The 123,125-nt window shown below is 36.1% G+C and overlaps 1 protein-coding gene across 1 annotated transcript; it reads left to right on the forward strand.

Annotated features, from left to right (window-relative positions):
- Positions 1-66,571: 66,571 nt before the first annotated feature.
- IGF1 (insulin like growth factor 1) lies at positions 66,572-113,578 on the forward strand. The gene is made up of 4 exons (XM_051784742.1): positions 66,572-66,880; positions 71,097-71,253; positions 106,147-106,328; positions 113,160-113,578. Exons 1-4 carry the CDS (start codon positions 66,818-66,820, stop codon positions 113,217-113,219), a joined length of 462 nt encoding a protein of 153 aa, XP_051640702.1. The 5' UTR covers positions 66,572-66,817; the 3' UTR covers positions 113,220-113,578.
- The last annotated feature ends 9,547 nt before the right edge of the window (positions 113,579-123,125 follow it).

Raw genomic sequence — 123,125 nt, forward strand, 5'->3', positions numbered from 1 at the left:
CTGGGAAGTTAGGAAGAGGAGCTGAGCATGCCAGAAAGGAAGGCGCAGCTTCCCTCCATACTACAGACCAATAAAAAACTTAGTAGGCGAAGTGTGAGAAATCAGGAAACACCAAGGATCAAGACTTTCTTCCGTTTCATTCACAAGGAATCAATCTTCTTATCATGCCCACTGTTATGTTACTGGTGCAGGTCTTTCTCATTTCTAGCAGTGCTTTTGAGAGCTTTGTTTCACTGGGAAGACAAGATATTTCTTTTTTCTTTTTAAATCTCAATAGTGTAAAATGGTAGAAAATTATTTTCTTCTCAGCAGTCATATTCATTCTCAAAATGTTTTTATCAGTTTAGCTTTCACATGCCAGTGCAAGCTAATGTAGGTATCATAGTGTTGAACAATAATAATAGAGATACTCCAAAAGAAAACTACCCTGGTTTTATTATATTAACTTAAAATTATGTTAGGTCAATATAATTCTATTAGGCAAGTATGACTTGCTACGGAAACCAGGGCTTTGATTAAAAATAGTTTCAATTCTGTCTTTTCTTTTGTGGACCACAAATCCTGTGAACTGTGGTCATTTCCAGATAAAAGATGTAGGAGGGGGAGTCAGAGGAAATGAAACAATGTATAGGCAGGGGTACACAATAAGGGCGTTGTAGGTAAAGATGAGCAGCTTGAATTTGACATGGCAAGTGACAGGAAATCAATGGAGTGTTAATGTGTGGGAGGAAACGAATATGACTTTAGCAGAAACATTTAGGACAGATGTGAGGGGAAGAACAGAGGAACCATGGGGTCAGACAGGAGAAGCTTACAGTAACCAAAGCAAAAAACATCTGAGACACTGACAGCAACCTATTTTGGGAGTTTCCTCTTTTCTCTCTCAGAGACAACTCAAAAGTTAGGTGAACTGCTAGGTGTTATGTGAGCTCTAAATCTCTAACAGCTCCGGGACTAAATTTTTGTTACAGTGTATTGTAATTGTGCCATGGGTTTTCAAAGAGAACATTTTGCAAGGCTGTATCTCCTCTATTCTGTAATCTCATTCATCTGCAGGGTTATCAACTGGAATATCATCCAAGAGATCAATATTCAGAATACCTTACCTCTCATTTAATTTTAGAAGTATCAGAAATCTCATTCATTAATCCCTTGGCTGGGAAGCCTTTGCTCAGGGCAAGTCACATTATGTATTTCACCATTAGTGTTATGTGTGTTTTTCTCTCACCCTGAAAAAGTTTTCCATTAACCTAGACCAATGACCAACATTCCATGGAATCTACATTTGGCAACCTTCCTGCACAATACCTCTAATTCAGGCTGGGCTGTGGCATGCTAGGCATGATTACCTACAGGAGGAAACAAATATTTCTCCACCTCCTTTGCATGTTAGAGGAACACCTAGAAAAATGTGGATCCAGAACAGGATACTTCAGACCTAGATAGAGATGTCTTACATTCAGAGTAGTCATGAGCAAGATTCCTCATTCACTGAAAATCTACAGAATGTTCTTCAAATTAGCATATCTCATGTTGAAGATGAAGGTGCTTCCCTTCTGAGGTGGTATCTGTTTCCATAGCTCCCTTAAGCTGATGTGCCACAATACCAAGTTGTAGGGGTGTTACCAGTTACTTGTGTAACACATCTACTGCAAAACAGAACAGAAAAACATGGAAAGGTGGAGCTACCAGTAGCACACAACCTTGTTGCACAGGCAGCAGCATGTCTCCCTGATAGCATGGCCAATTTTGCTTGTTCAGGGCTGCCTTCCTTTAAATTCATCAATACTTTGTCCCCACAAGCAAGGAAAGTGATTTGCCTGTTGGCACACAGAATTGTCTCACCTAAAAATGAAAAACATCCTAATGTTCAACAACCAACATCTTCTTTTCATAAGTTAAGAACTCCTTTTACTTCTTTTTTTCCCAACCAAGCAAAATTCAGGCAAAGATACAGGGAATATAAACTAATGTATTACTGGGGATTCTGTAGGTTCCCCTTCTTGTCTCTTGAAATTGAGTTAGAGGACAGAAGTTGAGCAGAATGTTTTTACCATTAGCTTCCTGTAACATAAATAAATTGCTACTGAAAAACAAAATGTTGTTGATGAACAAAAAAGAAAAAATATGCTTTAACTCCAGCAAATCTATCATACTTTCATTCCATACATGTGTTTTAGTTTTTGAAATGTTAAGGCAGAGGGTACTGAAAAAGTATGCAGTTCTGAAGTATGCAGTGACATACTGAAGAAAATTTTGAATTGATTCACTCAGACATTCACTGATGCATTTTTCAAACCTTCTCAGCCTGTTCAGGTTTTACTCATGGATTAAAACAGCTGTAAATTTTCATAGACATACTACATTTGACCTTAAAAAACAGATTGAACGAGTATAAAAGAAAATACAACCTGTTCTTCCTCTATTTTGATCACAAAAGCCTGGATAACATTATGAGTTTCTGGAGCCACTTTTAATAATCTCTTAAGTATCAGGAGAGACTACAGGCTCAGCTAGAGGAGATGAAGATAGTAGATTTGGGGCACTGTAGTTCATTAGGTGGCACTTATCTTTATATAAACTTAAATAAACAGCTTCATTTGAGTTGAAGAAGATAAGTAACAGGTTGCAAGGCTGACATCTGACATGTACCACTGAGTTTGCTTGCTTATGGAAATGATTAGGCTAATTAGATCTGTAAGCACATGTAAGTATGGACCCTGATTTCAGGGGAGTGAGTATGAGTGCCTTTCTTCTGAGAATCTCAGGTGCAAAAAGCACCTTTTATCAATTCTGAGGAGCTGAGGAAGAGTCAGATTTAATTATGTGGTTATAAATATCATAAAACTTACTTCTCACTTAAGAAGTCTGTTCAAGAAGTCATAAAACAGGAAGCTAAATAGTAGTGATGGAAGACCCATCAATGTTAATGAAGACATGTGGTGTGTAGGGACAATAACCTAAGAATCTCTTTGGTTACGGTAAGAAGAGTGAAGAGAGGAATAAAATCAGGTTCTATTAAAAGAAAGAGTTTTTCTGATCCTGTAAAATGAATATGTGTTACTAGAAGAATAATTTCCAGTGGGCAAAACAATATGGAGAACTTTCTCTAAAAGACAATAGTCCTGTGCTGTCATGGAGTGGCAAAAAATTTTAATCCAGCAGGTCAATACCAAGGCTTCCTGCCATTCCTGATGCTTTTGTGCCATCACAGGAGCTCACTGCCATATATCTGCATTGAGTTATTCATACAAACATACATCTGAACCTCTTCAGGACCAACATATCTACAGCTGCACAGGCAAACAAAACATCCCATGGTCCACTTTCTATTCTTTGGAAGAAATGGCATGTTCTTGAGAGCAAACTTGTGCCCTCATAGCCACGCACTTACCTACCCAAAACCAGGTGGTTTTATCCATATAGTTATTTACTAACAATCCCTGGCCCTTACTATAACCTCAAGCATAACTGAGTACTGCTTTGGAGAATACTGGTTGTCATGCATCAAAACTGTGCAAAGGTGTGTGCTATCAGCTAAACACTGTGGATTGTAAGAGAATGGTAGCCAAATTCTAAATCATGGTACTTTACAGCATACCTCTATAGACGTAGCCTGTGGGACCACTAAGTCATGGAAGTTAAAAAGCAAGGACGAAACAAGAGACATTTATTTGAAGACTTTGGATTAAATTATCTTCCTTGAACTCCCCATGCACTCTATTGCACTAAAGGAAAACTACTCAGGCATTAATGAGAAAAAAAGGTCTTCCAAACATGGAGTCCTTGCTCTCTGAATTGTCCCACTGTGTCTGAAGAAATCCCCACAGATTTCCAAAGAAGATCAAGAGATTGTACTGAAGATCTTTCTTTACTGGAGCAAGTGAAGGACCTGGGGTTAGCAGAATCTCCAGAGTAAGGGATTCTTTAAGTCAATAAGCAATTATCTTCCTGACAATAAGGATTCTTCCTGACACATGTCCTCAACACATGTGATGGGAAGTGCAAGAAGAAGACCTTGTCACAAAAAAAGCCATGTGGGATAGGGGATTAAATTGATCTGAGGCGGAGAACTAAAAGGCTATTGGAAGCCACATGGCTTAACTCAAACTCGAAATCTCCTCTTTTCCCTGTTTGCCAAGAGGAAAGTTCTTGGCAACAAAAAAAGTCTAGGAAAACAAAGAAAATTGCTAAGTAACCAATGAACAAACTAACAAGCCAAATGACAGAAAAATGATCATAAGGCCAAAAACATTGCAGGCTGTGATGAGAGCAGAGCTATATCTGAGGCCAAAGGCAGTTGAAGCAAACCAAGAAAGAAGAAGCTCTTCTCAATCTCAGTGCAGAGCACAAATAGGCATAGGACATGTGTATGCTGTTTAAGCACTCCAAAAGCAAATAGTACCTTGGTTTGAGAGCAGAAGGCACTTCATCATCTCCCAGTAGATACACACATGGACCAACACTTGAAGGTGCAAGATGGAGTTTTAATATAATAAAAAAAGACTGAGTTCTCACTGCAAGTGTAAAACAGAATGCAACCTTAAATATGGCCTCACAGTGGCTCCACCATAATTACTAGTTCCCTGCTGTGTTCCCCATACAGCAGACCTAGTACTGACATCTGGTTCTAATTTAGGGTTCATCTGCTCTACAAAAACAAACATATTGTGGGGCCTCCTTACAGCATGCTTGCCCCTCAACTTGGTTAAACCACGTTCCATCTTGTAAAGTAGATGTGACATAACTGTTTGCATTTTGGCCCTGAACCATGCTACAGATGTTGCAATGTTGAAGAGCCTGAAGTGGCTTAAACTGCAATGCTTCAGATCTTCTAGGAAGCAGCAGCAATTCCAGCTCCTTAAAGAGAGTGGCATTAACCCTTTCCCTCCTCTCTATGAGACTACTTTCATCTTGTTAAACATACTGATCTGCAAGAATCTGACATGATGCAGTATAATTTTGTTTTAAGCTGTGGTTACTTGATATCAGGTCAGAAAATTCTGTGGGAAGTTATTTTGACCCTGCACACAAACACATTTGCCATTTATGTGTGAAAGGCTGTACACAGAATTCTCAGGCAGACAGACACATTCATTTGGATTTAAACACGAAAGAAATGAGATGTGAGGCCAAATGAGGGGCTGTGTGAAATGCACAAAATTTCATGAAAGTACCTGAGGTGCGCCCACCTGCCTTAGCAAAGGATTTAACCCAAATGCCTTTCCAAGTACCAGAAAATTAATTAAGATTTCATTCTTGGATATTCCAGTGTGTACATCCCCACTTACTGCTCCAGGGACTTCATGCTGACAAAGCTGCTCCAGTTCCAGTTATTGCAGAAACTTCTCACGCTTTGCATGCTGTTCATTCTCATGTGGCATTCTCTTTCACTTTTTTTTTGCTCCAGCTACTGTTTCGCTTGCCAATAAAGATTAGCATAACCTTCAAGAAAATCTGGCAGAAGGTCACGGTCATTTCAGGTAGAAGTAAACAGAGTGAGAAAAGCAGAGAATGGGATTACTAGAAGAGTGCAAGAACTCTTTGCCCATTATGTATAGGCCACGCTGTCAAGCAAAAGTATATTGGTCCTTAACTCAGTTAAAACTTACATAAACTCTGCTAGATATCTGAGAAGTTGCATGGGTCTGGAATTCAGGACTGCATTAGACCTTAAAAATATTCACAATCTACAGTCGCTTACTCAACTGGATTGTTTTTCCATTACTTGGGGGTAAGCAGCAGAAGAAACAATTTGCAAATATTTGGAATGTTTCTATTTGTCATTTTTAAATCAATACATATATCTTTCTATTCTCCATGGGGTTTTCCCTCTGCCTCTTATGTAACTGATAAAGCAGATTTTTATTTTTCCTTTACGAAAAAGAGAAGCTGATCATATCAGTCCAGGACTTTTTCCAAAAAACATGGAGGAAGTGAGGTTTCTGTATACCAGGGCCAAAATACAGATGTTTGGCCTAAAATTGGTTTTATTATTTTTATTTTGGATTTTGGAAAAACAAGCACACAAGCCTCTGCAAAAGAACACAAATCTCCACAAAATAACACAAGTACATGTGTTCTCTCTATTACCCTGGAAGAAAATGTAGAAACTAAAAAGAACAAAATGAACAGGCCTGCTTTCTCTAAAAAGTGCTCTCAGAAATGGAAAAACCAAGCAGGGAGAAAACAAGTGTAATGAAGGGACTCTGACCCCAGAAGAATGCCCATTTTTTTCCAAATGAACCAAATGGTCTAATAAAGGATATTACCTTCCCTATAAATCTTGCATCTCAGAAAACAAAGGCATAATGATTTTAAAATGCTTCCACAACAAGGAGTAGAATCGGGCTATAGAGCAGCCAGGGAAACAAACAGGGAGAGACCAAAGGCAGAGTTCAAGCAGTATATCATCATGAGAGGAAAGAGCTGAATATACGGCCCAGTAAAATCCTCCTGTTTGGATGTTCTCTGAACAATTACAGGAATGTATCGTTGGTTTTCAGGCATACCACCTGAGGTGTGTGCTCTTCATCTGGTGTTTGAACTTTGCTGACAATTCTTGACACAGGATGGGACTGACTCGAACAATGAATAAAAGCAAACTAATAGAGACACTGTGAAATATAAATAGAGGAATTAGCAGCAGAGTTTCCATCAGAATTTTCAGAGCAGTGTTTATAAGCTTTGCTGTATACATGTGGTTTTGCTATAGCAACAAAGATGAATAGTCATCATTTTCTATGAACAACACCAAATCTAGTATTATCTGTATTCTTCCTTGTGAATAGAAATGATTACTCCTCTTCATGAGATTCAGTCTGGTAGTCAAAATGGGGAAGGAATCCATGATACCAAAGTCATATACTCTGCATCTGTGGGATTCCCCAGCAGATCAGCTCAGTCAGTGTGACAGCAGATCTTCCAATCTCCCAAGACAAGTAACTAAGTCAAACTGAGAAAATACAAAGATTAGTCTGTTTTCACTGCACATTTTGAGAGCCTCTAGAGTCTATTGTTCCTAGCTGGAAGTATCCACTAACTACTTGATAGTGGGTGAGACATCAGAAAAGAACAGCCTGTAAGAACTAACCTGTTAGTTTAGCAGAGAAATATTCAGAGAGTTGATGTTCAGCTCAAACCAGAATACACAGAAGTGCACCAAAAGTATCTTGGACATGAGCCTCAGATGTATTCCACACTACACCACAGATAGAAGGATGATTTCTCCCATCCAGCAAAAAACACTAAGGGCAATTAAAAAGCTTGCAAGCTAGGATTGTTTATTTATTTATGTCTTTATTTGTTTATTTATTAATTTGTTTAAGGTGAATTTTCAGCCACTAAAAATGTTCATCAACCATGCAGCTAAGAAAAGGTGAAAAAAGCTGACATAGCTATACTTTAGAATTCTAAACTTATTTTCAAGTTAAAGTAAAAATCAGGCAGAAAAGAACATAGTTCAACAGTAGGGGTGGTAGGCGAAGTAAGGGAAGATTTTGGTTCAATAAAACAGCATGGTAACCTCTATAGAAATAGAAGATCACATGGTATTGTGGATTTCATTTCAGCAAAATATGTACCATTCTTCTGGTTGACAGATGAAGTAGTTAGGAAGACTTAATATACTCAAACTACATGAAAGGAGAGAATCATGATGACAGACTGAGACATACATATCCAAGCACATAAGCCAACTAAAAGCATAATTTTTAATGACAAAACGAAAAGCAAATAAGTATGCTGAGAGCTATTATGAATACTACTTGTGGAGCCTGGAGAGGCAATAAGGGTAGTTGGAAATGGCCATATAGGAGAAAAGAAATTATGTGATTAATAATAGAGAAACTTGATGGGTAAGTCCAGCGGGTTTTAGAGGATTGCATTTCATGTCTAATGTTTTCCATAAAAGCTACAGTGGAAAATCAGATCAGATAGTGGTGATATTTTGCATCCAATATCCTGTTACATGACTAGAAAGTCATAAATGACTGAGTGGACTCCCCAGTGTTTGTGGTTAAGGTATTAATTAAACAAACAAAATGAAACTAGAACGCATCTTTAACAGACCATAACATTTCATAAAATATAGGAGCTTCTCCTTAAAAAATCTAGTTGTTAAGAGCAGTAAGGAAAATTCTGTTACCTAAAGTGACTTTCGTCCTGCAGATCATTTTCTCAGTATACACAGACAGTAATATAACTTCAGAAATTTCTAAAAGTAATGGATTTTTTTCTTAACACAGAAATCCTGCATGGGATATCAAGTAACTCAGTAATGTCCATTATAAATTACTCACCATAATGGACCTCATTATGATAAATAAGGAACAGTTAATGGCTTTTACAAAAATTGAGAAATTGAAAAATTGCGCAATGAAATGAGGTTTGATTTATTTAATGCAAACAGGATGTCACCAACCTGAAATATCACTTGTTGCATGTTTTAAAACCTGCAGTTTTTCAAACTTAGAGAAACAGCTAAGATTAGAGTTGGGAAAATCCATTTAACTGAAGAAGTGCTAAAACAACTGGGAATTTTTCAGGAACATCTTGTTGGATGCCCAAGAAGCCAGGATTCCTCAGATTCAAAAAGAAGATTCTTGAACCAAGAAGATTTCTTTCTTGGTGAAAGCAATCACAAAAAATTTGTGTGTACACCTATATATATATATACACAAGGATATAGTACATGAATGTGTATGTATCCATTGAGAGGGAGCTAAAGAATCAACGAAGTCATTATAAAATGAAAATAGAAGGAACTGGGTAGTGAAGTCAGTTATCATAAATCAACAAATTTTAAATAATAAGGCATTTAAAAAGTATTCTAGAAACAAAAACCTCAGAAGTCAATAGCTAGATTCAGACAGTGGGATAGTGAAGTGTGATCAAGGAAAAGCAGAAACATTCACTAGGTACTCCGTTTTGGCATTTGGAATGAAACAAGTTGTGTATCTACTTCTTCATATGTTACTGATAGATCAAAACATTAACCCTGCATAACAAAGGAGGATGTGAGGTTGTCTCTGTGGCAATTAAACATTTACAAAACCACAGACTCAGGTATCTTAGGTTCAGGAATCTTACATAAATTAACTAAGGAAACCTCTAATAATTAATATAATTTTCTGGAAAACATTAAAGAGCACTAGAAAAATTGCAGAAGATTGGAAATTCAACAACATAGTCATAGAGAGAATCTTGTAGTTTATCTTCTTTATCCTGAACAAAAAAGTGACATTTACTGAGGCAAAATACCAACTACTTTAAAGGTTATCTGTGATGCAAAATGCAAACAGCAGACACCTGAATAGTGACACTAAAGGAATTAATAACTTGGCCCTAGAAGATAAAATCAATTGAAAAATAAAATGACCAGAAAGAATCTCATTGATAAGTCTTACAAAGATAAGCAAAATAGTCGTATAACCTTTACAAAGAGACTGATGAAAATAGTTTAATTAAAATGAATATCTGAAATTCACATCTTAGTATTATATAGTAGTCAAAGACAATTAGCTTGAATCTGAATTAATAAAATGAGACTCCTTCAGAAAAAAGTGGCAACTCCAATAATTACATAACATAAGCACAGATATTTTTCATTAATTTATCCAATAAGATGTCCTGTTTCTGTCCACAATTGCCTCTTAGAAAATTTAATGGTAAGTTTCAATAATCTAAGTAACATCCACCTGAAACAGAAGATAAAAACTTACAGTAAATTAGATCAACCAGGCCTTGTGGACAGACAGAAAAGTAATATGCATGCATCTAAATTAGAGTTCTGTTGGAGCACTTGAAGCACATATCCCACTTATCCCTGCTCACCAAGTATCAATTCAGATTGTGAAGCCAAGTCAGAAACCTTGGTCCAGGTGACTACTTACTGATGCAGAACAACTGCTGAGGAGGAGATTCCTTTATTGGGAAGTCTTCCAGTTTACATTAACCACACATCCACCAACACAATGCTTTTCTACTGTTGAGATCTAACACTCTGAATCATTTTTTATGCCATATAAAGTGACAAAGTTGGTCCATGCCTTTATGTAGCTATTGTACGCTAGCTCTCAAGACTGTGTAACTGCCCTTCTTTGTCTATCCAAAATTTCTCCTGCCTCAATATCCCTTCTTTTTTATCTGACCTTGATATTTTTGTTCCTGTATTTAAATTCTTTTTTTACCATCTCTTTTCTCCCACCACATTTTCAAATGCTGTTTTCCCTAGTGACAAGGGGAAGCTTCTGAAACAACCCTTCAAACTATCACCTAAGCCTCCAAGGACATGACACCTGTCATCCTGCACTGGAAGAGGTCCAAACATTCCTCCAACTGCAGGATTCCCCAGCAGATGCGTCACGACTGACTGTACAACTGCTACTGGCTCTGAGAGATTTGGTGATTCCTTGAGAGCAGGAAGGACTGGAGAAATTGTATAAACAGTAGTCTCTGTGACACCTTTGGTCTCCCTCCAAAACCCTATTCCCTGGCTACAGTTGATCAGATGCAGGAGACAGCAGAGGAGAAAGGTCAGCTGAACCCTGACATGGGATCTCCATCCCCCCAAATTAATGTTATCATAAAATCAGAGAATCGTAGAACGTTAAGGGGTTGGAATGGACCTTAAAGATCATCTAGTCCCAAACCCCACTGCCATGTGCAGGGATATGTCCAACTAGATCAAGTTGCTCAAGGCCTTGTCCAACCTGGCTTTGAACACTTACAGGGTTGGGGCATCCACAGCCTCCCTGGGCAACCTATTCCAGTGTCTCACCATGCTCACAGTGAAGAATTTCTTCCTAATATCTAACCTAAATTTCCTCTCTTTCAATTTGCACCCGTTACTTCTTGTTCTGTCACTACAGTTTCTGATGAAGAGTCCCTCTCCGGCTTCCCTGTAGGCCCTCTTCAGATACTGGAAGCTTGCTATGAGGTCTCCATGCAACCTTCTCTTCTCCATGATGAACAATCCCAACTTTCTCAGCCTCTCTTCTTAGGGGAGGTGATCCAGTCCTTCCTTCAACTTTATGGCCCTCCTGTGGCCTTGCACTAACAGTTCTATGTCCTTCTTTTGTTGGGGATACCAGAACTGTATGCAGTACTCAGATGGGGTGTCACTCATCCTCAGTACTCAGAAACACCCCTTAGGCTTCCAAACTGGCCCAGGGGAGCAAGGCATGTCATCAGGATTTACACAGCAGGGCACCTGCTGGGACCTTTCTAGTCCTCTCAATAATCATGGTGTGTAGGAACAGCTACACTGGCATTTTGAGGGTATTTTTAATCCTTAGTTGGCCAAGCTACCTACTAAGGAATTTTTGAGTGGAGGGCATATTGGCTACCCTAATTCCTTTTCTATTTCCTATTCACTCATATTCCCCCAGACCTCCTTTCCTCTTCATCTTCTGACAAGTTACAGGTCACGTTGGCCCTCTCAGGGAATAAAAATTTGTTGTTTGAACACTTTTGCTGACACATTTCTGTTCAGCTGCAGGTGTTCCTCCCACTCAGATTTTTGGCTGTTGCTTAAAGCTACATGCCTGGTCCATGGGTTGTTGAATAGTGGTCCCTTTCTGACTTTGCAGGGGAATAGGCATGCAGGGAGCTTGGCTCCTGAATGCATCGTGAGTGGGAGGATGGAGGTAGTTGCTGGGACTGAGGAGGTCCAGCTGTGAGGACCTTTAAAGGCAGGGTATGCAAGCCATGGGGTGTTAATGGCCCATCATTAGACTGGAAGGGTGTAGCTGCTCTAGGAATAGGTGCTTCAGCCAAAACCATAAACACAGGATGGATTAATCATTTCACTGAAGTACCAAAAAAAAGGGAACAGAAGAAGAGAAGTTCTTGTTTCAGTAGGGGTAAAAGGCTTCCTTTTCGAGGGTACTTTTCCACCCCACACAGAATAATCAGATAGGTCTGTGCAGCTGTCTTAAAGTCTTACACAAAGTCATGCAAAACCAATACTAGCTCTATCCTACTTCCCTGCCCTCATAACCTCTTCTTACTTACCATCTGCCAGTGAAATGAAGAGCAAACAATGCCCATCATCTCCTCTCTTACTTTCTTGGTTGGTGGTTTCTGACATTTTTAATCCATCCTTTTCAGCAGCTAAAATATCCAGAATTTGTCCTACCATTCATTAGCAACTTTGCTTCATCAGTGGAGCAAAGATAAGGGTTAGGCATTCAAAAGCACAGTCAAAACTATCATTGTAATATATACACACAGGTCTACTGAAAAAATGTCAAAAGAGCTTCAAATGTCTGTACCAATTTCTGCAGCACATGACTAAGTGACAATAATTTCTTTCATGCTGTAAAAAACACAAATAATTTTCCTTCCACATCTCGAATCACAGTGCAGAATTTAATATTATATTATTTGATAATTATTGCATCTCATTGTTTGTAGTAGCTTGGGTATAAATTTGGGTCAAAGAGAATCAGTGAATCCAAAAGAATAGATAGTGTTTGCATATCTTGTGACAGAAAAGAATTCTCAAGGTGAAAGGTAGGGTGAAATCAGAATGAAAAAGAAATTAATTTGAATTAGAATGAATTTGTATACCCAAGAGATATCACAGCAGATGAAAATATGATACATAACAAGAGAAGATAACTTAGTCTGGAGTATTTCAAAATTCTTTTGCACATATCTAATGATTATATATATATATATAAAGGTGGATTAGTTTATATTACCACTTTTACATCCAGGATTATTTTCTTCAATTTGAATCTGTTCAGAGACGTTTAAAATAGCAAAGGATCTCATCATACATTCCTAAGCCCTTTATGTAATTGCACTCTCCTACTTCCAACCTGTGTATTTGAGTTAAAGGTGTCCTCCAGCATATAATTGATTATGTTATAAAGATTCTCTTTTTAAAAAGGAAGTAAACCAACAAAACAAAACAAAACAAATTGCACGTAATTATAAGTAAGTCACTTAAATCAAATAAGCTTCTAAAGTATTTTCAGGAAATGGAGCCATGTCACACTCATAAATACCAACACGAGAAGCTTCACAGACAAAATACACCATAGCAAAAATATCTGAGCAGAGAAGCCTTAAATCATGGATTCAGATTCTAGATGGTGGATGACAATTAATTTGTAACCTGAAATAATACAATAATAGATTGCTGGCCTGAAGTCAGATTTCATACTTTTCCTTTAGTGTCTTATAGACAGGTGTTACCTTGAATAAGGTGAAGTTCAATTGATCTACATCATATAAATAAGTGTTTAGAGCTTAAGAAATTAGCAATCATCACCAAAAATGACCAAAAGTATGAATAACAGATATACATTACAAGGGAAAAACCCTTAAAATCTATGTCAAAGATTAAGTAGGATTTTTTTTAATTTTTATTTCCAAAATCAGTCACTAAATAATCAATTTGAAGATGAGAATCAACATATTAATTATAGATCATATCTAAACTAGAAATATTCTCTTTGAAGTGCAAAACTGGCTATAATTCATACGCATAAAACATTTACACGTAAAAAGTAGTCAACACTGGCTTGAACCTCATGTGGTAATAGTATTGTCAAGTAACCAGTATTTCAGTTGAGTATTTTCAGTTAATATTCTAGTATGTATTTGAAGGTTTTCAGTTCAGAAAACTTGATAATATCCATTCTTGGCTATGTATCAAGATACAGATAGAAATGGGCATTTTAAAAATAAGTTTGTGCAAAACTAGGTCTTAGCAACATAGTATGCATAATTTAATATTAGCTGCTAGGAAATGAGAAACAGAGGCATACACCTGTTTCTTAAGCAGCACTTTTCAAGCTATATAATGGTTTTACAGGGACAGAAAATACTGTCAGAAATATTTTTTAAGAGTATATGACAATCTCTCCAGTTCCAAGTGAAATGTATAGATAAGACTACTAACAGGGAAACTAACCTTACAAACTTTTTCTTGTATCAGTGCTATGACTAGAACTAATACCATAGCCAAACTAAAACATATTCTCAAGGACTTTAGGAGGTAAAAGGCAGCTTGATGCCTGTAGCTTGAAAAAGGAAGTGAAGCCCTTTCATTTAGCTGTCTCTAAACTCTGTAAGTAATTTTGCAAAAGATGCCATGGAGATAATATTGAAAAATCAGTGTAATGCATTGGTGTGCTGGTTTGAGCTGAGATAAAGTTAATTTTCTTCACAATAGCTGGTATGGGGCTGTGTTTTGGATTTGTGCTGAAAGAAGGGTTGATGATATAGAGATGTTCTGGTTACTGCTGAGCAGTGCTTAAGCAGAGCCAAGGCCTTTTCTGCTTCTTGTAGTGCCACACAGGCGAGGAAGCTGGGAGTACTTGGAAGGCTGGGAGCAGACACAGATAGGACAGGTGACCCAAACTGACCAAAGGGATATTCCAGACCATATGTCATCATGCTCAGTATATAAAGTGGGGGTAGAAGGAAGAAGGGGGGGGCATCTGGAGTGATGTCTTTTGTCTTCCCACATAACTGTTACACGTGATGGGGCCCTGCTCTCCTGTGGATGGCTGAACACCTGCCTGCCCATGGGAAGCAGTGAATCCATTTCGTGTTTCACTTTGCTTGCGTGTGCGGCTTTTGCTTTCTCTATTGAACTGTCTTTATCTCAAACCATGAGTCTTGTAGGTCTTGTAGCTTTTACCCTTCTCATTCTCTCCCAGTCCCTCTGGTGGGAGAGCAAGTGAGCAGCTGCATGGTGCTTGGTTGCTGGCTGGGGTTAAACCACACCGATGGGGAATGATTCCAGGTTTATTTTCATGTAACCTAAGGGCAAAATGCTAGTACTTCTGATACCAGGAGCAAAATGTCTATTTAATTCCAGAGAACCTTCACCTTCACCTGGAAACTTCTTCCTCCACAGCATGACTACAATAATGAGCAGTAAAAACGTACATCTCACTCCCGTCTATATCAAACATGAGACACCAAAACAGTGCAGATATAACTATATTTCAGATGAAAAGATAATTTTCTCCTTGATTTCTAGTGAACTCGTCCATTAAGGTTGAGTCTAATGGCTTTTTGTGCTGCACTAAAGTTCTGGGCAAAGTTCTGACACAGTAAATGAAACTTCTGATTTCTTTCAGTTGCTCTCCAGATAATAAAGCATTTTTGTTGCTACAGAAAATTCAGCCAGAAGCTCAAAACTGAAAGACTCATTATATAGTAATGAAACCCATGAGATGATTATTTAAAAAGTTCTAATAGACAGACTCTTAGATATCTAGGAAACAGCAAACCAGCTGCAGGTTTGACACTTGCTCGTGTATGGCTTCTAAGTCAGAGATTAGATCCAGGAGCTCTAAAAAGCACTATAAAATTTCAAATCTAAAAAGTATAAAATTTACCTTAAAGTGTCATTTGAAATATTCTGCTAAAATGTTTTGCTATAACTACAGTACTATGGCTCTTTAATGAATTATGGGACTAATGTATTCCACATGTTTATGGTATTCTCTTTTTCAAAAAATAAAAATAATAAAAAAAAAAAATCATACTTTCAGGTTTTTGAGGTAGAGTTAATTTGTGAAGAATTTGCCAAGATGTTCTGCAGGTTTTTTTTGCTGGTGCTGCACTTTACCAGTAGAAGCAAAAAAGGGTTCTTCAACAGTTTAGTGGAAAATCAATTATAAATTATGTGAGGTACCTCCAAAATTTTCCACAGGAATGGGAACATATCCATTCATTTTCTGTAAAACAAAATGGCAAAGTTCCCTACAAATTTCTTCCAATTTTTCACCTCGATTTTTAACTAGACTCAATGATATTTTTGTTTCATTTGGGTTTAAGACATCTTTTTACAAGACAGTTTTGTTTGCTTTTCATGTGATGTTTTCCCATTTCACTTAGGTGGTAATTCTACTTAAGTAATGCCCATGAAATCTATTAACTTCGGTCATCCTAAAACTGAGTTATCTTTTGCAGTGAATACCACACGGAGATTTTGAATATCTGGACAACACAGTTTGCTTGAATAGTCATTTGAAAATTAAAAAAAAAGACTTCATATAGTTGTTATTGGGCTTTTTATCCAAGTGTGATAAAGGCCAGTAAGCTTGAATGAGGCAGATGAGAATTTTGTATTTCAAATTGCCAGAGAAGTAGAAACAATCTGGAAACATGGAATAAATTTATGTGCCTTGTCTGCCTGAAGAAACAATACTCCTTCGGGTAGTCTAAATACCTACCCTATTAACATTTGTAGCCCTGTTTAAAGAAATGAAATTCCATTTCAATTGTAATTGGAGTCCATGTAACCGAAGCAAAAAATAATATGCAACTGCTAATCAATACCTCATATGTATAGCTCTGGTGTTCAAGACATGGAAGCCTCTGGCTCTGCCAGACTAGAACCACCTCTGTTTGTATGGATGGGGTAATTTTAGAGCAGAAAAAGTTGCCTTTGAGAAGCAATCACAACACCCAGTCACAAGATAGATGGATGTACACTATATTTGTAGTAAGAATGCAAACTAGATATATTCCTTGTATGGAGGCATTCCAGAAATGCCTCCAAAAGGAGTACAGTAACTATATTTTCAGTCTAGTAAGTTCACCACTAGTATGCTTACTAAAGTTTGGGGGTTTTTTAATTTATTTAATAATTTTTTTAATGAGAAGATAAAAATCAAATAAACAGAAAAGAAGGAAGCTACCTGAAGATCTTCAGAAAACAATAGCCAATCTTGGATTCGAGTTTCAAAGAAATGACAGAATAATTAAATTGATTACTTCCTGCTTAAAATTAATCTCCTATTTTTATCATTTACAAAAACACCAAAACAAAACCACAACAAAACCAACCAACTAACCAAACAACAAACAAACAAACAAGTACATAAACAAACAAAAAACAAACACGCCCTCTCAAAAAAAAAAGAAACCCAAAAATTACTACTAAAAGCCCTGCTCTTTTCACATGGAAATGTAAGTGAACATATAAAATACAAAACAAGAACAAATTAGAGGCCTTTCTCCCCCTCTTGCTATCAAACACAGTTTCAAGCTTTGTATGTCATAGACATGAAACAGCCAAAATCCACGCAGTTTATATGCCAAATGACTTCACATTTAGAAAATTAAACATTTGCATTGACAGATTATTCACTTCAGGTGTCTCCAAAAGGAAGAAATTGCCCTGGTACTTTACGGAATTGATTGACTTAAAAGCAATTCTCCAAGCCATAGGGAAATAAGCCTGCATATTAGGCCATGAAGACAGCATAATCCTCACAGGTGATAGCCTACTCTTAAAGCTTCAAGCCTTCAGGGACTGAAGAGAATGTATACTGTCATAATTAGCCCATTACCTCTACCAGAAAAAGTTAACAGAATTCATTGTCTGAGGTTTCAATTCCTGCAACCATTAGGTAGCAGGAACCATTGTAGTGTAAAAACCGTGGTTTTCAATGCCGTCTTCAAAGCTCATTGCTGTCTGAATACTCACACTTTGGGCGACTTCAGTAATATTCCTCCAACACTTGTATCTCAATTCTGTTTTGAAGAGAACAGAAGTCATGGATCTGTCTTTCTTCAAGGGAAAAAAAAAAAAAAGGAAAGAAGTAGCTCTTATTAACTCCAGAAAGAATAAACCCAAGCTTTTTCCCTAGATGTCTAAAACTGATGTATGCCTAAAAGTACCCTCTCCAGATCATCTCTTCCTCCTTTTCTCTTCTTCCATGTTGCTAAATCATTGATCCAGGCCCTCATCATCTCATCTAGGGATTCACTTTATCCAACCATGGCCTGATAAAAATTTATTTAATCGAAACTATTTGTTTTTGTTGTCTATATATAGCTAGAGTATAGAAACAGACAGTTCAGAGACAGATTCATCCCAGCCCAGAACAGAGGTCTCAGATGGCAAAGACACATGCAGAGCCTGGATGTGAAGATCTGGAATAAAGCCCAACCCAAAGGTTATGCCTGGGTTCTGGGACTGAGTAAACAGATTAGCATTATTCATACTGATTAGAAAGAAGGCAAAAGGGATTAACAGGGAAAAGATTAAATCTTCATTTATCCATATCAGATTTGAAGTAACATCTGGAAATAGGTAGAGAGAGAAAATAATGAAAGTCAGTAAAGTGAAGCACATTTTAAAATATCTAGTTGGAGCATGACTTTAATGCTCTGGCACTATTTTTAAAATTCAATGTTTATTTTCATATAGAAAGCATTTGGAGATATTATAATAATTATCATCACCATCCAAAGCACAGCTACTACAAATCAGTTCTCTCTTTCAATTCCTTTCTATTGATGTCCAATGCAATTTTTAAGACCTGGAAAATAAGTTCATGTGGCTTTCAGGAAAAAAATGTTTTGGTTCTCTGCTAGGCAACAATATATATGGTTTCTCTTAATGTTTTTTTTATTTAATCACTGTAACTGGCATGTCTGCTGTGTCCTACCACTGAAACTGTGTCATTAATCTGGAAAAGGTCAACCACGAAGCAAAATTTTAAATTGAGCTAAGCACAGTTTGGTTATATTATTCTATAAAAAATGTGAAGCACATTCAGCACACTGAAGATCCATCTAACCGTTCCTTTATCTTTCCTCTTCACAAAATCCTCATGGATTGGTGTGCCCCAGAGGATCTCTGTTACAGTTTCTGTGTTTAATGCACCTCTAATCCACCGTTTCTTTCAGTGGTCCTATTTAAGTCTTGAAACCTTGAAATGACACATTATTCTGATAGCAAGACCTTTACTTTCCCTCCATCCAGGAGGAAATTGAGCCTGTGGGTCTTTGAGATGGTCTCTGCAAGGCTGACTTCGTGGTGGAACTTCTATCCATGTTCTCACTGGGACAACATCAGGACTAATAAGTGCAGAGTCATCTGGAATCCTGTTAGCCATCACCTATACAGAACAATAAGAGCTTCAAAGAAAACAATTCCTAAAGCAATGAAGAACTTCTATGCAGATTCAGTTTATCAGGAAGGTAATTGTATTCTACATGAGGAACCCATATAGAATTCAGGTCTTTTCACCTGTCTCTTTGTCTAATACAGAGCCGTGTTCCATGCTGGAATATACAACATCAGCATTTCATCCATAAGTGTTGCTACAGACAGCTTTAAGAACATGATCTGCTGGACCTCTTTAATCTAATCAGATCTGTATGCCTTATTTCTCAGAGAAAACATACTATGGATCAGCTTTGGCAACTGAGGTTAATCACCCTGAAAACCTCCCTGAGTCCATGAACTTTCCCCAGTAACCTTAGTACCAGCAGAAAATGTTCCTTTACCACCTTTCCTGGAAATCTCTTAGAAATATTTGCTGTTTTACAGCATTAGTATGATGCTCCTCACAGGTCCTGCTTTCAAATTACTCCAAAGCATTTTTTTTTTGCTTTCTCCTTCAATATTTCTCCATGAAGTACAAGACAATGTCTAATTCTAGAATAGCTTCATTACTAAAAGAATTTTTGTAAAATTACTTTATCAATATACTGAATTACAGTTGTATAGATAATTTATTACACTTACCTGTTTTTCCTAGAAAAATATGAATTTAGAATGATGTATAAGGTATTAATTCATGATTGTTCATAGACTCTGTATCAGATATACTTACCCCTGTCTAAATTTATCCCTAGAAAGGCAGATGGGAAGGCTGAAGGCTTATGATTTATCCACTCTTATGCAGAGCATTTCCACTGAAACCAAGAGAGTTTTGTGTAAGTTCTAAGGTACTTATTTGTATCTTAAAAATACATTTCTTCTGCTTTCAAGTAGGATGCATAGTACAGATGACTTTTGCCCACTCTCCATAAGTCTAACACTGTTTCAGCTTCTCAGCTTCTTGAAGTGGGACAAAATCCAGACTTTCATTTATACGACAGTGATGATTATTGGTTAATTGTGCAATTTATAAAACAATAATTGCAGAGAGCCTTAGAAGAGACAGATCTAGCACATCCACAAATGGTATACACAGCACAATGCCCATCATTGCAAATTATATCCAATCAATGTTTGCATGAAATGGAAACCAAATCTAACGATATTCTCCTTGCAAAATTAGTAGGCAGAGATGCTTCCAAGTTTTTTTTTCTGCTACTTACATTTCCTTTCAATTCTTCCATCAATTCTACCAGGTTCGATCTGAAAACAGTTTTGTTCTCAATTAGGTATCAAAATCAGACGTGGTTCCCAGATCTACCTCCTGTTCCTACTGCCTCTTCTCCCATGTACTATACTATTGCACTTGTTTCACTAAGCAGCTTCCCTCTCTCACTCTGTTCCTGTCAGCTCAGACTTCTTAGCTGAACACCACTATTTCCTCCATGTAAGGAAAGGCCAAATCTTCACCCTCATGTCCCCATCTTTTCTGTAAGCACTCAATATTTTTTTGTCAGCATCTTTGCTAAAAATTGGTTCATAAATTTCATCTAGTGAATCATTCAACTCTTTATATCTGGCATAGCCAAAAAAAAAAAAAAAGAATGGTTGGGAGAGGAAGGATGCTAGGTGAATCCCTTAATAGCGCTTAAAATCATCACGGTTCCGAAGCAAACACTAATTGTCTTTAATGAGTTTCCAAGAAGCATTATAGAACACTTCTAGCCATTAAGCATACTTCTATTCCTAGATACAAGAACCACTCCTGACAGAGTCTGACGCCATGTGAAATAAGCCTTCTTCATAAAATATTTAATAAACCTTCAGAAACAGAATAGCTGATAATGGACCACCTCTGAAAATCCATGAAAAGGAGAATTTAGTCATTACATTTCATTCCTTCTTGACTTCCAAAACTGATTATGCAAACAACCTAGCCTACCGCACATCAGAAAAAATAACCACATACTAAAATTGAAATGAAAAAATCTGGGGTGATATTATTCCAATAAGAATTTTAGTAGACTTTTTTTATTCATTTGCAAAAATAATTAGTTTCATCGCCATTGAGATGAATAGGTTTCAGTTATCATTGAAGCTTTCTGAAAGGTCTTTGTGGATAAAGAATTACTGTAGTTTTAAGTACCTGTATAATATTTAAATATTGCCTATGTTACTTAATTTATGAAGGATAAATGTACATTATATGTAAAAATCTCTCCCATATAAGCTAGATATTGAAAAAATTCTTGCTCTGGATAGACACAGTCTCTAAGGCAACTTCTGCTTACTTTATTCATCCCAAAACAAGAAATGTAATAAAAATACAAACATTCTACATAATGACACTTGTATAAATTAGGCTGGATTTTCCCTGATGTTAAAATGAAATAAGTTCCAGAAGGACAAAGAAAAATAATTTAATATAGAACATATGCATCAATCAACAGCGAAAAATCTCCTCGGTTTTCAAAGTCTACCTTAGAAGCTACAGATATTAATTGGTTTCTCCTCATAAAGCTAGGTGTTTCTTTTAAATTCAGTAAGAACTGCGAATTTCCTAAAAATACTTATATAACATACAAGAAAAGGTTGAGGAAAAAGTAAAATCCCTATGAGCTGAAATTTAATAGATTGCAGTTGGTTGCTCCAAACTGTTTGTGGTCAAAAGCATTTTAAAAGCACAGAGTTATTGCATGATGAGTAAGTCAGGTTTTCTTTCCTTTTTTTTTTTTTTTTTTGGTTTTTCCTCTCCAGTGTAATTTCTTACCAGGAATTGTCACCTTGAGCAAGTCTTACATTAACCCAAAATGCCAAATGTTAATTTCCCTAAACTGTTTTTGTGTTACAGCCTTTCCAAAAGTACCATGGAAACCATAAGTCCAGTTTCAGGGCTACTGAGCACCCAAAGCTCCAGTTAAACCAGTGGTGGCTGTGGACACTGGGTGGCCTTTAAAAATAAGTTATAAGGCAATGATGCTGACATACAGAAAGTAGTCCTGGAAGCTCCAAGTGCAGAGAACACCCATTGACTCATCTGGTATTTCCATACATGAAAAACTGGAAAACTGTTTTCTGTTCTGAGATCTTAAGAGGTGCCTGGACTTCATTCAGTCTTATTATGGATTTTCTTAACTCCCATCTCCCAAATACACTTATGCATCTTACGGTAAATTAAAATTAACCTCTGTTTTTGTGCTTTTATGTGTGTCCATACATACACATATTCCTCCACACTGTATTTTGAGGTAGCAAATGTAAACTCCTTTTGTTACTTAGAGACCAGCCTAGAAGAATGGATACAAGATGAAAAGTTGATCTGCCACCTGCAGAAGCAGCAAAACAATGACCTTGCTACTATTCACCTGCCACAATATTACCACTGTCATTTTGGTGAGGTCTTTCAACTTTGATAATCTGGGCAGATTTCCCTTTACTGGAACACTATCATATTTTTGACAAATTCACAGTCTCATAAACTTCTGCAAAACCATACAGATGAAAAACTCAAGTTTAATGGAGCTTGCACCAGTATTACTAGAAAAACATTTTTTTCAGTCTGGGATTCCCGGAGCCCTGTGCACACTTCTGCTAGCCACCAGAAAGGTGGAAGAAGTAGGTCTGGTAGCGTGGTTCATAGTGACAATCTCCAAATGTATGGAATGCCCCCATATAAAAGAAAACATCTTGACTTCTTTGCATTGTCAGAAAAGTAGAAGTGATAGAAGAGGTAAGTGTGTGGATGTAAAAATAGGTGAGAAAAATGAGTCCAATAAAATGAAAAAAAAATTAACACTTAATATGCCAAATGTCAAAATTTCACAACTGACTTTCAAGAGTAAACAGGTATTTCTTCTCCCCATTATTACAGATGTCTTGCAAAGGCAAAGCTACATCAAACAACAAAAGAAGAGGGATTTTATAGTGGTTTACTTTAATGGAGAAAAAAAAAAAGCTTAAGATAGCTGCAAAAAAATGAAGTTTTCTTAAGTGCTCCTTAATGAAATAGGACAGTATTGAGCTGAGACCCAAACCTGTGTAAAAGGGGTTTCTCCTGTGTGTATAAATCTGACACAGTATTCTGAATAATCCCTTTTAGCGAATGGCTGGCACAGGGATAAGATCTTCCAGAACTTAACTTTGACCATTCTCCATAAGGCTAACACTGTCTCAACTTCTCAGCTTCTTGATGTGGGAGAAAATATAGACTTTCATTTATGTGACACTAACAATTATCGCTTAATTATCCAATTTATGAAACAATAATTGCAGAGAACCTTAAAGGAGACAGATTCTAGCACATCCCCAGATTACATACTCAGCACAATGCCCATCATCAGAAATTATATCCTATCAATATTTGCGTGAAACAAAAACCAGATTAATGGTATTCTCCTGGCAAAACAAATAGGCAGAGATGTAAAGCCTGAAAGTGACAGGTTCTAAAATTTCTTCTCTCAAACTGCCTTGAAATGCTGACTTACACCTCTATGAAAAGATAAGGAATCAAGTAAATTGCCAACAACAGTTGCCTGTCCAAAAATAAGTCAATGTTTACTGAATTTCCGGATATGCAACGAAAGCTTCTGAATTACAAAAGTCACATCAGCAAAGTTTTTTGGTCAGACAGAGATCAGATTAGCTGTTGAAGATCTTTTCCGATCTCTCCGTCTCGGGAATACTTTCTTTTATCCAGCTTCTCCCTGTGGCTGTATGCATGCTTTATGAATGAATGGTGTATGAATGAGAACATTACAATCAATTCAGTGGTAAAGTAAAATTAAAATTTTTCTCTCCACTCCCCCTCTCATTTTTATCTCAACTGTTTATAGTGCTGCACTGTAAACAGATCATTGGAACAAACAAAAATAAGGCCACCCATGTAGCTATATCAGCACAACTGAGGGTGAAGGTCCATACCTTTTTAGGACAACTCATGTTCCAGCTGGCATGGTAAAACATGGTAAAAAGGTAGCAAGAAAGGGTCCATCTGCAGCCAGATCAGTTCCCTAAGCTGACTTGCTGAACAAATAAGAGTTGGACTTGGTGATCCTTGTGGGTCCTTTCCAACTCAAGCATGTTCTGTGATCCTGTGAAATGGTCTGTTCCTAATGCCTGTAAAAGGGAGATTGCAGGACAGAGACACACCAAGAGAAGGTGGGGCAGGGTGAGATTGCTGTTGCAGTGACAGCCCTCACTCATGCTGCATTCAAGTGACCATAAAATCACTCCCTGAGAAGAAAGCAGTGTATGGAATAGTGGTCAGGTGACACTTGAGTTTGGAAATTCCTTTTATCTGCTTGTATAGGGACACAAACAGTACTCATGGACTCTTCAAGATCTTATCTTCCCCAATTGTCCTTCAACTGTTCCCCTTCATTTGCTACCACAGATGGCTCAATTCCTCTGTTTCCCTGAAACTGGGTTCTATCTATGCAGGAGAAGATCCATTATTCCTCAAGGAAGAAGCATACGGGTTTGTACATATTTTATTCTGCAGGCAATCCTACACAGTCCAACACAGGATTGGTGTGACAAGGATTTTTTTTTTTTTAGTTAAAGGTAATGAACATATGTTAAGAGAATTCTGCTGAAAGTGGTTTGACTTCCAGCAATATACTTCAAGTCTCTGAAGTATCTGTGTCTTATGAATCTATAGTCATTCAGAGGCAGGACTTCACATCAACATTCACATGTAAACAAGAACTTCTTTTGCTATGTGATGTAATGTTACACAGACAACTAAGACCTATGGCTTTAATATGAGGACATTAGTGCTTACAAGAGAGATAGGCAGATTTTGTCAATCTGATTGCAGCCTATAGCATTAAAATATTAGACCATAGAACAGAGTAACTATGGGATCAACCAAGAAAACTCAAATTGAAAGGCAAGAAAAGAATTTCTATTGAAAAAAAAATAATTCTTTTTTTTCCCATTAAACACACATTTTTTATATGAATAAAATGGAAAGGAGAAAAGTACAAAGGGATTTTGTACGTTTGGTCACCTTTAACATTCAGGAGGACAAATAGTCTACAAGTTGGATGTGGTATTGACATAAGAAGTATCATTCTAATTAAAATGGAACATTGAACTTTTATTGGAGAACAAGAGCGATGAGTGCCGAATGGTGACTTTCTGTTTAAAATATTTGGAAGACAGGCTCACACTATGACCTGCTTCCAGTTTCCAGTGGTATTAGGGATGAAGCCAGTATAAATCCAGTTGTCACAAAAGAAAAAGTTATAGTATATATTAAACCACAAAAAAATACTTTCAAATAACATTAAGAGTATGACTTTAGCCCACAAAAGCCAGGAAATTCAGAGTTAGGGCTCCAAGTCTGTCCTCAAATCACCCCATTTTGTTTAGGTATATAGCAGATATGAAGAGAGCTACCTGAAACATGATGGTTTTGGTTTACAACGGATGGCCCAAAATTTGATATTCATCTGTGCTTGGTAGGATTTGCCTGTTAAAAGCTGACAAAGCCTTCTCATGGAGTGGAAGATTATATGACAAATAAACTACCTCTGTGCATTAAATGTTAATAATAGAATGCACGCATCCCTTTACTTGATTAACTTCGTGATCCATATTCCTGCACTTCAGAGAGTTGATTCCTTTTGGAGTTGTTTGCTGGGAATCATATGATTAGTGGACTAGCCTGTGTCACATATTTAGCTCTGGAATGAGTGAGCAGGTGATTGCAGTGACTGATATTTGAATATGCTGAAGAAAGCAGTCAAAACACCAATGAAGTAAAGCAGATTGAAAACTAGTAATGAACCTCTAGTGGAAAATATGTGATCATTTGATAAAAGTGATTAAATTCAACAGAAAGGACACTTAAAAAGTAGTAACAGGTTAAGAGATGAGCTTAAGAAGCAACTTGAAGTAGATAATAAGCTACAAAATTGAGTTGAAGGAGATTTTTGTCTGAATACCCAAGAAAAATATGACTTGTATCAATTTGATTTGAAGGTGTAAGGAAAGAGAAACAGAGAAATATGTAAGTTTTATTTAGCTATAGCTATGTCTTACACTTGCTAAAGTGAAGAGTGACTACTTTCTGGAACACTCTAAGCTTTTGTACCTTTGCTATCATGAGTTTAAAAATATTCAGGATTTTCACTAATGTTTGTCCAGCCTTTGAATCTTTCTAGCAAATATTATGAGTAATTCCTTCATCCCTGCAGATACACCATACTTCATCATTTTGTCTTTGAGAGGTGAAGTTACACGAAAAAATGTATCTTTTTGCTGACATAAGTGCATCTACTCAAGTCTTTTTGCACTCTTAATAATGTAACACACATAGACACACACAAATTACACAAGACTTTGGCTTCATGTTCTATATAATTTTTAAGGAAGTCAACAGATAATACCCTGTCACTGTCAGTCCCTCCATTACATTTCACAGGAGCACATCAGTGACTTCATCATAGCAGAATCACGTGCTGAATGATCTCCAAGCTTCACTCAGGTATTGATTCATGCTTTCCAAAAATTCAGACCATGAGTTATTTTAAGGTTTTCCAAGCATTTCAGAGAGCTGAAATATGTCTAGAATTTGCCATGAATTTCAAAACTTACTGAATTTTAAGTATTTCCATCCTTCTTCACATGAGACATACAGTAACCTGTGATTCTATGCTTTTTTTGCAGTAGTTATGCACAAAAGTTCCATACTTCTTGGGTTGAAATCTGTATTTTAATTTCAAGATATTGCATAAAGATTTAATAAAATGAACTGATATACATGAGATACACTTTTTAAAATCTTTCAGTGCTAATTTGAAATTGAGGTGATTACTATCCGCTCAAAGTATATGTCTAAGGTTTGACTTCCTTACTCCTTGAATAAACTGAATTCTTGTAAACATACTGCCATCTGTTTATAGAAATAGCATAAATGAACTGACAACTTTACTTTAGCTGGTGTTACGTCATCCATGCTCAAAGTGAAGATGATGGAAGAATAAAGTTGTCATCAATCTCCCAATTCACATATAAAGTGTAGAACCTACTCTTCCCATGAAGTCCAGTCTCATTCAGTCCAGTCCAGTAACTGTGGGACTGAACAGTTACCAAAGAAAAGGTTTTTCTCTTTTAAGTCTATAGGTTTGCATCAGATTAAAAGCAAAAATAGATGAAACAGGCAGGCTATACATAGTTCCCCTTCAAAGAATAAATTGCTCCATATTTGCTGGAAATCCAGCCTATTTTGCCAAAACATTTGCAGTCTTTGTTAAATTGCATGACTTGGGGTTCATTTACCAAAAGTTTCATAATGCTAAATACACACCACGAGAGAGAAACTTTTTAACGGCAGTCTATGTTACCAGCATGCAATCAAGTTACCATGCACCAGTTGAAATTCTATTACATTTTCTGTTTGTTTTCTCCTTCATATGCAAGGCAATATAACCTTTTCCCTCTTTTTTCCTTGAGACTTAAGCTGGGTTTTATTAATTTATGACTGACTGGCTCAGAAGACACAGAAATTCAGCTACCAAGACCTAAAAAAAACTTCTGTAATTCAACCATGTGCCTGAACATTCATTTTGGATGACCTTATATTTGCTTTGAGTTGAGAACATCCTCCATGCTGTAACTGTTGTCCTGCTGATGCATGATGTATTGTTAAACTATGGTGACTTTGTTGTGAGTCTGGCCATGCTGAAGCCTGTTTGTACAAGGCAGTGTTTTCAGGAAATCACAAGCACAGATATTATTGGAAAATTGACCTGAGTTTAATTCGCTATGGAGACATTTTCATATTCAGTAAACTTAATTTAAATTCAATGTGCCACTTACCTTATTTCAACCTTTAGTTTCAATCACTAACTCACCAGAAGAAAATTAACAGGAATTAACTTACAGTAGCATATTCTGAAACATTAAAAAGCACAGTTGTTTAACTCAGGACACTATTCTCACCTGTCACCTAAAACTCTGTTAAATTCAGAGTTCATTATAAGCCCTAAGTACAACCGATGTTCCTTGAAAGGGCTGCAAATATTTTGAACAAGCCATGACCCAGTTTTCAGCACAGTTGAGCCAAACTATTTTTGCTGTTTAAATAAAAATAACAAAAATGCACATTTTTGCACAGTTTCAGCACAAAATTCAGGGGGCAGAAAGGGGAAGAACTGTGGGCTGAGATGAGTTTCACTTTACAGTTTTGGAACAACCAAAACTCCAAGTTAAATGAGCATGGTGAGTGCATAGAACCACAGGAACCAAAACCAAAGAAAAGGTTGGGATGGAATGTTATTACAGCTTTTATATCTATCAGGGTAGCTGGGTACTATCTGGCCCATATGGCAATAGTATTTGAATAATGCATTTTGTAGTGATTTTTACATGTGATTCTCACCAATCAAGCCACTACTAGAATGCTGTATGTAATTCTCGGTGCCCACACTTTAAAAAAAGATGCTAAAAAATTGTGCAGGTCTTAGGAAAGCAAAATAAGAATGAATCATAGTGTGGAAAATTAGTCATAGAATGACTGAACAGAAAAGCTCAGTCTAGTCAATTTGCCCAATAGAAGATAACTAGATGACCTGATAATGGCTTATTAATTAAATGAGAACACTTTTGATAGTAGTTTTGTTGATTTTTTTAATTAAAAAAAGATAAATATCAAGAACTAATATCTGGAAACTGAAGCCTGTCAAATTGAGAACAAACATAAGGTGCATGTTTCAGATTATCAAGATAATAACAAATAACTTACAAGTGTTATAGTGAAATCATTCACCACTTTAAGTCATTGAATGAAAAACAAAAGTCTTAAACTGTTTTTCCTAAATCCATCAAAAGGGGCTTAACACTAAGGTTATTAGGACAAGATTTAGAATAAGATTGTGATAACCTCAGTCACAAGACATGAGCAAAACAGAATGGAAAAATTCCCACAAATGTCAGTATATGAGAGAAACAAATGACTAACCAGTTGAAATTTTCAATTTCTCTGAAATTTCTAATGACTTTTTTTCATTCTGACCTAAATTCCATCAAAGTTAATACTGTTTTTCCTGCTGATTTGAAAATGCATAGTGTAAAGTAAATTTGAAGACTTCTGAAAATCTTACCCTTATGTCACAAAAGCTGACATTTGACAAGGAGTTGGCTGGTTTTCTCCTTTACATTCATTTAATAATAAATTCCTTAAGCAATAAAAGTGTTAATAATAGTTCTCACATAAGGTGCTTTTGCTTTGAGAGCAAAGCAACAATGTAGGCAGTCAGATTAGAAGCCTTAGAAAATAGTCTTTTAAGCCATATTTCTTGCAGTACTATTTCTTTCTTCCAGAAGTATTACAGAACATATTGCTAACTGACTGTCATAAACAGAAGTGAGAGGAGAAACCTCTGTTTTATCTATCTGTGAAATCCAGCCACCCTTGAGTGCAGCACAACAAAATTTCCCAGGGACTGGTTCACCTGAAATTATGGTGAATTTGAGATAGTCAGCTGGATTAGCAAAAGCAATCATCTTGCAAGAATATGCAAGTAATTTCCAAATAGATTTTGTTTTAATTGAAAAACAGTCAAGAATTTTACTCTTGCCCTCCTAGAATGCAGCAGTAGTAACTCAAAACCAAACCCTTGGCTACTATAAAAGAGGTACTCAGCATCATCAGCAGTTGAGAATATTAAATCAAGCTGAAGCTAGGGCATAAAAGCCCTTTTAGAAGAGGGCTGTTAGTGGCACATTTTTAGACTCAACTCCTCAGGATTAAGATGTTTTCCCTGTGTATCTGCAATGAGACTAAGCCACCAGAAGTTAACATGGGACAATGATTCAAGTTATGCAGTCAACTGAACAAAAGTTCCTCTCAAATTAGTGGGAGTTCTGAAGGACTCAGAATTTGGCCCAGTAATAGAAGGCCTTACTCTAATTAAATTATTCATTTTTATCCCTAAGCATTTCTCTTCCTCAGTGGAGTGTGCCAAGGAAACTAAAAAATTGAGCAGCACAGTAGTATTAAACTTTAACAATGCTTTGCACTGACACGGGGGGGAATATCAGAACTATTTAGAACAATGACATGATCTCCAACTGGAGCCAGGGAATTCACAGTATATGAAACTTACAGATGTGCTTTTCATTGAGACCATCCCCTGTTCTCATATGCTGAAGTTGTTCTCATGCCTCATGCTCCTATGCATAGTGCTTGACTCAACCACTTAAATCTCACTGAAGTTACTCTTAGTTACATGCCAAAGGTTAAAAATGCCCAGCTGGAAAGTGAGTTGTTTATTTCTTACATATTACTCAATTGCAGTTAATGTATTTCTAATTTTTATATCTAAAACATAATTTATTGAACTGTATGTTAACATTACATTACTTGCTTCAGCCTCAGTTCAATGAATGCTTAAAAATTTCTCTAATTTTCATTAGGTAGATAGATCACTGATTCAGTTGGTCCATAGTACATAACACCAAACAAAGTATGACAATATTACTGTACACAGTGTCACGTCAGATGTAGTTTAAAAACAAAGAAAAAAATTTATAAAACTTTTAGAAAATTATTTACATTTTGCAAGGATAATTTTTTCCTAAAGTTTTGGGGTTTTTTTTTAAATATTTTCTATTTCTTTAAATACTTTCAAGATATTTGCATGCAGCAGTACAACAGCATACTTGAGCGACTTACATGTTTGTTTTTTCCTTCTCTTGAAATGTGGGGAGAGGCTACTAATGTCATTCTTCCAGGCATATCTGGTTTTTGGTTTTTTTACATAGGCATGTATAACCTTTTAATTCAAGGGAATATGCTGATCTTGAACAGGAACAGTGTGAATTCCCACCTGAGATCTCCCTTTCATAGAAAGTGTAGCATCCTCTAGGGATGAACTTAATGGTAATTCTCACTTTTGAGTTCTTGACTTTGAATAAATGCCTATATATTTGAAACAGCCAAGTAGGAAAATCACAATATCTGTCACATTTCACTGTTTTGATACCCACGAGTCATGAGTGAGGCTGATATATCTTGCTGCATGACACAGACCACTATTGTTTAGAAGAGGAAGTGAGTTGGGAGTTGATTGCTCTTACTGGTCATCCTTGCCTTCAGCCCAATTTATTGCCAGCTGTATTATGGTTTTTTCAACCAATTCCAGTCTCTCTGACTGAATCTCACACAATCACAGAATCATTTGGGTGGGAAGGGACCTTAAAGATGATCTAGTTCCAAACCCCCTTGCTATAAGCAGGGACACCTTCCACTAGATCAGGTTGCTCCAAGCCCCAACCAACCTGGCCTTGAACACTTCCAGGGAAGGGGCTTCCACAGGTCCTCTGGGGAATCTGTTCCAGAGTCCCACTACACTCATAGTGAAGAATTGATTCCTTATATCTAATTACTTTCAACCTGGACACTGCTCCTCCAAGTAAAACAGAAAATCTGATCTGGTGGTACAGCAGTGTTACACTGGTAAGACTCAAGTGTTACACTGGTAATGACAGGCACAAAAGTTAGCATGGATATGCCCATATGGATATGCCTTATGTTTTTGTTCTCCTTTTTTAACCAGTCTTTGAGTTTACCGGGTTAGATGGTTATGCTTTTTGATTGACTTCATTTTATATAACAATGTATATGTTGTCATGTGGCTAGTCATCTGCAGAGGATTAATTTTTTTATTTACTCAATAGAGCAAAGTAGGCATTTCTAGACCATGATTAATCCTTCTAAGGACAGATTACTGAAAGAGTTCCCAATCTAATAGTTTCAATAACATTTCATTGATGAATAAAGGGAGCCTAGGTGGTCAGTTCAGTTTCCAAAGTTACATTACAGACACCTAAAATTGAGTAAAATGAATTCTATCCTCTATAGTCAAATTATATGTGCAAATCAGGTGGTCTGTAATTCAATAAAGGAAACATAGGCATCGAAAAAAATCCCTATGACTATCCCTAATAATTTTCAAGTAAGGGATAAGTTTCATAAGTAACATATTCAGAAGTTGCTCATGTTTACCAACCCTGTCTGATCAACTAATCTCTATACTAACAGACTGTTGACTGAATTTAAAGATTATATATAGTCAATAGAAAGGTGAGAAGGACATGACTGCTAGTACTATATGAGGTAGCATTCCCTGTCCCTGCCATAGGCAAAAAGTCTTACTCCCACTCCTGTGCTAACATCTGCATGGCTACAGTCTTAGCAGAGTAATTCAGCTGAAAAGTTAGTAGTCTTTATCTGGATTAGTTCTGTAAAAGTCAAGAAGCAGGAACATGCCACCATTGTCTGGGGATAGGTGAGGTCACCACTTTTGGCAGAAGCATCTACTTAGATCATCTTCAAGTGATTGTGAAAGAACAACCTTAGCTGCATGCAGAGTTAATTGGCATTATCTTCTGCATTGCCACAGCATGTAACCACTCATTCTCAGATTCCTGCTAAAATGGGATGTAAAACTCAACACTGAGTGTCATTTGTTAGTTTCTGAGAAGTCATCTGACAATGGGGGAAGGACCAAAAGAGCCTTGAAGAGGTAAGAACCTTGGTGTTAAAGAGTAAACAGAATCAGATTAGTAAAAAAACTTCATTTTTAAGTGGGAAAAAGTGAAGAAAAACTGCTTCCAGAACAGCTCACAATATCGTGAAAAATTTGTTCAAAACAGACATCCAAAATAAAGATCACCTTTTGACAAATCCTTATTACAAAACACAAGATTTCAAATCTTCTCATTAAAATAGTTTCAATTTTTCTCCTTGGTTTCTTAGAAATTTCTCAAAAAGATCGTATCTGGCGTGGATACATAAATGAAAAGTTTCTTTACACAGTTAGAGTTTAGCTACTGAAAACAAGATTTTATAACGAGATACATCTGACACCTGCCAAACTAGGCACTTTTTCCAGTCCTAATAATAATAATACTTTCATTATACAAACGTGTGTGAAAATTCTGGTGTGGAAGTGAAAATAAAGCTGTGCAGCAAGTACTGACTTTTTAAGTGTTCTTTCTGTAGGCACTACATGAGCATCTGTAAAGTAGATATACTGAGTATATACATAGCTATGCAGTAATAATAACAATAGTAAGTACATCCCATGTACTACTCATCCTTGCAAATATATACAGGATACATAATAACTGGTATTCACAAATAGCCCTGCAGACTAAGCATATAGAATTATCATAGTGCAGCAGTTTATGAACAAGCAAAGTTACACCTCAGAAATAACTTCTAACTTTAGCTGCCATGTCCAATAAAAAAATATTAATTTTTAGTAATACATATCACAGTGCTGTTCAAGATGTCCAGTAAGGCACTGTATGGACATATTGAAAACAGAGCCCCTGTCTTCAAGAGCTTACAGGATTAAGTCTGACCTATTTATCACAAAGATGCTGATCCAGATATTCATAGGGATTTGTTTGAAGTAGTGTTTTAATTGCATATTTCTCAAGAACACATATCACTTCAGGATCTTCTAGGTAACATACTGGTAGAAGGAAATTTACCACACACACCTCTCCAAGCCTGATGAGGGCCCAAGAGCTAATCAAAACCACTACAGGTCTTTTAGCAACAAATCTGAATTAATCAAATCATCCCTGCTGTTTTTTGTTAATGTTTGGACAATCTAGCTTTTCTTCAGTATGCTCTTGCCGTCTGAGTAGAAGACAGGGAGCCAGAAACTCCTTGAGTTTTAATCCTGGCTCTGACACTGATTCTCTCTGTGGCTTTGGGCAAAGAGTCATTGTTCTATAGTAAAATGCTTGTATTGGCAAGATGATGAACTACTACTGTAGATGATCTAATAAAATTTTTCCATCTTTAATTTCTATGATTCTGTAATGCTAACAACATAAGCTTCAGTCTCTCATCTGAATAGAGGAGATAAATACTTACGCAGCTTGCCTGTGTGCAAAGAAGAATTAAAGTCACAGGATACAGGACTTCACAGGACTGAAACTACAATGCATAACTAATACCTTATTTAGTACCTTGATAATAAACACACTTACAGGGACAGTGTAAGATGAGGCCAGATTGAATATCCTCCTTTCCGCCCTACTAACCATTGTCTGAACTAGAGCTCACTGGCAAATTCTGTCTGTAGCTAAGTGGGAGCCCTCCTTTTGTGTTTAGGCATTGCTTGACTAAAATGTTCCAGGAAAGTAAAGCAACCACTAAAGTAGCCAATGGTGGACTTCTTTTTTGGGGGTGGGGGGAAGGTAAGGGAAGAGGGTAAGTACAACAGGGCAAAGTTCCAAGAGTGATGCTTATGCCAATGCATACAATGACACAGTCATCGTGAGAATGCCTGCATTTCCCAGCTTTTACAAGCAGCTTAGTTGCACCCACTGGTTGCTGACTGAAGATGGAGATTCTTATGGGTGACTTTAACTTGACCTGGGGAATAGACTGAAGAATAATAGATCCAGGATAACCTCCCAAAAGTACAATAATAACAATATGCTTCTGAAAAATGTTATTAAAATGTCTAGGTTTAGAAAGACAGAAGACATAGAATCATGGAATCACAGAACTGTAGAATGGTTTGGTTTGCAAGGCACCTTAAAGATGACTTAGTTCCAAACCCACTGCTATGGGAAGGGACATCTTCCACCAGACAAGATTGCTCAAAGCTCCATCCAGCCTGGCCTTGAACACTGCCAGGGATGGGACACTAAATAAATGATCTTCCATATGCAATTACCTTCCCATTAGCTTAGCTGTTTCATTCACTGTACAAAGAACACCAACCATAGCAAACCTCGTAGTCTACTGCTATGGATGTGCCATTCTGCCATTTCAATGCATGTGCAAAAAAGTCAAAGGTGGGACTGCTGCTGATAATCTTGCTTATCAGCTATACAACGCTGGATATATCAGATGGAAGGAGACAGCAGAGAAGAGTAACTAGAATATATTTCAGTGAAGGACAGTTACAAACGGATCTACTTAAAGACTTTCTCATTTTCCTATGACACTGAAATCTGTCTTTCTCACACCAGACAATGCACAGAGACAACTACTTACAGAACTGGTTGCTAGTGTATTGTGTCAACATCGGGCAGGGATTTCCCCCTCACTGTTTTAGCAGGCTATACTGTTGTTTCCACAACTGAATTTTTTTTATTAACTTACTTCTTTTGATAAAAGATGCGACCTTGGGCCTTAAGTCCATTGCTACACATCATAGTAAGGTAGATAAAGTAGAAAGAGTGATCTTTGCTTGAATAGCGGAAATCTCTTTGCAGGCCCAACAAGTAGTCAAATTTTCTTTATTCTACACGTAGTGAAGAGGAGGCAGGAATACAGAGAACGTAGAGATGTATAGATATGGATTGCTGCCATTGAAGAAGGATATCGTGATCTGCAAGATGAATGTTGCAAGATAGCAATCTGTCAAACTGGCAAGGGGTAAATAGGGAGACGAAGAAGATTGCTGTCCCCCTCCAAGTAACAGTGTATTTTGGGATTCTTAATGATACACCAACACCCAGAGTATCCTGACATAAAAGTACTAGTAATGATGACACATTGCTCTAAAAAAATTGAAATTGTGCCAAATTAATTTTCAGTCCACAAGAGATCTCTTTGCTATACTATTTTAATAGATTAATATGACTTCTGTCAATAGACATTTGCTGCCTTAAACTATTCTGTAACAACATGACATTATTATGAAAAATACATATAATTACTGTTATTTACAGAAAATATTGGTGGAGTTGTTAGGTTAAGCAATCAGGACAACTACAGAGGAATGGTTGGTTAACCAATTATCACATTTTCTTAGAAATGAGTGCATAAACCTCAAGACATACCACAGTTAAAAGCTATTTCAGCCACTGGAAAACAACTGAAAGACATCTAGAAACCTCTGGAAAAAGGATACCCTTCCCCCCAGAAAAAATTTACTTCATGCAAGTCACAAGAAAGTTATTATCCTAGCTAGGTCACTGACAAGAGATGTTATTAATGATCCCATTGAAATTATTAATGCATTTAACAATCACTTTGCAAACTATAATATTATATCCTGGGAGAATACTGAATCATGCTGGTTACTTGGATGAAGATCAAATAAGCTTAGGATGAAAAGATCAGACTCTGAGAAAGTTTAGAGTACTTTGTGATTAATAAAAATTGAATGCCAGAACTACTTGATTTGCATTTAAATCCACAAAGGTGTTAACTCAATTCTACTACAGGATTTGCAATTATACAACTAAGCACGCCTCTGCATACACAAAATATCAACATTAATATGAGTCTACTACTATATTTATATGCAAATATGCTGGAGGAATATTGTGTCCAGGTGACGCACAAATGAAACTTCTCTTCAGTTTACAAAATGGATCTTACTGTAACACTTTGTTAATACATAAGGCAATAAAGAATTTCTTGATCTCTCTTCTTGCTTCTCAGGTAGTTTAATGATGAATAGTCTAAATTTCCTATCGGATCATGTGATTATAAAATACTGTATGCATGCAGATTTTATATGGTATCTTAAAGTATGTGGTAAGACTTGCAGCCTACGATTCTGTAACAATCAAAATTAAATCATAAAAGATCTCATTTTAGATATGATATGGACAAAGAATGAGAATTTTTGGTATGAAATAAAAATTTATTCACTAAGTGGCAAACGATTTGAATTATTCTGTCAAGAATGATTTGGGGATAGTAAGACCTGCTGGGGAAATGAATACTGAACTAAAAGGCAGTTTTTCTCAACTCTCTTTAGTTCATGTCTCACTTCCAGTAAAAAATTCCTTTGTGCCTAATCACAACATGGTTCCAAAACAAGCAATCACAAGGCTGCTTCATGTTTTATCTGCCATTCAGAGCACCTCCAAGATGGCATATGCTTCCTGTTTGCATGACTAGATGCTCTCCTGAAGTATCTTCCAATCTGATTTTCTAAAACATCCAAGTCCAGGAGTGATGTGCCTCCTATTTTCTTTCTTATTATTTCTACTTTGTAACCTGTGCTACTTGTGGTAGCTCAGCTGAGCGACTGCAGATGTGTTAGCACATTCTGTTACCTCTTCATGTATGAGAAGATCAATTTTCCCTATACCATCCTCTTCTCTTATTCCTTTACTGTCCCTTTAGGCCTTGCATCATATTTCCTGGAATTCTAACAAATTACATTTATCACACTGAAAACTTCCTCCTCTGCTGAAACAAACTTTCATTACTACTTACAGTCTTATTACCTGTGTATGTAACTCTTAAATCTGACCACAGTTCTAACCTAGTTAGGTAGGTGGTAACAGAAATATATTATTTACTAAATAGCTTCCCAAGAGCAAATCATTCCCTTTATCAATTAAGTTAAGGAATGCTGGTCAAATACTTATCACAGATACCACAGGTCAGTAGAGATTTCATAGAGGGGCTGTACGTTGGCCATTTGTCTCAGCTCTCATTCCTCTAAGTGGCCCTTGGGTTTAAAAAGAGGTGCTCTGACATGAAAAAGTGTGAGAATTTCATGTTGCTGTTGCCTGAACTGGACCTATTTAGGCAGTGAATAGATTATGTCTGTTTGGAACACAAAAGAAAACTGGGAAATATAATTATTTAATTCTGCTCATAAAATATATTTTAAAACCCAACAAAATAAGTTTTCAAGTTGACCATATCTATGAAAGCACCAGTGGGAACAGAGTACCACTCAAAGAAAAGAGCCTGTTGCAAAGAAAAAGTACTATTCAGCAGTTAGAGAAACATACAGTTAAATGTACGGTTGAGGAGAGATACTACTTAACCACATGCTAATTTTCCTTGCTGAAATGAGTGCTGAATTTAAAATGCAAAGCCCTCTAAAACTCATATATAAAAGAGATACAGTGCAACCTCAGTGCTACAGGTACTTCCCTCCTTCATGCCTATATTTTCTATTCGTTATCCATTCTTGAATTATAAAGAAAAATCAGAGATAATTATCACATTTCTGTAATGACAGAGAACCTGCACATGCTAAGACAGTGGTATAATTTGATATTTATGAAATGCTTCTTTATTTATGAAGCATCTGTCTCAAAATTTAATTACCACCACCACAGTGTTTCATTACAATTCTAACACAGATTAATAATGAACAAGATTCCTATCCAGGCTATTAAAATTTGAAAAACGAACACCCTTTGATGAATCTAAAACACCACCTCACCCAGCTACTGTGTGAAAGTCTTAGTACTTTAGTTTGTTTTTCTGTTTCCTATTTCAGTCAGAGAGGTTAAAATAGGAAAGCCAAAAGCTGGAAAAGAAACAAAATGAGAGGGACAAGGGAATGGGTGTGTGAAAAGTTAGGGAGGTTGAACAGCAAAAGGTTCAGATTACAATGCATAAAGAGGCCAGAGAAATATTAAAAAAATTATGAAGTTTATAATGTTGGACACAGAAATAAAAAAAATCTGGAGAAGCAGCATAAGAATAGATAGATGACAGCTGTGGGTGGGTGAAGAGAGAGAAAGAATAGGAAAGGCCAGATCTTGTTCCCATGGAAGTCAAAGGCAAAGCACTCACTGACTACAGTGGGAACTGGAGAGGCCCTCAGTGAATGAAAATTCATTCCCCTGAGGGTTGGAAAGGGCGGAGAACTGGCATTAATAGAAGAATGAACAGACATAGGGAAAATAAAAGTTGAGAACAGTAACTGAGGTCCAAGACAACACATTCAGAAGAGCATCCATACAGCAGGTTTGTTGTGGAGCTGAGGGCCCTTGGCACATCACAGGACTGAGACCCAAACTCAAAAGCTCTCCCACCTTTAGTAACCAAAGATCCCAGAATTGGAATCTTCACGTCACTAGTGATTTTGGAAAGTTCTTTGACTAAATGTCAGGTCATGTCACCTTTGCTTCACCGTAATTTGATGTAGAGGTACCTGAGACAATTTGTCAGATTAGCTGCCCTTGACTATAGGGAATTGACTGATGGTAGCACCAGCAGGCTTCACCCATTGTGTGTAGCACAGGAACTGGTTTCTATGGTGGAAGCAGCTCAGAATTTTTGAACTGATGACCCTGCTTTCAGTCACCAAATAAATTACCTATTTCTTCTATTCAGACACTTTTACTGTGCATCTTGCAATAGCTGGTGTTCTTCTTAAGTCCTAATTTTTCTTTTCTTTTTTTTTTTTTCCCTTCTTAATTGCAGAAAAACAGTTTGACCTAAGCATTTCTAAACGCTGATAGAAACCCAGACAGATAAAAGGAAATGAGGCATCATTCTTGGGATGTGTTTCTATTTTCAGGCTATGATTTTCTTAATCTTTGCCTTAGGACCAGTTAACCTACTACCCCCAAGTCTCATAATTTCTTCATGAGCTAGCAAAGATTTGTTAAATTCACCAGCAAAGCATGCATATCCATTCCCCCTAGTGGAAGATAAAAGTCTTCTGCTACTACAAATTACTATGTCAGCTCAAGTGCTAAACAGCTGTGTTACAAATTTGAAGAACCTGGACCCACTGATGACCCATGTGAGTATCTGCAATATATTGCAGGATTGAATGTTCAGTGGTTTTTTGGTCTAATTTTTGTTCCCATGTTACTGCAATGTAAATTGCTTTAGGAAGTTGTGTTGTGCCTCCCTTGTGCATATGTAGATACAATCAAAGTCCATGACAATACAGTTCTTCCAAGCGAAGCCAGGCCTTATTTAGTGCATAGTTGCTCAGTGTTCTCTGTTGAATGAGAGCTACCAGAGTCTTGCCATAAAACCTATCATTGAGACTGAAACATGTTGGAGGCAATAATCTCAAGGCTAGAGAAGTTAAAGCTTCCCTGGGTAAATTGATTCTGTCTCAGCTTCTATTGCACCTCGTAGGTGCTGCTGGAAAATCGAAAAGACTGAAATTTTCTGAAGCATACATGGTTGCTGTTTGTTGGATGTGCAGCATGGAACCACACAGCAAGTGTGCTGACCTCCTACTCCTGTAACTAAGGTCAGTGAGACCAAAGACTTTTCTCAAAGTGTTATGGAGAGATTGGAAGGATTACAATAATGAAACTAGATCTACATGCGAATTTAAGCCAGAGCCTACTTCTAATTCTGAGCTCCTCCAACACCCATTTCTGTTTTCACCCAATCTTGGAAACACCTCATCTCCATAAGAGTCTCAATTACTTCACAGTGTAACGAGTATCTAAAATTCTACTTCTGCATATTCACAGAAAGGTATGTCACTGTAAATAGAGTCTATTTCAATATAATATGCTTTCTTCAACCTGATTTGTCTCTAGAAACTCCCATCTATGTCTATTAAAAGCCTTACTGTCTGCTGATTTTTGTTAAAACCTAACTGACCAAGAAGGCGGTGCCTGCTGTTAGGTAATAGTCTAGTCAGTACAGCATTTCTCAGGGATGTGGGAGGTACAGACTCAATTTCCCCTTTCTTCTGAAGTGAGTCATACTCAGAGCTTCCACACAATAGGCTTTGGGGAATGCAAGGAAGGGAGGGTAGAAACACTGGTTCCTTTTGAAGCTGTGCCACAACATGAAAGGGCGACGCGTATAAATTTTCTGGGCAAGATTTAGGATCCAGGCAACAGTAGGACTGGATCAGAAAGCCCTGCACTCCATTGTAGATTTTTCATGTGTTTTAAAGGACTTCGTATTAGGAAAAAGAGCAAAATGGATATTCCCTATCTTGGGTAGCAGCTGCTCCCTCATTTCCTCCCTCTTTCTCAGCTGCATGTTCTAGCCTTTAAATTAAGAAATAATGGTTCAACCTTGTTCTCTTTCTTGCCTGATCAAGTAGAACTTGCTTTTTTGCACAGTGGGATGGCTGTTGAGTACACATTTTACTCCTCTATCAGAGAGGATTTTTAACATGCCAAGTCAATGCTTAACTAATAAACTATTGCACAACCAACATCACGGTAAGAGTACCATCAAATCCTTTGCTGCCTCCTCCTCTAGTCAAATTTTGAAATAATAATGTTCCCTGCTCTTTACTGGAAGTAAGAACTTAGATACTTCGCCAAACGTGAGAGGTAGACTTTTGTCCAAAGTGCAAGGATGTGCAATCCTGTATCCTTGAGTAAGATTTTTAAGTTTCCACAGTTGAAAAGCCTTTAACTGCATTTCTTCTTTTAAGCAACCCTCTACATGTCATCCCTGGACAGCAGTCTACTCAACCTGCACAGCCCTCTGAAATATCTTTACTCTCCCTTTACATCATGTGTGGAGTATGATCACATAACTCCATGGTTCTGAAATCCTGTGTACAGTCACATGTTCCTTTTGAACTGATCCATTGGCACTAATGCAAGAGCCCATTAGCAATATTTCTGTACACAGTGAAGTTTCTATATTCAGAACAGGGTTTGGATGGCACGTTAAATAATTGATACAATCATATATTGAAAAATGAGACTGTGAAGAACAGCCAAATAAAGACCAATTTTCAATGAACATCATTTGTCATAGTCACTAATGAAGCTGGAGTTCTGTAGAAAAAGTGGGCTGTGGCTGTCTAGTTAGAAGTGCTATGCAATATAAACTGGTATCATATTGCACGTATATACAGAGAGCAAATATATGTTGGAACAGCAACTCCACTGTTTGCAGTTCCTATTTTCTTAACATCCTTTAGTAAGGTTTTTTTAGATGTCAGTTTAGACAAAGAAAGAAAATTTTTGAAATTTTAAAGTTATCATGTAGATATATAACATCCCCATATGTCTACTGATTAAAAAACAGACAACAGGGTGTAGCCTGTAGGTCTCTAAAAGCTGTCTTGCATTTCTTCTTTTCTTTTTCTTTCAACAATTCAAAAACATACAAGATGACCCATTTATTACAATTAATATACTGCAGTAGGGTGTTGCACTACACTGATAATCTCTCTATTTTCCAGAGCTTTCATGAAGCTTAATGAGTTTATTTTTCTGGTCTTGTTTTCTTTATACTCTTTCAAGACTAATTTTTACACAAATGGAACTTATGAACAGTGCAAGAAGCATATACAACTGTCTAAGACACAAAACAGGTTTTGAAATCTTTGGATAAAATTATTTTGAGAAGTAAACTGCAACACTGTATGCACTGTGATTTTAGCTTAAACCTCAGTACAATACTCTTACTGCCACTGCTTATGCGTTTTACCTCAGTTCTGTCACCTCCCAGGCTGTTATTTTCAAATTGAGTGTCAATGATTCCCAGTGGTCTTTATTAGTTGTTTTTTGTTGGTTTTTGTTTTTTTTTTGAAAGACCAAAGATTAAACATGAGCCTATGAGCTATTATCAGATGGGAAATATTAATTTACTAAAGCATCTGAACATTTGGAGTAAATTTGAAAACAGAACCATCTGTTATATAAACTAATCCAATAGTTTATAGACTCCACACTTTGTGCAGTCAGCCACTGTCAAGTAACAGATTATGAAACCTAGTAATAAATCTTAACTCGAAAAATGTTTCTCCATTTGAAAGGTTTGAGAATTTATTTTTCCTTTCTTGCTTTAATGTAAACTTGATGCAAGTTGGCAAAACTCTCTGACCTGTCGGGGGTCTAGCACTCACTCAGATCCCTATGGGATGCTGTGGATGCAGCCTCACAGAGGTCAATCACAAGGCAACACTTGTGATACCGGCCTTTTCTGTGCATCAGTCACTTACTCTTATGCACACTATGTGCAAGCTGCTCGGTCTGGTTTTGAGATGGGTACCCCAAAGTGAGAAAATTCAAAACAAAGATTGTATCCACATTTTCTAGACTAGTCAAAATAATGAAAAAAGTCTTTCTTGTGGCCAAGATTTAAATTAATAGTTCAAGATTCTATTCATCCTGGGTTGCGATCCCTGCTAAAGACAAAGACCCCTTACAGCAGTCAGCATTCAAATGGACTTCAGACAAAGTTCCCCTCTTTCTGATATAACGATTATGGCTCCATGTACCAGCAGATGATTCTTACCAGACACTAGAAAGAACTCTGTTCATGGCAGCTGGTTCAACACACAGAACCTGACAACTCCTGCACCTGGCATATCTAAGTCTGTCCTTTCCTCCACTCAGTGGCATGGCAGAGAACCCTTATGCTTCTAATTTTGGGTATGGCTTGTCATCTCTACACACATCACATCAAATCAAAAGAAGTTGTGAAACCCATCCATATTCTGCCTTTTATACTAATTGATGCACATGTGTGTCAGTGTAACACTAAATGAGGGAAAAAACTTTATATATATACATATATTTTTACTAAACGGAACAGAATGAGATCAAACAAGGATCCCAAACAAGGTGTGATTCCTACGTGCAAGAAGGACTTCAATCTTTGGTTCTTAATATCCTTGTTTAAAATATAACAACAATTGTCACATCATATTAGAAGAAAAATAATATTCTGGTAGTTGCTGTGAAATTATTTTGCATTCCTCATTTTTGTCTTCAGAATAGATCAGCTAGAGATCTTCCAACAGGTACAAACAACATCCTTATATACTTAACTATGAAACCTCTGAAAAAAATGGGGGTATTAGTAGATGAGACACTGCAGACTCAATGTGGTTTACATGGTTGCAGCAGTTACATAAACTAACACTCAGTTTAAACAAGGAAGGAAGCTTTCCAAAGCGCTGTGCTGATATACAGTTAAAAAAAGGGAAACACTGAGAGAAGCTTTTAAGCTCCTTATTTCCTCCTCATCTTTATATGAAGAATAGTACATTATTTCTTGAGGCCTTCTGTTGCCTTCAGGTATCCCATCTGAAGAATTACATACTAATTGCTATGAGGAAAGAAAGCAGACTCTTTTCCTAATATGACATATCTGATTGCATAATTGGACAAATTCTACAAAACTATAAATTTAAATGGAAGAACAGATCTGTTCTGTTCTGTTCACAGAACTCGTTTTTTTTCCATAACTTCTTTACTTCTCTGAACACCATAATCAAAGACTGATTAATGTATTCCGGCATTCACCAAATCCATTAATCACTCAGACTGCTTAATTCACTGTCCAAGATAGTCTTTGGGAATACAGTGTACAACTGTTTTTCACGTAGGGGAGCACTTTCTGTTGGAGTAACATCACTGACAATCTAACCATGTTAGTGATTAAGTGATTCAGGGTTATATCATCTTGCCATTTGTCAGCCCTCCATATTTCACAATTAGATATAAATGTCTGAGTTTCCAGCCTGCATGAATTAGGCACATTCTATGTGGACTTTTCCAAAAGTTTGCCTATCCTTAAAAATTCTAAATAGCAAGAAAAAATTGTCAATGCAAAACTACTCAGAGACATCTGTTCTCCCATCGATTTATTCAACAATCTCCCGTTAGCATGTACACTAAAGGGAGAATAGGCTCTGCAGAATGCAAGAAAAATCTGTTTCACTAACTAAATAAATTCCTTCATATATTGTGGCAAGACAAATAAATAAACCCAGAGATTTACAGACAGCCACCTTGGCTGACATTTCAGAGAGCTGGAGCTTTTAGCAATATTTTTTGCTTAACTCCATCCTAGCAAAGTCCTATCTCTTCTCCCAAAACCTCATTTCTCAACTCTCCCCTGCTGTCCTCTTTCAGGCCCACTTCCCAGTTTCTTTCTCTTTTTCCTTCCAAGGTGTGATTGCTCTCTTTGCTCCCCAAAGTCTCCTTCTTGATTGTTTTGCTCTGCTTTAATGAGTCCAAGGCTTCGCTCTACTCCAGAAATTGCATCTACTCCTTTTGTTCCCAAGCACATCTGTCTCCTCCAAGCTTTCTCTCCTGTTCTGACCTTCCTGCACTTCAAGACTTATTTTTGCCAAGTTTATTTCCCCTCTGTCTCTCTAGACTCTTTCTACTTCTTGACTTTTTTCTACTCTCAGTGCACTAAACCCATGGCACTACTTCTTCTTTTATTTTCCCTTTAGCACTGACAAACTAAAACTTGAGAATTCAGATTAGTAAGAACAATAAAATAGCAGTCATTGTCACATTTTTTTTTCAGACTAGTATGTACAGCAAAGAGGGAGGCTTTTAAAAAGTGATGCAATATAGACATCACTATAAACAATAGGAACTTTCAAGCCTCATCTGTGATACCTTATGCATAGTCAGAAATCCATATGGAAATGTCATTTGATATTAAATTTACATTTTCTAATCCAATAATGAAATGTTCAATGCTGAATGTAATAATACCTATTTATATAATTCAGATAATAGATATAGATATTGATAATCTGAAGGCTACTTTTTAGAAGTCTCTTGTTCTACAGATTTGCCATTTCTTTTATATGTACTGTGGCATATGATAAAAATTTAAATTTCTGCTGCCTCTAAAATGAACAATATTTCTACCCTGTCCTTCACTGATGGACATTAATAAAGAAGTCTGTTAAAGATTTTACTCTTTTGAGCAAAATTAGCATGTTACAGGCTATTTGCAGATTACTTTTTGTTGTACTTTGCTGCTAACAAAGAAATTAATTTGTATCGGAGAAGAGGGGGTCCTTCCCTGTTCTCAGTGATGCTAATAAACATTTAGCTAGTTAATTCACTAGAGACAGGATTAGAATGTAGGCCAACACAACAGATATTTCGCATTTAAATACATTACTTTCCTAGTGCTCTATGCAACATTCCTTAGCCAAGCAAAACTCCTACTGACTTCCTGTATTAGGTCCATCTTTATTATTTAGCAGATTGACGGAACCAGAGTGGTACCATCTATTACTACTGGCAAATAACATTTGAATTCATCTTCCTCTTATTCACAGGATGACTCATTCTGTGTCGTACACACTTCATTTTTGATTTATGTAAGACGTACATTTTAACATCCTTTCTGAGACTCAATTATTTAATCTATTTTTGTCATTCTATTCATTCGCTTATTCAAGTCATTTTGCATTAATAATCAGACTCCATTCTTCTTCATTATTTAGTATTATTTGGTATAATGGAGTGTATGCCAACTACGACTTTTGGATGAAGCTTCAGGATGAGTGACACATTAACTGCTGAAAGTTAAAACACATAAAACTTCAGACAGTGAAAAAAGCAGGATATTTGTAGAAGCACTGTCTAGTTTTGAACATCATAATTGTGACTTGAGCCAAGTTAATAATAATAATAATATGCTTTTCCCAGCTATTTGTATCCATACAAGAAAAAAATATGTTATCCCCAAAAAGTTAATACTGAGAACTAGAAATATAGGTCTTCTCATTTTTTAAAAATATTTTGTTATGCACTTCACAGGGAATGGGAGATATCACTTTAGAAGAAATTCTATTTCTGACGAGACAAAATATTCTCCACCTTATTTATTAATTAGACAATAAATGTGGTCTGCTTTTTCTGCAGGACTGTGGGATCATGAAAACTGAAGAATGCTCAAGTTTCAGACTTTTGTTTTACATGTCCTGCATATTGTTTCCTATTAAAAACCAAATGCCAAGACAACTGTCAAAATTTTCTCACAAGCTAGAAGAGGAAACTAATGGGCTTTTCCCAAAGAACTGCCCTAGCATACTTCTCTGCTGCCTGTGTACATAATCAATTTGTCACAACCTCAGGAAAAAGGTTAAGGTTAAATTCTTGTGCACTGTGGTTCACAAAACAACATTTTACCTAAATAGACACATTTTCTGACAGTTTCAGTCATGTAAATCATGACATTTGTATGCCAACATACTAGCCTATGTAGTTTGTGGAGAGTGTGAGCAAAGTCATTTCACAGAATGATGGAATTGTTGGGGTTGGAAGGGGCCTCTGGATAATGTCTATCAATCTTCTAAAAATATCAGCTCTTCTCCCCTTCTCCATCACTCTTTTGGTCTGAGTAGGGTCAACTAAAGCTTTTCAGTAATATATCCATTTGGGGTTGGAATGTCTCCAAGGATGAAGACTCTGCAATCTCTGAGGGCAACTTCTTTCAGCCTTTGAACACACTCATTATGAAAACTTTTCTCTTATGTTTGATCTAAACATACTGTGTTTCAGTTTGTTTCCATTGTTAAGAATCCTGTTGACCCATTTCTCAAACCTTTCAAAGTCTCTCTGAAAGGCAGGCACAACCATTTATTGTTTCAACCATTCTAATTTTGCATCATCCACAAACTTACTGTGTGTGCATTATGCCCCTTAATCCATATCATAAATGAAGATGTTAAATAGTATCAGCTCCAGTATCTGGTCTTAAAGCACACAAATCTTGACTACCCTTCAGTACAACTTTATGCTGTTTCTCTTTGATCCCAGCAGTTTAGTCAGTCTTCAATCCACCTCACTTTCTGTTTGTCATCCAAACTTCATCAGTTTGTCTATGCAGATATTATAGGGGACAGTGTTGAAAGTCTTGAAAAAGTTAAAACAAATAATATCAGCTGCTCTTCTTTTTTTGGTCCTTCTAGAAAACAGGAGTGTCTTTTCTGCCTGCCAGTCCTTGAGAATCTTGCCTAAATGGCATGACTTTTCAAAGATTTTTTGACCAGCCTTACAATGACATTGGATGGCTACCTCAGCACTTTTAAATTATTATTTCCTTAGCAGTATTACAGCACATTTAGAAAACACTATCAAAGCACTCCTGTAGCTAATTTATATGTATATGTGGAAAACAAACTTTTAATTGTATGACAGCTACGGTTTCTGATTTATGTTGCACAGGTAAAGAATTTAAATCTACTTCAGCTGATTCTTTCACTACCTATTCTCAGCAAAGCCAGTAATTATTTATTCTTCCTATATTTCCCAAGATGATGAGAGTATCACCTGAGTTCAAATAAATCATGAAACAAAAACAGAAGAAAGTTTATTTCACTAAATAGGTGTCATTTATTTTAAATTGTCCATGGTAGGAAAGGATTAGCTATGTAAATGGTCAACAAGAGATAAAACCAACTTGGCTGCTGCAGATTAACTGTTAGGAGGGTAAGGAAATAATTGAATATCATGTTAGCAGACTCTCACTTCTCCTCCAAAAGAGTATGCTTGTAAGGAGTAACTACTCAAATCTATGATGCTCATTATAACAATGCTGGTCATTATTGTAGATTTACATTTGGCATCAAAAAAAGTTCTCTCATACACTCTAAATTACCTATAACAAGTTGTCGAATTCCTGAACCAAAAGAATATTATTCTTTCTTGACACAAACCTGTATGAACTGGCTACCTAAATTAGCTACCTAATCTTTCATCATTAGGTGAATGCATATATCTCAAAGATATATGTTCTGTGAGCAAAGCCAAATATTTTTTGTAAGATATTAACAGTAATATCTTCAGCATAACTGATTTCCAGTTCGTGTATGTTTAGCCCATGACACTGATTCACACACCTCTATATCTGTTCATTTTCTGGCTGCTTCCACAATTGAAGTTCAAAAATTATTATCCACTCTGGTCACACCACAGAAACCAACAAAGATACTCATAGTCTTTTAGGGAGATATATATTATTTTTCTTGTTTTAATTCTGTTATTCTAGTAATCCAACAAGTTGGCCTTCTTCTGTTAATTATTGTATCTTCATGTAAATCAATTTGTTTTGTAAGTATTACCAGGCATAATTTTTTTTTAGAATATTTAGGCTATCTCTCAATAAAGACTCAGACACAAAATCAAGTTTCTTTAAAAATTATTGTACAGCACATGACCTTTGTTTGCCAGTTTGCTCAGGCAGAAAAAAAGGGAAATTAGTGTGACTTAGCTCAGTCTACAAAGAAAACAACTAAAATTGAGACTCATTTCTGCTCATGCTACAGGCTAAGGAAGACCTACTTATATTTGCCATAGTTCAGTTGACAGACAATAACACATCATAAATTGATCTGAAATCCAGGTTGATAGAGTAGCCCTAACAATATTGGACCTTTAGCTGTGCACTGAACATATAGGTCTTACACTTCTGTTTGAAAGCCCTGATGATTTTTGTGTCTCCTGAAATACTTGGGAGACAATTTCACCCAAGGTCTTTAGCTAAAAGCTAGTAACTAAACTAGTAACCTGGACTGTCTTCTGAAGCACATAAGAATAAGATGGAGAGTAACAATAGTCTATATAATACATACATAATACATATATTAGTCTTAGAAACATACAGTAGCTAGTTATTGGTTGAAGCTCCCCAAAACAGTCACCATCTTTCTCCCAGTCCATTTTTCTCCAGATATTCAATACGAGTCTTTATGTCAATGTATTTTGACTGGGCAGTGCTAGGTTAATTGTTGGACTTGATGATCTTAAATATCTTTTCCAACTTAGAAGATTCTATGATTATTGAATTATATTATCTCTGAGATCTTTCTGGATAATACTATGTGTAAAGAGTTCCCAACAATGAAGCATATTCCATACATGATCAAGGTGTTACTAGAACAATGTAAGCTAACAAACACCTAAAAATATCTAGAAGTTTTTAAAGTGAGAAGTTGTTATAAGTTTCAAGATCACTGAACCAGTTCAATTAATTTTGAATATTCCTTTACTAATTTGAGGGGATTCTAAAAGTATTAAAGCTCTTAAGTTCTGTTTGGCTAAAATTTCACACAGTGGTAGGTTAAACCTTTTCAATGATCTCAGGATTAGCCTTAGCTTTCAAAGCTCATACAAAGAAAAGTTCTACAGTCCTTTCATCTGAGATCTTATTTTCTTTAGGATTATGAGATAATGCATCTGGAACAACATTCATTCATCCAGGTTTGTGGTTTAGCTGAAAGTCAGTCAAAATTCCTGTAATCGCAAATGACATCTGGCTAAACATGCACTTGGGTCAAGTTTAGACCTCAGCCACTACAAAGAGTTGTGGTTAGATAGCATGCTCAACTTGACACCTCCCAAACAGTGAAATACATGCTCTGTCCACACAAACATAACAAGTTAAAGCTACACTTTTTTTTTTATTATTCTCTGTAGCTCAACATTTACTTTCAATAGCCTTCAAAATTTATTGTCAAAAGCTTTCCTGGTGTTTGTATGGTGCTTTCCACAAGACCTTACACTGAAAAAAGCTCAAACCTATACCTGATGTACCTGATGCCTTCTAGTGTCAATTAAATCATAAGTCAGAATTTCAGAGCATTAACCAGTAGTTCCAAAGGCAAAAAGCAAGTTGCAAAATCTGAACAGGCAAGCAATCTATGAAATGGAAAAAAATGAACCAGTTTAATGGTAGAGAAATAGCAGAAAGTCTGTAAATTCAAAATCAACTAAAATTCAGCTGTACTTTAATCAAGCTGTAACAAAACTAGGGAGCTACATGTCTGCCTCCACCACATGTTTCAGATGAGACTTAGTGACAGGATGCAGCCTCTTTCATACTTATCACCCATATTATTTTCCTTGGCTCTGAATGAGAGACTGAATTTCATCTCATAGTTTCTTCAGGGCCTGAAACATCACTGCAGAACTGACAATTCCAGTCCTTTCAGCTATTTTATAGTACTGAATATAACACCGTTCTGTTGAGTAACGACCATGAAAAATGTTAAATGGATGACTGTATCTGTTCAAAATGTAGACATTAGTCTTTCAGTGAATATCTATTGAGGTTATCTGACAGCCATGGCATTCAATGATTGGACAGCCCTCATAGCAAAAAAAAAAAAAAAAATTAAAATTAGAAGTGAAGCTTTTTCAAGAAAAATCCCCTGTATACCTCATTCCACCTGAAGTTCATTATCACAAATCCTCAACATGGTACAGTTAGTAAATAGCAGTGGAAAGGAGAATTAATGCTAGAGGAGGCAGACAACCCTTGGAAGTGCACATTAGCAAAAGTGAAGAATAGTACATAACACAGGGGAATAACAAAACACACGGTGCATTGCAAAACATATGGAAGGAGAAAGCAGAAAACTGTATGGCAAGAGATAAAACAGTGCCACAAGCCCACTATAAGAAGAGTAGAAGAGAAAATCAGATAAGTATTTTATTTAGGTTTTGTGCAGATATTTTGTAACATCTGATTCAGCCTGATTTTGGACAACTCCTAAGCTATTTCTACACTTTTTTACTTCTAAAAGTGTGAGGTTTTTTTGAACATGTATATTTTCTATTCCTTGTGTGCCCTCTACTCTCGCTACTTATTTTAAGGTGGTCCTTTACGTTATTATATTTACAGCTCTATCCTACTCCTCCCCAGAGCATTTTTTAATTGCCTCCTTTTCCCTTTGGCTCCAAACTGAAAGTAACACCTACATTGTTGATGGCTCGGTCATGGTCTTATAATTACCCCCAGCTGTTTGTCCAGGAGGCTTTCTTTCTAGAACTATAACTTGTTTTTACATTTTCTATTGGTCAGATGTGGAAAAGCCTGTAATCTGAAATAACTGTATAGTTATTCATGTATTAACCAGATCACCTTCTGTTTGCACGTGATTTTCACTTAACAGCCTCTTACTTTCTCGAAGATAAGCTTCAAGTTCAACACTTTTTTTCATTAAGCATTTCCTAAAGGTTTTTCTGGGAGTTGGTCCAGCACCCATTTATAACAGCTTTCAGTACATTAATATTTGGTAATACTGCGAATAGAGTTTCACATGGAATAAAAACTGCCCAGGCAGTGTCATTGAGAATCATGACTTTTTTTCCCCCTAAATTTCTGCTTGAGTTCCTTGTATTGCTGGATGGAAAACAAACAGATTTCTGAGCATTTCCAGAATTTTATCTAGTAGTCTTTGGAATGATTCAGTCTACCTTAATGGTAAATGTATAGGGTAGAATATTTAAACTGAAGGGATACAGAAGTATATAACTTTAGTGAGATAAAACTCTTCTCAGTAAAAATCAGTAGCTTACACAGAGTTAAATACCAATCATCCAACATTAAGGCTGTGAACACATTCTTTAGCTCAAATTCTCTATCTTTTGTCAGTATGATTAAAGGCTCAGATTCAATGTAACTGATGTCTAAAGAACATTAATTTTCCTTTGATAAACTGACAAAAAAATCGTTTCTTTAATCTTAATCCAAAGGGCACAATGTTACAATGGACTCCTTGTGATACACTAAAACATGTGAAAATCTGTTCTTATCTTCAGAACCCTTTACTAGCAGCCACTACAATACCCTGCCAGATACAGAAGTACATGCAGTGGATTAATCTGGAGCAATTAGCTAACAACACTTGGTAGTTGTTGCTATGGTGGGGAGAGAGATATATATGATTTTCCATAAAGGTGACAGTAAAATAATAATTAGTTTAGAATCAATCTAGGTAGAATAGGGAGAATCTGACAGTAAGCAGGAGAACCCAAGGCCCTGCACATTAAGGATGTGTTCTCCTAATTGGTGTTGGGGGAGTGTGAGGGAGTAGAGGCAGTGGTATTTGATTTCTGGGTTCTACTAAATTCAGTGTTTTTGACTCAATGTTCAGTCACAATTGTCTGGATAGATGCACATACAACCTTAAAACCTTTGTGCAGAGTAGGGCTGTACTGCTGCAACCATTATAAGAGAATTACAAGATATGAAGTCTGTTGCAGAAGTGAAAAATAAAGTTTAAAATGTGCCACTGCTATAAATGTAGAACCACCTTTTTACCCCCTTTCTGTCTCTTCTTTATAAATGCATACATACTCCTGAAATGTATATGCACACATTTACTGTGGATGGCACATGCAACATTTATATTTTAATTTGTTTCCTCTGATTTTTGTGCATTGCTTAATTCAAGAAGAAATATAACATGACATAAGTTGAGCTCAAAGAAATTCATCATGTCTGTATCATCACTGGAATGAAATGTCTCTTTCTCCTATCCCTTGTTTCCATTTTCATTCAAATTGGACGGAAGAAACAGTCCTAGCAGATTCAGCTTGTCAGCTATATTACTGGTAAAAATCTGTTTGGAAACCAGATTCCTCCACATGAAAATGTGTGTGTTAATTAGCCCCTTTTGTGTCAGCCTGTTTCTGAGCCAAGTCTGAAGAGTCATTTGAGGGCACCGAATGTCTGTTCTGAAGAGAGGCTTACGTGATTGAGAGTGTCATGACCACTTGAAAAACTTTCTTCAAGGATGAGAACTTTTCTGTTGGCAACATGTTATCAGGAACATCTAGTCCAGCACCATCAAGGATTTTTCTGTTTATTTTAAAATCATGCAGACACTACTACTCCCTTTGGTTGTAGTGATACAGGGAATTGAGGGCAGAACAAAAAAAATGCTCAGAGAGATTGATTTAATGAACTAAGTGCAATTTATCATTAATAAGTGGCTGGATTTAAGTGCCACAAGTTTACCTATCAGTTCCTGCTCCATCTGTAATGATTTTAAGCACAGACAAAAGACAAGAAACTCAGCTACAACTTATGAATTTCAGTCACTATTAAGAAACTGGCAAGGATCAACTGGGGGGTGTTGGTCAACCTATTACCAGCAGAAAGAATAAAATTTGAGGGTATTTGCATGATTTGTGCCCATTTTTATTAAAAGGCTGTACTTATACACATTTCCTTTTTGGCATTTGTGGCAAATAAGGACCAATGTATCCCAAACCCTCCTGACTTAACTGGCTTATATAGGGTTCCAATCCTCTGGATTGAACTGGAGTGAGCAAGGCAAAACTAACCAATTTCCTAACAAAACCAGCAAGTTTCTTCATTCCCTTCCCCCCACACTGAGTCCATGTACTCACCCTATCTTTCCCACAACTCTTGTCTCAAAGAAGAACAAGGGTTATTTTTTCTCATAACCACCCCAAACTGCATTTCTGAGAGGACACTGCTTCCTTCCATTCTCAGCAATTTCAGAAGGCTGCCAGAGGCAGCCCCTCTTCCCAGAAGTCACTCACAAAGTCAACAAGCAGTTTACCCTCTAACTGTTTTGATGTTGGCCTGCAATTCTCAGTTGGCACATAGTTTCCTGCAGACTATAATCAGCTTGGCACATGTTAAAACACCCATGCCAGGGCTATGGCCAGAACAAGTCAAGTCAACTGCTGTGTTGCAGTTATAGTTTGCCTTGTTACAGTTTCAGCAACACACTCAAGACCAGATTCTCTGACTGCCCACATTGTCTAGCACTTCACATCTCCTTTATGTGAAACTGAGAGCATTGCAGTTTTAATGTCAAGAAACAAACCTTAAGAGAGTTGTTCTCCAGCATGCTCTGAATTCCTTACACAACTTAGATAATCTGCATTCCTGCCAGTCCACCCCAGTATTCCAAAACATCACGCCTAACACAGCATAGCCCATCCTGCCCCAATCTCATATCAGACTGCTTAACTCCTGTAGCTCTACACAAGATATGTCCCTTCCAAAACCCTGCTCAACAAAGCAAACTCACAGGCAGGCATTTTTTCCTTCAGAGACAAAATGTTCAAAACTGGGAGAAGGGGGTGACTATGATCTCAGGGACAAGTAAGAGGAAGTGAAGCACATAATTCCCTGAAAGGGGAAATTCAGTGAAGCAGATGCTCAGGTCTACGGTCATGAGGATGCAGATAAGGGCAGTGGAACATATCTCCTGTCTATATGGCCAAAGTTCCCTTCCTTCTAAGGCACAAGGACAGGATCCCCATTGAGCAAACTCAGTCAGTGCAGACTGAACTGGCCACTGTCAATAGCATTAAACTCCGAGTAGCACAGCTCAGCTCACCTGTTTGTTAACTGCAGTTTTACTCATGTACAGCACCAGGCAGTCCAGGCAAGTGATTTTACCCACATGACCAAGAAAAAAGTACAGAGGGGGCATCCAGAATATTCTCAACACTGGGTAGTAAAGGGACTGCTAGGTACAGGTTTCCCAAAGGATTATTGACAGAAGGCACTCTTCTTGACTCATGATTGGTTTTTGTAGGGCACTATGTTCTGTTCACAGTCATATACAGAAACTGTGATAATTGACATTTTTTAATGCACACTCAGTGGAGAATTCAACAGTTCAGTGGAGAATTCTGTATGACAGAGAAGGCTAGTAACACTCTTTGCCCATTGCTCTTTCACAAACACATACGGCTGTTAGGGGATGCTTTTTTCCTTAAATACTTGGAAAAAAAAAACAAATCTTGCCACTACATGACTGCTATTTAAATTTTCTGGTTTTCCCTGATCAAACTGCAAAATTTGCTAACACTATGAAAACATCCAAATAAGGCAGCCCATCAAGGGCATGAATATGTTATAGTGCTTCTAAAAAAAGTCAATGCTTAATCTGACTGTGATTATTATGGGTAGCCTTTTTATATAGATTCTGACTGTATTGGCAAAAATAATTTTCTGCCTTTTGGGAGAGAGTATTTGTGTTTACCAATGGAGAAAAATAGATCTAATTCAGGTTTTACTAGTTTTTATGATTCTTTTCTCCATGTAAGGCTAATAAAATCATCTGAAATTGTAAAACAGAACTGAAATTAGGAAGCAGAAGTGACTTTTACACTTAACCAAAAAAAAATGGGTTTTCTATTTGTAAAGAGACTATTACTTTGGCCTAATGCCCAATATATGTTGATACAGATGGTATATTTCCCTTACCTTGCAAGAGCAGTATCCACCAAGGTCAAGGTCTTCTCTGCATTCGTATAAACAGTGACAACCGATGCTCTCCCTGCAGGCATTTTGAAGAGCTCTATAATCCTGAGTGATCCTTATAGCACTCTGTCAATCCACCTGCTTCATAGGCAATGCCTTTTTGCTTTGACTGAACTAGAGGAAACCTCAGCAGATATGTGGCATCTGTTCCACGTAGCTAAATTTCTTGTAGTCGCCTCATCTGGTGGTATCAAGGATACTCACAAACCATGCCTGGAATGACCAGTGACAGGGCAGAATAATTACTTCTGGGTAATAGGTTCACGTCCTTCCTTGGAGCCTCCTGCTTCCTTCCTCATTCCTCTCCAACGCTGTTAGTCATGACTAATAAGAACATACAGTCACAGAAAGATCAATGGCAATGTTGGAGGGCAGCAGTGAGAAGGCTCCTTTGTGAAAAGCAGCATGATGAGTTGCAGAGTGTTTACAGTCCAGAGCAAAGAAGGGAGTAAGAATCCTTACAAGAGGTGCCTGTATCCCAAGGACATCCTGTGAACATAAATGAATGGTGTGGTTGAAAATCATGGGATATTAATTGTAGTCTTGTATATGTCCTCTGATTGAGATATCTTTACTGGGGAGATCCTCTGGAACAATGTAAAGGAGTACATAACTGTAGGAATCTAGGACCCATAAATAACTTCCTTCCTTTCTTGAGCTTGGCCCAGTGCAGGAGAGTTTCTGGGCCATCATACTGTTTCCTAATTTATTCAGGAAGGAAAAGTCTTAGTAAAAGGTACTTCTTACAGCCTACTGTAATGACTAAAGATATTTTCCAGCTACTACTGCAACACAGAGATACATGCACAAGGTTTCACCACCTTCAAAGTTCCAGATTATTTTCTTTCCTGAAGATATAACCTTCAAGATCAATGTTTATTTAACATCACTAACAAGCCTGGACATGTCTAACATAAGCCTAGTAAAATGTAACCGTCTTATCGATGAGGCATTGAATGTTAAGTTTATCTTGGACGAAACGTAAGCAACTAATACTTTTTTTTTTTTGTTAATATAGGTCACTTAATCTTACAGTTTATCAAAAGTCGGTCATTTAATGGTATGCTTGAATCTGTGTGTGGTTTGCTTGCTTTTTTTTTCTTTTGATACTTTTGGTATTAGCTCAATTTCAGAGTTCCTACAAATTTACTGTAAAAGATCTGTTTGACAATGAGAGAAGAAGCTGCCAGCCATGCCAATTATAGTGATTTTGTGGTGTGGTACTTTAGGCCACTGGGAACTAAAGACCCATGCCAGCAAAAAAAAAAAAGCTTTTCTAGGCATCTATATTTCTTTCACAATTGTATTCACATTTCCAATTCAACCTATGGCTCACTAGTATGTTATCTAAAGAAAGAGATTAGGTTTACACTAGGACTTTTCTAAGTACTTGATATTAAACAGGGATATAGAAAAAATTTTTAAATAATTTTTTTCCCTTTTTTCCTAGGAAAGTAACATCTGGAACAAATAGAGTCTTTAACTGATTATCATTAACACAATTGTGTTGTGTTCTCGAAAAGCTATTAAAACGTGTTAACATGGTTACATCATGAACTTCAGCTGGTTCTTATAACACATAATCAACTCAAACCAGACGTGTTCACATAATGCATATTTAAAATACTGCATTGTAAAATATGATTTTGAGAACATTTTTATTAATATTAGAATTACTTACCAGTTCAAGAAGTTATTTTGAGGACAGATTTCACTACCCATGACGCACTGAACAGTATTTAAGTACAAGTGTAAATGTATTTACAGTTCTGTAGGTAGTAAGGGAGCCAGCAACCAGTTTGGACAGAAAAGACAAAATCTAATTTTTTTTCTTTTTATCAAACCATTCTGTCTCACCTGTTATTCAAACAGTGCCTTTAAAAAAGAGGCACACATGATCAAAATCAAATACAGACTTCATCAGTTTTGAAATCAATTAATTAATAGTCATAATCAGTATGTGCCTATAAGAATGTTGAAAATATCTCCCAGTATAGAACTCAAGTGGAACATGACAGCTGTCTTTTCACTGGGTATGGCATGGTGTACCAGTGCAAGACAGGAAGGAAAGAAACTGCAAGAATAATATTGGGGACTTATTACCTGTCATTAACACCTGCTAAAGCTTTCTCTTTTGGCATCAGTGTATGCCTTCACACCTTTAGGGAGAATAACACAATTGGTTAAGCCATTTTTTTAGCAGACAAACCTTCTTGACAGAGCTTCCCAACCAAATCCTGAGAACACCTTTGTCGGTTTGTCATAAATAGTAGTGTGATAGCTACAGGCTATGTGCTTGTTAAGCAATGAAAGGATTTCATGTGTTTGGAATGAAGATTGCCCTAGACTTCCCAACTCACCTGACAGCCAAGAAAACCTAGTAGTAATTAGCAAGTACAAGTAATTAGTACACAGTGCATCTGCGTCATATCAGATCTTCCTGAGTGCAAGGTCACGTAATGGTTGCCTCCAGGAAGACTGAGCCACATAAAAATTACAGGAGGTTGTTTCACAGGCAATATTTAGTCATCAGGGTCCCTCTGCCTACACATGGACAGGGAAACCAAGAAGCACATCTAAGCTCTCCAGCTGAAATGCACGTTTTGAGCCTCGAGTCAGGACCTGAGCATGCACCCTTCTCTGCTGTGTTTCCCAAGAAAGGTAGGGCCTAGGTTACTTGCTCAATGAAGTATAGACATAGATCCAAAACCAACATTGCTGGTAAGTAAGGCACTGATCACAACAATACAAGCCAGTTTTCCAGTCTTTGGGCACTACATGCCATGTGCAGCCACAGAGCAGCAACAATATTTTTACCAAATAGTTAATGAGATACCACTTTTGTGGCAGGAGGAGTAAAGTAAGAAGAAAAAGAGTGATTTCCATGCTCAAAGCCCAAGAAATGGCATGTTTGCTATTCAGATGGATCTTTCGCAAGACTGGAAAGTGCTCTTGGAGATGACAAATATGTGGTCACTCAAGTAGCCTTGAGTCCATCATTTTATCAACCTGAAATTACATGACCACAGAGTATTTCCCCCAAAAAATTCCTTTTTCATTCAGGGAAGGAACTGAAGGCACAGTGGGGGTTGATAACAGGGTTCAGGTACAAATGTATCTTATTTTTCTATATCATGTGTTTGATTTTTCAACCATAAAATTCCCTTGTTTAATTTAGAGGGAAGGGGATGTTATTTTTATACAGCAGCAATGTTACAGATTCTTCTGATTAAAGAAATACTGGCAAAAGAGACAAATGTTGTTCCAGTAATAAACTGAACAGTAAGTTTACATGTATTTCAATATGACTAGAAAAATATATACCTATCACAACAAAAAGTAGACAAAAAAGCATCTTTTTGTTTTCATGTAAACACTATATGTTTATAGAATAAGAATACAAGAAAATTACAAATAATATCAGTAAAGACTGGAATAAAAGAAACAGAAACTTAATGCACCTATCAGAGTACTGTAATCTTCTATAAAGAGATTCAAAGATAATTTTAGAATTTAAAAAGGGCAACTGATTCTAATCCAGTATGTTCCATGGACTTGATAGAGGCTGTGGTTCAATGATTAGTACTGAATTTTAGGGCTTCCAATGCTGGATAAAAATATTCCAAGCATACATGACACAAAGCTTCAAACAAAACTCACTGTGCCTGTTAAAATTTGCTGAAGTTTTGACAGATTAATTTTGTACCTGAAGTCTTTATGCCGGCTCACATAACAATTGCTTTCACCCCTATAATGGTATGAAGAGTAAAATAACATGCCTCCTTCTGCATCCAGCATGAAAACCACATCAACACTGAATTCTGCTCTGCTTTATTAGATGAGATGTGATCTTGTGTTCACAGCTGATCTGACTCAGACTTGTGCTTCTGAATGACCTGGTACCATGCAGATCCAGTATTATTATAGACACATAAACCAGATCCGTTAAAAATATGAATCATTTACCAAAACAACCCCAAGCAAATACAAACATTGCAAAGTATAGGTAGATACCATGTTTGCATATATATTTTAAGTCAAAAGACAAAAGAATAGAAGCAGAAATTTATAAAGAATGAGAAACCTTTAAAATCAAACAATAAGCAAAGATTTTTTCTCCACTGATAAAATCTGCTACACAGCCTGCTATGCTTTTCAAATCTAAGATTGTTTTGAAACACAGATGATGTTTGGAACCATCTCAAAACAGCACCAATATTCAGTTATTTACCATAATGCTGATGCTGTTGCCCATAAAAAAGAAAGCTTTTAAATGGTGTCATTTTTCTAAAGAAGCAACAGTAATCTTTTATACAGAAAATATCCTATGAACAAAAAAAGCTTACAAGAAAAATAAAGATTTAGCAAACTAAAGATGTGATAGCTGTAAAAGTAGACATAGAAACAGGGAAGTCCTGTTTAAATATATAACACAAAATATGAAGTAAATATGTTCTCTTTCTCCTAATCTTTTCTACGAGAACCTAAAATTCTAAACAATGAAATGAAATAGCTTGAGACTCTTATTTCTCTTCATCATCTATACTTCCAGCCCATGACACTTCTCACAGGACTTGCTCTTCCTTAACAAAGATAAAGCATGTTTTCTTAGTTCTTATTGGGTTTTTTGTGTGACAAAGCATTTCATATTCATGATTTTTTATTTCATTTTCATTTTCTAAGAAGATCTAAAATTCTACGTAACACTGAAGGAAAAGAGGTGGAGCTATTACAGAAAGGGTACAGAGATTTAAAATTATCTTGCCAATCTTAAATGGTGTTTACCATCTATTAGCACCAAAAGAAGTCAAGTCAGCACTGCAGGTGCTCATTACCACTGAAAAGCAACCCAGACAGTAGCCTCTTTGCCAGCAGGGGTTTTTTTTTCTGCACAGGGCCATGGCTCAACCCATAGGCAGGTTCAGAGACTGGAAAAAATGTCATGCTAATGAGTCTGCTTGTAGAACCAGGACTCTACTCTAGAAACAAGCCATGTGTACGTATTCAAACTAAGGATTATTTATTAAATAGTCCCCTTACATCCCAAGTAATACATAGCTAGCCACTGGTGTCTCCAACTTGATGGGATGCAACTCCCTTAACTGTTATATTTCACTGTTTTCAGAGATGTTAGTCCTCACTTACCCAAGTTTAAATAAAAGCCTTATTTTCTTAAGCAGGAAAGACACATAAACTTTTATCATACTTCAGTATTAGTACTGTACAAAGAACAATCATTCCAGAAACAGTTTTGTGAAGAAGGTCTTCGACAGGAACACTTGAGAATGGTGTAATAGAAAAAAGTAAGAAAATAAGTAAAAGGAAGCATCTGTTGGGAATTCTTCCAGCTATGCTTAACACATTTGGAAGATGACAGAGACATAATACGCGCAAGGCTAACACAGTAGCTTGTCACTTCTTATAAACATACTGAGGTGGTTTTTGGGCCATGATAATGTTTTCAAAAAAATACATGATATAGCTTGCTCTGCTTTTTCTCTATGAGTCTCAATGTACCTAAAGTAACTATTCCTATTACACAGAAAGGAAAATATGGGACTGACTGGAGAAATTACTCAAGTGGCTCAAGGTAATACAGTAATTCAGAGGTAGAAATTATAGTAAGACCCAAGTTCAATGCAATTATATATAAGTTCTGTTAGAGATCAAAGATATATTTTTGTTTGTTCTAATACATTTACATGGAGGATGCCCTGAAACCCAGAACCATAGATTTGCAAAACTGGTCTCAATGGCCTAAACTGCCGCCACCTTTCAGAAAAACCTAAAAACATATCTAATAACAAAATAACATTATCCAAGCAAAGAGATAAAAATAAATGGTTTAAAATACATCAAGCTTACTAAGCAGATATCAGAACCACAAAATTTGTGCATAAGTCCTACTTTGCTAAACGTGGAGCCTCATTCTGCTATAGTTCAACAAACTTCATATTTTAAGATTAAAATACGGAAAGAAAATCAGAATTGATCATTTGATCAGATGATACTGTTTAAAATGACAGTTGAAGAGATGATTGCTATGTCCTAGGGATACAGTATAGATTGAACTCTGAGCTTTAATTGACACGGTGAAGTCTATTACAGAAAAGCACTCATGAATCAGAATCAATTAAGCTTTTATTTGGGGCAACTTTGTAATTCTGTGGGTTCTTTTTAGTACTTAAATTATTCAGTAGTTTCTTAATGAAAGCGTAGTTGACCAAAATCTAAGAATCATAATTAGGTGAGGTTGTTTATGGGAGGGAGCTCAGTATTTGAAGGTACAGAACCTACCGGCTTCAGTCCACTAAACACTGCATAAATTTTATCAGATAAGCTCCTTCTGCATAGTAAATCATGAGAGTGAAATGAATCCAGAAGAAATAATCCCAAGACATACAGTAAGAACCAGATTAATTGTAAATTAAAGAAATTAAAAATGGTCGAAGCAGAGGTTCTATTTTGTTTTAAAACATCTTATTTCGTCTCCAAATAGAGTTTGCTTATAAGTTTAATAAGGAATACTTTCTGAAGTTTGTAACTCATGCAAGAACTCTTGAGGCCGAGATAAAACAGACAGGCATTTTTGCCATGTGCTCACATTGTTTGCTTTGTATATATCCTGCTTGTGACAAAATTTCCAGTATTCAGTTCTCTTTACAGCTTTTTCTGAGTCATCAATTAAAAAAAAAACAAAACAAAAACAAAATCACACATAGACATTGGCATTCCTGTGTCTAATTTATGTAAAAAGCAAAACACCATTAAACATATCTACTAGACTCTATTTTATAAAAATCTATGATCATAGATTTAGCCTTGAGATGACTCAGGAAAAAAAAGAATATTTCTCTACATTTCACCTAAATCTGGAAGAAACAGTTTAGGAAATTAAAGGAATATCTAAGGCCGTGCATTTCACTTCCTATGCATTTCACTTCCTACGATCTTCCTCATCTACCGGGAAGATATACACATATATGTAAATTGCTGCCCATCACAATTCCCACTTATTTTACCTTCTTTCGATACATGCAAGCATAGAGCTTATGCAGTCATATCTCCTAATTTTCTTTCTTTATTGACTCTGACTTTTTTACTGCTTTTAGGAATAAGAAAGAAAGCAACTTTTTTTGGACCAAAGATCATCTATTCAGGGCTTAACATTGGGAAAGTGAGAGCAAGACTACAAACAGCTAAAACTGGGAATTTCCAGTTTAATGGAAAATTCTGGTATTTTGATTATTCTGAATCAGAACAAACTATTTCAAAATTTCCCACAAAGTAGAAATTAAAAAAAAAAGCACTTAAAAAATGCTTTCAGAAATGTTGAAACACATTTTGTTTGAGCTTTTTAGTTTTGTTTATTTAATATTACTTCTCATATTTTGTATTTTTGTATCACATTCATAACCATACCTCATTTCATGCCACTTAATTAATGAGTAATTGCCATAATATATTATCATTTTAAAAAATTTAAGTGTTTAAATTGTGAACAAATATATCCAGTAGCTGACGTATATCTCACTTGAGTAGGAAAATAAGTTCAGTATTTGGCTTTGTATCATTTTTAGCAGCATTTGTTTCTGAAACTGGAAATAATATGGAGATATTCAAATTGTATTAATATTAATTATTAATATGGAGATATTCAAAATAGTAGCTACTTTAATTTGTACTACAAATTAAAATTACACAGTACTTTATTACATCAGAGCATTTTCACCATACTCTCTGCATGCTAGTTGCAAGCAGTAAAGCCCTTGCCGCCTTTTGATCTCAGCAAAGCTATTATTCTTACTCTACAAAATGCGAAATACTCAGTAATTTCAGTTTACAAGTCCGTGGATTAAATCTGACCTGTTACTAACATCGATTCTTTCTACCACTACTGCCTACAAACAGTAATTCTGGACTGAGCTTCTCACACATCCATCCTGCTCTTGAAACACTTATGCTTTTCTTCATCAGCGAATGCGAAAGGTTTCAATTTACATGACCCTCTAAAATTCAGTCATGAAGCTCGCACTTTCCCTGCTCGCCCAAGTGAGAAACTGTTTTTCATGGCACTGCTCTCTCCTTAGTGTCTCTTCAACACTGGCAATGTAATGACAGCTCAGATTGCGTGCCCTCATCCTTCCCACCACATTTGTTACTTGGATTTCATCTAGCGACAACACTACTTAGGTCACCATGAAAAAAGGTGTTTGAGGGGTTTTTTTTTAAAAAACAAATGAATTAGTAAGATGATTTTGTTCTCGACTTCTCAACTTTTAACTTGAAAGGAATTTTCCATGATATACCTAACTAATCACTAACTTCAACACAAATTTCATATAAATAAGATACACCCCTTCACCACTTTCTTCAAAGACAATCTTGTCTCTGCTATTTTCACATAATGAAAAACAGCTGTTCACCAGCCACCATGTTTATTGTCTTCTTCCATGCTTTATCCCACCATGCTCTCCACCCTATCACCCTCTCAGGTGATATCTATTATAGTGGTTCTATCTTTGTTCCAGAAAACTTGTAATCCCAATGGAAAAAATTAAAAACAGCTACAAATAACTGAATATAGGTAAGAGTGATCTAATACAGAAGAATGCAAGAGGCATGCACACTGGTTAACTTACTGTAGTTCAGACTTTTTCAGGCATTGTGACAATGCTTCTACCCTTTTAAAAAGGATTTAAGGAGGGACAATATATTAATTTGGATAAATGATTATTTCTAGTTTTGCTATCTTCTATAAAATGGAGTTGTCCCTGGAAAAATTGACATAGGAACTCTATAGCTTCTAAGCATGTTAGTGATGTCATACGGATATTAAAGTGTAAAAGATGAGGATCAGGACACATAAATTCCTAAATACCTTGTTACATCTCTCACTCATTTAATATGTCTTTGTGGTTATTATATCACTGCAGGTCATATTTAAGAAGCCAAACAAAAATATATATGCTATATTCTTTTAATGTAGAATAACTATACACATTCCAATTAAATAATTTTTTTTGACCTGGACATCTTTTTGAGTATTTTGATGACTACCATAAATTCTGTAGTTAACAGGTGCATTTTATTCAAGGGAATGTATGTAACTGCATAAGCACTTTAAAACAAGAACCAAAAGAAATAAGTGAAGTATATCAGAACCTCAGGCTGGTGAGGTGCATTGAGGAAAAGTGTTCAGAATGGCAAACACGATTATCAGTTGTTTAGAGACACTATGATTCTCTGGTTACCCTGAAAGCCAAAAGTTGCGTCTTCTACTGCATCCTGCTCTCATGCCAAGAAAGGCCTGCTGAAACCTAGGAGAAAGCAAGCAGTGCAGAGAGAGAGAAGGGTTTGCAGCTCAGGCACTGGGGGAGTGGTATTCCTTCTTTTATTCGGGAAGAAAAAGGCAGAAGTATGGTCACCCACCTGTAGTACAGTAAAAGCAACAAAAAAAATAGAAATATTGTCAGACCTTTGTTAATTTGTCATCCCACATTCTTCTGCAAGACTTGTGAAATAAGTGATACATGTACTATAGGTAGCATCAGGCTTTATCAAGCTATGTGTAGAATGGTGCCACTATGCAGTGACCTCTGAAATGCAGAGGGAAGAATAAAACAGACCAGAATACTAAAATATAGCATCTGCAGTACAAATGTGTATTAGAATACTTGAACTATTAGTATTACCTGAACTAAGCAAACTTACCTCAAAGCCCCCTGTGATTCTGCCTTTATGTTACATTAAAAGAAATCCCTTTCTAAGATTAATCAGCTTAGCTAACCATACAGTGTTTAAAACTGCACAGAGCAGAGTATTAGCCATTCATAGAGGATACAAATAACTAAATGTGTCCTTTCTGCCTGGCAAGCACCGTATAGTTCAAGGTGGATCTGAAAACTGAGAAGAGATCTGGGCCAACATGATCTCAATTGTTATTTTCAATAATAAAGTACAGCTAGCACCTCAGCATGCAACTCTCAGTTGAGTGGAAGCAAACAGGGACAAAATGCAATGTTCTGAAACAGCTTTTTATGGAAATCATGCACTGTTTGTGACATGTATTTGGTCTCTGGAGATGCATTCTTGTTTAGTCCTCTACTTTTAAATGCCATCTTACAAATCCAAAGGGTAACAAGTACAAACTGTATCTATAAAACAACATCACAACTTTATTCTCAATAGCTAAGTATTGAAATGCAAGCATACATTATAAATAGAAAAACAGCTGGCTTGGAGCACATTGCAAGCCACTAACACAGTTGAGGGATTTGAATGACATCATAACCCGTGAGAGCATGTTGCTGGCCAGCTGGTGTTATTTATAATATACTCATAATTGAGGAAAAATAAAAAAGGCAAAACTTAGGTATTGCAGAACTAATAAAGTTGAATTCTCTCTTTCCCAGTGTCAAGTAAATTGTTATCAAGAGTAATTTGAAGATTACTACTCAAAAGGGGGGAAATCACACTGTAATTACAACAGCAGATTTAATATACACATCATAGAAGCCCCCCAAACTGGGCTACTTGTGCTACTATATTTATAGTACTGTAAATTCTAGGAAATTATACGATTTCCCCTGTGTGGTTGCTGAAAGATCACAAAGCTATTTTGCCCTATTTACAAGTAGCGCTTAACAATTTTGTTATTTTTAGCAAATTACAAACTGCTATTTTAGGGTTAATCACACAGAGAGCTGGAGGTTTTAATTGTTACTCAGCATATAGGCGTGCCAAGTTTAATAACGTAAAGACGCATTAAGAAAAACATAGATAACTGACTGCCTGCTTTTCTGTACTATATAAATAAAATACCTATGCCTCTATGCAAAAATAAAATGTGTGTATATACACAAAGGTATGCATATATACAAACATTGCCCCTAGGCATATAAGTTTTTATGTATTTGAAATGCAGACACACACACACATAAATACAAATGCACACACAGCTATCTGAAAGTTAACTAGAATACATCTTCTTATTTTTCATGGCAGCACAAGCTCTTTTTGTCTGCTAACCCCTCAGTCACTAATTCATATTTTTTTAAAGGGAAAAAAATATGCTTCTGTGCTCTAGTTTTAAAATGCAAAGGTATGATGTTATTTGTCACCATGCCCAAAAAAGTCCTTACTCGGTAACTTTGCCAGAAGAGGGAGAGAGAGAGAAGGCAAATGCTCCCCCAGCTGTTTCCTGTCTACAGTGTCTGTGTAATGTAGATAAATGTGAGGATTTTCTCTAAATCCCTCTTCTGTTTGCTAAATCTCACTGTCACTGCTAAAATCAGAGCAGATAGAGCCTGCGCAATGGAATAAAGTCCTCAATATTGAAATGTGACATTGCTCTCAACATCTCACATCTCTCTGGATTTCTTTTTTCTCATCATTACTGCTAACAAATTCATTTCCAGACTTTGCACTTTTAAGAAGCAATGGAAAAAATCAACAGTCTTTCAACACAATTAGTTAAGTGCTGCTTGTGTGATTTCTTGAAGGTAAATCTTTATTACTATTTCAAATAATTTTTTAGTTTTATTTTGCTGTGTATTGTCTGCTTCTGGTTTGAAGAGTATTGTGCACTTTTCAATAACATTATTTTAGAACTGAGAATTATTTATAAATTGCTGAACATGCAATTTTATGTGATCTGGAAAATGGCTGTATGTAATAGTTGCAATTACATAGATGACTGTAAGGGTAAAGTATTGCATATACATGTCTTAAATTTCACTTCTATTCAGAGAACTTTGTAATATTTCAGTTATGTCATTATTAAAAGGTCCAATTACATCATTGTCTATATTGTTAATGAATGCTTCTGAAAACAAGAACTTTTAGCTATTTTCTGCAGGTGCAGGGTTTTATAGGAAAAAAGGTATTATTCAAATGTTAAGTTTCTGCAGTTTTATTATACACAATTACAGAGAAAAATGTTCATGCTTTCACAAGGAAACTTTCAAGGGATGTTGTCACTGCAGCAATTTTCTGGCAGCATCGTAGCATTTGCTTGTTTTTTGCTTTCATAAATTAAAAGTAAATGAGAAGTTCAGTTTGTTTTCTACATTAGAAACCAGCTGCGACTCTTGCTGACCTTGCATATTTGTACAGCTTAAGCAATTGTACATAAAGAAAATGGAAATTCCCTTACATGTTCATCTCCAAGTTCTCCCTTCTAGGCAGGGCTGTTTCAGGAAAGTTTGCATGTGAAGTTTCATGTTATGACCCTATAATTTCTGCACAATAATATAAACTGTCTTAGGTAAATTTGACTTCAGTAGGTGCATTGACCTCTGTTTCTGTCAATTGGCTCCAGTTCAACTTTCCATTATCAGCAAATTTACATCCGTCAAGAACTTTTTGTTTTTAATATTTTGCAAGGAGATTTATGCAGTTGAAAGAATTATCCTGTTTTAATTGTTTAAGGCCTAATTATTTTTTTACAATGTCTTACACTTAAAACACACTTATCTCATTCCTTAATGACCTAATTACAGGTCTGTAATTGTAATGGATGAAATCATTCCCTTAATGTATGAGGGGGCATCCCTTCCAATATACTTGAAAGATGAAGTTTTTTTTTTTAAAGTATTGAGCAAGGCACTAAGAGACATAAAAGTAATGTGCTAGTTCCTCAGCTGTGCATCCTGCCAAGCTTCCTTGGAATCAATGGAACATATTGATTTAGGTTAGCATGTAGCCCAGATTCTTTACTCATAGTTAACAGTATTTAAACCTTGATCCGCTCTAGAGTATATAGGCTTTATTTATATAATAATTACTAGTGAATACTGTTATTGCATAATAATTACATATTTCTACTATGGTTTGATAATCAGGCCCACCCTCTCTGTAGTAAAATGTAATTTTGAGTATATATCTTTTGATTTCTTTCTATAGAATATAGTGTCCATAAATATGTTGCCCCACTCCAGGTATTTATAATTATTGCAGATGTTCTTACATGTTACTAAAATGACTGAGTACGTGAAGAATTCTTATGCACAACTTTTGTCAACTGATAGTTTTTTAGGCAAAGAGGACTTACATAGAAGAATTAAGAAGTAAATGAGATGTAGAGTGTTCATATATGACATTCCTTTGTGGTGCCACTCTTCTGGACTGTTAAAAGAGGAATGCAGCAAAAGCTGGCTATTTTACTGAAAAAAAAAGGAAATTCCAGCTGTGAAAATATGGTCATTCTATGCAACTAAAAGAAGTGCTTAACCAGGCTCATCTTGAACCTGTATTCAATTTCCTAATGTAATTAGATGCTTCAATAAACCCCACCCACATGGCAAAGCTTTTTCTTTTAAGCTCTCAACTTTCTAGTCAAATTGGGGATAATGTAAGTATTCTGCTTGATTGTAGAGAACCTGAAGCAATATTGGATTACAACTTTGTATTTTCTCAAGAATATTCCTCTCAGACATAAAGTGGAACTTTGATTTTATCACAAACATATTGAATCAATTAATGTTGTGTTTAATTAAAATGATGAAGTAAAGTTAGAGTTTTAAACTATGTTTTGGAAGTAGTTTTAATGAAACAGTACTTAATTTATCAAATAATTGATTTAACCCTAAAAACATGTGAGTCTGTTTTCTTTTCTGCAAAGTTTTTACGTGTTTGAAAGTTCTTGACTGTTGTTAAATTTGGAGATAAAGTTAGAAATTCTCTGTGGTTTATACTGTGCAGCCTTTTTGGCTTCCACTAAAGGAAAAACAGTAGATAATCTGTTTTGTCGTAGTTCAGTGCTGATATTTATCTGAAAATGCAAGCCAGCTGAGAAGTCTTGAAAAATAAAAAATTGTTAAATGTCTAAAATTTATGTTTATTTCTGGACCAAATGTTATACGAGAACAAATTGCTAAATACATAATGTTCTTGTATTTGTAATGTCTTTCAGCTTTCTGAGGCAGTGTGCTAAACAGCTTTCTGCTTTACCTCCTCAGAACTGGGAACCATCTTAAACTGCAGGTGCATCACATTTATCTTATAAATTCAAAAACATGGCAAAGGAAAAAAGAAATTGTTGTTGTTAAGATATGGAATCATTACAGGAAATAATGCCTCATTACCATCATTCATTTATAATCTAATCTTTTTCCATCTGCCATTGCAGTCATGTCTGTGGATTCAAGCTTGTTGGGTTTTGCATGGCAAAGTTGGCTAAAGACTCTTGTGAATGGGAAAATATTTATTCATTCTTTTTTATAATACATCATGGGATTTAGATTTGTTCATTATTGTCATAGTGGAAATAGGGGACTCATCTAGCAAGGTACTAAGATCCCTTGCCAAGCAAATAAGAATTCTTAAAAGTTATTGACTAAAGAAGACTCAATACCCCACTGGATCAGATCCCAATTGATCAGACAACAGACAATTTCATCAGTTTTTCAAAAGTTCAGTGAAGAAATAAGATTAAATGGTCCCTGAAACCCTGAAAGAAATTTCAGGGAAGATTAATCATTTTACTTCAATTACTTTGTACTAGTTTGCTAATACAAAGCAGTTTTAAGCCAATTTTAACTGTATGTGGAAGACAGATTTGTAACTTCTTACCTGACTGCAATACTGATGTTAACCTTGAAAGAGAATGAAATTAAATTCAGATTTACACCTTTTGAAACCAGCATTTTTGGCAAGCGATCTAAGTAAGTTCAGAGTATGCATTAAGCACATTCTTCAGTGTCCTGCTACTACAGGTAAATAGCTCTTCCTAATATTAAAAACAAACAAACAAACAAACCCATCTTCTTTGATATGTTGGGTAAGATCTTTGGACATAAATTGATACTAAAGGAAGTGGATAAATGGAATGGTGCAAGTTTACACTAATTGAGGATTGGCCTTTCTTCAATCATAAGTACAGAAAAAAGATAGTTTATAACCAAATGCAAATGAGAAAAGAATTATCACCTCTGTGTATACCTCATAGCCACTCCTGACTAAGAGGATATAATGGACGTCAATGAAGCATGGCTGCATTTCTCGAATGCTTCCAGATATTTGCCTGTTAGTAACAGGAGACTGTAAGAGTCACTGGTTGTGGTTCTCTACTATGGAAGGTCCCACATCAATTCCAGTAACACTGGCAAGCTGTACCTTGAAACTTTTTTTGGTTTGTCCTGGTATTTTCCTTTTTAAGGTAGCTGGAGAATCATGGAGTCCTAATAAAGAACTCTCTTCCTATTAGACCAAATCTCCTTCCATTCAGTTTACAGCCATTTATTCCTGTGCCAGTGCTGGCTTTTAGTTTAAATAGTTCTTCTCCATCATATGCCACCCCCATTTCCCACAGTACGTTGGCAGGCAAATTTCATATTCCCTCAGCTTATCTGTCTAAGACAAACCAATTCGAAGTTCTCCTCCTTACTTCTATCATTCCAGGCTTCCCTTTGCCTGTCTATTGCACTCCCCCATATCCTTCTCTTGCAGGAGCAACCATAAATTGTAGTCACTACAGGGTTCCCTAACTTACATGTGAATGTGAACCAAGAATGTTCACCAGAGGAAATATTCAGTTCACAAAATACATGGACTGGAATATGTAGACCATTACAAAATTATGATGAGACATTTCCTGATAGTACAGTTATTGTCCAAGAAATTATAGTACATATTCATGCTCAGCTCACGAGGGTGCAGGAGTTATTTTCTTTAAGAGTCTGTTGGGAAATTCTGACACTGCTTTTGCTTCCTTGGCAGGTGAAGATGCACACTGTGTCCTACACCCATTTCTTCTACCTTGGGCTGTGTTTGCTTACCTTAACCAGTTCTGTTGCTGCTGGCCCAGAAACACTCTGTGGTGCTGAGCTGGTTGATGCTCTTCAGTTCGTGTGTGGAGACAGAGGCTTTTACTTCAGTAAGTCAACCTTTTCTTTCATTCAACTGCTAAACTTTTCCATGTAATCCATTGGAGTCTTCTACTCCTCTAAATGGGCTTAGCTATGATCACCGAGGCTGCCGACTATGACTAGTATCCTTTATCTCAGAGACACTCAAGACTTCAATTACCATGAAGTCTCAGTAAAGAATAAATTTTTGCCTGTGTTCAACCTCTCTGAGTTTCTGATGAATTTTGCTTTTCAGACTTCTTATTGCTTTTAACCACTTTCCAGCTGCTGCTATTCCACCTGCTATATTACTGTTTTCCACTGACCTGTCACTGAAATTAAATGAATGAAAGCACACACTAGACCCAAGACATTCTTGAGGCAGAGGTGCATGTACCTGTTATGTCAGACTACTAGTAAACAGTTTAAATACACATTGTATCATATTAAAAACACATTAGCTTCAACATCTGGTTTGAAAAAAACAAAAGTTGGACGGCAGCAAGCAGAAAGTTACCACGTCCAAGGATCCACATGCTTCATCAGTTAAATACAGGTGGAGGAAAATTCATGCATGGTGAGATAATAAAGACTAACACCAGTACAGGCAACAGATAAAATTAACTCTGCGATAGTGTGGATCAAGAAATATTCACCTTGTAAGTAATAGAAATCTATTTCTGATTTTCAGCTATTTGCTACTCAAATAACAAAGTTAATGAAACTTTTAGCTAGGAATATACATTCATTCTGAATGCATTCATTAACATACTTGTTCAAAACATCCTAGAATTTTTGTTCTTATAGCCTCTGAAGCTAGCATTTACTTTTAATAACAGTATGTGCTTCTCTGATGTTCTTTTCTGAGGTTATCCATCCTTCGTGTCTAGTAATAATTCTTGTCTTCTAAGTTATCATTTTTGGGTTTTTGACCATACCCACCCTATTCCTATTAATTTCTATTCATGGAGTTATTGCTTTCAATATTTACTCCTTGTTTGCAATAAAAGCGGAAGTTCAGATTCTTGCACTTCTAAATTATAAAAAATCCTAATTTCCTCAACATATAAATTGTAGACATTTTCACATTTTCACTATCTTCTTGGTACATTCTATTATAGTTCACTTTTGAAACTGGGCACCTTGGTTTTGTATATGCAAAGTAATTCACTATTCACAAAAGAACCTTTCTTTTCTGTATTTAACACTTTAGTTATTGTTAATGAGCATCTATTCTAGGCTGCTGTTGAACTTAGTATTCTGGTGCTAAGCACAATATTGAAATTACTGGAATCTCTCATAAAGGAACTTACATTTTTCTACCAACTCTTTAGGTGTTCACTTATACATCAGAATTTGTTATATTTATCAGCAGCTCCGTTACACTTAAGGGGTTATTTGAGTGCCCTACAAATACTTTATGGCTGGAATGAATGTAAAGGAAGACTGACACCTCCCTCTCCTGTTTCTGCACCAGAAAACAATGAGATATATACTACATCCTTTGAAGATTATAGCATTTTTTCTTTTACTGTGTATGTATCTTAGATGTTTCTCTCCCACCAAAGTCTTTGCTGCTTGTTCAGAGAGCTATCATTCTTGTTTACCACTAGAGTAGCTGTTACTGCCAAGCTGTCAGACCTACTGTTATGTGTACTTTGTGTTCCTCAAGGTAAGAGGTTATGTGAAATGCCAACCATTAGCAATAAATCTCTTTGTTTTCAATCTCGGTTATTCTAAGGTTTCACAATCTGTTTCAAATCTCTATCCTAAGCTAAGTCATCATTACTTTAAAATACCTGAATGGGTTTCCAAAGTTTCAAAGGAGATCATTACTCTCACAATCTTGATTTTTTTTATCTGCTGTCAGTTAAGACTTTCTCTTAAGTTTTCTCTGGTTTTTTTTTCACATTCTGAGTTTCCACTTGAAGTAATGTAACTTGACACCATAAACGTTGACCTTGTTTTATATAAAAAAGTGTGGAAGATTTTACTTATGAATGACCACTTTTAGGAAAGTCTTGCAAAGTTGTAATCAACATACTGCAGTTGCATCATTCAATAGGAATTTTATGAAGCTGACATGTATGTGGCCCCTTGGATGCTAAGTAATGTGTCCTCTACCTGAATACTTCTGATTCACAAGGAAGCAATTTAGTCTGTTTTAGCCTTCTCCTTAAATCTAAAACACAGAACTGGAAAAAGTAAGCCCAGTAACACTGGTAAAGCAAATAGCAAATGTACTACCAAAGCTAGTGAATATTTTTCTTTTGTTGTAAAGAGTATGTCAATTAAAGTAGTATTTCAAGCCTTCTTTCTCATATTCTGGTTCTTTTAAATAAAGTATAATCAATGGTAGTGTTTGCCTTTAACTTGCACAGGAAATAGCTGTGAGGGAAGCTTTTTCTTCCATCATTCTGTATTTCACTAGAGACTCCAAATATAAAGAATACCTTTTGGCTGAGGTGCAACTCCTGGTTCAGATTCAAGGTCAAAGCTTCTGACTATTCCTTGGGAGCTGTGGGTGGAAATGAAGATAGAAATAACTGTATTACTTTCTGTTGAAATTCTGTACTTCGCAACCACAAGGCTATATCTATGGCTAGGACTGGAACACAAAAATTTCCTTTATATAGTCTACTTTGCCCAACTTTCTAGCTATAAAAGGAAACTCTTTTCAGCTTCTCAGGAGATGCCCCAGCTGCTTACCACACACAAAGGAAAGTATTGACTTCAAGAGGAAGTAAAATGTGGTTTCTACCACTCTTTCTTCATGAGATAGACTGTCAAGAAGCATTTTTAAAGTTTTTTTTTCCTTGGTCACACTTAATTCCAACAGGCAGTGGCTACTCCTCAGAGAGCTTTTTTTTCTCCCATGATTCACCAGAGAAAAGCAGTTTGTTGCCACCTTTTATCTAGGAACATCTCTCTAGGAGAATTTCTGCCGCTGAAGTTCCTGTGTGCTAGGTTTTGTTGGGAGAAGCCAACAGAGTGCCTGGCCACCGCTACACAAGCAGCTACACTTAGACACAGCTTTTCTCAATTAATGTTTCTCTAGTCTCAAAACCTCTGGATTCAACAGTCATGAAGCAAAGTGGGATGGCTTCATCATTCACTTGAATATTAATGTCTAGGAAGGTCTACCATGATACACTTATTACAAAACAATGCTGAGAGCAGAGAATGTTGGAAAAACTAAAAGGACAAATAACAGGAAACTTACAGAAATGATAACCTAGAAGGGGATAAATTTTGCCTGAAATAGACTAGTCTTATCACAGGAATTTACTTCTTAGATTAGTCAAAAAATTATTTATTTGTACGTGTTGAATTTGCTGGACAATCATTTAATTCTTTCTCATACTCTTTCTTGAGGACTATTACTACCACGAGAAAGGAAAGTTTATGTAGTTTTCTCTACGGAGAAAATGCTATATTCTTTTTGATTTAGTTTCTTCTCCTTTGAAAATACACCTTTTCCAATAAATACATAGCAATCTGGCTAATAATACATATGAGTACCAATAAAGAAACAGGTTTTTTATTTCCTTAGACATTTTCAGTCTTCTAACTTTTAAAGCCCAGTTAGATGGCAACATCTATTTGAAACCATGACAATCAACTTCATGAATTAAAACTCTATCTTTTTTTTCTGTTAAAAACACTGCTTTGGTCTTATGTTGAATCTTCTGAAGTATCACTTGCATAGAAAAGAAGCAGCAGAATTTAGATACCTGAGACAATGGAGTTCCTCTGATATTCTTCAGAGAATGGAGAATGATCTAGCACATGCTTCCATATGTGAAAGAGTGAATACCATAAAAGATGTTTTTTTCTGGTATCCAACTTAATGTTCCCTGTGTCAGCTGCTTTTGGAGAATTATTGCAGATTTTTTCTACATTTTTTTGTCCAATTGTGTGTTGTCCTTTGGAAAATCCCCAGCTGTGCATAATGTAAGACTATTAGTTTATAATTATCAGAAAATCAGAATAAGAACGTGAACATAATTTTGGGTAATGAGAGCTGTCATCAGATCTCATTGCTTTGTAGAACTAAGGTGTATGTGGAGGAATTGCTGCTTTAGAAAAGAGGAAATAAGTGGTATAGCAATAGGCAATTACATTTTGCTTCTTCCATTTCCCTTTAGTTAAGAGCTTCTTGTTTACTTCAGAAAATCTGCTTTTAAGATGTTATTAAAGTTTCTAGGCCTGTCAAACCTATCAACATAATTACAAGAGATGGCATGGCACTCAGTTCTTTAAGTACTCCATACCTGTAGGAGCTATGAGTCATTAGCTCCTCTCTGCATCCCTGATTGAAAGGAGCATTAGTGTTAGAAGCCCAGCAGAGGCATGCTGAAAAGCTGCCATGGACACACACAGACTGTGGTGTCAGTGACAGTCTTACAAATCTTTGCAAAAAAGTGCTGGTCATCTTGGCTATGTTCACACAGCAAGATCTAAGAGTGTTTTTAAGTTCCTTGGTCTGGCTGCATGCCCCATTCATGTCCAAATACTGCATCCATGGAAGATTTGGGTGTGTCAATCTTTACCCCCAGGTTTCTTACTTTCCTTATAGGAAAACTAACCTGGAAAGGAGCTCTAGCCAAGTCTGAAGAGTCAGTGCTCAGGGAACCAGAACTATAGGCACATTTACTAATACATACCTCTGTAAGAAAGACAGCTCTGTCCTCTGGAATGGTATCACTGTATAGCCAAATAGCTGACACATAAGTTTGATATGTGCTTTGTTGTTCCTGGTAGTAAACATTGAGGAAGTTCTCTGAAAATACGCCAGTCTTTGAAAGAATTTTCTTATTTTTTACAACATTAACAAAGGATAGGGAGTGTTCATAAAGTCTAACCCTAGTTTAGTGAGGTTAATCTTCTTAAGTTACCTCTTTAATAACAGAGAGAGAGGGTCTGCCTTCTTTCTCCATGGATCACACAGTGAGTCCAGGAGGATTTATCCTCTAAAACACACTAAATTTAGACCCTGCTAGCAGGTCTTCTCTGCAGCTAGTTCCTCAGGTCACCAAGGATTTAATAATTTTTCAACCTTTTCATTAAGCGGGACTGTAGTGGTGATGATAATTTTAATGAAGTGACTGGAAGCAAATAATTGATCAAAATTTCAGCAAGAAACAGCTCTGCAAAAAGCCTCTCCTACCAAAACCAAAGAAGTACAGTTTCTCCAGAAGTTCGATTTATACGTGTCTTTATTAGCTGCTAGATGTTAGAGATGCTAGTGCTTTTTATGATGTTTACCTTTTTTTTATGCACTAGACCAAGTTCCAGATTTGGTTTCAAATAACAGGAAGCTGTTATTTGACATTTGATTCCCTAACTGCTATATGTGTATTTAATACATTGTTTAGTCTCATGTTGGATAAAGTCACTCAAAGAAGCACTTGGCAAGATCAGCATGAATTCTTGGCATAGCTGCCCCTCTTACTTTTCCACTGAATCTTAAATACCAAGAAAAACCCTTCGTTGACTTCAATTCATACGCTTTATGCAATTGGCCAAAACTTTTGTGTATAGACCTCTGCATTTGTTCTGGTATTAATGATGCATTTGCAATGCTTGATCAACAGTAACAAAAGTCACAAAGCAAATTATACAGTTTAGCAGAACTACACACTCTCTTAATTAAAACCTTTTGCACTGCCTACTTGTGCATCTAGGGCGATCTATACGGAGTGCTCATTCAAAGATGGAAGTTCATACAGCCATTTCTCTAGGGTTTGTTCAGCACTTTAGCTCTCATGCATGCTTCAAACCTCTCACATCACTGAAAATCAAATAGAGACTTAGAGCCATTTTCTTCTCAGATCTTTGCTAAAAAAGGATGGATCTGAACTGGTTTACTAAACCATACCCAAATGCCAATATTTAGCTGTGGTACAAGCTTAATTGTTAAAAAATATGACAACAAATGCAAGGGGGTAACCAACAGATAAGTAATTTCTCAGTCTAGAAATCAAGACAAAAGAAATATCAGACATGTATACTTACTGAAGAATGTATGCTAAATTTATCCCTGGTAATAACCACAGGAACTTCACTGTCAAGAGGAAGAAAAAGCCATTAATTCATACTTTCTTTGTGGTGCATTTAATGCAAACTACTATGAAAGATAAAGCTCAAGTACTGGGTCTAATTGTTAAGTAATGACAGGCACATTTCATGTTTGCATCAGTGAATGAGATTCTGAGAATAGGAATTTTAACATATATGTAGTATTTGGAGGAGGCAGAGGGTCACTCTAACTTATGGACAGTTAAATTCCTACAAAAATAAGATCCAAGTCTGAGATACTTGCTGTGTTTTCTGATTGAATACCATGTGCAGACAAATTTCATGTATTTTCAATGTATTTCATGTATGTTCTTGCTCGTACAAGATAGAAGGTGTTCACTTACCTCATGTTAATTCCTTTCCTAGTGAAAACTGGAATAGATTCCTGTCATCAAAGAAATAATTTAGAGCTCAGCTCTCTCTTTCTTTTCTTTTTTAATATTTCCCATCTTTTGAAATTCAGCTGCCATCCCAGTCTTCCGATTTCTGCAAATTAACTCTTCTAGAATAATAGGATGCTTCCAAACAGCAGAACCTTCTGCTTCCTTATGTGCCCATAAAAGTGTGGAAGTGGGGAAAGTGTGCCCTCTTAAAGCACTTCTGTTAGGAAGTTATGACTCGCACACAAACCTGAAATTATTTTTTTTTTATACAGAACTATTTGTTTGTGGTGTTTGTGTCTTTGTGTGTTGGGCAGAAATTTACACAAGGTTGAGTCTGCAGGAAAAAGAAGGGGTTGTCTCAAATCATTCTGACTTAACCCAGCTCACTGAACAAAACTTATGCATGTCTTCTTTCTGAAAATAAATATTCTAAGAATACTTATTTACTATTTCCATCTCCAAAAAAGTAAACACTTAATACCCCTAAATCCCATAAACAGCAAGTTGTAAGTAAAACTATTGAAAATTGTTTTGATGTCAAAAGAATGTTAATTAACAGCCATAGCCTACTAAGGCAATGGATAAAACCTAAGTTACACACAATAACTCTGCATTTCATGTGTCTGTATTCTAAAGATTATTTTAAAATATGTGGCTTATGCAAAGGTGCAAAAAGCCTAAGTGTTGTGGGGAAAAATGTAAAGAAGATTCCATTCTGGTTGCGGATCTGAAAAGATGAGTACATTGCTAATTATGTTTGATAGCTGTGTCGTACCACGTATAATAAATTCAATTTACAAAAGAGGGATATTTTTCAGACTTGTCTCAGCCCCATCAAAATGACTAGGCATGAGTTTCTACTCTTATAACGAAATTTTTACAGCTTCCTTTTGTAAGTTTTCATTGATTACTTCAGGTTACATAAAAACTAATAGGGACATCTATTTTAGGTTACAACAGCAGATTTAAATTTTATACGTTTCACACCTTGAAACTTTTGTGGACAAGTAAGATGTAATAAGTTGTTTCTACATCCCCTGAATTCCTGAATTACTAGTCAACAGGTCTTCCATGAAAAAAACTTAGTTTTTCCTACGTATTTCAAGTTTTATGTTTCTTTCCATTAAAGTTTCCAGCCTTTCACAGACATATTTAGTTTGGCAGGAAGAATCTGGTGACTCATAGACTGAAGAAATTTGAGAGCAAGCTACTGAAAATGTATCTAATTTCTTCTTGTGTAATTTGGGAGCAAGCTACTGATAGTATGTCTAATTTTCCTAGTTTAATCAGATGTATTATTGGCAAATACATGTCTTGAATAAAAGCCATGTTTATTTCTGAAATATATAGCTAAGATTAAATGCAAAACCACCATATATTTGCTTTTAGAACACTTCTGGGTTTTTTCTAATTGTTTCTGTCATTTTACTCTAAATCAATGGCCCTGAATGAAAAACAGAGGTATTAGTGAAACAATTTGCATTACAACCCTACTTATATTTTGTAAATCAGTAATATCAGTGTGTTCCTTATTATGTTTTTGGTTGTTTTTTTGTTGGATTTTTTTCTTTTTGTTTCAAGGAAGGATAGGGGTCTAGGAAGAATAGGATGCTCTTATACCTCCATGATTCATATAGAGAAGGAGAGATGTATTAGAAAAGTTCTCCTTTGCATTTTACATTATTGACTATATTGTTCCTTTCATGTCTGTTCAGACAAAAGATTTTTAAATTCAGATCTTTCTAGACATACATCTTTTTCATTTATCTACATACCTTCTGAATGGTAAAGACTAAACAGAGTTTGATCCAGAATAAGAAGCTTCTGGTTCAGACTAGTTCCATCTGCTTTTGGACACTTAAATGAGGATTCTGAATCAGCAACCTACTCAAGCTACTCAGTCAGTGAGAGGACTAACAAACTTTCAGAGCTCTCATTAAGTTATGAATATCCTGTAGGATATATTTTTCCTTCTCCACTAAATTAAACAAGGCAATCATATCCTTACGCTAGTTAATTCAGTTGAGTAAGAACCCTCCATTAAGAGCCTAAATTTTTGCTGGGATGAATCTATTCAAAACCATACAATGAACTTCATTGTAGAGATAAGGATACACCCATACAGACCACATTTCAGATCAAAGCAAAACCAAGCTTATTTTAACTACCATGGTATTATACAGTTGAGCAAAACCTAGAATGTGCCTTGTCCAGGTAACACCAGTTAGGGCTGCTCCTTTGGCCTTTAAGAACTCCCAGGCCTTAGTCTGACTAGGTGTGAATCCTGTTGGAGAGTGCACTCCACCCTGAAACAGGAAAAGTACAAGGGAAAAGCTTATCTATCTTTTTTTTCTTGATATAATAGATAGAATATACTCTTACATGCCATACTAAGTAAAATTCCTTCATGTTTTATTCCTGCATAAGACAAGGTGCACTTACCCACGCATAAGTAAGGAAGCAATTTTTTACACTGCTGTCCACACAGGTTCATTTCTATTCCTATGAATATTCATTTCCCAGCAGGTTTTCAAGAAATTGAGACAATAGTAATAATATTTAAAACCTAGAGTGACGTCTAAATATCAGATGTCATTAAAGAACCATTTTCTCTGTTAAAATGCTGTGCATTCCATCATGGTACCATCGTGGAGAAAAGACACAAAATGATGCTCAAGTACAGTTTTGAGATGCTCATTGATACAATAGGCATAGTGTTTTCAGATACTCAGGCAATGAAACATTCAAGGTCAGTTTGGACAGGGCTCTGAGCAACCCCATCTAGTTGAAGATGTCCTTGCTCACTGCAGGGGGTTGGACTAGATGATCTTTAAAGGTGTCTTCCAACTCAAACTATTCTATGAATTTGAAGATTTAAAACATAGTTGCTGCTGACCCAATGAGCTCATCCATTAAAGCAATAATCTGACTGAATTAAGAAAGAACACCACCTGTGGTTGTAAACCATTCAATGAGTAGAAACAACATCACGAAGCCCCCTTACCTCCTCACTTCAGCTCCCCACTTCACCCAAGGCAATATAGAAAAAGCACAGATCCACTTCAAAGATAACCACATTTTATGATCTTCTCTAATGTGATTGCTTTGCAAGGAACAGTAACCACAGAAGTTAAAATTTCCAAACCATCTACGGGGGGAGGAACTGTACTTTAAGTTGTTCAGATATTGATAAATCTTTTCAATAACTGTATTGTTTTGAAGCAGAGTACAGCACTAAAACCAAGAAAGTATTAATTATGTTTTCTATGAATAAATATGTATATAATTTAGTTTATTTCAATGTTGTGCAGTGTACCATTCCAAGCTGATTTGGTTTGAGGGAAATGGGATAGAAATGAGGGTAGTGTTTCCACAACATCCTCTTACTTCAGTTATGTGCTTGCTTCTGCATTTAAAAGGCATGAAGGATGATCTCGTATGAGATACATGAATGATTTTCATACACTTAAGGAGTTCCACCACTATTTCAGGAATTATATGCAGAGATTTAATATAGCTATCCCAAGACAAAAACATTCAAAAAAGTGAAATGGTCAAGATAAACTGTTCATTCAAGAAAATGGGAAGATATTTTCTAGAATTTGATCCTTATCTTTCTTTTTTTAAACAATAGAATGAAATTCTACAACTTCATCTCTAATGGCATTAAGTCAACCATCCTAATTTTTCTTTCAAAGTCATTTTATTTCAGTTTCGAAAGCACTAGGACTTGATGCAATAAAATACAACTATTTCCTGTTATCGCTAAGATGAAGAGTAATAAAATGAGCAGAATTCATAAGTGGTGATATTCTTTTTGTCTGCTGTTCTTTTCAAATAGAAATTTCTATTCTGATGTGAAACAGATGAAGTTCAAATCAGTGAAAAAAGAACAATTTTTTTTAATAAATAACGCTGATCAAGAATCAAATAATGTGCAAAAGATTTCAAATGCAAAATAATCATATTTGAATTATGAAACAGGTGGAAATGCCGTGTTGATTTTTTTTTAGAAGGTAATACTTTTTTAAAATGTATCTCTACACTCTCATATGGCAGAGGATAGAGACAGTGGCACGGAAAAGTTGATATGTAGCATAATAAAGAAGGGACGAAGATGATGCCAAACCAGGGGAAAATAGTAATGTTAATAGTCCAGGCTGGCCCTGTCCGGGAGTTTATTCACTTCATAATCCAAAATTGGGAGTCCATGGATACTCAAAGTTATCTGCTAACTTCCACTGGCTTTGGCTCAGTTCATTGAGGATAGTGGAAGTTAGTCTGAGGAAATCTATTCCATGAGTTCTCTACTCATGGAAGAGTACTCTACTCACTAAAGAAAACATTGATCATTGATTTTCCTAGGTCTTTTGGCCATAAGTATCATTGCACCACAAATATTTTCCCTTGACTGGATTCCCACTGCTTTCTAACCAGTCACCTGTTTTTCCTAAGAAATACCAGCTGAACTTCTGATATTTTTCTTTCTGTGTTATAAATATAGCAAAAAAACTCTTTTGAGCAATCAATAGATACTGTTTGTTTCTTATTTGAAAAGGGTACTTGTATATAAAAAAAAATAATTTTAACATTACTCAAACCAACCTGAAACGTCTCTAGTGTAATTTTAAAGTTCATCCACTATTCATGGGAGAAAATTATCATCGAGTCCAACTCCTGACCCTGCACAGGACAGCCCAAAGAATCACACCATGTGCCTGAGAGCATTGTCCAAACACTTCTTGAACTCAAACAGGCTTGATACTGTGATCATTTCCCTGGGGAGCTATTGCAGTACTCAACCACCCCCTGAGTGAAAAACCTTTCCCTAATATCCAGCCTAAACACTCCCTGACACAGCTTCATGCCATTTTCTCAAGTCCTGTCACAAGAGTGAAGAGATCAGTGCCTGCCCCTCTGGTTCCCCTCATGAGAATATTGAAGATCACAACGAGGTCTCCCCTCAGTCTCCTCTTTTCCAGAATGAACAAACCGAATGTCCTCAGCCGCTCCTCATATAGCTTCCCCTCCAAACCCTTCACATATTCATAGCCCTCTTTTATACGCTCTTTAATAGCTTAAGGTTTTTTATCATTTTTGTGGTGCCCAAAACTGCACACAATATTCAAGGTGAGGCCGCCCCAGTGCAGAGCAGAGCAGGACAATCCCCTCCCTCGACCCACTCGCGATGCTTTGCCTGATGCTCCCCAGGACACAGTTGTCCCTCCTGGCTGCCAGGGCACTGCTGACTCATATTCAGCTTGATATCAACCAGGACCCCCCAGGTCCCTTTCCACAGTGCTGCTTTCCAGCCTCTCATTCCCCAGTCTGTACGTACACAACCGGGGTTGCCCCATAGCAGGTGCAAAATCTGGCACTTGCCCTTGTTAAACTTCATGTGTTTGGTGATTGACCATCTCTGTAATTTGTTGAGGTTCATATATAACTGTTTGTTGAAGTGCCTAAATGAATCTAGATTTTGTGGCAGGTAGATAGCTACATCTAAGAAATTGAAAACTGTTTGGACGTGTTACTCTATTTTCAAAAATTAGCACAAATCTCATGAATAGCCAGTGAGACCCTGGAGGCTCCTAAAGGCATATCAGTCAGACTTTCAATGTTTTTTAGGCACTAGTGAGGCAGATGGACAGTCAAGAGATTTTTCAAAAACAGTCATATATCTTATTTCCACTAAAATCTATGATAGGTGATCCTAGGCAGGTGGTTTGGTATGTTTTGTTATTCTAATCCTTCTAGGTATATGCTTGTGTTTTCAGTTGCCTCAGCATCTTTGGAAATACCAGTCAGGGTCCTTAGCTACTTGTCTAAATTTTGCTTATGGACCTTATTGACTACTCTTGAAAAAGCTATCACTCTTAAAGCTCTTCAAAATAAGAATTGGCATAATGAGTTGGCTTCCTCTCTGACGTTAAACATACTAATACGCTTAGTATGAAATCTTCTTATTTCTAGCATAAATATGTGAGGCATCAGATGAAAGCTAATAATTTCCCAAGTGAGCTAAAAATAATGATGGCTGAATTTGAATAAATATTCTAAGAGGCATTCTGGAACAGACAGTGGTTAATAAGTACTGTAAATGCTACCTTTCTACTAACCTCATTTGCAAGATGCCAAAGCATAGGCATGCACCACAAACAATACTGGATGAATATTGAACATGAGAAAAATTATAATCATGACAGGAAGTTGGAGACAATGCATATCTCATTGTTTTCTTTGTCTTCTAACCAGGAAAATTTAATTTAAATTCTCTCAAACTTCTTTACGATGTCTTATTTTGGAGTTTCATGTACTTGTGACTTAGACCTTGTCTCCCCTGCAATGAGACTATCTGACACACTTAAATTTACTGCAATAATTCAGAATACATGGCAATATAAAGAGTACATTTTATTGAAAGGTATTACTTTGTGTAACAACAAATAATGTAGGAATATATGAATTAAACTCATTTTTAAATGTGCTGCATTGCAAACAGAAGAGTTTAATGAAAGAACTGGTGACTGAAGACATGTCTGAAGAACTTGTTAAAATCAGGGACTATTAGCCTTAATTTTGGTCACAGACCAATGAGTTTTATATTATAATGGAATTCATCAGTTAATGAGTAAAAGTCTTTTAAAAAAATTGTATCAATAGTTATGCAGAATACACACTTTTTGGGAGAAGGGAAAAAAATCATTCAAATATTTATTCTGCCTTCACTATGTAATGGGTGGTCTCCTGCCTTATTAGCTTCCAAGATCCAAGCACTGCTTACAATAAGAATTAATATTTTCCTCATAAACTCCTCTAAAGTGCTCATCATAGAAGCATTTGATTCCAGCCTTTGGACAAATGCATTATATGCAACAGGATCCCAGGAAATCATCTGTTTCTCTGAGTACTTGTAATTTTTTTTGTTCTAGTGATTTCATATCCAACTGGAGATGGTAAGGACTTTTTTTTCCAAAATAATTTTAATGTTTCTGCTAGTACTTTGCATGTTCACTATAGAATGCCAATGTCAATTAATTTAACCTAGAGATACAGTGAAGTAGTACCTTCCCTTTATACAGGTAAAAATTAAGAAAAAACCAAAACCAGCTCCAAAGCATGTAGCTGCAAGTGTGCCCCTACCTCAAAAGCAGCTTCAGCATATATCCTATCCTACCTGAACTAACAAAGCACTTTTGCCAAAAGAGCTGGAAACAAAAGTGGTGTCGTCCTCCTCTCTTTTTGTTCAAATCTAAACACCTTTCCAAAGGATCATTAGCCTCTTTCTGCTTTCATTGGAGCAACAGAAATTGCTTCCTTCTTGTGAGCTGCAGGAATTCAAGAGCAGCTGCTGTGCAGGACAGCAGCAAAGCACTGACCGAGAATATGTTTTGTTGTCAAGTGGCTTGTCATAAACAGCAGTCAATGCAGAAACATTTAAAATTCTAAATTCTTGAAATCTCTTGGTCAAGAGATCTGATTTTAGATGAAAAGGTTAAAAACAATTAAGAAAGAAGATAAAAGCATTAATTTTCCTTTTCAGCTAATGAAGGAACCCACAGAAGGTGGTACAGAAAATCCTAAATCAGTTCACAAAAAGTTAATCAAGTACTGTAGTTGTGTTAGCACCCCTCAGAGTTCAGAAAATCACAGAATGGAAGGGACCTCTGGAGATCATCCAGTCCAACTTCCCTGACAAGGCAGGGCCACCTGGAGCAGGTGACAGAGGAACATGAGCAGGTGGGTTTTGAATGTCTCCAGAGAGGGAAACTCCACAACCTCCCTGGGGAGCCTGTTCCAGTGCTCTGACACCCTCAATGTAAAGTTCTTTCTCATTTTGAGGTCAAACTTGTGCTTTAGTTTACGGCCATTGCTGCTCATCCTGTCGCTGGGCAGCACCGAAAAGAATCTGGCACCTGCTTTTGAGATATTTATATATGTTAATGAGATACCTCTCAGTCTTCTCTTCTCTACACTAAACAGGTCCAGCTCCTGCAGTCTCTCCTCATAAGAGAAATGCTCCAGACCTCTAATCATCTTTGTTGCCCTCCACTAGACCCTCTCCAGTAGACCCTTTTCTTCCTTGTACTGAAGAGCCCAGAACCAGACACAGCACTGCAGCTGTGGCCTCACTAGGGCTGAGTAAAGGGGCAGGATCACCTCCCTTGACCTGTTGGCCACACTCTTCCCAATGTACTCCAGGATTCTATTTGCCCTCCTGGCTGAAAGGACACACTGTCAGCTCAGAGTTGCATGCAAAACCTTCAGCAATTTCCTATCTTCTGTAATGACATGAATTAGGCTTATCCATTCATGGGAAGTCAGTTGAACTACCTGCTGGATGAGAATTCATTCAAGTGATTTTATGATGTGAGTGCTAGCAGAGACCACCAGAGCATTTCTAAACAGTCATTATAAAAACACAATTTTTTTACACAACAAGCCTTTGCAATGGACAGTAATCTACTAAATAAAAAGCTACTTTGTATGTCACCTGGTTTCCTTCTTCCTTTCCCTATTCTGCACCACTACATTGTACACAACATTTGGAAAACTGTTGTTTCTGAACAATCTAAACAGATAAATATGATTTTTTTGTTCAAGTCCATCCTAGCCAGCCTCAATTTGTCTTTTTTTTCAGACAAAGGAATTGATAGGCCATCATTGCCATAATACCAGTATAGATTGATAATATTTTGATAAAGTTTTTGTTTTGGTGTTTCCCTATAGTTTCAGGAGATGGAAAGATGCCTTGGAAAACTAAAACCTAATTTGTATGAAAAGCAGATTTTTTTCTTGCTGAAACAACCATAATCACAGAAAACTTCTGGCCGAAGCAAGCAGCTGAAAACTGAAAGTCCCATAACTTCTTATTTTGAGCCAGTACTGAAAATCCACCTTTTCTGTGAACCACCTTTACCTCTTAGGTTTGTGTTATGTCCTTATGCTATGTTGAAAGAAGTCATAATGCTGTTTTAAAGTACACTTTGAATTCTTTTTAGACACAATTAAACTATAGTAATTCAGCCGATGGCTGCTTGATTTCAGTGCAGCCAGTGAGAAAGCAAACAATCCAATGACCCCTAGTTCACTGAGATTGCTGGAAAATGAAAACAAGGGATTTGGAAGGCCAGTGCTTCAACACATAAAGAAATATATTGAATACTTCAAAAGATATAAAATTCTTAGAACTGTTGGACAGGCTTCTGTGTGTGAACTTTCCTGTCCAAGTGGCATTGCTAAATACCATGGCACCAATCAGAGGGCTGACATCATATTGTTGTGTAACTCATAACCATAGCAATGTCACTTCTTAAAATGCATTATATGTGCATTCAGCTGCTTAAAATCTCAGCTGTGTCAGCTGTTAAAAAGTACAAATCGGGAGATTTATTTTGAAATATGAGCTCTTTGTATTTTTTTTTAACAGAAAATGTAAAGCTTGTTAAGCCAATGTTAGCACTGGAAGTTTGGATTCAGATAACAGACACAGTAAGAACATGTTTCATCACCAATCTAATTCACAGTGATATAGTCTAGTAAGAGAGCTAATACTGATAATTTTAATGGATGACAATAAACTTGAGCTTTTACATTACAAATGGGCCAAAATGCACCAGAATGTATGCAGTCAGCAAAAAAACCCTAGAACAACCAAATTGCTGAGTAAATGGTCTAGCTACCAGCCCGCGTTAACTTAGTATAGGTTGGGCCCAACAACTATAAACAATGGAGAACAACATGTAACAGAAACTGGGAATTTAATCCTCCACTCATTTTTTTTAAACCCTAAGCGCCCTTCCAGAGAATCATTTGCCTCTTCTGCTCTCACTGGAGCCACAGAAATTGCCTCATTCTTGCAAGCTGCAGAAATTCCAGAGCTGCTGAGCAGGGCAGCAGCAATACACTGACCAAGAATAGTTCTTGTTGCCAAGTGGCTGGTGATAAACAGAGTTCAGTATTGCCAGGTACTAGTAAAGGGAATGACACGTACCCTTTGCCTCAGATGACATGGTATGGAGTAGCTGCTGTTATCTATTACCTGTCCTTTTATAATATCAGTATGTTGGAGCTGTGAGCCAGGGGCACTAATGAGGGACTCATTGTGCCTTTATGTGACCACAGTCATCAGTAGTGGTGTAATGCAGCCTTTACCCTCTTGATAATCCACCAAGGAGAGCACTGTCATTATGATGCATAAAAATACTAAATAAAGGCTCACTATGCCCCATAGGCTGCCCTGTATTCAGTGAGTTTTGAGACTCTGCTTTCAGAAGATAAGGCTCCATAAAACATCATCATCTGGGGTAGAAAGTATTACAGCTTCTTTGGCAAAGATAAAAAGACCTGAATGTCTCTGGTAACAAATTACAAGACCACCATCTTGCCTTTCAACACCTGGCAATTATAACCACCACTTTAAGTGCACAGGAATTCCCAACACAGGTTACTCCCAGAATCAAAGCCACAGTCACTTGATTTCTTGATATGCTGTATAAGAGGATCTTGTTGCTAACCAATTCCTCATACATAAAGAAAATTTAATTATAAATTTCACATCCATAAAAAGAAATAGTGAGATATTGAAATCCAGAAATTAGACTTTCTAATATGAGAAGCCTAATTGGTGTAAACCATCTCTCATCTTTTAGATTTCAGAGGACAGACCAAGTGTTTCTTTAGGTAGACAATGGATAGAGAGTAAAGCAGCTGGGAGTGCTATGACTATTTCTGGCTGTGGGACTAACTTGTTTACCTAACCTTGAACCAACTAATTTTATCTGTATTTGTTTTACTTTCACCATGTGTGAAAATGAGGCAATGATAATTGTTCACCTTTTAAAAATGCTTTTGAAATCCTCTGATTTAGGTAACAATTCAGATCCAACTAATTATTATTTTTTAGACGCTTACCCACATATAACTCAATCACTGCAAGGGTTAAAGCTTTAAGCAAAATGCCACATTGCAGTAAGGATGATAAATTATAGGTGATAGTCTATCAAACTTAGGAAGACAGTTCAGTAAATACAATAAAAATAGATCTGTTTACATAAGGGATAAAAATTGGCTACTACTTTCAAACTAGAAGTTAATGTATGCCATATTACTGCAAAGAATCCCACAAACTGTTTTTAAACAATACTATAACAGTTACATAAAACTTAATGGCAAGTTAAGTAGATCACCCCAGCAGGCCCTCTGCTTACTGCAAGGATATGGCACAGAGTTCATAGGTTACTTGAGACCCATTCTCCCAGCCAAACGAGTCAAACAATAACACTTTTAGGCACTGAAACACTTTTCTTTGGTTTTCAGCAGAAGCAGATGTAGAGTTGACTGCACAAAGAACAAAAAGAATACTTTGAAAAGAGAGCGACAGCAAAAACATAAGCTCAGCTTGCAGTTTACCTGTAATCACACTTGCCTTTCCCCTTGACACTAGCTTTCTAATATTACCCTCTTCATCTGAGGATCAGTGCAAAGCTTCAATAAATTTGAAGCCCATTTCTTCATGTGTGCTTCAGATTCCTTTGCTAAACAAATTGGTGCAGTGGTTTAATCTTCATTTTACTTTGGGTGTGAATTCTGAGTCATCATCATTTAATTTTCTCCAAGCCTCCAGCTCGTGTTTTCTGTTTTATTTCCTGGATGTGTCATAACAACTGAATTCTACCACCCTAGTAAAATGGTAAAGCCTAGCACACATCTGCCAGCAACAAAATACTGTGCTCTCACTCTGATTCCCCACACATTCCACTTTTCACACTTCCTTTGCATCGTTTCAATAAAGTGGTAGAGCCTAGTAAGCAATTTCTTTTATTCTTCACAACATTCTGCCAATAAGTCAAAGGATTGAAAAGACACTTTTGCCTTGCGTGCTCTTTTCTAGCCCCATTTCTCTCAATATTCCCACAAGGTTAATTTCCTGAAGTCAGTGACTTCCCTGTAGGTAGGATATCTCTCTGGAGGATTCTGGGTCAATACTGTGCTGATGAGTGATGAAGGCATTATTTTTCAGAATTGCTAAGTAATTTTGACTTGGAAAAATCAGTTGAGAAAAGACTTACTTTTTGAAATTTAATAGAAATTCTGTTCAAAAGTTTCCAGTATTCTTAATGCAGAAACAATAAAAAAGAAATCCTTTAGTCTGACCTTTGAGATATCCATCATGAATTTAAGAGTCAATACAGTATATTTCTTTCAAAAGCAGTCATTATACAACAGAATTGCTTACAGAAGAAAAGGAGGTGAGAATTAGCAGTAAAAGAAAGGTGCTACAAGAAATGCAGAAAAATTTCATCTGGAAAGAGGTGAAAACTGTGAATCAGAAGAAAGTGTAATTTAAGAGAGAGGAGCCTTTAAAAGTTGCTAACAAAGTTCTGCATTTGGCAGCTACCTTACCTGAACTAGGACTTTGACTCCTTCGAGGGTGAATCATCTTTGAACCAGGTTTCAAGGACAGTTCTCCTCTCACAAACGCACAGCACATGCAGTTTTGTCGAATTTTTGTTACCAGATCTGGGCTGGGCAGTGACTGCACTGTGTGGCAGCAATTGCATGTCAGTGGATAGCTACATAGATATCAATTTTGCAGTCCTGTTTAGCATAGACTGTGAAGCATCTCTACAGAAATACCCATATCAGCTCACCTAACCACAGAGCAGCCACATCTAGTTTAACTTCAATCTCAGTAGAGTCCAAGAAAAAAATGCTTTTAAGAGAAACCTCACTTTAATGTTCGCATGGGGAAATATCAATATCAGACAGCAGGTTCAGTTATGGCAGCAGTAACAAATGATAGCAGCTGTTCTAAAGAGCAGGAGAGTTAGATAGCACAGTGACAACTCCTCGAAATTATCATGAGTGGAGCATAACCAGAAAAACACTTGCAACAGCCCAGCTCTTCAGAAAACTGAACCAGTAAATACTTATGGTGGACTGATAAATATCTATACCTACCTTGACTGACTTGGAATTTTGAAATTTGCAATCTCTAGGTGACCTTCCACATGCAGGACATAAATGTACATATCTGAACCAAAGTAATTTCCAAGGGGGGTTGGAACTAGATGATCTTTAAGGTCCCTTCCAACCCAAGCCATTCTACGATTCCGTGATTCCTTTTTCCTCCTCCCCAAATTCAACCTTCACATGATGGAAGCACAAGGGTTATTCAGTAAAACAGGCATACACTTCAGAGAAGAGAGGGTTACATTTGAGCAGGGGCAAAACCATGTGGCTTCTAATCTTTTTGTTGGAAATGACTCAATGGTTTTAGCTACATCTTTCTCTATCCACCTCCTTTACAAGAAGAAATCAAAAAACCTTAAGAACTTATCAAATATGCACAATTCACAAAACTTGAAGCCCAGACAGTTAAGGTTTGGTTAAGTTATAATAGCATTAAGGCAGAGATTAATATTAGAAAGTGTCAGGCAATCTGAAGATTAGATGTCATTACCTGTTCCAACAATCAGAGGCAATATTACCATGCCAAACAATCAGAATTTATATGTATGATTACCAAACTTTGTGTTCTGCTGCTCAGTTGATGATACTGTTATGGGATATTTAGTTTGCTTTTGCAGAAGTATTTAATTCTCAAACACTTATATGCACTTTGTGCAATAAGTCAGGATGAATTGTTCTTTAGGGACTGGGCTGCCTCCTATTGATTCCAGCCTGAGCTATACCAGATGCCATATAGCCCATCCAGAAAAGCTAACTTTTAATCTTTCTTCTTCTACATCCACTAACTACAACTAAACATAATTGTGCCAGAGCATTGAGACAATAATGAATGAATGGTCCATGAAGAACTCTGGAGAGGTTTCAGCAATTTCTGCAAGGAAATGAGTCAAAATTAATCTGAGCAAGATGCAGAACATGGTACAAAAATATCTGTTTTCTTCTGATTTAAAGGAAAGAACAAGTGTCCTGTCACTGATATTTTATCTTGATCCAGCATGGTGTCTAATGTGAAAATTTACAGTGTGAATGAAATAATAAATTAAAAACATCTGTTCTATTAGGGAACAAATCAAGTACTTAATAATTACTACCAGCTTCAACACTAAAAATTTAACAATATGTTTAAATTTTTTAAGACTGCATATTTTAGCAATTTCACAGTATATCACTTTGAAAGACCTTGTGGATACTTGCCAGATGTGATACAGTGGTAGAGGAGCTCTACAGCAGTGAGCTTATTTATCCTTAAATCACCCCACTCTTTTTCTCTCAAACAAGAGAAAAAATTTCTGAATTTCCTAATGATCTTGCAAGATAAACGTTGAAAATTAATAGAGGTAGAAATTACTATATTAAAAGCAGTATTATATTCTTTAAATCTAGTGCTAAGAACATAAACCTTTCCTAAGTCCTACTTATCAGTTCAATGACGTCATCCTGGAGTAGGAGGAAGGATAATCTTCCTTGTTGTTGCATTATTGAAGAATGGCAAAGAGTTGTAACAAATATGCTGCCTGTCGTGCATGTGTGTTTAAATACAACCAATACTGAACAGTCTTTTACATAGGATAGAACACGTTGTGGATTTAAAAGTCATGTTTTGTTTTCTATATTTCTGATATCTTTTCTCCCTACAACACAGGAACATGTCCCAGGCATTTTTCAGTGGTTCCTCTCCGCTCTTTGCCTTTACCAGCTGTCAGTCCAGTGACATTTCCCAAGCATGAAGCTGACAAAGAGCAGGGCAGAGCTTAAGTGCTGAAGCTGTGGAGAACAGTAGCAATACTTTAAAATATCAACATAACTCAGCGTTTTGGGAACAATTTCTTATATTGTTACTTGAATGGACACTGTTTACTATACAACCTCTCACACTGAGAGAGTTCAGTTATTTTAGAAAATTAAAAGGTTACTGAACTACAGTACACAGCTATTTTGTCAGTTAATTTCATGATTTTCTACCATAATACTTCATGTAAACTAGACATTTAGAAAGCCTACTCTGATTAATACTAAGAAATTTCTGTATAAGGAATTAGGAAAGCTATTACTATTGTGAAAAAGAGGATAAAGTAGAGAGCACAAGACAGATATTCAGGAAGTGTTTTACTTCCTGATTTGCACATCTTCTTTACCAATTTATCTTTCAAATTTCAGAGCTGTATGTAGAGGTCAAAATGATCTGTCATTCTGGTCTAAAAGACGGTCAAGAATAGTTATCACATGGCGATGACCTTCTTCCAACAATTAAGCTTTCTTCTAATTTTCTAGTTCTTGTTTGTTATCTGAGCCACTATAGTCTATGATCCAAATACTGGCAGGAAGAACTACTGCAACATGGAGAGCTAGCACAAGCATTTTCTTCAACCTGTAAAAACACTGGTCCCACTACTGAAATTAAATCGACTCAGCCACTCCAACAGCAGAAAGAGGAGCCAACATTATTTTCGATAGCCTCCAACAATCTTACCTAGTGGCCATAATTTTAAGAAACATTCAATGTAAGATGGCTTGATTATGACATTTATTATTCTCATGAGTATCTTTAAACTGAACAGAGAGCATAACTTAACCTCTCTTTGTTCAGAAATAGTTTCGTAATGTTTCTGTTTTTCCCATCTTATGTGATAAGGAGGGAAGATTATCACAGGCCACTCTGATGCTGTTCATGAGGTGAAAGTATTACAATACACAGAAGCAACTTCTGTGAAGAGAAGACACAGTGAGCCTGTTATGTCCTGTAATGCAGGCAAACCCTTGCACTGCAGACTGTTTCTGCTGCTCTGATTTGTAGGTGCTGCCACACTGCTAACCAAGTGTGAAGGAGCCCTCTAGTGTGAAGAAGAAAAGGACCTACTACCCATATTTTGCATAAAAACAACACAGGAAAACAATTACTATAAACAATGCCGCTGTTAGTCTCCAGGCACTTCAGCAGAACGCACTGCCCAGGAGATTCAACAATCATAAAACCTCCTGGATCTCAACCCTGAAGCAAAAAAATATGTGTGTGTATTACAGATGTGATGATGTGATTTCAGGGCTAATTTATGACCAGCCATAAAGACAGTTGTTATTGAAAAAGGAATCAAAAAACTTGGGAATGATGTAGAAATAAACTGCAGCCCCTGTCAGATAAATATTTTGCTTAAATTTTTCAATGGACCTTGACCTTAAGAACAATTGATAAGATACATTTAAAGGACAGAAAGCCTTTTTGTAAACCTTATATATTATGGTAAATTTTATCAATTATCACGGAATCATTCAAATCTTCCAGAGACATAGCCAGTTTACCCTATAACATAAACATATCCAGGAAATTCCGGTGCTCAAATCTATTTGCTACTGATAGAACTTCATTACAACAGCTCCATCACTCTATTTCGTATAATACAGGGGAAAAAAAAAAAATCTGTGTATTTCACAACAGCTTGTAATTCATGTAATATTCACATAATATATACTGTTGATGAGACAAGAAGCCATTGGAGAGGCAGTACATGCCTCTGTGGTACCTGTAGTATGCTATGAACTTGCTGCAGAGTAGCTGCTGGCAAAAGATCTACACGCAAGTAGAGAGAAACTCACAGATAAAGAGAGAAAGATATTCCACCCCACAAAGATCCATAATATGCAGCTATTTCCTGCATAAGAAACTTTTGTTTTATGCTTTGTATCACTAAGATTAGAAAAAAAGTAGCAAGGATGTTGTTTATTTTATTGTCACTAATTCTAAATGAGATGAATTTATCTGACCTAAACCAATACTGTTCTGAAGTTGCATAGAGAAAATGATACACAATAGTTTATTTTTTTGTGTTTTGTATCTTTAGAGTGATCACAGTTGATTGCATAGCAGTTTTATGTTGTTGAATGGAAAGTCAACACAATTATGAAGTTTAAATTGACAACAACTTATTTAATGCCCTGCTGTCTAACTGCTGGAGGGCTAAACAAAGAATAACTAGAATGCTGAAATGAGTTTAGGAAATTCATTAGAAAAGTTATGAAGTAGTATCAGAAGAAGTCAAGAAGGAATCCATGAGAGGCATAAGCAACTGGCAGATGACGAGAAATTGCAAATAATTAAGCCAAATCACAAGAGATGCAGTTTAAGTAATCATTTAGAAACAAAGAAGTGGAAACTCAGACCCATTTAGACAAGCAGAATTGTGAAAGTGATTTCATTGTACTTCCATTCAGGATTTTATCCTGGATGCAGACCTGAAACTTTTCTAAATTTCACAAATGGGGAAAATGAGTTCTGCAAAATTAAAGCATTATCCTGGTAAAGGCCCCTAGATTGGAAATCTTACGTGAACAATCACTCTCACTAAACTTGATGAAATTCTCACTTCTGGAGAGGCTGCACAGCCTCCTTGGATTATTTTGGCACCTCCTTTTCTGCCAGGAAAGAGGAGTTCAGAGGAATGTAAAACAAAAAACAAGGGAAAAAAAAATTAATCCAACTTTCCCAAACCACAGAAAGTTCAATTTCGTTTGGTATACATTTTGCCCAAAGGTTTAGTGAGAGCAATGTTTTATCCAAAAAGAGATATTTTATCCAAAAAATCATTCTCAATGGAAAGAACTCTAAGAAGTTTTGCTACAAAAGGCCAAAGAGAAACAAGCATTGTGCTGCTGGCATCTACGTCCACACTGAAAGTGTGCAAATATTAATAGTGCAGGAGGCTGCAAGTATTATTTTTTTTATTTTTTCAATAACATTTGAGTGTATAATGACAAAATTAATTGGGATATGCTCTTAAAAGAAAAACTCTTCAACTGCACATCTATAATATTGGAATGTGATTTAACTGGGCATTTTCCTCCTCCTTTAGTTGTACCAAATTATATAGAAGAAGGAAAGAAGAAAAATTACAAGGATTTTGGTATTAGGTTTTCTTGTGCAGAAATATAGTTTACTAACCTGTTTGATTCAGTTTATGTGTATCAATATTAGATTTAATTGTAGAATTAACTACAATTAACTATATAAGGATAGTTATTTGAAAATATTTATGATCTTATTAAGTCAAGTTTTGGGTACCAACAGAGTATGTCTGAACATAATTTTCCTTTTTACATCTTGACTCTTAATTTAAATACTTGATTCTCAATTTCAAATATTTAAGTAACCTGTAACTACAGAACTAAATATCTAAAGACTCACAACAAAGATATTTGAAAAGGCTTTAATACTGATGCCTATGTCCCAGACACAACTCAGAATCCGTGCTTTCAGATGATCAACAGATTTCTTCAAAGTCCCCCAGGCTATGAGATTTATTAGCATTTAAAGGAATAAAAATTGAATGATAGGTGTTGAAGACTTCAGAACTAAAAATGGCTGTGATTTCTAATAACCAATACAGGAATAAAAGAGATTCTTTAGAAATGTATTTCATAGAAACTACTTAGTACTCCTTTCTCATTTTTTGTGATACCATGTAAGCTCTCCACTGGCCAAGAACACTTAAGACAAGTCCTTTTTTCCATAATACTTTTTTTTTCTTTGTTTTTTTTTTTTTTTAATAACCACCATAGAGCAGGGATAGGCTGAGACTGATGAAATGGATGACATGATGTGCAAAACCATTTTCCCAGTATTGGGAAGAATGATTTTGTAGACAAAGTGCATTGAACAGTTATGTTTTACAGAGTCACCATTAAGCCTACATATTACTACATTAATAAGAAAAATGAAAGCATATTTATTCATGCTCCTGATTTTCTGCTGAACTGGATTCCCTTGCTTAAATAATTGTGGATGTTGCAGCTCAAAAAAAGCCAATGAGCACCTGGAATTTAAAGGCCAGATTAACTTCAACACCGTCGTAGCACTTTTAACATTTATAGTATTCCTGTATGACCCACAGAAGAAACCAGGTGAAACAAAAGAACAGGAATGCAAAATAAAAGAAGCCATTGAAAAACATCTTTAACTGATGTGGAGGTTTCAATCATTAATCAAGCCTAAACGAGTTGGAAAGGAAATAATAAAAGAAAGGAACAATTCTGGTTACTTGGGAAAAACTCCTCTTTAAAAGGAAATGAACTTTTAAAACCTTTGAACTTCCCTGAAAAGCCATTGAAACTTAGTAAGTGAGAACTCAAAAAAAAAAAAATCTACTCAGAAACCACACTCCCTTTTAAAAACTGTGACTGTAGAGGGCATTGTCAGCCCCGTAAAGGGATTACTTCCTATTTGCTTCATAAACCAGCTCTACTGCCTACAAGCACTTCCATTTTCAAGGATCCTACAGAAACTGTAGTTCTGGTATTTAAAAGTGTTATACTAGAACTAATTTCTCCCTGCACTATTCCAGTATTCCTTTATAATCCCCCTGCATGTCTTCAGTAACCACAAGGTGAACTGGAAGGACAAGGAGAGCAAGTGTAGTTTCATTTGTTATTCAGCACTGACATATCTTTCTTTATGTTCCTATCACTAGAATTGATTCTCCTAGCTCCTATTGTAATATTAAATCACTAAAGAATGGAACCACAACTGGTAGAAAACCAGTGTAAGTGCAAGATGAATCAATCGTAACAGTCTATTTTAGCTAGGTTAGTTCTGGTTTTGTTTCCAGGCACAAGTCACTGTCTCTCATCTCAATGACCTCATCCTCACTCCCTAATGACTATGTACTCCACTGGAAAGTTTCACTTTTCTTTTATCTCCTTTGACAAATTTAACAAGAGCATCATGACCGCAAATGAATGTTTCATTTCAAGATTAGATTTTTACATGCTGTACTGACTCAAATATAAGATTAAGAAAAGACAGGTATATAGTTAAAGCATTGGCCTGGTGCTTATGTTGATGTAGGTTCAGTTCCTGGCACTGACACAGCCTTCTCCTGTGCAAATAATTGATAGTTAGATTCCACAAATATTACTCAAATTAAGTACTATCTTTCTCTGCAAAGACCTCTTGTAATTTAGGAGACTGTTCTGTTTAACATCAGAGAAGATAAAATAATCTGCCTCTTAATCTTTCTGTCTTAATTCCCTTTCTGAATGCAGTGGTTAATTTGTCCTTTCTAATCAGGAATCTTGCAAGTCAATCTTCACAAGTAGAAGTATCCCAATATGGCAAAAGTAACAAACAATCAAAAATATTTTTTCTGGGAAATAATTCAGATCTAAAATGTTGGCCTTAAGAAAACTACACGCTGAACTTTCCCCAAAAGCATTAAGTCACCTCACCATGCTTGAAGTAATTTCTGAAGTAATTAGTGTCATTCTGACTTGTACAGAAAGGTTCAATAACTGGAAAGTTTAAACAGGATTCAGGTAATACTTCACAGGTGCAAAGCCGAATCTTGTTTATTCCTTATGCTCTGTTGCTGCATCCTTGTACAAAGTTGGATGCTTTTTGCTGACAAAGCCCTCAGCAATTATGTCAGATCTTACTAAACAGAGCTTAGAGCACATTTTAGTAAATCCACTAAAGTTAATGGGTGTAGACAACTATGAAACTGTTGTGAGGAGTGAGCTAAGCCCTTACAGCCTTACCTTATTTTTCTCTCCTACTTTCTTTTCTATTTTAACACTTATTGAATCATAGAATCATTACAATTGGAAAAGACCTTCAAGATCAAGTCTAACCTTTGACCAAATACCACCACGGCCACTAAACCATAAGGGTTTACATATTTTTTGAACGCTTCCAGGGGTGGTGATTCCACCACTTCCCTGGGCAGCCTGTCCAATGTTTAACCACTCTTCCAGGGAAGAAATTTTTCCTAATAGCCAATCTGAACATCTCTTGGCGCAACTTGAGGCTGTTTCCCCTTTTCCTGTCACTTTTTACTTGGCAGAAGAGACTGACCCCCATCTCGCCACAATGTCTTTTCAGGTAGTTTTAGAGAGCAATGAGGTGTCACCTGAGCCTCCTTTTCTCCAGACTAAACAGCTCTCTCAGCTGCTCCTCATCAGATTTGTGCTCTGGGCTCTTCACCAGCTCCATCGCCCCTCCCTGGACATGTTTTTCTCATAGTAAGGGGCCCAAAACTGCACACAGTACTCCAGGTGTGCCCTCACCAAAACAGAGTACAGAGGGACTGTCACTGCCCTGGTCCTGCTAGCCACACTACTTCTGATACAGGCCAGGAGGCCATTGGCCTTCTTGTCCACCTGGGCACACCTGGGCTTGTTTTCAGCCGTCTTGCAGCCAGTATTCATTTCTAATAACGGAATGAAAACTGTCTACTGCTATAGTAGGTGACAGGGGCCTGTGCTAACCTGCTTACCCTCCTGTAAGGGCTACTGCTGTATAGATAAAAATAAAAATTGTAATATGTGTCAATATGTGCACTCCTGGGTAGTAGGAAAGGTATTAGACAGAACTTATAACAGGCATTCACACTTTCCGCCTTTAATCAGACGATTGTGTCAAAATGCAGCAGCAAGTGTACCATGTTTGTTATTTGCTTTCACTTCTCAGTGTACAACTGAGAAAGAGTAACTACAGAGCTAAAATTCCTGCTCACACAGTGGAAAGCAAAGAACCGGTTGTTATATGGTCAGTGGTATTAACCACATAGCAGTCAATCTACTCCACATTGTACATCAGTACTCCTTTCTTCTTACCTCCTTCAAGGAATCTCACCACATCCATTCCCTCCAATCTCTCTAGATGCCACTAAGATGGCATTTTACTCACTGAACTGTAAGGTTGGAAGAGAAGGCAAGTGTCCATTTGTTATCAGTATGTTGCAAAGCCTACTAAGTTCAATGTAAGGCTTTCCATTTATTTTGATACACCTTGGGTCAGGTTATATATAAGTAACTTCTGGCATCTGATTCATCAAGACACAATCCTGACTGCACTAAAAGATTTCCCACTGACTTCAGTGATGCTAGGACTTCACCCAGTTATGGCATTTGCATTGTTATTTGTTTGGTAATCCAAATAAAAGGCAGCTTTACATCGGCTATGGGATAAGAAGGATATGAAAGGTTCTATCAGGACTCCTCCTCCCACCACACACAACGGTAAGCAGTAATTATTTACTCTGAGAGCATATACCAGAAGAAGAGAGAATATATTCTCATTATGGGCAGATACCTGTATTACCATTGTCCACCTTGATGCAATATAGGGGGTAATATTAAAATGTAACAATGACCTACTGGCTTCTAATTATCTTGTCCTAAACCCTGATAAACCTGGCTATTCTTGCAATAGTGAATTTCCTTTCAGCAAAGCATTTCCCTTGCCAAAGTATATATTTTTTGGCAGCATCAGGCACTTTCCAGCCCTGGAATCTGATGTAGGCTTGTAAATTGTGCTAGGTCGGCAAGGTTTTCACCCTCTAGAGCACTGAATTGGTGTAAAATAATACATTATATTGTTTCCCATTCTTTGTCCAATTTTTCTTTCCTCAAAAGAGTTCTAAACTCTGAAATTCCTGTTTCGTATCCCAGTGCAACACTCAAACCTGTAGGTCTTTCTCTTTACACATTGCAAATGGCTTAGGAACTACTGTGTGAAGCATAAGGGCTCTATCACATGCTTACTGTGCTTGATGGCCTCCAAAGCAGCCATTCCATAAAAAAGGCGGAGTACAGCACACCTATATGTGAGAGGAAATTGTTACAAGTGCTGTATTTTGGAAATAAGTTAGGGGAAGAGGAGAATTTTTTCCCAATTAAATACACAGTGAAGAAAAAGAATGCTTCTGTAAGCATATTTCTAGAGGAAAAAAATACCTTATTCAACTACGTGACAGACTAAATAAACACAAAGAAATTACAAATTAAGACACCTGGAATAAAGCTACACTTGTCTCACTGGCTTTAAAGAAGTGAAATAGTTATTTTACTGTCCATTTGAAATATGAAAGGGTTATCATTTTTTCATAAGGGGAAGCTTAGAAATTGTACTTATTCAGGCAAAACACTCTGTGAATTCTTGGTAGATTTCTCTTATAGATCAATACTGAGTGCCTATGTTTTCCCAGTCTTACTTGCTTATGATTTCAGAGCAATGAGCAAACTTCTCCTTGCTTTGGACTCAGTAATTAATGCAATCCAGCATTCCACAAAGCAGTAGCTCTAGTGTAATATCTCAATATTAACAAATGCATATGCTTTCATAAAGATTTTACTCGTGAATACTGATAAAGCTTATCCTCTATTCTCATGCATATTAAATTAGATTTCAGAGCTAGGGCATCCATTCATTGAGCATTTATAAATGCTAATATATGCTCATTTTGATGAATACAAACAAAAATCAGTCTAAGCATAATTATTTTTTGGCATTAACAAAACATTGAAGGAAAATGGAAACTAAATATTAAATATTGTCGCTTCAAAATGCATGCAACTTATTTACATGAAAATCAGATTGCCTACTTTGCACGTTTAAACCTTGAGGTATTTCTGTTAAGGGACTTTACAACACTCTGCAAGATTTGTTATTTTCTTGTTTGTTTGTTTGTTTTAACAGTTCATAGAAGTATCAAAACCCAGGCATTTCCTGCTGATTGAATATTGACTCGTAATTTTCCAAATACAGATTAGAAATTCCAGAGCACTCTCAAGAAGTATCACCAATATAACATTAAATCATTTGTCTAAGATTACAAGGAGATGAAAAGTGACATCAACAATCTCTTGTTTTGCATATGCATGCATTTATAATGCAAAAATACACAGAAACAGTAGCCTAACATACAGAATACAGTTAAAGAGGTATGGAGATACATAATTAAATAGTACACTGCCTGGTGTGCTTTCTAGAACAATTTGTTGTTATATTTAATTGTTAAATTAAATTGTTAAATTAAATTGTTAAATTGTTAAATTAATTGGAAATGAAAGACAAAGGTTTTGTACTCCACCAGGGGTATATATTTTGTGGTTTAGAACAAATCATTTTCAGTGGAATTCATTTTCTGCGAAGAACTAGAAGGAGTTGTGTATGCACGCTAAGACTCAATCAAGTAGCTTTATCTGTAGTCCATGAAAGAAGACTGCCTCTTTCAGAGGACAAGGATACGTTTAATTTTAAGTAAAGCATTCAATACAGAAATCAGTCACCCTGTAGGCACACCTCCTTGTTAAGTTCACTATCTTAAACGAGATCCCTAATTTTCAGGTAGCAAAGATGAGCAAGATAAATCTCAAATTCAGCATCCCTAGTCTTCTGTGCCACTATAAGGCAGACAGCACATGCAACTCAAAAAACACTCTAACCAACAGCTCCCAGTCTGGATCTAGCAGACAGGATGAGTTTGTTCAGCTCCTGCATTGTAATATAGCACCACAAACACTCAATCTAGAGCAAAACTAATGGCCTCAGAATACTTTAAAAGCAGTTACAGCTGATGATTGACTCTGATAGCAGGTTAGGTCACTGTTTTTCAGATTTATGATGTATTTCTGAATTACAGTCTACACAGCACTCTCGAGTTCTATGCTTGGCTACAAAAGACACTATGCACAACAAGTACGAAGAGTCACATAAAAGTTCCTGGACACATATCCCCAGCTCTTCCTAGAGCCCCCTAAAGAGTGGATTAAGCTTTGTGTTTATCCTGGGCTATTTCTTATGTAATTTCTAATGTTAATACTACAATAGTAGGTTATGATTCTACATAGAATGTCTAGATAACTTGATATATGATAATTCTGTAGTCCTCCTATAGGAGTAAGGTATTTTGGAGGGATGGGGAGAAACAGAGAAATCGAGAATAAACAAGTCCTGTTGAATTACTCCACTGACTTTGCATTATTTAAAGGGAAATGCTGTTAGTACAGAAGTCAGCTGTTTAACTACTGCAACTCTGTACCTTGGCCTGCTTTAAGGGGACTTCAGCATAGTGTGATTAGACTTTGTATCTGCTTGTCACACATTGAAAGAAACATTCACATATTTGATAGTGTAGATTAAACAAGTAAACTTTGACCTACATGATATGAAATTCTCTTGAGCTGGCAACTGACAAAAAAGGAAAGAAACCTCCAAGGAAATCAGTGTACGTCAGCAAAAAGGAATGTCTAAGACTGTTGTGTGTCCACGGGCAGCACTTTGAAGGTTGAGTAAATACAAGGAACTTTTTGATAACGGTTGGAAGGCAGCACTCAAATTATGTCAGAGAGATGAGAAAGAACTATATGGGTTCACAGTATAGTGACACAGAAGGTCCAGTCCATACTGCAGGCAATATTATTAAAAAAAAAAAAAAGGGAACAAAAATCATATTAAAAATGAAGAACCACCAGCCATTTATTTACCAATACCAGTTGGTCTAGAAATTATCTTAAGTGCTCAGTTACATCAGTCCCTATGTAGAAGAGCACTCCGGCATGTGCTCACTGCTTAACACGTGAATTAGTCCAACACACTATATAGGAGCTTGAACATTTGCCTAGATCTAAATGCATATTTTGGTAATTTGATGAACTGGGACCATCTGATCCTGCAGTCCTTCCAGAAGCAGATGGGCCAAATAATGATAACATCTGTAGAAGTGGTAGTATCTCCTTGTATTCTTTATGTCACTTAAGAGGACATAAAGCAGCACTTAAGAGGACAGCAGCAATTTAAAATCTATTGGTTTAAAATTACTTTATATATCAGATACTTCTCAATCATGATTGAGAATCATGATTACTGAAAAAGAATATTTTTTCTATTAATTTGTTCTCTCTGTTGTATAGCACTTTCTATACCACACAGATTTTAAGCATATTTCATTGCTTAGATCTTTCAAAAACCTTGGGAAACATTTTTTTAAAGAGAAAAAATCTAACTTCACAGGACTAATGCTATCTTTTTATGAAGGATGAGCATTTAGTATGCTATGTGATACATGAATATTTAAGCCTATAAGTTCATAGATGACCACATCAGTGGTGTGTTAGTGATTCCATTCCAATGTTGTTACATGTACCATACAGGCTTTTTAAAGGGCTATTAGACATTATATAATCCTTCATAAAAGTATTATTCTGTCAGAAAGAAAAGTAACTCATAGATGCTTTTGGTCTGGCTACACTAAAAATGATTTTGAAGTGCACTGAGATTTGCACTAGAAAGATTCCAGGATTTAGGATTTATATTAACTATTTATGTATATGATAGTGAGGAGAAATGTTGCCACTGATTACTTAATAAGACAGGCAGTGCTTCATAGGTTATTAAAGGTACTTTATCAACTCTATAAATTACAAAGGTCCTACACATTTATAAATGGTTAAATTCAGATACTGAAGGGTAAAATAACTTGAACAGAAGCTTTTAGGGTGTATCTGCTTATGGAAAATTGGCAGATTAAGAAAAGAAAGGGAAGCTTTACTAATCAGTTCTTTGTACCTATAGTTCAGCTGGATCTATTGGGAAGAGTTATACCTGCATATCCAGGAACAGAATTTACCCTACCTTTCTTTAAATGGGAGCAAGACAAAATGAGGCACAGCTCTGGGTATACTGCAAACTAATGACACTCCACACGTTATCTTGACTGCTAAATTTTAAAAGTATTGGGCTAAAACAACTGGATTAACAGAATTCAGAAATAATCTTTAGCAAAAAGCTTGTAATTTATATTATAAGTCAGTGAGGGAAAATAGTTTCAGAAAAAAAACCAAAATGCTGCATCTAAATATTTATAATACTTTTCAGTGATACACAACACACACACAAACAAACCAAAATATTACTGTAATTTGTTCCTGGCTTGCTCTTCTCTTTAGTCTTATGAAACAAATGATTTAGGAGGCAATGTACAATATAGAGGCCCTCAGTGGATTGTAATATACTAAGTAAGCATGTTTTTCTTTTCGTTTAATTTATAGTCCCAGGAAAGAAAAAAAAAAAAGACATTTAAAAACCTGTTGTCTGAGTTTACAAAGCTCATAGGGATAGTTAGTTCTTAGCTAGCTGTATTGCTGGCTAAAATGTGACATAATTTACCACTAGAGGTCTTTTCATTTACTGATGTTCTAAAGCCTCAAGGGTTCTTCATCAATGGGTACATGTTTTAATCACAGGGTACTGCAAAATGTAGTGTCGTCTTTTCAAATTGACAGATGCAGGACAAGTACCTGGATGTCAACCTGGACTTTGCTGTATAAGCATTTGATGTAATAATTTCCCAAAGAGAAACTGAATTTTTGCCTTTATGCCTTATCTAGCTTGAGTAATTCTTAAAATGTGAACTCCTGCCAAACTCTGTGAATAACAGATTTTTGGTCTCAGTGATAAAACTGAAGGGAAAAAGAAAAAAAAAAGGCATGAAAAGAAATTGGTAGAGTTGACTGAGTTACTTCATTTTTTGGCTCTTGGTACAATTTTCTTTCCTTTTTTTTTTTCCATATTTTTCAGTTCTTAACTAATGTGGATCATTCTGTAAAAGGAAACATTTAATGCTGAAAATGTCAAAACAAAACACTTAATCTTTTCAGAATTTTAGCATGTGAAATCAAATTCTAGCAGAATTTAAAATAGATATAGAAAGTAAGCAGCTACTTACTTTTTGTGAATTTACTGTTCCTTCATTTCTAGTTAGTCATAACAGGGCAAGTACACATCCAACTGGGTTGCATACAAACAAGCCCAGGAAACAGTGGGACTTTAATGTCTGTGTAGTATAGCAGAGAAATTAGCAGTTACTAAGGAAATCATAAACCACTGGGGAAACAAAGACAAAGATATGTGTGTGAGAGTTGTATGAATGAATGTGTTGGCCTTTACTGGAGCTGAGTGAAAAAGGGAAAATATTTGCCAATTAAGTACTTTCTACAGATGCCTGGTGCAAAACACAGGAAAACCATGTTATGTCAGTCCCATTTCCTGTCTTGTACAAATCTATGGAGTATAAAATCTTCTGCCTTTATCTGTTCCATCAACCATCTTCCTATTTTTGCTGCATTTCATCCGTTACTTTGTTACCTTATTTCCTGCTTCCCACTAGCTTTTAAGCTTGCAGATCTTACAGCCTGTGCAGTTGTATACAGTATTTATTTCCCCTTTGGAACACATTCTGGCTTCACATAGTACCTCGGTGCAGCCTTTTTTACTAGGAAATATTTGTCTACAACACAGTCATGATCTATGATCTTTACACATCAGCTACCTCAGCTGGCTCAGCAATCAGTTTTCATCCTAAAGCTAAAGGGCAAATTTCCTTTGTAAATGCCAGATTTCAGATTCCTCCCTCTCCATTTTCAATGCTAAGACAGCTCAGGAACATATTTTAATAATAATTTTCTAAGAATGCATAAATTTGCTCAAATGCTTAAATAGTGAACACCCATAGACAGAGATAAAAGGTGGCTGTTTCCAGGAATTTCTTTAAAAGGTGCATCTAAGAACAGGGTCTTAGAATAGATACACACAGACAGGCTCTACAATGGTCATTCATGATTCAGTTAAAATAATGCAACTTGATGATATGACTGCTTCTGAGAGCTTTGCATTTTCTTTCTAACGAAAAAACCTTCCATTTGTGTTTTGAATAGGTAAGCCTACAGGGTATGGATCCAGCAGTAGACGCTTACACCACAAGGGAATAGTGGATGAATGCTGCTTCCAGAGCTGTGACCTGAGGAGGCTGGAGATGTACTGTGCTCCAATAAAGCCACCTAAATCTGCACGGTCTGTGCGTGCTCAGCGCCACACCGATATGCCAAAAGCACAAAAGGTAGGCCAGGCTGGGGAAAATTCACAACTACTAACAAATAAACCAACCAAACCAACAAAATACCAATGAAGAAAACCCTACGTATTTTAGGGAAGGAAAATTCTATCAGGGCTGGTAACATAGAAGACAATTGATGTGTTCTGCCTACTAGATTTAGTGGAGTTTTGAAAAATAGTTTCCATGGTAGGAAATGGTATGTTTCATCTCATCTCTTAGAACACTGAATAAAACATGGAATTGCTAAGCTAGTAGTTGTGAGGCTTTATCCTGCTATAGGGTGGCAAGTGATAAGTACTCACGTCATCCAATCAGAAATAGCACCTAAGACTTCTTTCAAAAGAGAAATCAAACACTGAATGTTTAACAACTTATCTATCCAGAATCTCTTCACTCGCCCTTCCCTTTTAGGGAGAGGTAGAGTGAGTGCTTAAGAAGGAAAATACCACTCTTCTGCTATTCATCTTACGTGTAAATGAACAATTTTTTTTCTTTCTTCATTATTTTGGATTTTTTTTTATTTATCAGAAATAAATTAAATGGATACTCACTGCAATCATTACATACTTCATTTTAAGTATTAAAAGTTTAATACATATATTCTCCAAGCACTTTAAATATTAATTGATATTTTTTATATAGTTGTGGAGTTCAGAGTATCCAGATTTTTGTTCCTGTGATACTAGATATACTGTAAATATATGTATCAACAAGCCTATAGTTCAGAAAACCCATCTTAGACTAGGCTACAATGGAGTTCATGTACAACCCTCTCTCCTGTTTGAGCTCTGAACATCTGTTTTATGTGTTATTTGTCTTCTGCTCTAAGTCTCTATTGATTTATTTTATTGCTGCTTGACCCTGCCTGTCCTTCACATATGTTGGCCCCATTCCTGCAGTTATCTGAAAATTTTTGCTTATAAGAAATGGAACTGCATGAAAACCTAATGTTTCATAGGAAGTAAAGAAACCTGTACTGCACATTAATTTCCTTAATATCATCTTTATGAAAAGAACAACTGCAACCATTCCAGCATCCATTCTTTTCCATAAGTCAGTTCACAGAATGGAATCCTTTCACCTCTTCCTCAAGAGTTTTCAAACTTTTAAAGCAGTGTCTGTGTGACATTTCCTGGGAAGTATCACCTTAGCCCTTAGTATCTCAAAGGGCACACAAGGCAATGAGTGAAGACTTCTTCAGGTAGAGCTCAACTGTAGACAAGAAAATGCTGTGGTTTATTCCTATCTGGGCACACATAAACTTAAGGCTTGCTGGAAAAGAAGAAAACAGTCTTGGCCAGTGATCTGTGTTCTCCTTCCCATACTTGTTGCTAAGGGGATTGGTAAAACATTCAAGTAAAGGAGACAAGATACCTGCCAGCTCTCTAATGGATCTCCACACCACTTTCCTTGGAGGACTGAGGAATGATGTCATACTTTAGGCAGCCGTCCTCTTCCCAGTTCAAAACTCAAGCAGGAGAACACTTTTCTTGCAAACAGGAAGGACCAGAAGAAAGACCTTGTATCTTCCTCCAGTGTCAGGGGAGATGGTGCTCAAGAGGGGTACTGGAAATAGAAACAAAGTAGAGTATGTAACAGTAATTGAGAAAGTCTAGCTGCAGAAGAAATCATCCTGGAAATTAAAAATTGAAAGAATCAAGAGGTGAAAAGGGTAGTAAAAGGACAATGAGGAGCACAAGAAAAGAAAGGGGAGGGAATTAGATCAAAGAAGTTGAGATGCAAAATATTGAAAAACTGAATGAACCAAGGTGCATCTTACAGAAAATATGAGATTTTGAGAAAGAGGGAGAAAAAATAAAATTAGAGAAAAATTAATATTAAAGAAAACAACACCTTTAGAGAAACTGTATCTGAAAAGAAGAAGAAACTTGAACAGAAGAAAAAAAAGTCATAAATGCTTCTTGATAGGAACTTGGCAATAAAATAACAGAAATCTGATGAGGAAAACAAACTGAAATTTTCATTATTATTTGTGGATGGAGAAAATTAGTTTGAGGAAACAAAAATGCAGAAGTAGTAGGAGAAACTATTATTCATATTTTTGATAGATAATAGGAAAATACAGAGAATGGACGATAAACAGAATTCATTAGGAAAAAGTCAGGTACATATTCTCATGCAATTTTTTTTCTTTCTCTTTTCTCTTTGCAGTCAGTTGTATATGCCTCCATTAAGAAAGGCAATTATGTTCATACTCTCTTTAAATAGCCTCTCCCAATATGAATGTATTTAGCTAGTTCATAGTGTTGATATGTCACTAATTTTAATTAAAAATAGTTATGTTAAAGTCAAATTATTTTTCAGTTAAGCAATTTTTTTCGGCTTTGGAATATTTTTCTCTCTTAATATTATATGTTATATATGAGATATATATCTTATACATTGAAAATGAATATATGTATGTGAGATAATATAATATGATCTTTTTAAATTTTTCTTATTAAATGCAAGATTTAAGGTAGGATTAAGTGGAATATATATTGTGCAGTTACTCTCAGACTTCACAGACAACCAGTTTCTTATGCCTTTCATATATCTGATATAGTCTTTACTTAGCATCTCCTCATAACTTTCTAAATGACAAATCCAGGACTTGGGGTTTGGTTTAAGCAGAGCAATGGTTTCACCTATTTTTACACTAAGTTTATATTTAGACTTTTAAAGTGCAAAACAAGAGCAAGAAGGGAAGTTAAAGTCCTGTGTTTCATGTCATGGTCCCATCTAGTTTTTCTTCCATTCATCTTTCTCTTCTGAAGAATGATAATAAAAGTTTACTCAAAAAGTGAACTAACTATTAACAGCAATTTGGAAAATTAGTGAGTAGAACTTTGAAAAACAACTCTCCTAGCGAAGAAGTAACTGAGCAATTTCCACAACTGTATATGTGAGGGAAGACTGTGACCTTTCTAAATGAAACAGTGTCACAGAACCAATGTCACAAAGTTCTTATTCATTTACCTTGAAAATTATTACATAAATGTGAATGCTGATAAGGCTCATTTTAAAAATTAATAAAAGAGAATCATACAGTCATTTAGGTTGGAAAAGACCTCTAGGATCATTGAGTTCATTAACCCAGCACTATCAACTCCACCACTAAACCACGTCTCTAAGTGCCACATCTACACATCTTTTAAATACCTGCACAACTTCCTTAGGCAGCCTGTTTCAGTGCTTGACAACCTTTTCTGTGAAGAAATTTTTTCTATCGTCCAATCTAAACCATTCCCGGCACAACTTGAACTTGTTCATGAAGACAGTGCCATGCCATCCCCTTTCATCCTAAGCAAAAGGAAAAAAGAGGTGCACATCTGGATATAATTTTGTTCTTCCTCTGATTTTCAGTCCTTATTCTTATTTAGGCTCACATGTGAAAAATACACATGAATATATATACCAACAAAGTATGAATAGGAAGCAGATTCTCCCAAAAATACTTTTCCGACTTTATCTAATCTTCAAAATTTAAATAAATACTGAGTGAGACTAAGAGAGAAAGAGAAAAGATATTAATATTTTTCATTTAAGAAAATGCCTTTAGGAAAACAGAAAAAGTATTGCATTATTTCTCATTAATTTTTCTAAGACTGGTAGATTCTTTCGTAATTGGCTGAGTATCAATTCACAGATACATTTACAGGCCAAAGTATGCACAATGGCACCAATCCTAATTTCTGTTGCAACCATGCCACATTACTAAGCCAATGAGGGAACTTTTTGGTGTAACAGATAGAAGGACTTGGACTCTTCAGAGAATTATTTTCTCCCATTGCTTACTTTCCAGCCCTGTTTTTATATTACTGATCACACTGCCCACAGAACCGAAAAGATTTCAAAGAGCCCCCAGAGAGTTCATAGCTAAGGTATCGTGCCTGTTACTACAAACACTAGACTTTCCATTTATTACCAGTAGAGCAAGAGAATTTTCAATGCCAACATGAGGTTTGGATGTCTGTCCTAATAGGATAAGAATGTTGCTGCATGCTTCCCAATATCCTTCCATCTCAGTTAAATGACCATTACCATGACTAAGGTAGTTGTTATCCTTTTGTCTTTTCTCCAAAGATCCATGTTGTAGGTGAAGGGTTAGAAGTCTGTGCTTCTCTTTTCATGAGCTGATTTATATAAAGTTCACATTTTGCATCTCTCATCTTAAAATGGTGATTTTATTCATCTGGGTCTGAGTATCAGCTCAGAGGATCTGACAATAAAACAAGCATCATAGATGCAATTTTATCTCTAACTACCTTTTCCTCAAAGACTTGAGAAGTGAGGCAAACTTTGACATACCAGTACAAACGCAGGTCTGAGAACCTGATTCAAGCATTCACAACTTTGTTTTTTTGTTCTGTTTTGTTTTTCCCAACACTCTCAGCATTGCATACATGAAATGTTATGCGGGTCAAAGCATTTTCTGGCATGCATGTTACTGCTGCTACCACCAGTGGCACTTATTTGTAGTTATTCATCAAAATGCTGAATCTGGAGAAGAAAATGTTCTGAAAGTAACCTGCCATCTTCCTTCAATTTCAAAACTAGTTTGTGTATCATGACAGCTTTTTTTTACCTACATGTCAGCATTAAAAGCTATAACTGAAACCCTGCTGCATCTTAGTATCTGCTTTATTTGGTTGATAAAGCCATTTTAAAGTCAGTGGTGGAGATAATTTATATTTTCAACTGAGAAAAATATAGGTAATTTTCAATCTAAATACACTTTGAAAGTCACTGCAATGCAAAATGGCTGTTCTTTCATTATAAGACTTTCACTGTCCATTTTATAGAACATGAGTTTTCAGTCCTTAAGAATGGATGACTTTTTGCAAATATAATGTAACATATAACTTTTCCTATATGCTGGTAAACTATCTTCAAAGAGGAGCACCTAGGGTCAGCACTGAGGACAATATTTTATTTTGTTGCCCTGTAGAAAAAAGCTGGGCAGATGAGTAAAGAAATTCCCATTTTCCTAGTTCATTGTAACTGATCTAAGCATTTGCAGAATAAGGCAGGATCCTTCATATTGGCAGACTCCTGTGAAACGCTACAATGATGATTTTCATGAAAATCAGTGAAAATTGAAGGGCTGACCCAGAATGAGTACTTAAGGATGAAAACTAACATACAACTTAGGGAAAACTAAAGATAGCAAAGGTAGTTTTGCAAAAGCTGGAACAGAAATAGGCAATGAAAAGCAGAAAATATGTTAATGTACGGATAAGCAGAATTCTGTTGACATTTCTGATTCCGTATTTGTTTGATGCTAAGGAAGCCATTCTACAGCAATATTAGCAAAACTGGACGAAGACAAGCCAGTATCCTTCTGAACTTTTCACAGGAAAAGAGACTAGATGATTAATCTAGCCTACAGTGGCAGATTCCTAAAAGAGACATTTCTTCATCATGAATACTTTGCTATCAACAAGTTTGGTTTGCCAGTGATAAGTCTTAACTTGGCTTAATGGTTTTTTTTACTTGTTAATGGTATAGTTAATTTAACAATTACTAGTACTGATTCTCCTTTCCGTGCCCGTGAATGAGTACTGCTTCATTTTTATTTCATATACTTAAAATAATAATTAAACTCACATCCATGAGAATCCTATCCAAATCCAAGAAAATTAATAAGCTCTATGTGAGCTCAAGTTTTGTGATCCTTTGCTAGTTTCAGATTTATTTTATGTTTAATAGATACTGAAAGGATATGGAAAAGTTACATGTAGAATAGAATGTTACCTGGGAAATCACTAAAAAACTCCACAAAACTGTATTGCTCCAAATTAGTTTTCATTTTCTTTCTGCCCATCAGAAAAGCAGGAAAATCTTATTACTTTTAAAATTTTAGAGGCTACATTTCCTTATTTTTAGGACTTTAATAACAACTACTGCAGTGGTAGAGCTGCATACACATTCTACACATTTCACAGATATAGTTTTTTCTTTTTGGCTTTTCTTAGACAGACAGATTTCAGTTAACTAAGAATTTGATTTCTGATGAGGATTATAAATATAGAGAGTCACTTAAAAATTCTGCCTTTATTCCGATACAGAACGGATGAAGCTTTGGGTCCAGATAATATTTACCAGCATGGCAAATAAGGAAATCAAACTGAAATACATACCTCACACCCATCACTGCTGCTGGAAACTGGTCTGTGCTTGGACTGACAGTGAACTGAGGGCATTTTTCATTCCAAAGCTCTCTTGATTTGCCTGGCACATCACCCCATCTGTTTTGAAAATACAAATTATTTGACTGTAGCTCCTACACTGAACCCAAACTTTTTATCCTCCTCAAGGCCTTATCCAACAAAATCCAACATATGTAATATGTCATTTATGCAATATGTAGTTAGCAGAGCAATTTTGAAAACACTGGGTACCATAGCCCAAGAGGCTCTGTGAATCCTTCAGTTACAACTCCCAAGTTCCTCGGCCCCTACATATCCTGCTTTTGTAAATGTCCTTGTGAAAGAAAATCTTTGGTACCTACCGTATGTCCAAGCCCATCCAGGTTGTTGCCCACCCATGCAGATGTTTCCTCTGCCAAGATCAACAGTGACAGCAATCATTTATGTCTAAGAGAACTGGAAATTTAGGGTAGAGAAGTTCTGTATTAAGTGCCCTGTAGATTATTGAACTACTGATTAAAGCACAAGAGAAGGTTCTCCATAGACTATTCCTTGTGAACTGGCAGAAGGGGGTCTAACAATTCCAGCATTCTGGGTAACTGTTTTCCCACTATTATAAGTTTAGTGGTCATACAAAGTATTGAAACCTATCTGTAATAATTTTTTCTTTCTAAACCCCCAGGAAGTGCATTTGAAGAATACAAGTAGAGGGAACACAGGAAACAGAAACTACAGAATGTAAGAACATGCCATCCACAAGAATGAAGAATGAATGTGCCATCTGCAGGATACTTTGCTGTAAATAAATTATTTGTTAAACATTGGAAGACTTAAAAAAACCTTTGTTTTAAAAAGCTTGATGCAATCTCAACCAATGGGCATTCTCCCAGTGAACAATGCAACTAAACATTCCAATATTAAGTCTTTAGAGAACAGAACATTTTAACCAGCCCAGAGCTAAAATTTCTGTGGTTGATATATTACTGTTTGTTAACCTTTTTTAAATGTCCTGCACAAAAACTCTTAAAGTCCTGTGCCCCTCAAATGCCTACAAATTTATGGGCCTTTGACGGATCCAATTGCACTAAATTAACCTATGAACATTGGCTGCTGGAGTCATTCATCAGCCTTGTCTAAGTGGTGGTTTTTTTATTTGCACTTCTATACAAGCAACAGGCTGTTTGTTTTACAGTGTCTGATAACATTGTTTGTCTACCCCTTCATATTTGCACAGTTTGACATTCCCAGTAACAGCAGCAGTAAGGTAACATATACAGTTTTAAACATCCATTAATTCCATCTGTGGCATTTCAACAGAATATGGGTTTTAGATGCATTTGTTTTAAGACAGTTTTTTTCTTCCTTCTCTTGCAAACATGCAATTTATTGCAATTTGTGAGACAAAAGATTTTTTTAAAGCAGTTAAAGCATACATAGGCTCTCAAACCAGTAATGATTCTTCCAGGTAATTATTTTGCAACAGTATAGGTAACTTCTTTCTTCCTCCATATAATGCAGTATGTAAAATTTAGCATATCAATAATACACATATATCAAACAGTATGTAAAAATCTCTGTTTTATAGTACAACGGTGCTATTTTATAGTTTGTTACATGAAAGGGTCTGGCCAAAACGGTAATAGGTAAAAGCAAATGTGGAAGGACAAAGCCAAAGATTAAATAACAAAATAGTCTCAAAACTATTCAGCTTAAATCAACTGAAATGGCTTCAGATTTCAAGATGATAACAACTTTCCCATCCCCGAAAGGATATTCACATACTTGTTTCCTTTTAGATGTTTGAATGGTGGTGTTCTCACCTGTGGTTATGTGGAACACAAATTCATAGATGTCTAGGCCCAGAGAAAACAATTTGAAAAACAGCTCTCAAATGACTTCAAAAGGTAGTCCATCAGTACCCAAATCTTCCAGAAATATCATCATTCTATTCAAACATAATAGAGAGGTACTCAAGTTCCCCTCCATTTTAATTCTTTCCACAATCAGATGTGACCTAACTGACCATTTATTGGGCTTCTGCATTTCTCTGTAAATCAGAAAATCTGATCTAATCACCAAATTACAGTGTAGAAAGAGTCCTCAAGAAGAGATTAACCATAAAATCCTTACATCCTTACTTACAATCCCCTGTTACATAACTTTGATAGGCACTGCACTGGTTCTACCTTAAATAACACTGTGTCCTATGCTCCATTTTTTTTACATCAACTGAGAGCCAGATTGGCCATGCAGTGAAGGTAGCCAGCAGTGACCAAGGTGAGCAATAAACTTCTCTGTGAGAGAAGGGAAGATTAGATGGATGGGGGGAGGGGGACCGGGGGGAATGCACTGTTCCACCCTGTCCAAGAACTCCAAAGTTGTTCCACTCGACTTCTTCCCCTCACCTCCCTAAATGAGGTAAGCTCAGGCATGGGATGATGTATCTCTTGGTCAGGCCCAAAGGGAGCCTGGACAATACTGTTTGAAGGGAGAAGTTAGGGAGATGTAAGATTAGACCTACAAAGGAAGGATCCCTTTTCAAAGGCTCAAATCTGCCTTCCTTTCTACCACATCCAGGGGACTAGATAACTGAAGTATTGACTAAAACACAAGAAAAGGTTCTCTGCAGACTGCATATATACAGCTCCTCAATAGTTCCTTGCAAAACAAGGTAGGTCTTAAAAGTCTAACAAATTATTATAGTTCCTTTTTATTCCCATAGAAAATTTGTGGTTTGTATTTTTAACAAGTGCAATGTATTCCTATGCAATTCTTTAAACCCTCCGCTTTCTGTGAGATGGATGTCTATATGCACAATAAGCTGCCATAGCAATGTAAAAGTAGAACAGTAAATGAATAAAAAGAATATGTCACAGCTGACACTGACTGAGATAGTTATGTTGAAAAAGGAAGAAAGTAAAGAGAAACAGGTGTGAAAACTAACCTAAATTATTTACCACCAATTCAATAAACAGAGTTAGGAATTCTGATACCTGCCACAGCATCTATAAGCATTTTTTTGATGGGGGGATGGAGATGGAAGTACTTTTACTTTAATGGCTGTAAGAATTCTGAAATACAGTCTAAGAATAAGCATTATTTTGATGTCACAGACTTAATACATATTTCTATTTCATGTCCCGTGATCCTTTCTGTCTCCTATATCCTCTGAAGTTCTAAAGGGAGGAAAGAAGAAAGATGTGAATGTAAAAAGCAATTTGCAGATAGCTGTGGTGGCAAGTTTCTTTGCAGATAACTCTTTTACTGATGCACTGTTAACACAACTGAATAACTATACATCATTTTGCATCAATTCCTGTGAATTAATTCAAATTTTTTGTCTTATCTTGAGATTCACACACATTCATGCCACCATATTTCTCCTTTTGAGAAATTATAATTAGAAAATGTCACTCAGACACAGCAGTATCTAACATCACAACCTGACAACTGTCTAAACAAATTAGAACAATTCTTAGAAGAAACTAAAATAAATAATGAATAGCTACAAACTTCAAAGGCACCACTTTGCTTTACTAGTGAATAAGTGGTATCACAAAATGGAAAGTAGCTCCAGCCCCACAGAGGTGAGAAATGCATGGATGGGAAATGCATTTTGTATAAGAAATATCCAGTCATATGGCCAGGAGCACATGATATACCAGTTAGTGTGAGAGATAAAGGGCTGCATTAGCTTAATAATCTTAATAAATCCTCTACTTAAAGAAGTTGAAGCATGAGCCAAAACATCTCTCTCCCAAAAGTACAAAGCAGTCTGACTTGAAAAACTTCTAATTAGAGAAATGGAAAGGTTCAGCTGGATTTTCAAAAGCACTCCAGATATTTAGGAACAGGGCTGCCACTGGATGCCATGGATTCTCATAAATCACTTCAATGGTACAGAAGGGCCCACTCCCCATCCTTCCCTATCATCTAAGTCACACGAGAGAGGTAACAGATTTTTGCATTCTAGAGTAGACTTAAAACTCCAGTTATTACATAGAATGTCACTGAAATGCAGAAGAAAAAAAAGTTAATTAAGCCTCATTATTTTCAGTCAGTTCAAAAAGCACTGCAGATTTAAACCCACTGAAGTTAATACATCTCTTTCATCAAGGTAGCAAAATTTGAGCCTCATCACCATAGTAAATGCAATTAATCATTAAGAGTTTAAATAGAAAATGAATTAATTCTTTATTTTGCTCAAAACGTACTTACAAACCTACACATATTTCTGTGATAGACTTGTATGAGGCTCATTTGTGCCATTCAGTTGAGAGAAGAAAATCAAACTATGGGTTATTGTATCCAGTCCTTGTAGAGACATCAAAATAGGTCCCTTTTTTCCAAGGCAGCTTACAGTGTCAATTCCTTTCGTAAGGTTAAAGGGTAAATTAGTGGTGGACTTTCTTTCTAGAAGTGAATTTCATACACAATTAGTAGCTATGTTCAGTTGCCACGTGAGCTTGTTGTTCCCTCAGTATCAATCGTTAAAATGGATTAATGAGGACTTTAGGCCAAGCACTGTGTCTTCTTGGCTCTCCATTTCATAATCAAGTGCAGGAAATGACAAGATCAGAAAAGCGTACACATATTTGCTTTACCTGTTACTGATTTGGCCAACAATGCCAAAGTGGTGCTATTGTTTTGTTTAAGAAAGTACTTGACTAAAATATAAAAGAAAGCATAAATATTTTTTTAATGTATGAAAATGACAATTATATAGGTATGGTTATTAAAATAGAAATAAAATTAGCCATAACTTTTCAACTTTTTGTCACTCACAAAACGGCAAAAAAATCTTGTATCAATGGAGGTGGGCAGGAATAAGAGTCAAAATGCCCCAAAAATTCATAGACTTTAAATGCAATTCTGAATCATTATTAGAAGTAAGCAATACAGATAAAGAAAAGCATCAGAAGTCAGGGAAAAATGGATATGACTAAAAGCCTGTACAGATCAGTGAGAGTCCTGTATCATACCAGAGATTTTTAAGCCACACTCTAGCCTGAAATCGGTGGAGAGTTTGGCTTAGTCAGTGGCATGATATGATCAAGATTTTCATTGAGAATATATTTTAATTTTTACCTGATTACTTTCTCACTCATGGCATGCCCTCTGAAAGTTAATATTCTTAAAAAAGCCCCAAAAGGCACAAACACATCTGATTTTAAAAGGGAATAATAATAATAAAGAAAATATTCCTAACAGAAAACCGATGGTTTTTTTTAATTCTCACTAGTTTAAATTGTGAAAAAAAGTTGAAATATATGGCTAAGAGTCTGTGAATTTTTTTTTTTATTACTTTATGTGGTCACTATGAACATCCTAATGTGCAAAATTTCACATTTCATTGCTTTGTTTTGAAATTATGGTAAATTAAGCCCAAATAGAGATTCTTGGAACCTATAGGCCAGATAGAATACTTACGTTCTGATGAAGGTATAATCAATATATTTAAAATGTTTTATTTTTAATCTGAAAAGGAATAGTAATAATTTATTTGGGGACTCTAACTATACTGGTCCCTCTTTTAAGGATACTCTTCAGTGCAAATAAGTCTTCCAAACACCCAACTTCTATTCAAACCCAATATTTATTCCTCCCTCCCCCCAGCAAACCTAGTTAAAACACTATTGCAACATAATTTTATTGTTTGTCTCTTTGTTTGGGGGGGGTTGTTTTGTTTTGATTCACTTTGTTTTGATTCCGTGGGGAGGGGTAAGGAGGAGGAGATGAGGCTTTCAAGTGATTGAGATTTTTTTCCTCTCGGGCACAATCCACGTAAAATAAAGAATTTTTCTTAATGAGGTTAAAAATTATCTAATTTGTGTGTGGAAGTACCATTAAGTAAAACAACTTAAGATTAAAGTTATCTTGAAAGAAGGGAAAAAAATTTAACACAAAGTTTTTACCCATTCTAATCCTACACTATACATTTTGCTTCTCATAGCATTGGAATATTCTACTGGACTATAAGTGTCCGAACACACAGTATCTGATATATATAAACTTTTGATATTTTACATGAAGGGTGTTATGGGAATGTCTGAAGCTTGATTACATGTAGTACAGTATAGAGATACCATTCTAGCAGAAACCAAAATGAGGACCTCCCTGATGCTTACATTAGGAAATCTTATACTAGTTGCATAAAGGGTGTGTGTATATGTGTATATATATACACACATATATAGACATATGTATGTATATATGTGTGTATATATGCATATTGTTATAATGTGTGCATGTCTATGTGCATGTGTGTGTGCATGTGCATAGTACGCTTTTCTTCTTTTTCCTGTCAAGTAAAATTTAAAATTTTTGCTTTTTACTCTTCAGATCTCATGGATTATATTCAGTAATCCAACTGGAATCTAATTTTAGAAGAACATTGTATAACATGGGTGCCACAATTTAGATCCTGTCTTTGTTTTTCACACCTAAAGAAATGACCTGATATTTAAACCGTAAGACACTTCTTTGCTGTCATCAGGCAAACATATTTATCTGTTTAAATACAGATATAAAATACTAACTCTGAGAGCCATATTCTGAAAACATAAATTAAATTTTTATCTTTTATTTCATTTTTCTCCAAATTACTTCTGTTAAGTGAGATTTTTTAAGTGTAAGCATCTCTTCAAAGCAAGAATAATGGGTAATACAAACAGAGCAGAATAAAAATTTCTGACATCACCTCAACTATTAATTTGGTAATTATATGGTTTTTGTAAGAATAATTCATGTCTCTCTACAGCACTCTTAACTATTTCAGAAGTGGAAAAGACTTAGCACTGTAAATTCTTATATCCCAAATTATTTATAATAATTCTTGATTTTCTGTGCTCTTCAGTAACTTTTTATTTTGCCAGTTTGGCTCACATAAGTCATAAAAAGCATCAACATGATACTTCTGCTGCTAAACATTCTTTCCTACAAGTATTTAACATACTTACATCCACCTGAAATATTTACATATTCACACTTGATTGATGCTCTTAAGAAACAAAACAAATACAGTTGGTATTTTAAAGGTATGAACCATTTTTTAACTAAATCAAAGACATTTCATCTTATTGTATTTTCCATTTATTAGTATCATCTCGTTCCTCTAAAGCAACAACAAAATACCCACAGAACAAAAAGGACTCTATCATGACAGATAGGATCATGTTTCATGTACTCATGTTAAAGAAAAACGTTTAACCAGATAACTATATATACAACTGATTAAACGAAATTCATATTTTTAGTGAAATATTTAACGTTGTAAATTTTAAAATCGAAAAAAAGCTCACTTTAACAATAGTCAAAGACAAAGGATCCAAGACCAACAGACTGAAGTGTTACCAATAAAGAGCTGTAATTTCCTTATTTTGTGCACAGAGATGAATTCTAGCTTAATTTTTTTTAAGTTTAGAATTCCAAATGAAATTGATATAAATACTGCATAAGAATTATGATACTCTATTATTTCCACTGAGAGACAAGTTCAAATAAAGCACATGCAAACAACACTGCATGATACAGTATATAAATCATACTTTTTCATTTATTACAATTTCTAAGGAATTAGTTCAACAGAATTCTATAGAAATTTTGTGCACTGTGAAAAAATAGTTGTCAAAAGTGTATAATGATAATAGTTGCCTGATTAAACTAAACCTCATCAAACATGAGTCATAAAATGCTCCACTGAAAGCATCAGAACAGCTTTACCTGTACTCTGGCACTTCACGTTGTATTTATCAAAATGTGATGGTTCTGTTTCAGAGTTTCTTAATCCTTGGAGTCTTTGGGTTGAATATTAAACATATTTTTCAAACCTAAGGATTTTAGGAAACAAAGTTAAAGTAGAAGAAGCAGCACCACCTGCTGCCAATAGTCATGGTGTGACTCTTGGGCATGGTCCTGTGCAGGGCTACGAGTTGGACTCTGAACCTTGTGGGTCCCTTCCAACTCAACATATTCTGTGATTCGGGGATCAAATCATATATAATCTTTCTCTCTTTCATAAGTATCCACAAAGCCACTCAGAGTGCTAAATGAAGAGATCAATAGCACTTGGTTTTCAGGAGGACAGCCTTTCCAATGGGAATAACTATCCCCCTTCTTCAGTGTTGTAGTTCAATTGGTATCCCGACTAATACTGGGGTTCCATAATGCAAAGCATGAATGTGGATACATGAATTTCTGATTTCACTACTGAATAATGCTACTATTAACATTTCAAGTCATTATAACCAGTGACAAGTGTTAAATGTTCATTTGCTAAAAACCATTTAAACTCTCTATTAAAGTTCTAACTGGATTTATTCTTTCTTTTTTATTTTCTTGTGCTTACTCATAATACAATGTCACTACTTGATGACAAATAATATTTCATACTGTGTATGTAACATCATTGTGTTGCAGAATCCCCCAAATACCTCAACAATGTCTTTGTTGCGCTATTCTCCCCATTTAGCACTTATAAGCTTTTCTAGTAACAACCAATAAATCAAAAAAATGGAGCTGATATGTACAAATATAAAAAAAATTCAAGAAGTTTTGATAGTTTGCAGTTCATGTAATGCCATCTTGACCATTCTTTTCCCCTCTCTCTATGAGCTGTCTAGAACAGTAAACTTTGCTCCATAAATAATAGTGTATTCATGCTTTTAAAAGCTTTTATATGCATTTATGGTAGGTAAAGGTTGGAAGAGGTAGTTGACTGATTTTCACTTTTATCTACTTTGATTTCAGTAAAGGGCTTTGTCACTCTGTATACATAAAGGCTAATGCACCCTTTGGTTTGTAGAATGTACTGAAATGTTTGCAACCCTCTTGGTATCAGGTCCAAAATGTGAAGCATTACTGTTAAGAGGGTATCTTTCTAATGTATTTGTATGTATAGTTTACACCTCTGTGAGGTCTAATAAAGGATTATGGTTAATAAAAAATGCGTTGAAAATTCCTCACCATATAGATTTTGCAGCAATTTGCATTCTTCCTTTCTCTTCCCTGGCAATACATTTCAATTCTCAGAATATACCAAAATCAGGACATACCTTAACAGGATGAGCAGGCTTCATTCATCCTAAAGTAGAACTGACATAGAAAGTTAACTAGGGGCTCCAGAGCCTCAACGAAATGAAGTATCAGCAGATGAAATTATGGAACCTATAGATAAAATTAATAGAAAAGAATGACCAAGAGCCAACTGTATTCACCCACAGGTGAAGATAACTGAACTCTGGTATACAGCCACTCACTGAAAAGCTCCTTGCTAAATTAGAACTAGATGGTAGCTAATGTATACAGACTATTACAAAAATATTCAAGGAACAATGAAGGAACTACAAACTGTTATGCCTTGTATCTCTTCTATTCTGTTCTCAAGAACAGAATATGTGGGTATGTGAATAAATATTATATGATAAATATGGTATCTTGCAGGAAAAGGAGGACGGCTGTTGTGAAGTCAAGCCTCAGAAACGTGTTGGGAGTTCTCTAGAAGAAGGGATAAGGACATAGTCAAGGAAGATCAGGGTGATCCTAAATTTCCTAAATTTTTGTAAATTAGGTCCCTCACCCAAAGTTCTTTAAAAAACTAAACTATCAAGGAATGAGAGGCAAGTTCTTCATACTTGCCACACTGCTGATTGAAAAGCAGAAGGGAAAAATCAGCAAGAATGGCCAGTTGATAGTGGAGGGGCACTGTATACGAAATCTTGCTACAATCTGTTCTAGCACCTATACTGTTCAACCTTTTCCTAAATGAGCAGGAGAAGGAGTGGAAGGTAAGAGCAACCAAGTTTATAGGTGATATTAAGGCAATCAGAGGCTTGAGGACAACCTTACCACTGAAAAAACTGAAAAAAAAAGGTATCTGGCTGAGGAAGCCCCTAAATTGTACATCAGTGGAGGGTAAGAGTTTTATTACATGTTACTTTGTTTTAGCATTGTTCCTTAGATATTGATTTTGGCTATAGGGCAAAACAGTTTCCTAGACTGGTTTCCCTGTCTTATCTTTACTCTGACTTCTTGTGTTTTTATCCTGCTGGCACAGCAGACCTTCTAGACTCTAAATGCACAATCTCTAAGTGTACAATCCCTGAAGTAATATCCTTCACACAAATTTCTCTGTATTTAAATATTCACAGGCAATAATGTGTAAACCCACACCATCTTACTATAACACTTGAGCAATTTATGGAGATTTCAGTTTAAAAATAATCACTCAACAATAGTAGACAGATTTTCATTCTTACTTTCTTATGATGAGATGCAATTAACAGAGACCACAACTTGTGGTTTTGGCAATGTGGCCAAGGAAAATTTAAAAAAATCCATTAATTTGTAATCTTAATCACCATTTAAAAAAGTTTTTGTCATATTGCACACAGTGTCATATTGCATTTTATCACCATTGCATACATTACTACAAATTTTTAATTCTGCATGAATAACATCTACTTGTTAATAAATATGCCTGTATGGTAACACAAGCAAAATAAGAACACTCCACAGGGATTGAGGAAATGTCTAAGAAATTACTAATAGTTAAGAAAAAATAACTTCAGTGGTCACCTTCTTTCTTCAACTGTGCACTTCCTCAGATACAGAGAATTTAATTTATAGGAGCTTTTGATTTAAGAGTTGC

Source organism: Manacus candei, unplaced genomic scaffold, assembly GCF_025592945.1.
Source record: "Manacus candei isolate 608988 ecotype Guabito, Panama unplaced genomic scaffold, ASM2559294v1 h1tg000018l, whole genome shotgun sequence".
NCBI classification, from domain to species: Eukaryota; Metazoa; Chordata; class Aves; order Passeriformes; family Pipridae; genus Manacus; species Manacus candei.

Excerpts from the sequence above, each read along its gene's own strand:
- IGF1 (XM_051784742.1), top strand. The coding sequence starts at position 66,818 with ATGGAAAAAATCAACAGTCTTTCAACACAATTAGTTAAGTGCTGCTTG. Across the intron at positions 66,881-71,096 it reads GCTTGTGTGATTTCTTGAAG|GTGAAGATGCACACTGTGTC; the intron begins GTAAATCTTTAT and ends CTTCCTTGGCAG. Across the intron at positions 71,254-106,146 it reads AGACAGAGGCTTTTACTTCA|GTAAGCCTACAGGGTATGGA; the intron begins GTAAGTCAACCT and ends TGTTTTGAATAG.